Raw genomic sequence first — 135,764 nt, 5'->3', positions numbered from 1 at the left:
TCTTGAGCATTTTTTAACTGCTGGAAGCAAATTCAATGAGAATAAAGCCTATTTGCATTCTATCCTAGCACTTAACATAGTGCCTGGCCTAGAAGAGATTACAAAAAGCAATTTATTAAATGGATGACATAGATTAAACACAGCAAGTCAGACTGAAAGACTATAATGGTTTGGTTTGCCCTGCCTCTACTACCATTCCTCTGCTAGAGCCAAAGCAAAGCCCAGTAGCCAAAGTCTAACAGACTGAGCATATGAGAAAACACACTACCTAAAATCTAAGGTTGTAACAGAATAGAAGACATACATATAACCCATGTGGCTAAGCCACCCAGATTTTGACAAAGATGCCAAAAATATACATTAGAAAAAAGATAACCTCTTCTGAAAAAATGGTGCTGAGTAAACTGGGTATCTACATGTAAAAGAATGAAGCTTGCTGTGTGCAAAAATCAACTTGAAATGTATCAAAAGTCTTAAAGTAAAACTCCAAAACAATTTAGAGGGAAAAGCAGGGGAAATGTTGGAAGATATAGGCAAGGCCTTTCTGAAGAGGACCCCAGTTGTTGAGGAAATGATGCTGACAATTGATAAACAGGATCACATGAAATTAAAAAGTGTCTACTCTCCAAAGACACCCTACAGAAATGGAGGGAAATCTATTAGCTATACATCTGACATAGAATTAACATCTAGAATATATGAAGAACTCATAAAACTAAAGAACAAGAAATCAAACAACTCAATCAATAAACAGGCTAATGAAATAGACAGCAGGTTCTCAAGAGGTGAAGTAAAAATGGCCCACAACATCTAACACTATGTTCGGTCTCAATAGCCATCAGAGAAATTGCAAAGTAAAACTACCCTGCGATTGCACTTCCTTCTCATCAGAAAGGCAGGCATTAAAATAACAGCATAAAGATGTGAACAATAGAGAACTCACATACACTGTTGTAGGGATGGACTCTGTGCCCCATGGAAATCTGTAAGGGGTTCCTCACAAAAGGTAAAGTAGATTTACCTTATGAACCAACCATTCCTGTGTATTTACCAAAGGACTCCAAGTAAGCCTACCACTGAAATATTTTCATATCTATGCTTATTGAAGCACAATTCACAACAGCTAAGTTATAGATCCAATCAGGGTGCCCATCAGTATAAGAATGGATAAAAAGTAATGTATATAAGGACTTATCCCAGGCTCATGAACTGGCTTTTTGAAGCAGATTCTCTATGGTGTGTTGCCTTTCTCAACCTTGATGTAGGGGAGAGGGGCTAGGTCCGGCCCCAACTTGGTATGCCAGCCTGTTGACTACTCAAGGAAGGCCTTACCCTCTATGAGGAGGGGATGAGAGACGTATGGGGAGAGTGGGGAGGAGTGGAAGAAGGGGAGGTAGGGGGGAAAAGGGGGTGGTATGTAAAAGGAAAGAAAAATTTTTAAATAAAAAATTATGTCAAAAAAGTAATGTACGTAGACAGGATGATTTTTTTCTTTTTCCTCTCTCTCATAACTTACATACATACATGTAACAGAAATATAGAGTGAAACTGTCTAGGAGAACACAGGCGACCAACAGAAGTAAAGGTGGGGAGATTGGAAATATGTTCAAAGAACACGATAGATCTGTATGAAAATAGTTTTTGTAATGCATTATCATGTACAGTGGAAACACACCAATGGAAATAAATATATAAAATCTAAGATTTAAGAAAACGTGAAAATCTATGAGAAAGGCCAATAATACCCCAACCTCTACATTTAAGAGAGAAGTGCTAGACATTAGGAGGCCCTCTGTGCTATGTGAAAACACATTGTGACTTTCCATACGCTACTGAACGTTTGTGAGAGCTGCGGCCCCAGCTGAATGCCCTGACCCACACCTGTCAGGCCATGCTTGGCTTGCTCCAAAATAGACCTTGCCTGCCTAGTTGGAGAAAGAAAATTCTGCAGGCTTTAAATAATTTACACAGAAATGAAGCCTGCTGGAAATTAAGCAGATACGTGGAAGATTCTTTAATTTTATTTTGAATGTTACTATCATTCCACTGGGTAAGGTGGTGTATGGTTCAAAAACCTAATGACATAAAAAAACTGCCCATGTTGAAAAGTTTCACTCCAAATCTTATTTCTGTCAAATTCATTCCCTATGTATCACAACACTATTAATAGCCACTTTCCTTAGTATTTTTCAATATTCATTTGTATATATAGAAATACATTTTATTCATAGTCTCCTATCCTCTTCTGCCCAGGACACAAAAAAATTAGTGTATATTATATTGTTTCACTTTTTTACATACATCCTGAAGATATTTATATGATAGACAATGAACTGGCTCTTTATTTCTCCACGGTTGTGCTGAGTTACAAAGGGTAATGTTAACTGAGTGCTCTTTAATGCTGTGAGCTATTTCTAATCTTCTGCTATTAGAATGAAATAATGAATACATAGTCTTGTATTAGCTTTCCATCACTATAACAAATACTGACAGTTGACTGATAAGGGGAAGGCATTTATTTTGGCTTGTAGTTTGGCAATTTTAGTTCATGATTACTTAGTCCCCCCTTGCTTTGGGGCATGGCAGGGTATCGTGTCTGGAGCACAAACCAGAAAAGACCCCCCACTTCGTGGTCAGAGAACAAAGAAAGAGGAAAGAATCCAGGCCTCACTGACCTCTGCAGTAGCAAGGGACCTAAAGACTTTCCATTAAGCCCCAACTCTTACCACTTCCCAAAGATGCTCCCTCTGGGGACCAAGCCTTTTAGCACATGGGTATGTGGACATTTACGATCCAAACTATATCAAACCTTTAATATGAATGAGAAAATTATTTTAGATGAATGCACAGAAGAGTGGATCATAACGTGGAAGAGAATAACTTGGCAACTAGCAAAGGCAAATGTCCCCTTGTGGACCCGGGGATTTGGAGCTTGTGGAATATTATAGTCAATTAGATATGTAGTGAATGACCAGGCAGATTTTTTTCCAAGGGGAAGTTTTTCTTGATTTGTTTTCCAAGTGGAAAATGTTTGGTTCTTGATTATTTCCCCCCAAGTGAGATGCTCATCAGATACTGGAGCTCACCAGCACAGCCTAGGCCTTTAAGCTTAACACGTTTTTTAGCATTTAGAAGAAGATAACGTCAGTTTGTTCTTAGGAGGATGGGAAATAATTGCAAAAGCCTATTCTTAGCCAGTGTTCCACATTCTGAAGAATGTTTTCAAGACTCATGATTGCACTTCTTTAAAAAGTACTCCCTGGGGGCTGGGGAGATGGCTCAGCTGCTAAGAGCTCTGGTTGTTCTTCCAGAGGACCTGGGTTCAATTCCCAGCACCCACATGGCAGTTCACAACTGTCTGTAACTCCAAGATCTAACACTCTCACACAGACATACATACAGGAAAAACACCAATGTTCAATCAATCACTGAAGCCACAATCTCATCTAATGGCCCACATAACGTAAAAATAAATTTTTAAAAAGAAAGGAAAAAGTGTTTCCCGCCTGACATGGACTTGGGAACTAAGTGGATATAGTACTGCAGATACTGTTAGTGGTCCATGAAATATTCATGCCCTTTCTTCTAGTTCTTCTCATCATATAACATAGATTAGACTCCTCCCATCACTCTTCCATCAGGTGGAGCCTGATTCATCTGAATTAACCATTGCAACATGCCCTCTGAAAATGCCTGGCTAAAGTATTTCCAGATGTCTTGGTTTGGGACAATGGATGCTGGAAGACACACCATCTGATTGGGTAACCTAGGTTTTAGGGAGAGAAGTCTTTTCTTGTGTCCTAATAGGCAAGGTCTCAAAGTTCTTCTCAGTCTCATGGTGGGGAAGTAAATCAATTCATAATTCATGAAGTCATCTGGTCAGTGCCCTGACCCAGCCACAGCTACTCCATAGGTATCTTGGTAAAAGAAGGCTTGATAGACTCACAGGTACGGGTACCCAAGGCTCCTTCCAAGTCTTTAAATAATTTTTTTTTTTAAAACTTTGATAGAATGGAGCTGTGGAGATCTAGGTTTTCCACCCTTCCCTTACTAGGAACTAGCCTGAATTCATTTTCACTCACTGAAGCAGAGACAGTGCTCTGAGAACATGGCAATTCACCTGTCCATCAATGTCTCTCTTTGCAAATTCTCATTCATCTTTAGAACTAGACTTGTTCCTTCAGGGCACACCAAGGACTTACAATTTTGTGCTCTCCCAGAAGTCATGCTTAGTTCTGCAATGCAGCAGACCTACTGTTTAATTTTAAGGTTTTTATTCTGCTGCCTTTCATTTTAGGGTTACTGCTCGTGAGTGTGAAGATTGGGTCTTCTTTAGAAGAGTTTTCTTGCTGTTTTGCTTTTAAAATTTTTCCTCTAAAGACAATGGTTTAGAATAAGTCAATGGCATGTTGTCAGTTTGTTCCAAGGATACAATGGAATTGGAACTGCAATGTTCCAATGATAAATATTACTTTATAGAAGAGAGCACTCTATCCTGGTTGCTCTTTCTTGAATGGTCAGAGATTAAATACAAAGTGATGGGCACACAGGGAATAACCTCCCCTCGTGTGTGTGTGTGTGTGTGTGTGTGTGTGTGTGTGTGTGTGTGTGTGTGTTTCAAAGGTAGTTTACATACTGGGAAGAAGCATGGGTTTTAGGGCCTGAAAGCAGACTTGCTTACTTAATTCGCAATGCCCTGCACAAGAGTAAAAGTGTGATGTCCTTTGTTAAAACATTAATTGCATGACAGTGACAATAAAGAATTAAAGCAAGACAGGGAGTTCGATGGCATCCTGCCCAAGAGCCTTCAGTTCAGATCTCACCTCTGCCTCTCCAGACCTTCATGGCTTTAGACAAGCCACCCTCTGAGAGTCTATAAAACAGTGACAACGCATCCCTTCTTGAGTGGTTGTAGGGTAAGATGAAAAGGGTTTGAGCCAATGAGAGATGGAGGGAAGATCCCGTGGCTAAGGGCACTGGTGGCTCTTTGCTAAGGACCCTGGTTCAGTTCCCAGCACCCACATGGGGGCTCCCAACCATCCATGACTCTAGTTCCAGAGAATCTGAGGCCGTCTTCTAAGCCCCTTGGATACAGGCACACACATGGTACACACACACACACACACACACACACACACACACACACATGCAGGCAAAACACTCCCACACAAAAAAGTATTAAAAAAATCTTTAAAGAAAAATCTTTGATACACAACAATTCTTCTTTCTTCATTACATGGTGATGTTGGCTACATGGTGACTTCCAAGGTAACCTGGGCTAAGTTCCCTTGTCTCAGAAAAAACGAAAACAAAAAATAAACTAAACTAAAAAAAACTAACAACAGGCAAAAAGAAAGCCCATAAGTAATAGGGTTTTTGTTTGTTTGTTTGTTTGTTTGTTTTTAGTAAATAAAACTTGCTATGTAACTATTGGTGCTCTTGGCACCAAATGAATGAGAAAAGTTACTATACTATAATCTATCTTACAAGTATTCATAATTGAGTATATAAAATGATTAAATATGGGGGACATAAGGAAGTAAATCATAGTTTTGGTAGTTAACTTGAAGACTTTACTTCTTTAGGAACTTTACCGAAATCTATATTTAACTGTCATGTTAAATAACTATTTCTACAAAACAAATTATTCCTATAAAAATGCCATAAGTATATATACATACATATATATATGTTAAGCTTAGACTTTTAAAATGCAAATATAATTACAAGAAAATGTATTGACAGGAGCAGAAAACAATATGAGTTACTATAAAAACAAACCAAATCTGCTATGACAGATTTCCCTAAATTGAGATACTTTTGCCTACTAGCTACTGCACAATAGAAAATGTAACTATTAAGAGTCTCAATACAGCACATCTAAATCCTATCTGTCACTAAGGAGAAAACCAGGAAAGTGGAAGTGAGCTAAACTTGCAAGAAATAGTAAAGTTGGTTTACTTAGCAAACTTGAATCTTAGTGCTCAATAGAATGATGTAACAGAGCTGGCTTTTATATACTGGTAAACAAGTGAGTGATCAAACTTTTGGTTTGCCAAGCTAATACACTCTTTCACTGCGAACCAGGCTGACCTCTGTTTAGGATCTTAGCTATATAGTAAGTACCGTGATAAGCCTAGCTCTCTGCAATGGCAAAAGGGACTACATTTTCCTTTTTTCATGCTAGTACGTTCATCTTAGGAACCTTTAACTCATAAATCTTAAGCTACAGGAAGATATCTGAGGTTGAAGATGATAAGTTATGAGGTAGAAGATACTGATAATCTTAAGAAAACTTCAAAGGCAGAGGGGACTCTGGTTAATCTTAAATGTATTCTAGGTGGTAGAGCTGAATGAATATTAATATTAATTTTACAACAGTAACAACATCATAGTAAAGTGGTTTTGTACTTAAAAGTATAGTAAATGAATTATCTTTGCATTGCCATAATACTAAGGCACAAATATCTGAAGTATTAAGGTGGCAACAGGAAGCAGAATTTCCCTTATGGAAAGAGATGGCGGAGTTTGGCATTAAGCTCTCTCTCCTTGCTTAAAAGATCCAGGCTGTGCTTTTTGAAGGCTTCTGATTGAAGACGCAGCTCGTCATAAGCCTTTTGGATCCCATCTACCCTACGCTGAAGCTCGCGAACTCTCAAGTTGCTGTCAACCGCCACTGCCTCCTGCTCAAAACGTTCTAGTGCATGCTTCTTGGCCATGGCCGCTGTCTCCAACTTTTCCTCCAGCTGGCGGATCTCCGCCTGTTTGTTCTGCAGCACCTTGCCTCTCTCCATGGACAGCTGCAGCAGCTCCTCTTTCTCACGTGCGACAGTTTGCAGCCTAGCCTGCAGCTCCTGGCTCAGGCTGTTATGCGCCTCCTGGTCCTTCGCCATCTGTTCGGTGGCCTGCCGGTGTTGCTGCTTGAGGCTCTGCAGCTGGCTGAGCAGCTGCTCGGTCTCCTTGGCATGGGCACAGGCCTGCTGGTTCTGCAGACCCAGCAGTTCCTTCTCTCGGGCCTGTGCCTGGCTGGCATCGTGAGCACATTTCTGTTTCAAGACCTCCAGTTCCTCTGCCAGGGCCTTGTTGTGGGCAGTGAGCTGCAGTATCTTGGCCTCCTGGTCTTTCAGAGCCTGACTGAAGAGGCTGCTATTCTCCTGCTTCAGCTTCTCATTCTCCTCCTTCAGCTTGAGGTTTTCATTCTTGTGCTCATCCTTGAAGCGGATCATCAGCTCGTGGTTGGCTGCCAGGGTCATAAAGCGACCCTCCAGCTTTTGGACGTGCTCACTCTGGGTCCTCATCTTCTCCATCTCCTGCATCCTCTTCTCCTCCAGTTCAGCGTTGAGCAGTTCCAGTATCTGGCACCGTTCCAGAGCCTCGTCGGATCTGCGTTTCAGGATGCAGATGAGCTGGGATTGCTCTTGGATGCGGGAGCGGAGCATTGCCTTCTCGCCCTTCTCGTCTTCAGACAGTCCCCTAAGGTTGGCCAAAGCTTCTCTGAGACCGTCCATTTCCTTAAACCCCAATTCTTCATCCTGGTTTTTCAGGTTTTCGTTTTGCTTTCCTATGAGCTGGTCAGGGGGTGGGGTGTCCATCCTAAGCGTCTTCCCGTCCTGAGGCATAGACGGCTCTGACTGAGAGCTGACTTCAGTCTTTCCCCCTTTGATTTCAAAAGGGCGTTTCTATGGATTCTTAGCACGCTCCAGCAGTTGGGTTTTTCCAGTAAGGAGTCCTGCAATTGGTGGGCGGGCCTTCAGAATGCAGTGAGGTAATAGGGGGCGTCCAGAGTCAATCTGGTCAGGCTACGCCCTTTTTTTTCCCTTTAAACCAATCACAGCTCTCAGCTCACTGCCACTGTCCAGCCTGTGCCGCACGGAGAAGCCAACTACAAAGTCAGCTTTCTATTCACTACAGGGGGGGGGGGGGGGGGGGATGGCTCAGCCTGATTACTGGTAAGAGTAAACAAAGCAAGCTTACAGAGACTCATTCCTCCCCTTAGTCCTGAAAAGAAACAGCTGTCTGTAGAAACAAAGGGGCGTCTGGACCCTGGTGCTTAGCTCAGTTCTAAATTAAATTTCTTCTGTTCCTTTAGGGCCGTCCTTACACCTGGGCACTCAGCACTCCTGTTTTTAATCTATTGGGAAAATAAGTGTACAGAAGGAGACACAATGAACAATACAAATGTGATCAAATCAGCAAAGACAAACAAAAACATGATGCTTACACTTGTGCCTAGCATACTGTAGAGAGGAGATAAGTATGTTGAGCAGAAGCCAACGGTAAAGATCAAATATCTTTAATTAGCTTGTCAGATAAGACTGACTTTTTTATATAAAGCTTATAGGGATGAATAGAACACCGTGTTAAAGGAGAAACAAAGAATTACATTCGAAAACAGAGACAGCTGAGAACTGAACCTCATGAACAATCCAACAAATGCAAGTGAAATGTGGATAGTATTTCATCCACCAAAATCGGCTTAAAAGTTCTCCTGTCATTTATGACTACCTAGGACTTGTAAGAGGATGCTGGGGGAAAAAGCCCTCGTTATATTATTGGTGAAAGTCAGTTAAGAGTATCTATGCTAAATAAAGTATGTCATCTGTACTGTGAATTTGTAATTGCCCTTGTCAGGAGCTCTTTGTTTGGATAATAATCTGAAAGAAAACATTTTGTGCATAGCTTTTGCTGTCTGCCTTATAGTAATTAAAAAGCTTGAAACCTAAATACCCCAAACAAGCAGCTACTGAGCATTATCATGTTTAAAGGAAATTTTTCATGGCACTGGAAATACTTATGTTAGAAAGATAACTGAAGAAAAGAAAGGTACAAAACTTGGTGTTCAAAATAAATTTGGTATTTTTAAATTTAGGGAGAGAGAAATAGTTGGCTCTTTGTATAATGACTGTTGAGGAGTTAGACCTCATCCATACCTATATGGTAACAAAGAAGTCTATGTGTCCTTGTAACCATTGGAGGGATGTTTAAAGACTTCAGCTTTCACTGGGAACAACACATAAGACAAAGGGGTTGAGATGTTCCCTTTGCTCTCAAATATTAGAGATTATTCCCCAGAGCATACATTGCTTGTCTATGCATGGATTGCAACACCATGATCAAGAAACTGGATATTTTAGACTTTAAAAGTTTTTTAACTGATAAAAGCACAAACGTACATATTAAAAAGGTACCGTATAATATTTCATATCCACACACATACATCCAATCAGATTAAATATCTGTCTCCTCACACTTTTACTTCTGTGCCTTCCTTGCTTTCTTCTTTCCCTTCTTTCTTTTTTCTTTTTTCTCTCTTTCTGGAAGAAAGCGTCTCATATAGCCCAGGCTGGCCTCAACCTACTATGTAGTCAGGTGTGACTCTGATCCTCCTATATCTCTACCTCTGGAGTGCTTGATTATAGGCATGAGCCTCCACACGAAGCTTATTTTTTTTATTTCATGGTAAAAAGGTTTAAAAATCCTTTCTTTTACCATACATATCTTTGGCGTTACCTGCATTCACCCTACTATTTGAGGACATAGCAGAACTTCTTGCTCCCATCGACATCTAACAGTACCCTAGTACCTGTTCTGGTTTGCTTCTCTGCTGTTGAGATAAACACCATGACCAAAAACTGCTTGTGGGGGGAAGGGTTTATTTCATATTACAGTCCATTATCGAGATAAGCTGGGACAACAGCTTGAGGCAGGAACCAAAGCAAACACAACAAGGAGGTGGGGGCGGGGGATGCTGCTCACTGCTTTGCTCAGCCTGCTTTCTTACACCATTCAGGCCCACCTGCCCAGAAGAGGCCCCGCCCCCAGTGAGCCTGGCCCATCCATATCAATCATTAATCAAGAAAATGTGCCACAGACATGCCCACAGGCCAATCTAACAGAGGCAATTCCTCACCTAAGGTCCTCCCTTCCAAGATGACTCCAGCTTATGTTGGGCTGACGAAAGCTAACCAGCCCAGTGCCCATCAATCACCTTCTCCCTATTCCTTCTCACCACAGCAGGTTCTGGGAACTCTAGCCAGCAGCAACATGGTGGCTAGAGTGTTGTTGTATTTATACAGCAAACATTGGCTAGAAACAGAAAACAACATCACTGGCTCCAGCCTTGCCAATAAGCCAGTCAGCTGGTTGGTTAGCGTGTCTTTGGTCAGCTAGCTGCAGGGTGCTCCTGATGTAATGGCCGACCCCGCTACCACTCTTCAACTTTCTATTGGTTGGTCCGCTAAACTGAAATTTTAGCAAATCTAGAAGTTTTGTAAAAATGGATGCCAAAGACTTTTTAAAATGTAAATTAACCAGACTACAGTGGATAGCTGGAAACGTGGTCACATAGGCTGCTCTGGCTAAAAATCAGTGGGTCACAAAATGAAACACAATAAAGAAAAGCAGAAGGAGAGGAATCTGGGGAAAAGACTTGTGGGGAAGAGGAGGGTCATCAATGGGAAGGCAATAAGAGAAGTCAGGGGTGGTGAGAGTCATTAAAATGGATCATATAGTTGTAGAAACTTGTCAGAGAATTTTTATCAATAGAAATGGGAAAAGGAAATACCAAAAATATAAGTAAACTTATTGTAACTTTTTTTTCTCATTTTATACATCTTCCTTAAATCTCAAGCTATGATGCATGAACTAGAAATTGTACAGTCAAGACAAGTGACCAGAAAATTAGAATGGCTCTCTTCTCATTTTACATACAGCGAATATTGTATTTGTCAATTACCTTATATAGTTATATGGCATAACAAATTGAAATTACAAAATATATTTCCTAAGAACAGGAAAAAGTCCCCAAATAATAAGAGCAGTTGTCTCTCCAGGTTGAGATTACAGTCTCCTCCATCACCTTCCTAAGCCCCTTGCATATAATGGATATTCAGTGATAGTTATCTGTTGCATAGTTTTTCCACATTTAAAAATTTATTCCTGCTGGGCAGTGGTGGTGCATGCCTTTAATCCCAGCAGTTGGGAGGCAGAGGCAGGCAGATCTCAGAGAGTTCGAGGCTGGCCTGGTCTACAAAGTGAGTTCCAGGACAGCCAGGACTGCTATACAGAGAAACCCTGTCTTGAAAAAAAAATGTATTCCTTTATGCTTCTGTAATATCAAATCCATAGATTAAAAAAAATCAAAGCTAAGAACTTTAAAAGATGTATTGAATGGTGGGAGGAGGAATGACTAACACATAGGGAAAGCTTCTTAAATATAAATATTATGTTATATATATAGTCTAATTGGAGATTCCCTATATAGGGGATAATGTCCTCCCCAGAAGCCATAAATCACAAAGCATAAAGCTAAATGCCAGATATAAGATACTTGCCTTCGCTGGGTGGTGGTGGCACACACCTGTAATCCCAGCACTCTCGAGGCAGAGGCAGGTGGATCTCTGTGAATTGGAGGCCAGCCTGGTCTACAGAGCTAGTTCAGAACAGGCTCCAAAGCTACAGAGAAACCTTGTCTCAAAAACAAAAACAAAACAAACAAACAAACAAAAAAAAAAAACAACTTGCCTTCAAACTGTTGATCACAAGAATCCCAGAGACCCCAAAAACAACACAAGATATTGCCATTGCTCTTGGTTGCCCATCAGAACTTGATAATAAGACCCTATTGCTCAAGACACTACATGCTTTTGTCACAGAATATGGAAAATCAAGCTGATACTGACCTGGAAGAGTCTTTCTTCCTGGCTAGCATTCAGAGTGCTGGAAGGTACTCTGTAGCCTTGCTGGGGAAAAAGAGTCATCCACAGTCTTACCCAGCTGTGAGCTCTGCAAGCTACAATAAGGATCCACTCAGCAAGATATGCTCACTGATGAAACAATGTTACAAATGTTATGGAAGTCACCAACCATTTTTTTCCATTCAATTTAAGGCCAATCCCTCAAGGTGGGACTCATACCTGGTACTGTTAACTGGGTCAAGAACCATGGCCTTGGTAGGTCAAGGGCCAAGGAAAGAATCTATTACTATTGTGTTATTAAATGGGCATAGATTGAACTTCCTTCTAAATAGTTAACTTTATACCTATGGATTAGAGCAGCTCTCAACCTTCATCAGAGAAGCTTCTTTTAGCAGTAGATGGTGCCTAAAACAGAGAGTCACAACTGGTCAAACTTCAAAGAATAAAAGACTATAGAGTATTCAGCTCTAAATGGAGCATCTGTATTACCAACCCACCATTCTCCCCCCCAAAAAAGCTCAGGGATCATCATAGAAGAGGGAGTAGAAAGGTAACAAGAGTTATAGGTTTACAAGGACTGCCTCAAACCAGTGTTTTCTAGACACCACAAAAGTCCACTCTGGATGTGAACTCAGCAGTCATGGGTCCATGCACATGGACCTCCCTCCATAGGATCAAGCCAGTCAAAATTTCCACGTGGATATGTCATGTAGCAGTTTCCTCCAAGATGGAAACCTTCCATTCTTCAGGGATGCTCTTTAAGCAGGAAGGTAAACAACTTAAAATAGCTTCAGGAAGTCCCTGAAACTTATCAGATCCACTAGGTCCCTCCCTGCCAGAGTAAGCAACAAATGCTGAGAGTCCCTTTCAGATTAATAGAGCTAAACTGCAAAGAAGACTCTCGAAGCCAAGTTAAGATGCAAAGAAGACTGAGACCAGACCAGCTGCCGGGAAGGAGAAACCAGCCACGCTGCCTGGAAGAAGTTTAGGCCAACTGAGGCACCTGGAAAGGACACTCTTCAACCTGCTGAGCTGCTTGCATACTGTGCAGTGTGTGCTCCAGGTTCCCAGCTTTTGTGAGCTGTCCCCCATGCTCCCATAAGTTGCCCCAACACAACTCATTGGTTCATCAAGTTGGACTTTGGTGGTATCTGTACTTTGGTTTGTCATGGGATCCCTTTCTGAGGTAAGGAGATGTGTGTGTTGCATCTCCTCAAGGAAAAGTTTTGTCACACTACAGAGTGGGAGTGGAGCCCCACCCAGAGCTGAGGAAGTCTTGGCAGTGGATGGTTATTGGGAGAGGAATCACCAGTTTTCTTCAGAGATGCTAGCCTGCCCGTGTTCCAGCTGACGGCCCTACACCTATTCACAAACTGGCAGCACTAACTAGACCAAGTGATTAAATAAAGAAGACAAGAAGTCGAAATGGACATGAGGTGGGCCAAGGGTGTCCAGAAGGAGTTGGAGGAATGGGCAGAGGGGTGAATTTGATCAAAATATGTTCTATACAGATATGACATTGTCAAAAAATAAAATATACGTTAAAAAGGATGAATTCAACATAAAAGTAGGTGAAGAAGTAGATGGAGTCCCTGTGACACTAGCCAACCTTTTAGCCTCTGATTCTTAGCACCCATGAAGCCTTTCCCACCTGCCTAGACTTTGATTCAGTAGGAAACACCAGTGGTCAACCTTGTCATTCCTACTCTTTACACAATAAACGCTTTGGAAGCAGACTGTCCAATGGACTAACCGGACATGTGACTAAATAAGTAGTGAAGATACATAGTTAAACCCTAGTGCAACACTCACAAAAACTGCAAATAAATTCCTTGATATATGCAGCAAGCATCTGCAACACATTAAGATTTGCAACACAACGGATTAAGAAAATATGCTGTAAAGCTTCAGAAAGGTCTTTGCCTAGAAGGCACAAACAAAACCCATCATCCTTTGTTTCCTTGTGGAGGGTCAGGGGCTCTATGGCTCACACTGGTATCTTGAAGGTAAGGGATGTGAGGCTGGGAGGAGGCAGGTCATCCTGGCTGGGTTTGGAGGAGCACAACTGATTTCATTAGTGCTTCAGAGATGAATGGATGCTGGGAAGCAATTGCACTGTCACTGTGGCACCAGGCAGAGCAGGGCTGGCAATGACACAGCATTCCAGTATCACCTCAATACAGAGCAATAGGGGTGGCGCTATTAACCCGCCATCCCCTTCCTCAGCATCAGAGAGTACGGCTAAGCACTTCCATCACAGACCTGGGGTGACAAGGGAGGAATTAATTACATTAGTTGCTCGTGAGTGGATTCAAGACTACAGCATTTGGGAAAAGAAGCAAATCATCTAGTAGGCTTTTATTTGTGTGTGAGAGAGAGTTGTTTGGTTTGGGTTTGGTTTTATTTATTTATTTATTTGTTTGTTTGTTTGTTTGTTTGATCGTTTGCCAGTCTCACCCTGTAGTACAGGCTGGCCTCAAACTTAAAGCAATTCTCCTGCCTTAGTCTACTAAATGGGGAATTATAGGCACAGGCCACATGATTTCTTTAGTGGTTTTGATGATATCTATGAGGCATCTTTATAAGATTCCATGCTCACTCACTTCCTTAAATTCATGTTAAATCAAGGAGTAATGTTTCATGCATCAAAATGGTCCAATGAAATCTTTGGGGGGGAAATTAGGGAGAAACTTTAACTTATCTTAAATAATAAATGCTAACTTATCTTCAAGCTTTCAACAAGTATTTTTAAAAGAAAAAACTTTCTTTTTATAACTACAGCTGTTCATTTAGATGAAACCATGTCTAGAGTTGCGTTGAAGACTCTAGAAAAATAAGCCATATTAGAGAATTTATATTTTAAGATTCCTAATACAAAGTATTTTTAATACAAGGAGTCAGGATAAACTAGCAACACAATTTAAATCATGATAATTTATTATAAGGGTTTTTACAAAATACCTTAAGAAAATTATACATACGAAGTACAATAAAATTGACAATTTATATTCTAATTAAAACTTTGTAGCAAAGCATATCTGTGACTACTTTTACTCTGTGTCTATATAGTAAAATTATAAGAAAAACACTCAATTATATGCAATATTTTAGCAAATTGTTATAAAATACAGACTTGCCATCCCTTTTAGCACAAATTAAGCCAAAAATAAGCCAAGAGCTGAATTCCATATGCAACCAGTAGGTGGCACCAAAGTCCATTTGAGATTGAGAAGGCGGGGTGGGGTGGGGCAGGGTTTCTCAGGGCAGATTTATGGGCAGTAAAGTCAGTCTTGCTGCCCTAAGATGGAATTCAATGTCTTATTAGAGGTTACCAAGTAAACAGTTGTCTTATTATGAAGTTCTATGTCATCGCTGCTGTTCTCCCTCTCTCCACCCCATCCCAGGAGTCTCTTTCTGTCCTCTGTCCATCATCTTCCTATTTATATGCCCAGCAAGCATTTTAATAACCAAATTGCAGGCCACACAATTCACCATTGTGGTGTGAAACCTGTAAGGGTGACTTTTTCTTTGGTGTGGAAGCAACAGTTCAATTTCCCTAGCTTGTTCAACTATCGGATGTTGGCATCACACATCTTGTTGCCACTGTTTAGCTCTCTTGTGCCATGCAATCAAAGAAATGCATGCAAATTGACTTGGGGATGCTTGCATCGTAATCATTCGTGACAAGGGGTGAGGATATTTGTCCACAAGGTCAGAACTCTCAAGCTCAGCTCCACCTGGGAAGTAGTTTTTGATGGCGGAATCAGCTGAGTAGAATCATTTGGAAATCTTGGCAATCAGAAGCATCCTGAGGGGCAGTGTTGCTTCAATCCAAGTGTTGGGAGAATTCACCATCTTCTCCCAGAGAGCAACTTCCTCAGAAGTAGAATCCATCCAGTCCACTTCAGTCCCATAGCTTTTTCCTGAAATAAAGTTTTATGTTTGCAATTATGTTTCCCACTGTGGGCCGGGGAGAATGGGAGTTAGTCATTCCCCAGTTATAACCACCATGGAAGACAGGGAAGAGCTCACACACACCTGGGAGCAGATCTGGGGCATAAGGAAGAACTAGTTTACTACCAAGTGACTTCATTATTTCAGTTCTCACGGTTTCCAGATGGTGGCCCTCCTCATGAATATAAAGGCTGGATGTTGCCCTTTTCAGGGGCATAGAGGAGTTGGAAGGATCATGTATTGGGTTAGAGATGACAGTAGAGCAGTGGTCTTCAACCTTCCTAATGCTGTGACCCTTCAATACGGTTGGTTCCTCATGCTGTGGTGGCCCCAACCGTATGATTATTTCATTGCTACTTCACAACTGTGATTTTGCTACTGTTAGGAATCATAATATAAATATTTGATATGCATAATACCTGATATGCAACCTCTGTGAAAGTGTCCTTTGACCCCCACCCCCACCCCCAGATTGGTTGAGAAGCACTCTGCTAGATGATTACCTGCAAATACTGGCTAAAGTTCCTTGCCTGAAAGACTCAATTTCGTAACTTGCCTCTGTCATTAGCTGTTATTTATTTATTGTTATTATTATTGTTGTTGCTCCTGTTGTTGTTATTACCTGAGGATATTGGTTCCTTTGGGATTATTACTAACTGCCTTGTGGAACTGTTATAAGGAGAAAGTCTAGTAATATAAGTAAATCGTCTAATACAGTGATGAGATGGTAGTCACTATAGTTATTCAAAGCAGACTTTTAGCCATGTTATTTGTGAGAAGACACAATTTTTCCTAGCTTGTTCAACAATCTTCTTGAATGTTGCATTATACTTCTTATTGGGCATACCTCTTGTCATTGTTTAACTCTCTTGAGCCATGAAATCAAAGAAATGCATGAGGATTGACTTGGATATTCAGCCTCGTATTCATTAGTGGCACCAGGTGAGGATATTTGTTCACAAAGTCAGAACTTTCAAGCTCAGATTTTGGAACCTGCCAGTGGTAACTTAAGTTCTGCAAGGGCAGCTCCTGGACACTGCTGGTCCTCTTAAGCCAGAACCCTTAGGATACAAATGGTCTTCCCCCACTGGTTTCATTACATCTCCTGGAGAGTTTGGCTCATAGAGAATTAAACTGATCACAAATGTTACCTGTTCCGAAGCCGATCCGGAGACCTCCCAGGAACTGGTTGGTTAGTTTATAATGGTCCCAGACTGTGAGTTCTACACAGGCTTCTGTCAGATCTTCAGGCCTGAATCCATCGTACACCATGGTATGGTTGAAGATAGGGTTGGTGGTTTTTCCTACAGCTCTTGTTTTCTGGCGACTTTTCCTGCTGGTGTCTGGAAGGATGGTACTATGAAAAGAGAAAGTAATGTGAGGGCATTTTAGTTAAGAAAGTGAACATTTATGCTGGCAATACACCTCAGCACAGCTATCAGATAGGCAATGAAGGAAAAAGTATGGAAGCTGACTGGTAGCTCACATTATAATCCCAGCACCCATCACTCTGAAGCAGGAAAATTGAACTGAGTCTTTTTAAAAAAAAGGACTGGTAGGGAGATAGCCACTGTCAGTGAAGTGCTTGCCTGGCAAGGATGAGGACCTGAGTCCTATCACTGCAACCAAAAAGCTGAGCAGGGTGATATGCACGATCAACCCCAGTACTAGGAGTTAAATAGAAACAAAAGAATCCCTGAGTCTCTGTAGCCACACAGCCTAAGGCGGCCGATGAGAGAGAGAGATCCTGCCTCAAAGGAAGTGGACTGCAATCATGAGAATGATACCCAAGTTCTCTTCTGGCTTTCACACACAGACACACAAACACACATACACACACACACACACAGAGAGAGAGAGAGAGAGAGAGAGAGAGAGAGAGAGAGAGAGAGAGAGAGAGAGAGCATGTGAAGAGACTGTTCTGGTAGTTTAGTAAAATTCACGGGAAGATGCATCATGCTGGAATGATTGAGCACAGTAACAGCCAAGTTGGGTTTGAACCCTGACTCTGAGACTTACTGGCTATGAATTCCAGGAAAGCCACTCAACTCAGACACTCGCTTCCTCAGTACAATGCAGGAATGGTGATGATGATGTTGTAAGATTGACATTAGAATTAACTAACATGAAATACACACAGCTCAGTTCAAGTACTTAATGTGGTAGGAATTGCTGGAAGATTCTTAGAATCTAGTACAGATGAACTGGAGATAGTCATGCCAAGTGAGTTGTCAGACTCAGAAAAACATAAAACCGTGTGTGTGTGTGTGTGTGTGTGTGTGTGTGTGTGTGTGTGTGTGTATGTGATTAAAGTATGAGCAGAATTGTCTAGGGAACACAGGGAATAAACAGAAGGAAGGTTAGGACGGCAGAAATACTCAAAATATATTAAATACTTGCATGAAAACATCCTTACATAATCTAACATGATGTACAATGAATACATGCCAATGGGGATGTAACTAAAATTAATTAATCAGTTGATTGACTGAAAAGTAAAAACACTCTCAAGCTCACAAAGCCTTTTTATAAGTTTGTAATAGACATGAGCCTCTTCCTATCTCATTGTCCTTTTGATCTTATATTAAAGCACTGATTAAAAATGTAAAAAATAGGCCGGGTGGTGGTGGCACATTCCTTTAATCCCAGCACTCGGGAGGCAGAGGCAGGTGGATCTCTGTGAGTTCAAGGCCAGCCTGGTCTACAAAGCGAGTTCCAGGATAGCCTCCAAAGCTACAGAGAAACCCTGTCTCAAAAAAACCAAAAAAAAAAAAAAAAAAAAGTAAAAATAATCATAGTGTACCTTATAAATATAAAAGATAATTTGTGTATGTTAAAAAATAAATGTAGATAGTCAGAGAGGCAACTGCCCCAGGGTGCCACCCCTGGGCACCATCCTGGGAGGACCTTCCTATCTTGGCCCCAGTTTCCGGCCAATGGGCCTGTGGGAAGGGTCCCCTTTTCCAAGACCTCAGGCAGACCCTGCAGTCTCCACTCCCTGCCCCCACATCCATTTGCCCAAGACCCCAGCCACTTCCTGAGATGCAGAGACCAGCCCCCAGCTCCCATGCGCGCCCGGAACTCCATCTGGACCAGAGAAACCCTTGGTGATACTACAACCTCAACGCTTTGTTCCCACACCCATCTGCTGGAGACCCCAGCCACTTCTGGAGACTTAGAGACCAGTGTCCAGCATTCCATCCTGCCCCGGAACTCCTATCTGGACCAGAGAGCCCCCAGCTCCCATCCGCCCCTGAACCCTCATCTGGCCCAGAGCTTCCATCCTGTCCCAGAACTCCCATCTGGACAAGAGGAGCTCCCATCTGGATAAGATAAGGAGATCCCAGGGACTTCCTGAGACTCAGAGTCCAGCCCCCCAGCTCCTATCCTGCCAGCACTCTCATCTGGACCAGAGCTCCCATTTAGCCCAGAGCTTCCATCTGGACCAGAGAGAGGCTCCCTAAATCTGTCAGCTCTGTATGGACCAAGTACACTGAAAAGACCAAGAATAAATCCACAAGGAGATGGGCAGACGTCAAGGCAGAAGTACATACAACAAAATAAAGAGCAATACAGCGTCACCAGAATCTAGCCCTTCTCCAACATCTAGATCTGAACATCACAGAATGGAAGAAGAAGAAGAAAACAACCTTATAAGTAACATCATGAAGAGGCTAGAGCCTTATATAGAAGAAATAATAAAGTGGAGGAACAGACAAACAAAAAATGGGAAGAACGCTATAAAAACTAGAGGAAAGGACAATTAAGGCAGAAGAAAACAATAAGTCCCTGAAAGACAATCATGAAAAAGCAAGGGAAACAGTCCAAGACCTGAAGAGGGAAATAGAAAAAATGAAGAAGACACTAGCAGAAGGAATGCTGGAAATAGAAAATCTGAGTAAACAAACAGGAACTTCAGAGGCAAGTATAACCAACAGAATACAAGAGATGGAAGAGAGGATCTCTGGTGTTGAAGATACGTTAGAAGAAATAGATTCATCAGTCAAAGAAAACACTAAAACCAACAAAGTCATGACCCAAAATGTCCAAGAAATTTGGGACACCATGAAAAGACCAAACCGAGGGATAGAGGAAGGAGAAGAATACCAACTCAAAGGCACAGAAAATATATTTAACAAGATCATAGAAGAAAACTCTCCCAACTTAAAGAAGGAAATGCCTATGAAGATACAAGAAGCCTATAGAACACCAAACAGACTAGACCCCCAAAAATGTCCCCTCACCACATAATGATTAAACAACTAAACGTACAGAATAAAGAAAGAATATTAAGGGCAGCAAAGGGAAAAGGCCAAGTAACTTATAAAGGCAAACCCATCAGAATAACACCCGATTTCTCAATGGAGACTTTGAAAGCCAGAAGGACCTGGACAGATATAATGCAGACACTAAGAGACCATGGATGCCAGCCTAGACTAATATACCCAGCAAAACTTTCGATCATCATAGATGGAGTGAACAAGACCTTCCAAGACAAAACCAGATTTAAACAATACTTATCCACAAACCCAGATCTACAGAAAGCACTAGAAGGAAAATTCCAACCTAAGGAAGGCAGATACACCCATGAAAACACAGGCAATAGATAATACCACAGCAGTAAACCCCAAAGAAAAGAAGTACACACACACTACCACCAAAAAATAAAAATAACAACAGGTACGAACAATCTCTGGTCATTAATATCCCTTAATATCAATGGATTTAATTCACCTATAAAAAGATACAGACTAACAGAATGGATACAAAAACAGGAACCAGCTTTCTGCTGCATACAAGAAACACACCTCAAATTCAAAGACAGACACCTCCTAAGAATAAAAGGCTGGGAAAAGACTTTCCAATCAAATGGTCTTAAGAAGCAAGCTGGTGTAGACATCCTAATACCCAGCAAAATAGACTTCAAACTAAAATCAATCAAAAGAGATGATGAAGGACATTACATACTCATCGCAGGAAAGATCCACCAAGATGAAGTCTCAATTCTGAACATTTATGCCCCAAACACAAGGGCACCCACATATGTAAAAGAAACATTACTAAAGCTTAAATCACATATAAAACCCCAAACATTAATAGTGGGAGACTTCAACACCCCACTTTCACCTCTGGACAGATTGGCCAAATTGAAACTTAACAGAGACATAATGGTCTTAACTGATGTCATGGCTCAAATGGACTTAATCGATATCTGCAGAATAGTCCACCCGAACAAAAAAGAATATACCTTCTTCTCAGCACCTCTTGGAACCTTCTCTAAAATCGACCACATACTTGGCCACAAAGCAAATCTCAACAGATACAAACAATTGGATTAACCTGTGTTCTATTGGACCACCATGGTTTAAAGTTAGATTTCAACAACAGAAAAAACTACAGAAATCCTACAATCTCATGGAAACTGAATAATGCTCAACTGAATCACCAATGGGTTAAGGAAGAAATAAAGAAAGAAATTAAAGACTTCCTAGAGATCAATGAAAATGAATACACCACATACCCAAACTTATGGGACACTATGAAAGCAGTGCTAAGAGGGAAATTCATAGCACTAAACGCCCACATAAAGAAGCTGGAGAAATCTCACAATAGTGACTTGACAGCACACCTGAAAGCCCTTGAACAGGAAGAAACAAAGTCTCCCAGGAGGAACAGATGCCAGGAAATTATCAAATTGAGAGCTGAAATCAATAAAATAGAAATAAAGAGAACAATACAAAGGATTAATGAAACAAAGAGTCGGTTCTTTGAGAAGATCAATAAGATAGACAAGCCCTTATCCAAACTAACCAAAAGACAGAGAGAGAGCATCTAAATTAACAAAATCAGAAATGAAAAGGGAGACATAACAACAGACAATGAGGAAATCCAGAGAATCATCAGGTCATACTTCAAAAACCTCTACTCCACAAAACTGGAAAATCTAAAAGAAATGGATAATTTTCTGGGTAGGTACCACATACCTAAGTTAAATCAAGACCAGATAAACCATTTAAACAGTCCAATAACCCCTAAGGAAATAGGATCAGTCATTAAAAGTCTCCCAACCAAAAAAAAAAAAAAAAAAAAAAAAACCCTGGACCAGATGGTTTCAGTGCAGAATTCTACCAGATCTTCAAAGAAGACTTAATACCAATACTCTTTAAATTGTTCCACACAATAGAAGCAGAAGGAATATTACCAAACTTCTTCTATGAGGCTACAATTACCGTGATTCCTAAAGCAAACAAAGATGCAAAAAAGAAAGAGAACTATAGACCTATCTCCCTCGTGAACATTGATGCAAAAATACTCAATAAAATACTGGCAAACAGACTCCAAGAACACATCAAAACAATTATCCACCATGATCAAGTAGGCTTCATCGCAGGGATGCAAGGGTGATTCAACATATGAAAGTCTGTCAATGTAATACACCATATAAACAAACTCAAAGAAAAAAACCACATGATCATCTCACTAGATGTAGAAAAGGCATTTGACAAAATCCAACACCCCTTCATGATAAAGGTCTTAGAGCGATCAGGAATATAGGGCACATACCTAAACATAATAAAGGCAATCTACAGCAAGCCAACAGCCAACATCAAATTAAATGGAGAGAAACTCAAAGCAATACCACTAAAATCAGGAACAAGGCAAGGCTGTTCCCTCTCCCCCTACTTATTCAATATAGTACTTGAAGTTCTAGCCAGAGCTATAAGACAACATAAGGAGATTAAGGGGATACAAATTGGAAAGGAAGAAGTCAAGCTTTCCCTATTTGCAGATGACATGATAGTATACATGAGTGACCCCAAAAATTCAACCAAGGAACTGATACAACTAATAAAAACCTTCAGCAACATAGCAGGATACAAGATCAACTCAAAAAAATCAGAAGCCCTCCTATATACAATAGACAAACAGGCTGGGAAGGAAATCAGAGATACATCACCCTTTACAATAGCCACAAATGATATAAAACACCTTGGGGTTACTGTAACTAAGCATGTGAAGGACCTATATGACCAGAATTTTAAGTCCCTGAAAAAGAAATTGAAGAAGATGTCAGAAAATGGAAAGATCTTGCATGCTCACGAATAGGCAGGATTAACATAGTACAAATGGCGATCTTACCAAAAGCAATCTACAGATTCAATGCAATCCCCATCAAATTACCAACATAATTCTTCACAGATCTGGAAAGAATAATACTCAACTTCATATGGAAAAACAAAAAACCCAGGATAGCCAAAAGAATCCTGTACAATAAAACAACCTCTGGAGGCATCACAATCCCCGACCTCAAGCTCTACTATAGACCTACTGTAATAAAAACAGCTTGGTACTGGCATAAAAACTGACATGTGGACCAATGGAATCGAATTGAAGACCCTGACATTAACCCGCACACCTATGAACATACAATTTTTGACAAAGAAGCCAAAAGTGTACAATGGAAAAAAAGAAAGCATCTTCAACAAATGGTGCTGGCATAACTGGATGTCAACGTGTAGAAGGCTGCAAATAGATCCATATCTGTCACTGTGCACAAAACTTAAGTCCAAATGGATCAAAGACCTCAACATAATCCAGTTACTCTGAACCTGATAGAAGAGAAAGTAGGAAGTACTCTTGAACGCATTGGCACCAGAGATCACTTTCTAAATATAACACCACTAGCACAGACACTGAGAGAATCAATCAATCAATGGGACCTGTTGAAACTGAGAAGCTTTTGTAGAGCAAAAGACATGGTCAACAAGACAAAGTGACAGCCTACAGAATGGAAAAAGGTCTTCACCAACCCCACATCTGACAGAGGGCTGATATCCAGAATATATAAAGAACTCAAGAAACCAGACATCAAAATGCCCAACAGTCCAATTAAGAAATGGGCTATAGAACTAAACAGAGAATTCTCAACAGAGGAAGTTCAAATGGCTGAAAGACATTTAAGGAATTGCTCAACATCCCTAATTATCCGGGAAATGCAAATCAAAATGACTCTGAGATACCACCTTACACCTGTCAAAGGGGCTAAGATCAAAAACACAGAAGACAGCTTATGCTGGAGAGGATGTGGAGCAAGGGGAACTCTCCTCCACTGCTGGTGGGAATGCAAGCTTGTACAGCCACTTTGGAAATCAATATGGTGCTTCCTTAGAAAATTGGGAATCCATCTCCCCCAAGACCCAGCTGTAACACTCTTGAGCATATACCCAAGGAATGTTCAATTGTACCACAAGGGCATTTGCTCAGCTATGTTCATATCAGCATTGTTTGTAATAGCCAGAACCTGGAAACAACCTAGATGCCCTTCAACTGAAGAACGGATAAAGAAAATATGGTACATATACACAATGGAGTACTACTCAGCAGAAAAAAAAACAATGACATCATGATGTTTGCAGGCAAATGGATGGATCTAGAAAAAATCATCCTGAGTGAGGTAACCCAGACTCGGAAGGACAAACATGGTATGTAGTCACTCATAGGAGGATACTAGATGTAAAACAAAGATGACTAGACTGCTATACAACTCCAGGGAAGCTACTTAGAAAATGGGACCCTAGGAAAGACCCAGGGATCACACAGGGATCACCCAATGACAGAGAAATGGATGAGATCTACAGGAACAACCTAGACGACAGTGGGAGTAATGAAGGGCAAGGTTTGAGGGAAAGAAAGCTTAGGGGAACAGGAGATCCAAGCTGGATCAAGAACAGAAAGGGAGAACAAGGAATAACAGACCATGATAAATGAAGACCACATGAGAACAGGAATAGGCAGAGTCCTGGAGAGGTCCCCTGAAATCCACAATGATACATCCTCTCAAGACAGCTGGCAATGGTCGAGAGAAAGTCTGATCTGACCTAGTCTGGTGATCAGGTGGCCAAACACCCTAACAGTCAAGCTGGAACTCTCATCCAATAACTGATGGAAGTGGATGCAGAGATCCTCAGCCAGGCCCTAGGTGGAGCTCCAGATGTCCAATAGTTGAGAAAGAGGAGGGACTGTAAGAGCGTGAATCGTTGAGACCAAGATTGGAAAAAGCACAGGGACAAATAGCCAAACGAATGGAAGCACATGAATTATGAACCAAAAACTATGGAGCCCCCAGCTTGATCAGGCCCTCTGGATAAGTGAGACAATTGAATGGCTTGAACTGTTTGGGAGGCATCCAGTCTGTGGGACCGGGACCTGTCCTTAGTGTATGAGCTGGCTGTTTGGAACCTTGGGTTTACACAGGGACACTTTGCTCTGCCTGGAAGGAGGGGACTGGACCTGCCTGTACTGAATCCACCAGATTTAAATGAATCCCCAGGGCAGTCTTGGCCCTGGAGGACATGGGAATGGAGGGTAGGGGATGGGGGAGAGGAGGGGGTAGGGGCGGGAGGGGGGGGACAGGGGAACCCATGGCTGATGTATAAAATTAAAACACATAATAATAATAATAATGATAATAATAATAATAATAATAATAATTTTAAAAATTAAAAAAATGATGATGAAAAAATGTAGATAAGAAAACTAATGGAATAAATATAGAAAATATGCCATATGATCACATCAGTAAACTTCATATACCCAAAAGGGATAATTACTATATGTTAGAAATTTTGCTGTAATTTCAGCCCTACTGGTTAATATTTCCTCAAACCAATAATTTAAAAATTTAGAACTTCTATGTATTCCTGATTGTCAACCCAAGGAATTAATGTCATACAAAATTGAAAAGGAGAAATCTCTTCAATTTGCTAGATTTGACTTTGAGAATAAATAATTTGACAGTTTTTTAATCACATGTGTCTCATTTATGATAATAATAAATGAATAGTAACTCACCACACCCCTAAGAAAGACAAGAAGTCGGAGAGTGGTCTCTGAATGAGAAACTGACCTGAGCTGAAACATCTTACCAGCTAACACCTAGGCAGAGTATGTATGTATTTAACAAGCAATGCTGTATCATATACTCTTAAATCCGTGTCACATATATCTAAATAGGAACAACTCATCTTCTAGTAGCATCTCCATAGATAAAATTAGAGCTAGATGGTCACACTAATATCTATTTAGCTACTGTTTACTAGACACTAGTCATTTTTGTGCATAACAGAAAAGGAAGTTAGTTGCCTGGAAACTCAAAGTGTCTTATGTGCCAGTTCCTGGTTGGGACTTGTTTGGCCAATCAATCACTCTCCAAGAATTTACAATCTGAAACAAATAGGCAACATAAGAGAAAGAAAGAAAGGAAGGAAGGAAGGAAGGAAGGAAGGAAGGAAGGAAGGAAGGAAGGAAGGAAGGAAGAGAAAAAGAAAAAGAAGAAAAAGGAAGGAAGAAAGAAAAAACCAAAACAAACCCTTGGCAAACAGATCAAAAACATAGGAAACAAAAAACCCTCTCTTGTTCACTAAGGAAATAAGTAGTGTGACATCCAACATTAAAATTTTGGTAAGCAAGCCAGGCGGTGGTGGCACATGCCTTTAATCCCAGCACTCGAGAGGCAGAACCAGGTGGATCTCTGTGAGTTCGAGGCCAGCCTGGTCTACAGAGCAAGATCCAAGACAAGCACCAAAACAACATAGAAAAACCCAGTACTGAAAGGAAAAAGAAAAAAAATTTGGTAAGCTATTTTGTACTAAGAACTCCCCCCACAACAGATGTACCCCAAAAGATATTGCACAATATGAGTTCAAAAAAAAATCTAGCTTCATTTGCTGGCATGATCTCTTAGGTTTGATTTTAAAACCAAATAAAGCTTTGGGAATTGATGCCGTAGACTCTTAGAGTTTGATATCTCTAATAATCTAAGGCTGGTGAGTGTTTAGCATCACTGACACCGAGAATTGATACCAGCCAGCAAAGACAAGACAATAGGAGAACTAAAGAAAGTCACGTCATGAATGTTCTTACCATTTAACAAAAGAACTTAGGTGGCTCCCCCTCAGCAGAGGCAAATCAAAGCATTCCTTCACCCAGATGTGGACTTCTCCAGTTGTAGGAAGCTTTTTTCCTGCAATTGAAGAAGGAAAACAAAATGTGTTGCCATTTCTTTTTGGAAAAGATGTCACCTTGCATATGGGAAAGCACAAGGAAACAAGCTAACACTTGGTGGTATTAAGTTGATTAAGGTTATAGACATTCAACTATATACTTCTTAGCCTGACTGTCCTGAGGTCAGATAGCTCTATAAAAACAGGAGCTGCTGGCAACAGACAGGTGCTGAGAGAGGGAGAGTCACTTTTGTTTCAGGATGTGGCTCTGGTTGGTTGACACACTCTAGAGGTTAAAAGGCCACACAGTCGAGAAGAATGTCATCTGGGAGGAGTTGGGAGAGGGGTGAATGTGATCCAAATACACTGCGTAAAATTCTAAGAACTAATAAAAAAATGAAAGAAGCCATTCTGGAGAGTGAAAACGTTCACGTTGCTTCCAAGTACAGAGCGTTTGTCATTCTTTTGGGGTTTCGATTGTTTCAACATCAGACCTCAGGGGTGTGGGTCATCCGTTCACAGTTACACTCAAAACATCTCAAGAGAATGCCTAGCCCTTCCAAGACCATTGCCAGCGCACGTTTGAGTGTAAAGTGACCAAACTAAATACTGGCTAAAGAATAGCTTTCTCCCCGTCATGTTAGAAGTCCTTACATATGTAATTGAACACACATGCACAATTGTTGGTGACATAGACAACTACTAAGACGTTGGCTTAGTCTGGAGTTGCTGCGAGACTGCTTGCACATAAACAGAGGAACACTATTGGATTTTTCTGGGTGGTTTGGTTCAGTCAACTAAACCATACTCCTTGATCTATAACCACATCCATAAAGTGCTCATACTTACACACACACACACACACATGCTGTGGATATCGCTCTGTGTAAATAAAGTTCTGATTGGCCAGTGGCCAGGCAGGAAGTATAGGCGGGACAAGAGAGAATAGAATTCTGGGAAGTAGAAGACTGGAGAGAGACACCGCCAGCCGCCGCCATGAGAAGCAACATGTAAAGACACTGGTAAGCCACAAGCCATGTGGCAAAGTATAGACTAACAGAAATGGGTTAATTTAGTATAAAAGAAGTAGATAACAAGAAGCCTGCCACAGCCATACAGTTTGTAAACAATGTAAGTTTCTGTGTGCTTTCTTGGTTGGGTCTGAGCGACTGTGGGACTGGCGGGTAAGAGAGATTTGTCCTGACTGTGGGTCAGGCAGGAAAACTCTAACTACACACACATGAGGAAATATGATAAATAATTTATGTCCCATGGAAATCTATATCTATATAGGAGAAATGTGTTGGGGCAGATTTGCTCATGTTGATTGCTCCAAGACCACCAATGAAGCTGACCTCGGTTCAGAGGGTGACCACATTCAGTTGACCAAGTGGACCATCGAGTTCTCTGGCTGACCAAGAGGAGAAAGAAAGGCACACAAGAAAAGAAGAGGAGGGGTCAAAAGGTTGCACACTCTTTTAGATCAAGGAAGTAGAAAGGGAGGATTGTGTCTAGGTCACTCTGTGTATTTCTCAGGTTTATTCCTTAATATTTATCCCTGAGTTTTATCTTTCAACAAATGATAAAAAAAATAGAAATTAATTTAAATAAAAAAGAAACATGGTGTAAATGTCAAGCTATTACCACAATGCTCTAGAAGACAATGTGCTTAATGAGTGCTAACTCAGTCAGGAAAAACTTTGTGGAGTTCAGTCTCCATCTAGGACTCAGATTGAGGAAGGGAAGGGAAATGTAGGAAAAAGCTCCTATGGGAGTAAAAAATAAGATAAGAGAAAGCTCATCACAACACATAATTCCCTCAGCCCTCACCACCAAGTCACAGTGAGGAAATTTAGAAATGGCATTTCCATGCATGTTGGCCTCAAGTGACGATACAAAGTTATAGATTAAAAAATATATATATGCTCTTTAAAAAGATCTAGAAGTTGCCAGGCGGTGGTGGCACATGCCTGTAATCCCAGCACTCGGGAGGCAGAGGCAGGTGGATCTCTGAGTTCGAGGCCAGCCTGGTCTACAGAGCTAGTCCAGGACAGGCTCCAAAGCTACAGAGAAACCCTGTCTTGAAAAACCAAAAAAAAAAAAAAGAAAGAAAAAAAAAAGAAAAGAAAGAAAGAAAGAAAAAGATCTAGAAGTATGGTTGGGGCAGCAACTTGGCCTTAAGCTATACTTTGCCTGTCCTTCGTCTCTTTTGTTCTTTTAAGTACAGAGCGCCTTTGTCTAGTTCACCCTATGCCTATACCAGCCGTTATTCCTTTCCTTACTTAGCTTCACAGCTCAGTTATCGCACATGTGAGTTCGCAGCCCTGACTTTAACTACAGTCTTCCTACAGCTTCTTGAGGACAATTTGCCTGGGAAATGAGTTGTTGGCAAGGTCTAATACTGATTTTCTGCCATTTCTTGGGGGACTTGTTGAACTGGCTGGAAACCTAAGGCCCCAGTGCCCAGGCTGCAACAGTAATCAAGACACAAAGCTTTATCCCCTAATGAAACTAAGAAGGGGCATCAAGGAGCTCTGATTTCTTAGGAACTTTCTATGAATCCTTAATTCCCATCTGGGAAAGGAATTCGAGTTCCTTCCTTATCACGACACTGTCAATAGGCCCAAATTCTCATTCCAACAAAGCCCATTCACATGGTACAAACACCAACATTTTCCCCATGACAAGGGGAAGCCAAAGCAAGGGCTAGAAACTGGAAAAGACGGAACAAAGAATTTCCTCACAGAAATGGAAAGTAAATTGATATTTCCTAAGCTCTGGGGTGGGGAAAGGGTTTGCTGCAATTTAAAGGATACAGTGTTGTTTAAAGATAAAATCGTTCTGGGACTCAGCTGCACGGCAGTGTAAGTATAGTTCATATTACTGAGTTATAGACTTAAATGGTTAAGACAGTAAGGATTATGCATTTCTTACTATAAGAGAAATAATGAAATGTTTCTAGTTTGAAACTATGGTTGACTCCTTTGGTCTGTACAATGACTAACTTAGCATGTTTGCCCAGGAATGCATCTTTGAAAATGTAACAGAACCCAAGCCATCTCTAGAGGGCAGAGGGATAAGCAGAGGGTTCGGCTGTAAAGTCATTTCATACCTGGGCTTGGCTCTGGGACATATTGGAGAGCTAGCTTCATTTCACCTCTGTTTTCTGTCTCCAGGGCAACTGGTGCTGTCTGAAAAATAAAGGGATGTTAGCAGGTATAAGAAACAGATTTTCTTCTAGCCTGTTGGTGAATACTCTGTTACATGACTGAATCCATCCCAGTTCTGGGACCATGGATCATTTGTGTGCTCCAAATTCAGTTTTTCCTCCACACAATTATTTTTATAGCTGAGAAAAATTGTTACCTATCTTAGAAGACCTCACAACACACTCAGAAAACATTCCCTGGACTCTGCTCTGGTGTGCTTTTCTTCTGCTCTCATACAGCATTCTGGCCAAAAGCAGCTTGGGGAGGAGGGGGTTAATTTCATTTCACAGGTTTCAGTCGTCATTGAGGGATATGAAGACATAAACTGAAGCAAGGCAGGAACTTCCGCAGAGTGGGAACTTGAAATAGAAACCATGTGTGTACGCTGCTTAGCCTTTATTTTCACCTGGACACAGACCTAGAGTAACCTGGGAAGAGGGACCCTCAATTTAAGAATGGCCTCGAATGGACTGTCCTATGTCCATGTCCGTGAGGGTTTTCTTGCTTGAAGATTGATGTCAGAGGGCCCAGCCATCATGGATGGTATCATGTAGGTGAGCCTAGGCTTTGCTAATCATGGTCCTGGAGGAGCAAGCCAATAAGTAAGCAACATTCTTCCATGGTTTCTGCTTCAAGTTCCTGCTCTGTTCAAGCTCCTGCAGGAAGTTCAAGTGAGCCTCAGAGAGATGAGGGAAAATTACACTGAAGCTCACTATAGCAAAATTTCCAAAAGTCAAAAGACAAAACAAAAAGGCCTAAAGTCTGAAAGAAAAAGCAAAGACATAACCTTCTAATGAGTTAAAAGAAGAAAAAGATTAATAGGCAACTTTCCGACATAATTACAGAAGTCAGAATATAATGAAATGACATTGTAAAAGTGCTCACAGAGACCATTTTTCAACCTCACAACTGAACAAAAATATCCTTCAGAGAGAAATGTGAAGAGGATGTCATGAAGCAAAGAAAGCCAGAAAGGTAAAAGTAACAGAAGTCCCTGGCACAAAATGTAACTCCACAGAAAGGTTCAGGCAGGGATCATCAGGCCACACAGGATGGTCATCGGGTGGCCATCCCATCCTGACCGCCAATAATCTCCTCTGATTTCAGAAGCTAATTAGAATTGGCCCTTGTGAGGACTTGGGTGGGAGACAGTGAAAGGATAAGAAGAAATAGGAAGTAAACATGGTCAAACCTAAATGAGTGTTTCTGTACTAAAGAGTTCCTGCGTGGAAAATGAAATACAAACATCATGAAAATGTGACTGAAGATATCAGAAAAGATGGGGGCATGAGTAAGTGGGGTAAAATACTTCGATTCTTCTCATTGATCTAGATGTGGTAGAAATCCTAATCTGTGTTAGACACATCTCCGTTCCTGTGCTGGGGATCAAATCCAGGGCCTTGTGTATAATAGGCAAGTGCTGTACCCCTGAACTGTATCTCCAGCCCTAGAGTAGGCATTTTTAATTCAAGGATAAATACTGTTAATGAAAAAAGAAATTATGGCTTCTGTATTAGTGGAAGGAAAAGAAAATTATGAGATAATTGATTAATCCTCATAGAAGCAACTATAAAAATAAAAATAACACAAATATTAAGAAATTAGATTTCTATTCTAATACATCCATAATTATATTAAGTGCAAATAAATTAAATAATTTAGTTAGAAGGGATGTTGGGAGTTGAGTATGATGGAGCATGCCTATAATGGTGGCAATTGGAGGATTATGAATGAGGTTACCTTAGGCTAAAGAGCAAGTTCCAGACTAGCCTGGGCTATATAATAAGACCCTGTCTCTAAACAAAACAAGGAACCGTCTTCTCAAGGGACAATCTTATCATATGTTAAGCTAAAAGTTTGTCTCAGATTTCAAAGGACTGGAACATTTAAATGACCTTGAAGTCTGAAGTCAAATATTTATTTGTATTGAACAATTTAAGTTCTCCATATAATTTAAAAAACTCTTTCTTTACCAAATATACAAAGAATATTCAGTCCTCGCTTCAAATGATCCCAAGCTCCACACTGGCACTGTGAGGTAAATGCAACCCAGCTCTTGCCTGTAGAGCAGATCCCACAAGGACCCACCCCACAAAGGAGGAAATCGGAACCCACCTTCCTCTTGAGAGGGTACCACTTGAGCTGTTTGTTCTGTTTGCTGTCCCAATCCCATGTTTCCAAGTCAAGTTCCACCTCCCCCAGGAAGCTGTTGCGCTTAAATGTATCCCGATGCCAAACGGACAGGTTCAACTTCTGTGTCTTTAAAAATTGCCTTTCAATTTTATACTGCAGTGGAGAAAAGAAAAAAATGCCAAAGTTATGACACAGAGATGAAAAGTCGTCTGTGAGGATCCAAATTCCTCATCTGTTTGGTTTCAGGTCTCGAAGCTTACAAAGGCATTTTACTCTCCGTGTCTGATTTCAAAGAGCTAAAACTCCATCTTTTACAAAAACGGATGCTCTCCCCTCTGTTGGAAAAGGCAAACCGGGGCTCAAATATCATAGCTGCAAATAGCTTTCTAAAAACAAAAGTCAATTATTCAACCTTTGTTGGATGCTTTTACACTAGATATATCACAAATCAGGTTCATTCTAAAAATACAACTCAATCGAATCTACTTCTGTTTTTCTACCTAAGGACAAGGACTGAATTTTTTTTTCTTCCTTTTGTTATTTTGCTGAGCATAACCTTGCATTCCTCTTACCTCCTCTCCAAGGACTCAGATTATAGGTGTGGACCACCATGCCCTGCTACACTTCATTATTTAAAACAGTTTCAGGTTCACAGAAGAATTAAGCACAAGGTACAGCCCCCATATACCATCTGCCCTATAAACACACATCCCTCATTATTAGACCAAAAGAAAGGAAAGTTTTTTTCTTAAAAAAGTAAATTTGTTTTTTTTCAACCTCACATGGTTAAGTAGAAAGGATTTAGTGACCTACCAGTTTTCATCTAAAATTAAGTCAACTCTTGATTATATATAATCATGGAAGGAATAATAGTACTTCCAATCTAAAAATAATCTCCACTTGGCTTTGTGACATATTACTTGAAGGTCCATTTTGGTTATATCCAACCTACCATTCCCTGAACTTACCATTTAAGTTAGCTGGCTTTTCCTGAGTATAGGGTTGAAGCAGCTGACCCAGAAATAGCTAGGGGTCCTGGGACATGTCACAGTCAAATATAATTACAAACTGTGTTGCATGAATTTACAGATGGCTAGTTCAGTATCACTTAACTGCTTCTTCCCCTCTACCTGGAGGATTACCAAATATCATAGTTTTCAGAAACAGAGAATAAACACATCTCTTACTTGCAACTTTAAAGGACTTGTTAATCATCATAGCTGTGACACAATCTGACACGTAGAAAGAGAAAGAATGTAGGTGTATGAGCTAGGCAAATTTCCACTCATCAGTCCATCCACCCATCTTTCCAATAAACATTGGTGGTGTTCCCTACCCTAAACACTGTACTGCAAATCAGTGTTACATGTTTAATGAGAGGCATTTAATGTCTAGTCTGTGATTCTCAAAGGGGGTAGATGAGTATCACTATTTCCTTTTTACAAACACAAAATCAACATTAACCTCATTTCTCAGATCTGGGGTGCAGTAGTGGTATTTGCCCAAAGACACACAGTCTATACACACCACAGGATTAGTCCTTGCCCTCATGGAACTTAACATTTAGTGTCAAGGTACTGAGTGTTGGCACAGTCTATCATAAGCAAGGTGATGGACTTAGTAGACATCAGGGGAATTCGGTTGCTAAGGAAGAAGCATTTAAGAGTAGCTTAAGACACAGTTAAGGAAGGATTGGGAGGAAGTCTATTACAGAAAATGTAGGCCTGTAAGAAGATGAACTTCCACTGAATTACAGAAAGGCACACACGGTGACTGGAACAAAGATTAGGAAAGTCGAGGCTGGAGTGCTGACATCTTCAGTACAGACACTATCCAAGCAGTCATGGCTATTTCAGTGGCCAAGTCACCCCTGAAGCTTTATCTGTGCTTTAGAGTTGAGGAATACCCGCAATATCTCGTTGTACACAGGATTCAAGGTCTTCTTCACTACGAGTGTTTTCTTCTTGCCCATTTTGCCTTTGTCTGGTAACAGATAGGTCTTTACATAGCTAAAAAAGAAAAGTGGGGAGACATGAAAGTCAGAGAAGGTAAAAGTGATATTTTTCACACCAATCTTTTAAAGCACCTTGAAAACTGGCAGCACAAATTATCTCCCAACACTGATAAGAAAGGAATGTTGTTGTCCACACATTTATATTTTTAAATGTTTAAATGGATTAAGAAATTTTAGAAGAATACATTATTTAATGCTTTTTTAAGATTTTTAAAAGAAAATTTCCTTTTTATTTTTTTAAGTCGGGGCTTCTTAGCATAGCTGAACAGGCCTCAAACTCATGATTCTCTTGTATCCACCTCTTAAGTGCTTGATTGCAGGTGTGAGCCATCACACCTAGTCTCTATTATTTTCCATTGGCTTTTCTAATGTTTATGTGGTGTGTGAGGGGAAGCCAACAACAGACTTTCAGTATAGCGCTTAATTCTTTTGTTTTGTTTCCTATTGGGAAAAGGCTTTGGTGCTTGTGGAATTTGTATGCTATTGTTTTGTTTTAACAGTTTTGTTATTATCTAATGAACAAATTAATCTTAACACACATCCTCTTGGTCCATATTTAGTATAAAATCAATGAAGGATGCCAATGAATGAAGCTATTCTGGGTTTGTTTGTTTGTATCAGTAAGTTTTTTTTAAAAAAAAAAGGTCAAGGAAAATTGTTCAGTGGGAGGGAGAGGCTTGCTGCATAAATCTGATGGCCTGAATTTGGCTCCCCAGAACCTGCATAAAAGCTGGATAGGGTTGTTGCATCTGTAATCCCAGTACTTCTACAATGATGTGGAAGGGAGACACAGAAGAGTCCCCTTGGAGCTCCTGGGCCACTTTCCCTGGAGTAGATGGTGAAGCAGCAGAACCAAGAGAAACCCTGCCTCAAGACAATATGGAAGGAGAGAACTGGTTCCTGAAAGTTATTAGGTCTACCTTCTGACCACCACATATATGCCATGGCATTAGTGTGCCCACACCCACATACACATCATTAACACACATCAACATGCAACACACACACACACATGCACACACAAGCAGTCACACACACACACACATACACGCACACACACATGCACACACATGCAGTCACACACATGCTCGCATGCACACACACAAACACACGAGTGGGAAAAATAAGAATGAAAAAATGAGAGGACAGAGTCGGGCATGAGTTAACCAAAACTAGGGATGTATGGAAAGTCTTATGGATATGGAAACCCTTATGGGTATCTGCTACTTTGTAAAATTATTTAAAAAAAAAAAAAAAAAAACTTTTAAAGGAAGTTTCAATGAAGGTACCCTGAATGGGTTAATAATACCCTCCCCCAGAAGCCATAAGTTATTAAGTGAAAATCCCACTGCCAGATGTGAATAATATAGGCTACTGCCATTATTTTGAGTTGGCTACTAGAACTATATGCTAAGACCTCACTGACTAAATTCACCACACACTTTAGTGGCAGAGCATAGAGTAATCAAGCCAAAGCTGACCTGGAACTTTGCTTTGCTGACTAGCTTTCACAGTCTTGCAAGGTGCTATATAAGCCAGCAGGAGAGAAAAATAATCAGCCGTCTGACCAGTAGTGTACCCAGCATGCTACAATACTGATCTACCAGGCAAGATATACCCACTGATGCAATAGTGATGTGGATGTTATAGGGGTAACCAACCATTTCCATAGGAATTGAGGTCTGTTCCCACAGGACATAATTCATGCCTGGGTACTGTAAACTTGGTCAGAAGCCCATGAGGGCAGTCATGGGGGCAGCTACTCTTGTTATTTTTGCTAAATGAACATGTTATCAAACTGCCTTCTAAATATTTGTGATTGTAACCATAGCTCAGTGCTGCCCTCAGCCTTGGTCAGAGAAGATTCTCTTTGCCATGAGAAGTCGTTAGTGCAGAAACTCATCACTGGTCAAAGTACTAAAAACAAGTGACTTCTGAGTACTCAGCCCTAAAGAGGTCATCTGTATTAACCTCTTCACCCCTGAGCTCAGGGAACACTGTGGGAAGAAGGGGGCAGATGGAGTAGGAGCTGGAGATGAAGAAGAGCACTGTGAAATTTCTAGACATGACATGGGATTACGTTCATGAACTCCCAGCAGCTGTGGGTTCCTGCACAAGATGGAGACCATGAACATTGCCCATGTATGGGGAAGGAATACAACGGGCCCTACCCCTAGCTGAGGAGCTATTGGTAAGTGATGATTGACAAAGGAAGGGGTTGTTTTTCTCAGGGGTATAGTCACTGGTCAGTTATCCATGATCCAGTAAATAATCCCACATTCATAAACATTCAAGCAACCCTAATTAAAGCCATGGGTTGTTTTTGGTTTTGATTTTGGTTTGTTTGTTTGTTTGTTTGTTTGCTTTTAAAGAAATACATGTAAGTGAAAGGAGCATGTTGGGATAAAGTAAGTCTGTTAGAGGGAGCAGGGTTCTGGTTTTATTCTGGATTTTGCTGCTTTCTGAATCCATGTCTGTGGACTACTTGTCTCTAATCCTGTCTCCTTGTCTGGAAAATGAATAAACAGGACAAGGTGATCCCCACCTCCAAACCACCCAAACTGAAACATTTGGTGCTTCTCTGTATTTTTTTTTTTATAACTTAATGTTTGGCATACGGATTTATAAAGTAAGTGCAATAGCATCCCCACCCCAATTTTCCAAACACCCCTTTAAACACAATCCCACACAGACCTGCCCTGTGATTGCTCGACTCCCTGATTCCCACAGATTAACTGAGAACTAAGAGAAAATGGGCGAGCCCTCCCAGGCCTGTACTTACGGGTCTGAGCGCTGTTTTTTAACATCCGCTGCTGCTAAGTCCTTACACTGGGCCACAAAAACATGAAGCTCTTTGAGGGACTCCACGTAGTCGATGGCAAACTGGACACTTCCTTTCACTTCTAGGTTGCCGAAGTCTCCACTGTAAACGCTCATCACACTGCCACTCACCTGGGTGCATCAGAAACAGGCAGTGTTTGTCTGCCTCTCATTCCTGACACCCCAGTGCCCAGACATAGTCAAGTCCCTGCTTGGCAATGCTTCTCTAGCTTGCACATAAAAGCAGTTAATTTAATATGGCATAAGGTAATGCCAACACAGACAATTTAACATGATATGTATGACTAAGTTTTTTTTTTTTTCTTTTAAACTTGTTCCTCAGTGGCAGACAATAGTGCAACACAAAGTTTTTTAGATGCTAGTTCATTTCAAAACAGGGTGGTTTAATGCCAGGTGGCATTCATTGTCAGCCATGCTTAGTGTTGAAAAGTGCTAAAGAAAAAGGATGTGAGGGACTCCAGGCACACAAATCACAGAGACATGTTGTTTAAAATTCAATGGCACTATAGAAAGGAATTTTACCATGCTTCTTGTCCATTGAATCTAGGAAACTGCTTCTTGAGCCATGCACTTTTAGACTTCAGGAAGGGTAGACTATGGATGACTGATGAGGGAATGTAAAGCCTTCCCAATGGCATATATAGATTATCAGGAAAAAAAAATCAATTTAAATAGATTTTTAAGGGCTTCAGAAAGACAAGGCTAGTAAGACTTTAAGCACAGTGTCATTTGTCTGGTATACCTGCTGTGAATGTGCATGGAGAGTAGAAAAATACTTAAATAAATATATGGCAATGCCATTTCATATGTGTATTTCCATGCATATACTACATGTACACAGAGCTACCTCAAGTTATGGGGAAAGTTCTACATAATCACATTCACTTTCATCAAATATGAACAACTGTGCTTTAGGAGATTTCCATTTACAACCTTGTTCTGGATCCTTTCCAGATAGCAAAGAATTACTATCCCACTCTTCAGGTGACTCAATATAAGCTTCAATAGGCTTATTTAAAGGATAGGTACAACTCTATGCCTGTAAGCAGTATGTAAAGTCATGTCTGAGACAAGCAGAATCTATAGTTACCTCGTTGGTTGCACAGAAAAATTGAGTGGTTTACCTTGTTGCCAATTTAAAATTTTAAAGCATATCAAAAGTTTTTTTAAAAGTTATAATGTACATGAAACCCCTTATTCTATGAGAAAAGGAAGATATAGCTAGCCAGAAGCTAATTACAAATTATAAAAAAAAAAAAAAAAAACCAACTTTGAGTTTTAGAGCTGAGACAGGAGCCGACTTTACAGTGAGCAGGGGCCCAAGAGCAAGGTTTAGAGCAGCAGAGAGATTAACATGGAGCCTTCATTTACATACAGAGGACAAGGACGTCATGCCAGAGGAGCTGCTAAGATTGGTTAATGAGCTCGGGCTCTTCTTGTATCTCCTGAGCTGGTAACTGCTCTCTGATGCTGTATCTGTTTCTCTGTCATCACTCTACAAAACATCACATCACATGCACAGTGATTAAATCTGGAACGAGTCAAGGTCAGCATATGTTAAGTTTGGAATGAGTCAAAGTTAGAATCTATGTTTAGGCAAGGATGATACCTTGTTCCACACTGATCTATGGCATTTCTCAAAGGCAACGGATGCTAGAGCTAATTGCTGGGGATTCAGGATGGAGTGGTAGTCTACGGTGGACCTCACACAAGGGGGGACAGTGCTTAGCTAAGAGAATGATGTGGTGATCTTTTTGCCACAGTGTGAACCTCAGGAGCTACAGAAAACAGCACTACAGTGAGCTTTCTTGTCACTTTTAATATAGCCACATATCCTAGAAAATATATGTGTGTGTGTGTGTGTGTGTGTGTGTGTGTGTATGTGTGTGTGTATCTCATAAAATGAAACATCTATGAAATCCTATTAAAACACAAAGTACCATATTTAATTCTTTCCACTGTTATTATTTTGCCTTTAGATTTCTTAAAAATCAGAATGTTTTACTTAAGATACTATTAAACTAGGAACAATAAAAACTAGTCTAACCTGTTTCAATTAAAGTTTGTATGTTTTTCATGTAAAGCACCCCTGATGTGACTCTATAGTGCTGTTGTACTTAACCTCTTGTTGCTTTAGGAAAGTGTGCTAAATTATCCATTCACTAGATTTCAACATATTTCTTTAAAAGTTAAAGAGCAATATGATACTTATTTTAAATATGTCCCAAGGAACATCTACCTGGGCCAAGGAAGAAAACCAGCAAGGACAAATTCAACTGTGTTTACACTTCAAGTTTGTTAGATGTTTTCTAATAAACTTCATTATTCATAACAATTTTATTTGGGCATTATAGGATATGTGGAGCAGTGCAGTGGCTCCTAAGTTATGGAAGAGTAGTTAGTTCATGCCAGCATATTCCAGTACCATGCAATTGTACATCAACATCATGGGCACCAATTATAATGCAGATTAATGAAGGAGTTAAAGAAAAAAAATTAATGACTTTCATGGAAAAGAAAACAACCTTGTCTCAAGGATTTCAAAAATCCATACCTTTTAAATATCCCTAATGTTACATTCCCTTCCCACACACTAAACAATCCAGTACCCTCTCTTAGAACACACTGGATATTCTACCTAGCACATCAGATCATTAGTAAGTTATTGGGAGGATGGGCTGGAAGATGTAGAACTGAAACAGCATTTTTCACATAGCTAGCATTCAGCAGATGTGACTAAGTTTCAAAGGGACAGCTGAGAAAGGAGCAAGGGCTGATTTCATCTCTGAAATCCTTTAATATCCAGTTCAACCCTACGTGCTTTGAAAGGTAAAGTGATACAGTTTAATTCCACATCTTTGATACACAAAACCAACTGTCCTGTTAAGGGCTGAGACAGCAGGTTAAAACTGAAGGAGAAACTTAAAAAAAAAACAAAAAACCTGGTATAATTCACCTCTCAAATTATATGTTTCATTCCTGTGACACCCCCCCCCCCAAGACCAGAACAGATTTTCAAAAGTCTAAAACCGCAGAAACAGTGTGGAGTTTATGCTGGCGGGCTTCCAGATAATGGTTTAGTGTCCCCTCCCTCTATGAGTGATTTTTTTTTTCCCCAAGCTGTAGTATGGGGCTCTTAAACATCTGCAATGACCAAATATTTGCAGGTGCAGTTCACTCAAAGTCCCTAATGGACAGAAGGACACACAGGATGGAAGTAGGGTGTTATTTACATCTCACTTAGAATTTTGCTCACATCTGGTCTTCTAAGAGAATTGGCTTGAATACGAAGCCTTTCATTTCCCCTTCAGAAACCAGGGCAAAACCTGAATCACAGATGCTAACCTTTACGGCATGGTCACTGTGTTCCAGGCACCATGTTATGTATTTTCTCTACATTAGCTCAACCTGAGTCACAGATGCTAACCTTATGATGTGGTCACTGCATTCCAGGCACCATGTTATGTATTTTCTCTGCATTAACTCACTCAGTCTTAACAACCTCATAGAATATATACTCAAAAACCAGACTCACTGAAAACAAAGAATGTGTTTGTTTCTGGTAATAATACAATAATTTAGCTTCATAGCCAGAACTGGAAATATCTTACCATAGACTACACACTCCTAATCATGTGACAGCAAGAAACTGGAATCTTACTGAGTCAAAAGACCTCAGGCAAAGTCTTAGGTCTACTTTGTAGTAGGAACTGGGTGTTGGGAAACAAACTGGAGCATTAAGTGCCTGGTGCATACTCTGACTTGAACTGTAGTGCATAGCCATACTCTTACATGGTCAGAGTGGTTACCCGCATGGGAGTCAGATCTGGATTCCAGTCCACAGTCTGGCTGTGTGATTATACTTTAACTCCATAGGCTTTATTTTTTCACTGTAATATTTGGGGATAATGCTGATGCTTACCATAGTCATTGGAGAATTAGATAAAATAATAAGTAAAAAGTTTGTGGAGCCTGTAAGATCCTCTTGAAAGTTTGTATCATTATTATTATTATTATTATTATTATTATTATTATTATTATTGGTTTTTTGAGACAGGGTTTCTCTGCGTAGTTTTGCGCCTTTCCTGGATCTCGCTCTGTAGACCAGGCTGGCCTAGAACTCACAGAGATCCACCTGCCTCTGCCTCCCAAATGCTGGGATTAAAGGCGTGCACCACCACCGCCCGGCTAACTTATTATTTTAACAAGTGCTTTGGAAGTAGTCATACATCCTAGGCCAAGCTTTTACAAACCAACTCTTAGCTACAGATACATAATTAAATTATATAACATATTTCTCCCCAGATTTCTCATTTTGTACCTACTCTGAAACAAAAGTTTCACATTCCCAAATCTATACAATCTGACTTCACTGGCCAAAATAACTACTGTTGGAATGAAATGAGACATGCCTTGCATTGTTCCTGGATCAACAACATTGCTTCCATTGACTAGGGAGGCAAGGGCCAGCCCCACTGACTTCTTCTGGACCACAGTAGGGTCCAGACAGCCCGAGGGTGGCAGAGAGAAATCACCTATTGGGCTCCATTTCCCCAAAGGTTTAAACATGAACTTGCCTCATCTTGAAGAAATGCTGGCACAGACTTGCTCATCCTTTTGAGTTGGTCAGGGTGGGAAAGCCGATTATCAGGCAGTGGAGGCGCTGTGGAAACTAAAGAGCAGCATTTGGATTTCAAAACTCTTCACAACCACCAGACATCAGGCACAAGTTGAAAACACACTTGGCTTTCATTTATGAATGCTGCTTTGTATAAAGGTTAAAGATATAGTAGTTTGCATGCATAGGGTCATGAGGTAAGTGACATGCGGTTTGTATAAGTCACATACAGAGAGAACTCAAAGGGAGTTGAACCAAATACCAAATGAAAACTAATTGGGGAAAAAACCCCACTAGTTCTTATTCAACTCGTGTTGGTCTTGAATTATATTATTTTACCAGACATGGTAGCTCAGGACTATAACCCCAGCAACAGGAAAGGCTGAGGCAAGAGGACTGTTGTAGGTTTGAAACCATCCAGGGCTACACAGTGAGTTGCAGACCAGTCTGAGATACAAAATGAAAAAGACCATGGTCTCAAAAAGACCCCTGCCCGTCAACGTGGATTGGTTTTGCTTTTTTTTCCCCCCACATCAGAGCTTTGAATTCTAAGTGCTGTCATGTATTGGTTCATCTCCCCCAACCCTCGACTTCCCCACCAACCAGATCCATGACATTTATAACATGCTGCAGGCTGAAAAACTATTTCATTTCGACAGTAAGGATTTTTGTTCACAATTCAACAGTAAGGATCCTTGGCTATGGAATGTCTAAGACCATTGTTTGTTTATTTAGTGATTATAAAAATTCCTGATCTGTGGTGTGTATGTGTGTGTGTGTGTGTGTGTGTGTGTGTGACACACATGTGATACCATGGACCTAATGGTGGTCCTCACTCAGAATTATGGGAGACTACAACTTTAAAATAAATTATTTTAGCCAAGTGTGGTAACTCATGCCTTTAATCTCAGTTCTCTGGATTCAGCGGCAGGCAGATTTCTGTGAATTCAATGCTAGCATGATCTACATGGCAAGTTCCAGGTCAGCCAGGGCTACAGAAAGAGAGACACTATCTCAAAAAAAAAAAAAAAAAAAAGAAGCCATTAAAAAATATATTTAGATACCATTTGGCTCAAAGAATTTTCAATATATACCAAGGCCTGGTTTAAATAGTTCAAGTTAATACACTGTAATAGACTAAGAAAATGTAGCACATGACTTCTTTCTGATACAGTAAATATATGTAAAGAATGCCCAATCAGAGGGTGAGCTTAAATTCTAATTTGCATATCTCTAGATAGAAAACTATTTTCTTCTTTTATACATGAATCACAATGTGTAAACTTTTATTATGACGAGTAATAGCTCTTACAATGAGAGTGTTCATATTCCAAGGCATTTTATTCTGCCTGGTGTATACTAAGTGCCATATAAATACTTTTTAAAACACCAGTATTTCTGATACATCACTTCAAATTATGTCTTGAACACAATACAAATATATTAATTTGATTTTATCCTTAAAATTGTCACTAGCAATAGATACAAATCAAATTGCATTTCTCTTCATAACTCAAAAGGCACAAATTCAGCCTTAAACAAATTAGCTAATCTCATCTTTAGTTGAAACAAATCTAATGAAGGGAGAACAAAATTGAACCACATATATTACATTTATGCTTATTCTATATTAGTTATCACCTAGTCTGAGGCTTACAAAGGTAATTACATACACCAAATCCATTCACTGTGTCTAATTAGAATACCTACTTTATCATTTCCCATGGAATTAAGAAGTGTGTGGGTGAATGTGCACATGTGTGTGTTTGTATGTGCGCATCTGCATTTGTGTTTCTGTGTATGTGTGTATACATGAGTTTGTGTGTGTGTGTGTGTGTGTGTGTGTGTGTGTGTACTTTTGAGTGAGTTACAGTGGAAACAGCTCAAGATTAGGTCATATCCTATGGTTCAATAAAGTTTTAAAAGTCTTTTTGTTGCATCATTGCAAAAAATTATGTTGTTGGGTGATGTAAATAGGTCAAATTCAATGACACCCATTACCCAAATGTAATCAGTTTCATATTTATGAACTTCAGTTATTTATTTTTAATCATACATCTCAATTTGTCTTATGATAAGAATATATTATTTATTAATGAAAAGACAGAACCAATTTTTTTAAATTGTTGAAGAGATTAATTTACCTACAGTAACAGCACATAATTGGTCTATTAGGCTATCAATGAAATCAGAGCTATAGGTGCATATGTCTGTCGACATTTTGTTTTCATGCCTCAAACAAAATGTTAAACAAACATAGCAAGGTAAAATCAGATGCCCAAACTTGAGTACAACCCAGTTCAAACACAACAGGAAAAATCTCTTTATCCATAAACATCTTTGGGCAGCAGACAGAGCAGCATACTCACAGAGCCAGGCCTGAACTGCCTTCTTTCCTAGGTAGCTCTTAAGAATTTGTCAAGTCATGTGCCAAAGCTCAGTGCCTTCATCCTTGGCAGGAAGACCTCCTGAGCAGTCTCAGATTTCAAGCTAGATGTTAGTGGCTCCCAGCATCAGCACTTTGTCTCTCCATCAAACTGACTCCTTCACTAAGCTGCTCTCCTCGGGAGGCCCATTAGCTTATGCAAAGGCTGTTGGGGGTTATTATACCAAACACTCTCCACCTGAGAGCAATCCTGGGTAGCACTGGCTTCATACCTCCAGTGTCTGCATTTATAAAAGAGGGGAGCTAACAGTAATGCTTTATCAAGCCCCAGAGAACCACCTTAAATACAGATTTTGCCCTTAAGACAGTGGTCATATCTGTGTAGATAATCTTGATACTGAAAACTGGGGACAAACATTACCTTTGTCTTCTAGTGGATATAAATTAGCTGATGGGTATGAGTAGCAAAAGTATACATTTATTTTGTTTAGATTCAAATGTTCATCGTCTTTAGGTAGAATATTTACTGTTTGAAGCCAGTTTTGAATCTCATAATTTAAACACTGAACACAAGAAATTTTACTTATATAGATATGTAGGGAGATATATCCAACCTACTACTTATGAACTGTCAAAACACAGTTCTTTTGGGGGAATCCTAATAAGTAATAAATTGCTGTTAAAAATTTACAGAGACCTGGTATGCATAACCATAATGCAACATAAAAGTGAACTGCAATAAAAATGTGCCCATTTGATTTTAGCAAAGATTTAAAGGACATAGTAAGAGAAGTCAATAACTTATCAATAACAATGTATGTAAACAAGTTATATAACTCTCCCTTGATGAAAATATATTCTTTTGGGATAGTCAGTAGTAAACTGTGCTTAATAAGCCCTCATCAGAACAAAATAGTTTTTTGCTTCTTCTTTTTTTTTTTTGCAAGCTTCAGAAATACAGTAATAATAAGTGTGTATTAAGGTAGTATTAATGGATTAGTTCATTAGCACATTTAATGTTATGTAGAATGAAACATTTAGTCATTTATGAGAAATTCCTGCTACTCACTTCCTGGTACACATTCATTTGTATCTGGCTCCTGGTCTGCTTTTTGATCTACCCAGAAGAGTAACATTGAGAATAAATACCATTTCAATTAAGGATTAAACAGACAGGAAAGTAAAACTCCAATGCTAGTTTCACGACTGAAATTGCTGAATTCATCTGTCAGGTCTACAGTTTGTCGTGGCCCAGTCTGCTCCTTCATTCGCCTCTTTAAAGTCTCTAGTTCAGTTAAACCTCTAAGATGCAGCAGAGGAGGGAGACCTGAGTTCTCTTTCCCATAAGTCCCTGAGCCACAGCATGGACATGGAAGGAACACAGGCCAGGAGCATCTGAGCTGACGCACTCTGCTCGCTCACTGACTGATGTGCTCCACGACCATAGAAAGGTCACCTTATTTCTCTGAGCTCTTTTCTTAAATCTTCAAAATAAAGACTAAAATCATTTTCTCATTTGTTTCAACAAGGTGGTTGTAAGTAGAAACCAACATGAAAGTTAAAAAAAAAAAAAATTACCTCAGAGAAGCAAAGTGGCGCATTTTACATAATTTAAGTACACATTTTTATGATTATAGCAAAAGCAGCTTACAAAAATTAACAACCGTCGGCAAATATAAATCATTCATTTGTCCAAGTGCTGAACTGCAAGAATCAGATTCGTTTCTACCCTTCCCCCACCAAGACTCTATTACATAGTTAATTTTATTAAAAAAAAAAAAAAAAAGTAATACACAACCCATTGACATGCTTCAAGACCTTCTGGCTCTGTAATATTTGAAATCAATTCATCTCACCCTCATTCTATATTTGTTTATATAATCATAGGCAGGTTTTCCTACCATAGTCCTGAAACCCTTTCCTTTGAAATTAAGATTATAAGTTGTTCCCAGAAAGATCTAACTGCTGAGATTTGAGAATCAGATGCAAGAACAATTTAACCCAGGATCCCGCTCTACTCTTTTCTGCCTTTAGAGAGTTCTACAAGTCAGAGTAACACAAATTAGCTCATACTCACAGAAATATAATTTCCTATTTATAGAAACCCTTGCTTCCCTAGTGTCTTTGAGGAGATCCTCATGTTATCATCAGCAGAAACCTTAAGAATATAGGCAGTATTAAATGTACCAAATCAGAATGCTTTTATAACTTAGACACTATCCGATACATACTGGAAAATGACGTTCTTCTATTTATCCAACAGCTGCATCCCGGTGACTGCCCAAATCACCCCAGAACTCAATACCCAAGCAGACATGCAAATACATAAAGATATTTACCATCTTCAGCACTACGTACTAATTCTTCTGGCAGCTTATCTACTTTTGCTTGATCTGTTCAGGAAAAATTAACAAATGGTTAATGTGGCTGGCCCTTGACGAGAAGAGAACAATGAGACTGTCCCTGGGAGCTCCCGGAGTTGGGAGTTGGAAGCAATTAGTCAAGATGCAGTGAGAGGTGCAACCAAGATGTCTTCCCCCAAATACTTTCTCTTTACATTGGCTACTTGAGCCAGTGTCTTAGCAGGCGCTTCCATTTCAGCCCGATGCGGCTCACATCAGCAAACGGCTGTGCACTGACTCCCATGGGTTAGAGGGTTAGCTCAGAGCAAGCAATCTGCTGACAGCAGGGGAAAGCAGCCTCTCTAGCCTTCTGCAGAGGGTGAGACTCTGGCCAGGCTAACACCTTCCCAAACCTATGGTCATTAACAAATATTTGTGTATGTGCATCATCGTTTGCATATGCCTCTGGGAGTCTTGCTTGGGAAGCCAACTGAAGAGATGGAACTGGGGACCAGCTGTTAAGTGGAATCTTGGCAGGCTAGTGTGAGAGTGGGTATCGGTATTTGGAAGAGAGAGTGCAGGAATACCGTCAGCTGACTTTTTTTTAACCCTACACATTCCTGAGGACTTTAAAGCTGCACCATGGAAATAACCCTGTACTTCTCAGACAAGACGGGTTTTGTTTTGTTTTGTTTTGTTATTAAATAGGACAATTGTTGCCTTTTTCTTTTTCCCTCAGTGCCCATCATCAACATAAGGAAGGACAATCAGAGCTGCCCAACAAAGGACTAGACTAGCCTTTTCTGGAAGCATTCAGGCGGATATGGGGGTTGGCCACCTGTTGAGGAGGCTTTAGAGGGAATTCTGCTCCTGAGAGAGGTTCAAACGAGTGACCTTCAGGGTCCCTTCCAATCCTTGGGAGGGTTACAGCTGCAATCTGAATTGGGAATATTGTCTTCCACGCCTTGGGAATCTCTGAATTTTGTGACTTGTTTGGGGGAAGGAACCCTTCCCCTTTTCTTTCTGTTTAAAATCTTACATTGTGAATACCTAATACTTAATCTAAGCCTGACAATGTCAGCAATCCTTTGAGTTTGACAGTGGTTAACTTCTATTTAATACATTTTCTCCTGGCCATCTGCAATCCCAGAGCAGATCATAGCTTCAAAAGAGTAGGAACAAGACTCTGGAGGCCATAGCTTCTAAATCCACTAGTCTGGCACATGGGTCCCGATGTACCTTCTGCCACATCTGAAGACATGCCCTCTTCAGGTAAGCAGCAGCCTCTGCAAAAGCAGTACCTGATATATCACTTCAGATTAGACTTTGGCCAGGGCCAAAAGAAGTGCGTGAGTAGAAAAGAAGTGATAAAAAGAGAAAGAAAAGATCTTGAAGTCAAGGACTAATTCAAAATCACACTATGGGAAAATGTATTAGGTACCCAACACTGTCATGTGTAATATGATCACTTTGTAAATACTGTTGACAATAGTCTATTTTGAGCCTCAGGTCTACTATATAATACTAAGCAAGGTATTTTACCTCCTCAATTCCATTTTCCTCAGTTATTATATGGAGATACAATTTGCCTCTCGTGGGCGGGTGCTGGTGGAAAATTCTTAGACGACTTGTTGGATATTCAATAGATGCTAAAGACTAGTACAAATTTCACTGGCCTTATTAGCTACCACAATTCTTTCAAACTCACTGTTCTTGTATTTTTATGGAAAATTGTGTGTGTGTGTGTGTGTGTGTGTGTGTGTGTGTGTGTGTGTATTCACATATGCATATGTGTATAGGTTTGTACCTAAGGTGTGCACATGCTTGTGGAGGCCAGAGGTTGAGATGGGTTTCTTCTTTGATCAGTCTCCACTCTATGCATTGAGGTGTGATGTTTCACTGAACTTGGAGCTCACTGATTTGGCTAGTCTAGCTAAGGAATATTGCCCTGGGGATGCTTTGTCTCTCCCTATCCATTGCTGGGATTACAGACATGTTGTTATTCCTACCCTGCTTTTATGTAGGTCCTGGAAATATGAACTACACCACTCACTCATGTTTGCATCTCAAGTACTTTTTCGACTAAGCCATCTCCCCCACCTATGTATTTTCAAACACTCAAACAGGATGTCACAATCCAAGGACATTTAGTTTTCTCATAATTAAATGTCGTGAGTTATTTAAAAAGCAAAGTTTCAGACACTTGAGGGCAAGCCGCCTGAGCACACTTGGGAAAGCATAGTCTAGTCTGCTGTGGGTAAAACCTGCACTGGGGGCTTTGGTGCATGCCAGCGTGCAGTGAGGCCAGCCACAGAGAGCACACGAGCGTTTCGAAGCTTAGGTGAGACATGGACAGCGGGGCAAACTTTATTCTCACTTGATGAATCTGATGAAATGTCTTCTAGACTTTTGGAAGGCATTTTCCTAGCAGCACTCCTTTCCAAAGTTTTCAAAACAGGACTGTGTTCTTCTTCTGAACCTGTTACAAGACAAAACCGATGAATGCTGCACACTACAAGAGCAGAACCGGAGGACATTGAACCTGTAGGTTGAAAAGAGAGATTATACATCGAGCCCCCCCTACTTCACTCTACGTCCTCCGCAAGACAAGTTAAAATATCTCTACTACCAATGTGCTCCTCAGAGATAATGTTCCTGATTATTTGAGAGCATAAACCAATAGAACTGAGGTTGCCACATTAATACAAAATGCTCTCTGAGTTATTCACACCTCTATTTTGGGTATATAATTTATTAAACCACAGTTTGAATTTTCACATTTAACATTCTAGTTTTTGAAGACAGACGTGAAATGATTTAGGGTCATTAAAAAAATGTTAGCAGGAAACCACAGAAGGCAGAATTCAGATGTTTAACATCTGTGTATGGCTGAGCACTTGGATGGGTGAGTGCTCCAGACCAATGGGAGTAGGCTTTCTAGATTTCAAAATTCAGGAAAATTACCAACAAAATGGTAAAAAAGAAAAGTAATCAACTTTTTAGTTAACTAAAGCATTTTAAAGGGTAGGGGGACTTCATCATTTACTAATGCATATATATATATATAATTGATATATAATGTGTTATATATTATATTTATGTATTATTATGTATACATTTATAACTAAGAGAAAAAAGAAAGAGGGCATCATGTAATAACAACAGTCAAATACATCTGAGTTTACAAATATTCTAAACTGTCCTTAATGTTTTCACTTAAACACTGAAAACTCCATCATGGAAAAATCTTGAGTGTTAACATTCATGACTGGAAGAACCAAAGTCATACAGACTTCAAAAATATGAGCAAACAATTCAATCAATCAATCAATCAATCAATCAATGAGCCACTTCTCTAGGTACTAATTTTCTGAAATACATTCCAGATCTGCCCAATGTGCCTAATATGCATCCTTCAGCAAATGGGTTCTAAGACAAATTAAATTCAGGATGCATTTTGTACATAATTATCCCATATTTCCAAGTATTTGACCATGGAACAGCATCCTTACCACCCCAGGAACATATTAAAGTAGCAGTTGGTTTAGAACTTAGTCACAAGTCCAGCATGTTAAGCCGCCCATCAAAGCTAGGGTACCCCAAAGTAAGTTTCTTCCCCAATGCATTCTACTACTTCCTGCTTGTTAGTTTTAAGGGCTATAAAAACCATGAACTGACTCATAATTTTTAAAATATCCTCTTGGATTATGCCTGTGATGAATACTGTTTTTTACTTAGATGTGTGATCGTTGTTATCATTGTTCAGTCGGTAAGATGATAGGATACTTCAAGAATGGTTACACACATTACATTAAAGTTTCTCTACTAAGTGCAAATTCACAAATCCTCTACAGGCCAGTCTACCCTCCTAACTCAAAGGGTGGTTTAGTAAGAGAATACCTCAATGGAGTTAGAGGGATGGTTTTATTCTTGTGTATGTTTGCTTTCAGAAAATATTTTCTTGTTTATTTTTTAATCAGCAACATTTGTTAAAAGAGCTTAAGCTTGATTGATTGGGATCCCATATGGATCCTTAGGTCAATGGTCAAGAAAAGATGCAATAGCTATTTGCCAAGGAACTCAGACCTCACAAGCCAGCCACTTAGTAAAGCTCATCTACTTCCACTGACACTGTCAAACCAGAAAGAAGATGATCGACTATGGTTAAGCAGCTCTGGTTAAAATTCACCAGCCAGAGGGCATCCTCCACTGCCCCATTGGTCTAATCAGGTAACTTGGCATTCCAATTTGCTCTGGGGTTTGTCTGCCAAAATGCCCAAGAGTTGATTAGTATCAAACCAAGACAAGCCCAGTGTTTTATGGCCTAGCTGAAAGCAGAACCCTCGGTGCACTCAGATGAACATAGCCATTGAGAAAAAGCCTTCACAATTTTGCCAAGGCAGCAGGGCCAGGCAATGCCCTTAGGATCAGGTGAGCTCATCTGATTGAAAACATATTTGAGAAAGGGAAGCTGATTCTGTAGAAAAATGGAAAGAGAGAGGGAAGAATATGGGTGGGAGACCCACAGCACAAAGTATTTGAGAGAAGGGAAGTTGCTGCCTTGTCTTTGGTCCTCAACTGTTAGCTGCCTTCATGCTAAAGCCCTGGTCCTAAATGGTAAGTTGGTGTCCATTTCTGGTGCTTTCTCCCTGTGACTCTTTAAAGACTTCTGTGTGGAGTGTCAGTTGAGAAATCCTAATTATTCAAAAAACAAAAACAAAAAAGCAAATGATATATGTATCTTAAAGGCTCTTCTAATCCCCTAAAAAGTTATTTAAACATACTGTTGGAATCTAGAAATTTTATAGATTTGATGAGATGATCCTAAAAAACAGCCTTGTAAGAAAGCTGGTTTTGTACAAATTACCCAAATAAAGAATATAGATAAAATGGCTTTTTCCAATTAAGAAAGGTTTAGGAGAACTAAAACAAACAAACAAACGAAAGAATATCATTATGAGGGGATAGCAAATTGACCCCAGTCTTTAAAAAGTCATTATTACACGTGTATCCCATAATGCAGACTCTCTATGGAGTAAAAATTTCCAAACACTCACTGGAAGTATTTTTCCAGCTCTCCCCATTAGAACTGGTGTTCCCATCTGAAAACTCAGATTCAGAGCTTGCTTCCAGTCTTCGCTCTTTCTCTTGTCTCTTATATGGTGGTGCTAGTATTGATCCAAGTTTGCTCATTTTTGTAGGTTTTCCTTCAGTTTCCAGGAGAGCAATGGATTGCTTATTTCTGGATACCCTAACTTCTTTAGGCGCCTCTTCAAAGCCCAGTTCCTGGGGAGCCCATGGTTCTCCTGCAACAGCCCTTTCTCTGCCTCTGTCCTCTACAGATTGCACTGTTTCAATGGTCTCTATTTCATGGTCTCCATAAAGTTGTGAGTGTTCAGGGACCCCAACCCCACTTGTGTGACCCCGAACATCTGTTGACGGACCAAACACAGCTTCATCTCCCCCTAATAGTTGATCATACCAGTTGACGTGAGATTCCAAACCATCACACTCAGCCTTCATTTTAGAGGTTCCCGAGGCATCCCAATCAGGATGGGGTATTGCCTCCAAGAACCTGGCCTGCTCTGTCTGTGAAGGCTGCTTCTTCATAGTATCTTCTTTAGGTGACAGCTGGAGCTGACAAGGTCCTTCAGACATCTCGTTAAGTAGTTTCTCAAAACCAGTATCAAAGGTACTCTGAGTTACGGATGGTGCCTCAGCCTTCTCTACAGTTTCTTGTATTTCTTTAGTGTGGAATTCAGAAGCAAGTTGCTGGGGCTTCTCACAACTACCTGTTACAGCTGATGGAGAAATAGTCTCTGTATCCTTTTCATCTTTTGATGGGGAAGTTTCTAGTGTTTCCTTCCATAGTTTTTCCAAGCCAACCCTAAATTCAAGGGACTCTAACTCGGGCTGAATAACCGTTTCCCTCACTGTCTCTGCCACTTCCTGAAGGAGCTTTTGACAATGCTGAGTTACAGTAGAATCAGGTGACCTAATGAGACGTTCTGATGGTGACATTCTGGCAGATAAGTAAGATCCACCTTCGTGAGCTGTATCAGGCACTGTGTAAAAGGAATGGCAGTCTTTCTTATTTGGAAGAGCAGCATCCATAGCAGGGCTCCTCACTCTCTGAGGACTTGAGGGTCTAACACCTGCTGTTGGCACTGTCTCAGGAAGTTTGGCTTTCATTTCTCCAGCTTCTCTAAGTAGCCTCCGTAAAACAGCATTTACATCAGTCATTGTCGGTTTGGAGGGAAGAGCCACTTTCTCTATAACCTCTGAGATTTCCCTCTGAGAAGGCAATGTGCCATCCTGGGATCCAAGGCGAGTATCCCAAGATAAAGACATATCTCCTGGAGAATTGGAAAGTCCCTCAAAAGAATAGGAAGACTGGGCCAATGGAGGAGACCTTTCTGCAGCTGACTGGGGCACACCTTCTGTGTTACGACAACGTTCAGCCTTCTGGGTGAGAGTCATATCTCCTGAAGTGTCAACGCCCGGTGGAAAGGAAGCTATTATCTCTCTCTGATCTGCTGAAGAACCATGCTTCTGTTTCAGCCCCTTTTCAAACGATCTGCCGTCATTCAATGGGGGGCTGGGTCTAGGAGTTAGAGGTTCCAATGGGGATTGTAAGGCAGCCAAGGAAGTTCTAGTTGCTTCCTTCAGTTTATTCACACTGGAGTTCTGTTGAACCTTTGGAAGCACTGCTACTTCATCTAGATGCTCATTAGGGCTCTTCTTGGGCCGGGGGACATCTTCCTCGTCCTCAGCAAGACTTTTCTTTTGAGACCATGTCGTGTTGTCAGAAACGCCCACTTTGAGTGCTTGTTCTTCGTGAACTTTCTTGCCAGAAGTCTGGATTGCTGGCAACGTGCCTTCTGCCTGCCACTTCTGTAACCTGTCGTTGAACTTGTCTTTGGAGATTTTAGGCAAAATGCTTGTTTTCACTATGGATTCTTGAATTTCTTGATTGGAGCAATCTTTTCCCTCTTTAATCACTGGAGTCACAAAACATTCCATATTTTCCCCCACATTTTCCTTTGAAGGCTCATTTCCTACCAAATGGTAAGTGAACTTTCTGGGTGGTTTTTGTGGAGATATGGCTTCATCTGCTGGTGCTTGGAATGTGCACTTTGAATTTAGTTTCCCCATCTCTTCCACTGCCATATTTCCCCATCTTAAATGTCTTCCTTCCCCCACCTCACGGGTATTTTCTCTTGATGATTTCATGCCGTCAAACTCCTTGGATTTGGGGCTATTAAATGGCACAGAATTCTGTTTGTTTGTTGCAGTATTATTCTCATCACTATCTTTATTATTTAGATTAGCTCCCAGGCCCCAAAACTTTCTCAAATTCTCAAACTGAGAGTGATTATAGACTTGTTCTGTATTGGGTTCATCCATTCTTTCTCTTAGGGACAGAACTTTAAAGTTGGCATTTGACTTATCAATTACAGATCTGTCTTTCTCCAAGGAAGGGTGTATTTCATGACCAGCAGTTTGAAGTGGAGACACTTTATCTGATTGTTCAGCTGAAGAATAGTTATTGGATGGACCTGATATTGTAGGTTTGGTTGTTTTAGGTTTATTTGAGGTATAAAAACTGGAGAGATGGGGTGTTTGGTTATCCTCATCAAGGACCACTCTCTTAGCAGTTACTTGACTATAGTCACTCTGGCCTGGAGATAAACTGCCTGTGAACATGACCTGTGACTTCACAGGCTTGGATGCTTTGGCAGAAGATGGCTCCTGGCTGCAAGATGTGAGTTCTTTTGCCTTTACCTTAGCACCAGCCTTTTCTCCTTCCCAAAAGGATATTCTGTCACTCACTCTCTTGTATTTCTCTCTCAGCACTTGGTTTTGGGGACCCTCACTGGCTTCTTCTTGGCCCTCAGGCTTCTTCCAAGGAGATCCACTGTTGGCGGCACGAAGTGGCAACTCACTATTCTCTATCTCTAGGGATGGTTTTAGGATAGATGTAGTTCTGGTTTTGCTCTTCCCCTCCACATCATCTTTTGAATTATGTTCTATAACAATTACTGAAGAGTCAGCACTCAGATGTGTGTTCCCTTTGCTTTTCCGGGGCACATGAACTTCGGGTTCTTCTTTGCCTAAGCTTTCAGTATGCTTAGTGTTCTGTGGAACTTGGGGTTCTGCTACAGATCTCTTCAGAGCACTGAGGAGGTCGCTACTGTTTGGAGGAACTGTCCCACATCCCTCTTCTGTACTCTCTGAACCTTGGCTACTATCCATCCTTTCACCCCTTTGACTTGGGCTTCTGTAGCTCTCAGATGGTTGCAGTGTATCCGGACCCTCCTTTGGGGTGCTTTGTTGGGACAGATTTGCAAAGTTAGATTTGAGAAGTACATCTCTGTCTCGGCAAGTTTCAGAAACTGGCACATCTCCCTCTTCTTGGAATGTCAAATCAGACCTCACAGGCTTCCATTTCATTTTAGCTGCTGGTAGGACCTCTGAGTCATCTTTTGGACAGGTGCTGTCTGTCATGGAGGCAATCACAGTCTGTGGTTTTGAGACTGTTTGCTGCCTGAGATCTATTCCCTGGATCTGTGGGAGGGATGACATACTGTCCTCTGTATGAGAACTCCGGTTAAACCAGTCTAGGACTTTAGATATGGAATCATCAGTTGTCTTCCTTATCTCAGGAGCGCATGGACCCAAGTACGAGGATGTCAGAGTATTGAGAGCCATGAGAAGGGGCTTACCTTGCTGATGGTCTCTAAAACTGTGATCTGATGTCTGAGATGACTCAGGCTCAACACAAGGTATCAGTTCATCTGCAACATAGAAATGCTTTTCTCAATAAGATAATGCTTAGAGACCCACTATTCAATCATTTATACCATCATCTAAAATGGGCACTTTCTACAATATTAGCTGCTAATACCAGCATCTTTCAGGGAGTTTGGTGTAAGATATTCTAATTGACTATTCTGTCAAAAGTGCCTTGAAACAGAAAAGTAAAGCAGATGTAGGACCCCTCAAAGTAGTGTGGAGAAGTACTTAGGAAATTTCTTTGGAGTTCATGGTTTATGTTTTTAAAATCATGTGAGTTTTACATTCTGCTTCATGTTACATTTTAAGTATTAATCTTCTTCAACTTTCAAATATTTGCAAAGAACTGAAAAATCAAGAAAGTTATGTCATATTGGTTTTAAGGCTTTATTCATCCAGTGGGAGATTGTCATTAACCATAGAGAAGGTTTTAAGGAGCACAAATTGAAGTAATTCAGGAGTTAGAAAAACAACTTTCAAGTAAGACTAAACAATGGATTCTTTCCAGAACACTTGGATAAGAAAATGAGAATATTTGCATTCCTGGGCTTGATTCCTGATGTATTAAATCAGAATCTCTGAAGCCACGGCCCAGGAATCTTGACAAACAGCTGTCCTGGTGATTGGTCTGCATGCCGGAGTTTCTGAACTCTAATCAGAACAGCCTCCTCTATTATTTCCCATTTTCTTTTTACTATTTATAAGTCAGAACTATTTCCTGTAAGTCAAGCCAGTTGAACTGGTTCCTTGTTGTTAGCTAACCAATGGCTAGAGGTCTAAAGAAGGGTGCTTACTTCTGTATGAGCCTGAATCACAAAGTACAGGGTATGTTCATCTAAAGGAACACAGGCATTTCATAAGAACTCCTCAGGCATTTACTTAAGATAGTGAAAACTCGGGTGCTTTGATATTTTTGTTTTAATGTATGTGGAGAGGAGTGTTCCTAATACAAGAAATCCTGAATTTTTATGAAGTCAGCCACATTTTCAAACCAGTAAAACTGTTTCAGTCTATAAAATTCAATCTTTAATTTTAACCCACTCTGACTAAATGTGAAAATGTAGGAGATTTGCATAATACTGATATACACTAGAGATCAGCTTCCTTAAGTACATGTCATATCATTAAATATTTGTCAGTAATTGTGAAAGTCTTAAAAATTATGTGTCTATTTACAGATTATTTAATAATGAGGAAAATGTTTGTGATAAACTCTTGGTTAAAAAAAGAAAGTATTGGGTGTAGGGGTTAGAGATGGCTCAGCAGTTAAGAGCACTGGCTGCTCTTCCAGAGGTCTTGAGTTCAATTCCCAGCAACCACATGGTGGCTCACAACCATCTGTAACCCCAGTTCAGGGATCTGACACCCTCTTCTGGCCTGCACAACTTGGTACATGGACATAGAAACAGGCAAAACACTCATATACATTAAAAAATTAAAAGTAAATCTTAAAGAAGTCAGGGTATTATAAATACAATTTCTGAATTATATTCATGCCTAAAAACCTAGGCAGTCTGCATAACTACAAACTAGCAAAAGTTAATGCAGCAATTTCACAGATGAGAACTTTTAAAATTCTGTATGTGATGTGATTCTTAAGTATTTTACATATAAAGTTGTTACATTAAGAATTAAGAATAGTTCTTTAAAAATAGCAAGTAATATTTCCTTCTCTCTGGAGAATTCCTTTGTGCTGTTTTTCATTGTGAAAATAAGTTGAGTTGGTTACACTGAGACTCACGTCTAAAGCCAAGCCCTTAGGAGTCACATGTTTAGAGAGGCTCTTTGAATGACCCAGTACCTTCTTGTAAGTAATTTCAGTAATCAAACAGAAAAGAGCTCTTAATGAATGGGCATACCTTTGTATGTAAGCATTCTCTGAGAATAGGAACGCTACTAGCCAATGAGAGAGAGCTTTGCTGACAGTATTTTCTTCCAAAAATGTAAATAATCAACCATGATTTTAAAGTCTGACAGGACAAATACCTAAATACAAAATTATGAAGATAATCTGTGAGGGAGCAGATGTAGTTTGAAATCAAGAAAAGCCTTATGACTTTCTCCTTATAAATTATAATAAGGGAAATATTATCCTGCAAATTTTTTATCCTTAAAATAAACATTTAAGTCAACCTTTGGGTCACAACCTCCATGAGAGTTGCATATCAGATATCCTACATATCAGATATTTACATTACAATTCATAACAGTAGCAAAATTGCAGTTATTAAGTAGCAATGAAATAACTTTATGGTTGGAGGTCACTACAACATGAGGAATTCTGTTAAAGGGTTGCAGCATTAGGAAGGCTGAGACCCACTGATTTAAATGTTTATCTTCAGGATGAAAAATGCCACATGATTATTTAGTAATGTTTGGTTCATCATTAGTAATTTCTTGTCACATGAATTCTCTCATTGCTTGAAGAAGCATTTGTTATTTTTTAAAAGAAGTTCCATTATATTGAAATGATTTAAATGTGCAAAGAACAAGGGAGCCTTGTCCCCTAAAGAGTACCGAACTGTGGACTAAGCTAAAGTACTTCAGAATTAATCTAATGCTAAAAGAGAGATAACCTAATTAGAAAGTTGATTATTGCTATTTAAAATTTTTATGGCTTTAAAAAATTATCTTAGGATTGGATGAAGACTTATTTAAGATGGGAGAAAGTATACAACATTATATTTCCAATTTATGTTTTTCAAGGTCCAAGAATGATATGAACACCTGGAAGGGACATGAAAAGGTAGTTTCAGGGACACCCCCTCATAAAAACTCAAAGTCTGGTTTCTCAGCCTTATGACAGATGAATATATTTACTCTATACAAACATACTAGAATTTATTTAGTTATTACTCTCTATACACACTTTAATTTAACACAAAACATTGTCATTTGTATAAGTGATTGGTTTGTTTTGGTCTTTTTGAGACAAGGTCTCTCTATTATACAGCTCTGGATGTCCTGGAACTCTCTATGTAGACCAGGCTGGCCTCAGACTCACAGAGATCCTCCTGTTTCAGCCTCCTTAGTACTGGGACTAAAGACCTGAGCCACCACGCCTGACTGATTTCATTATTATTATTATTATTATTATTATTATTATTATTATCATTATCATTGCATCAAATGTAAGGGAACTAATATTAAACATAAGCTAGATAGACACTGTGCTATTCTGATTTCTTTGGTAACAGTGATGGTTTATAAAAGACACCAAATCCATGCCCTGCAGCAGCTATTTGAATTCTAGCTGGGATGCTTAAAGAAACCTTGGTCTTCTATTGCGATAGCTGGCCTGGTCATCTCAAGCTATGAGGTCAGCTTTTGTAACCTGCAATGACAACTCTTACCCGCAGGGCTTTTGGACAATTCTGATTCAAATCTTGTTAGATGTGGTGATTTATCTTGGCATTCATTGATGATGGGTGAATTCTCAACAGGCTGTGGTCTTGTGGGTAGAAAGTCTGAGTGACAAAGGAGCCCATCACTTGGAACAGACCCAGAAGACATTGGCTGGTGTGTCTCCCTTTCTGAAACACTTGGGCTTGTCATTGGCTGATAAAGAGTCAAAGGTTTTTTATGGGAGGGCTTTTGGTGATCCTGAAATGCTTCTATATCCCCTGCATCTTCTGTACCACTTTGCAGCCTGTCATTTTCTAAAACAGTAAATTCTCCTACTTCCTGGCCAAGAACAGGTCTAGGACTCTGAGGAAGTTCGTTCTTCACCGCAGAGAATCTCACATGCTTTAATGGCTCCAGCGAGTTTGTGGAAGAGTCATCTTCTAAAGAGTGTTCCTTCTCAGAAATTCTTTCATGGATGGTTAGGCCAGGTGATAGGATTTTGCTTTTTGGATCAAAGTTATAATTTAAACGGAGAGTTTCTGAGTCTGTGCTACTGGAACTGGAGTTGCGCTTAAGGATCCCTCTTGGCGCCCCTCTCGCGTTTAGGGAGTCCCTCCTTTGTCTAGGGAAAGACTGGTTATCCTCTGTCTTTAAGTTATTCGATTGGTGGATCAATTTTCTGGCCTTGGGGATTGGAACTTTGATTTGAGACCCATTTTCAGATGACATGGACATGGGTTGCTTTTGTGTCTCTAACTTCTGACTTGAAATATCTGGGATAGATGTCTTTTCTTTTGATTCTGATATTTCACCTGAAAATTAAAACATATTAAGTGATATGTTAAGTAGAAGAGCAACTCTACACTTTAAAGCACCTCTAAGTTTAGACTGTATTTAGTAAGCACTATGGAAACATTAAAGATAATAAGAGAATCATGATGCCAGGTGGTGGTGGTGCACGCCTTTAATCCCAGCACTTGGGAGGCAGAGCCAAGCAGATCTCTGTGAGTTCCAGGAAAGGTGCAAAACTACACAGAGAAACCCTGTCTCAGAAAAAAAAAGAAAAAGAAAAAAAAAGATAATAAAAGAAGCTGCATAAATGTAGGCTTATTATGGAAAGCACTTATAGGCTCATGCCTTGGTACACAGATGATTTTTACAGCAGTAACATTATTCTATGATACTACAATGGTGAATACATGACATTATACATTTGTCCAAAGACTTGGAATGTAGAACATCAAGAGTGAACTCTTGATGTAAACTATTGACTGTGGATGACAAAGATGTCTCAAAGTAGTTCATCTATGTGGTAGTTTGAATGTTTGATTCCCACTTGGTGTGACTGTTTGGGAAGGATTAAGAGATGTGGCCTTATTGGAGGAGGTGTGTCACTCAGAGTAAGTAGGCTTTGAGGTTTCAAAAGCACACCCATTCCCCGTTAGCTTTCTCTCTCTCTGCTCTCTACTTTCTAAGATATAAGCTCTCAGCTACTGGTCCCTCACCCCGCCATGTTCCCACCATGAGGGTCATGGACTCATCCTCTGAAACTGTAAGCAAGCCCCCAAATTAAAGTTTTTTTATAAGTTGCCTTAGTCATGGTGTCTCCTCACAGCAATTGAAGAGCAACCATACTTTGATAGTTATAAAAAAATACCACTCTGGTGGCAGATGCTAACCATGACAGAGGCTCTGCATATGTGGGCATAGGGTGTGTGTGTGTGTGTGTGTGTATATATATATATATATACTTTCTGGTTGGTATTGTTGTGAAAAAAAAGTCCTTTTAAAATTGATGCACAAAAGCTGGGAATATGATGCAGAGGGTAAAGGCATCTTCCACTCAAGTTTGTCAAACTGAGTTCAATCCCATGAAACCCACAAAAAGACAGAGAGAACGGAGCCTACAATGTTGTCATCTGACCTCCATGTATATGACATGGCACGTGCACACACAAACACACACACACACACTCACACTCACAGAGGATGTGAATGGAGAAAAGGCACTATCTGAGAGCAGAGAGGGAGAGGTTTAAAGAGAAAGCAGACAAGGAAAGAAAACACAGAAATATGAGGAAAAGTAAAAAGTATCATACATTTTTTTCTTATGTGAAATGTAGGGTTGTGTGTGTGTGTGTGTGTGTGTGTGTGTGTGTGTGTAAGTGTGAGAGAGAGTGACATGAAATCTGAAGGGCGTTTATCTACAGGAAGTAGGAGGACTAATCAGGAGTGGGAGGGATAGGAGAAGGTAGTGGGGAAGAATACAACAAGATACAATGAGATAAGTAAGTGTATAAAGTGTCATAACAAGACCCGTCATTTTGTATGCAAAGAAATTATTGCAAATATTGCTGTACTTTATTTGCTTTGAGATTTTATACTGATTATAAAAGCTTTTAAAATAGAGTTTTTAGAAACCAGAAAGATGGCTCAGCAGTTAAGAATCCTTGCTGCTCTTGCAGAAGATCTGGGTTCAATCACCAGCACCCACACAGTGGCTCACAACCATCTCTAACTCCAGTACCCAGGAAATCTGATACCTTCTTTTGAACTCTGAGGGCACTAAGCAAGCATAAAAATATTCTAAAAGCAGATTTTTTAAATTTCTCAAAGGAGGCTGAAGACAAAACACAAGCACCACCTTTAAAAATCATATATTAAAATTAAAAGGTAGCTCAATATTTAAAATCTAAATCCCAATATCTAGAACTAACGTCTTCTCAAAAAAGCTTAAAAAATAAATGATAATATGTCCCAATAACTTTTTCTAACATTTTTGTGTACTATAAAGTGTACCCAAGAGGGAACATATTAAGAGAGGCTAATTGAAGGCCTTGGATCACTGTCCAACTCTTTCTCAACCTAGACTAATTTTTAGTGAGTGACTTCTTCTTACAGTTGCTTTTGAAGAGACAGAATTACCCAGCATTTCCTCTTCTTGGCATGTAAAAGTCTATAAGTGACAAACTTCAATCAATCAAACCATACACTTGCTCAAATACTTCTGAGCAGCAAGTCTTATCATTTCCTCCTGGGGTAACTAAATTGTTTTTCAACCTCTTTTCATTTTAAACAGACAACTGTGTCAGCACATGGTAGGCTTGCAAGAAATACTGTTATGTGAAAAACTAAATGCCTTTGGTCCAAAAAGTTCCTCTGTCACTAATGAGGGAACTCAAAGCATGGAAGTCATGTAACAATTGGCAGCCCCAGGGCTGGAATGCACAGACATGCGGTTCTATCTGGACCATGGACACAGCAGAGGAAGGAAACCATCAGGAGCTCTCACTTTCTCTGGGGAGTTATTTTAGTGAAAGGAACTCTGAGCATTTCCCCCAGTCCACGGATAACAAAGATAAAAATAGCCAGTCCAGAAAAATAATATTTACCCTCTTTTGAAATCTGAAATAAACCAGCTTTTCCAGTTTTTGACTGCTCATTTTTGGTTTGTTGTGGTGAGTGATCTTCTGGCAGCTTGGAGTTGTTAAATGGATTCTTCCTTTGCTGGGGAAAAATAATGTTTATTAAACTTGGTTTAAATGTCATAACAGCAACTCAGCATTAGCAAATGCTTATGAGCTCACATATTTGATAGCTTTAAACAGTCCAATCTACTATCTGACATGTTTGGGGCTAGGGAAACTGTTTAATTTGGTTAGCGTAAAATCACTATACATCATACAAAAACATAGATACAATTATATAAAGTATATACATTGCCAAAGTCCTTTGAAATTAGATCAGAAGCACATTTTATTGGTAAGAATGACCCTGAGTCATAGCAAAGACTGATCAAGGGTAAGGCACTCTTAGGTTTTTGAATCAGGTCAGATTCCCATCAGGGCTTTTCCCACTGCATTAGTTACTACACTAGATTACAGCTGTTTGACCTCAGGCATCTTGAAGAACTTCACAGTTGCTGTTATGGCCAGTTCTAATGACAGCAAAGGTATAGTACATATAGACTGGGTTTGTTGTTTTGAGACAGGGCCTACCTACCCAGTCTATAGAGTGGTTTAGGACTCACAACATTTCTGCCTCTGATTTTTCATATTAATACAAAACCGACTGTGGATTATTACTGTTTGTAGTTTTATAAATTGGCAATTCCTTCCTGGAAACAGACCTGTAATAGAGATGCAAGAAGCTATCCCTAAAAATAAGGACTATGGTAGAACTAACAAGCCATACTGAATAGCCTAAGAACGGCTGCACCATAGAGGCTTTCTACATTTTTACTTTCTGAGACAGGGTCTCACTACCTAGCAATGACTGGCCTAGAACTAGCTATCTAGACTAAGCTGGCCTAGAACTCACAGAGATCCTATTGTCTTTGCTCTCCCCCATCTCAAGCCTGGGATTAAATGATGGGCCACGACCTGGCTCTTTTAAAAATAACTTTAAGGTTTAATTATGTATATGTACTTGGGGGTACAGTGAGCATGTGAGTGGTCACAGAGGCCAGAGGCATCGGATCTCTGTGGAGCTGGAGTTGCAGGCAATTAAGAAACTCATGTCCCCTGTACAGCAGTAAACTCTTTTAACCACTGAGGCCATCTCTCTAGTCCTAGATATTTTAACTCTCAAGGACAGAAAGAAACCTGTGTCTTTAGCAACACAAATATAATTATCAACTTTATCCAACACAGGAGTGACTTCTTAAACTACATACCCAAATTATTCACACATGGGACACAAAATGAACTACAAGATTTTCTGTATTTATTTTGCTTTGGAAAATTACATTCCTGCTAATAACAAGATTTTTAAAAGTCTGGGCTCAATCTACCTTGGGCAGAGACACAGCTGGATTCCTTGTATTTTCCTGGGACATATCAATCACCCTGGAAGCTGGATCCACCACATTGGAACTGCAAAAGAAACAATCATTCAGAGAGCAAAACCTCATCCTGTAGGAAGCATAAATCATGGCTCCACAGTCAAAAGCTTTGAAGACAGGAGAGGAAAGGAAGTCTGTAAGATTCAACTGCCAGGAAGGGAGAAGAAACTGGGGTCCAGCCATGCTCAGGCACAAAAACAAGGGCCACGGTGGAGCAAAGAGTGTATGCAGTATAAGAAAGGCAAAGGCATCTATTAGGACCTTTAAAGATGTCCAGGATACAGGTGCACAAGAGATTCACAACTTAAACTTACAGAAATGAACTTATTTTGAACTTAAATCTAAGATCACAGATAAATGAGAAAGTGAGCAATGGATTTTATGGATGAAATAAAGTCACAAAATCTTGATTCCATAGCAGAGTTTCCCCTAATGCATCTGGGACATAACTGAAGCAAAGGCTCAAGAAAGCAAGTGGCCTGGCAAAGAGATAGTATGACCAAGTCAGATAGCTGTACACAAAGGCTGGTGTGGTGGGGCAATTTCCTATGACCTTGCAATCCAACACGTTAATAGATGAATTCTTACTCAAGTACAAAGAGACAAGTACCACAGGGCATTGAGAAGGTGCTGGGTGCGTAGATGGCTGCAGCTGGCTTGAAGAAGTGCAGAGGATTCTCTAAACCATGAGGCACTATCCAGAGACAGGGCAGCCCCAGGATGAGCATAGAGCAGGAGTTCACAGAGAATAGTGAGTTGAGCAGGTCACTCCCTTGACTATGAGTAAGATGAAAAGTAGGTCACAGAATCCCAGGAGAGGAGAAAAACTGACTTGCTGAGAAGGCCCATTCCAGTAGCCTTGCTGTAGACATAAAAGATGAAGTCACTATTGGCTGGAACCACTGTTCCCTGTTAATCTCCACCAGCGCTTAGTGACATCAGAGTTAAGAGCTTGGAAAAATCCTCTGAAAGTAATGGTTTCTCCCCACATGACAGAGAAACAGAAACCCCAGGCAAGGAATCAATTCACCCTGGGGCCATGGAACCTTGCCCAAGATTACTGCCACTCAACCCCAGGGCTAGATATTTTGTGGTTTCCTTTTCTTGTTTCTGAACTTGAACTGCTAATTTTTTTTCACAGTTAGTCCCTGGAAACCATTGAGAAATCTGTTCTTCCTTCTCCTTCATTGATCCAAAAGCAAAGTGTAGAAATGAGGTGTCATTTATAGCTTATTGCATGAAGGGGCAAGGGGGAAGGAAGGGTACATGGAATGGAAAACACAGGAAGAACTTATAATGGACTGTGATTTGGACAGAAAGGGACCTTACAGGAAATCTATTCCTGCACTAGATGAACACAAAGTCAAATGAAGTTGTGTAACAGCAAAGTATCAAAAAGAAGGATGGCCACTGGAGGAACTTAGTGTCCACACAATGAAAGGCTGACAGCTCAGAACTGGAAAGCAATTGCTAAAAGTGCCATTTTAAAAGGCCAGTAGAGAAATGGAGCCAACTAGCTGGTATTAGTGAAGTCATGGATCTTGGAGGAGAACCTACAACCGCCACTATATTAACTAGCATAATCCCTAACTATGTTCTAAATATTTGTCCTTATACCTGGAAGTAAGTGCATTCTTCATCCATCATCAAGCAAAGTTCTTTGCTTCAGACAGTGACCATTACAGAAAACGTAACAGGCCAAAATGCAAAAGTGTGGAGCCCAATCCCAACTGATACAACTACAACACACCTCCTACACCTAAGACTCAGGGATCATTGTAAAAGAAGGGACAGAAAGACTGTAGGAGTCAGAGGGAGAGTTTGCTATGAGATTCTGTCTCCTACAAATGTCAGATACTACACCGATGAAGTCTCACCAACATTACTGCCTAAACATGAGCTGAACAAGAACAGCCCCAATAGACCTGCTAACATGGACGAGGGAAAGCCCATCCATAAAAAGCCCACCCTGCACAAAGAACTATAGGCAACCAAGGAGTGCTGAGAGCAACAGAGATACTCTTCCCTAGGAAGAGTATGGAAGAGTCCACCAATTAGTTATCCAATATAGAATGGTTAGGCCTGAAAACATACAAATATCCATACAAATAACATTAAACAATCTGAGCAGGTTATATTTATGTGTTTAGGAACACATGCACATATGTAACAACAATTAAAAAAGAGGTCATGAATTTGAAAGAGAGCAAAGGGGGGTACATTGGAGGCTTTTGAGGGAGGAAGGGGGAAGTAAATGTAGTTATATTATCTCAAAAATATTTTAAATTTATTTATAAAAAGAGCTGGAGGGTAATATGATGACCAATATGTAGCAAATGCCTGGCTTGGTAGAAATGATCTCTCTTAGTAAGTAAAGCAGCTGAATAATCAGAGCCAACATAGAGGCTGGGGGTCCCCAAGGGATGGCCATGTTTTCCTGCTGACTTGTTCCTTCCCACTCCCTAACCCCAGAGGGTAAGCAGAGCCTTGATCCTATGTTCCCTCTGCATCCTGGAAATTCAGCTCCTGTGCCCCAAGCCTCCAAATTGCACATCATAATGATTCTCCTCACTCGAGATGAAACCAGTCTCTCCCTTACTAAAGTCTGTCCCAGAGTTCTCCAGTCAAACAAAGCAGTTGACCTAATCACGTGACTGTTGACTGTTTCCACTCAACTCCCCACTTCATTGTCTGTTGAAATCAGCCTTGTCATTTCCAAGTCCAATCCAAATCTCACCTCTTATAGCATCATTTGTCTCATTATAACACTTTTTTTTTGGGGGGGGGGGGTTGAGACAGGGTTTCTCCATGTAGTTTTGGTGCCTGTTCTGGATCTCGCTCTGTAGACCAGGCTGGCCTTGAAACCAGAGATGCAGAGATCCACCTGGCTCTGCATCCTAAATGCTGGGATTAAAGGTGTGTGCCACTGCTGCCCAGCTTCATTATGACACTTTTTATTGGCACTTTGGACTTAGAATTTGCTCCCTGCTTGGTATTGCTTGCTATCATGACATCAGATCTTTACATAGAAGCATTATCTTTCCTAAAATAATATAGTTCCTTTATGGCCAGATACCATATATTTTGTACCTTAGAATCCCATTCCTCCCAGAGAGAGGTGGACTGTGTTATGAAGATAAAAGATACTCAATATATTACACATGACAAGATTTTTTTTTTTTAAATGTATACCTAGCTGTACTGGAACTCTCTATGTAGACCAGGCGGGCCGTGCATTCACAGAAATACACCTGCCTCTGCCTCCCGAGTGCTAGGTTTAAAGGTGTGCACCACCATGCCCGGCCACATGATAAGATTTTCAACTGAAAGAAAGCCAAGTTCCACAGCCTGTGCTCTGTAACTTCTTCCCACACTCCTCAAACATGGCCTGTGATACCAGAAGTCTCACTCCATAGAAAATTGGCATATTAAGACAATTAAAACACTGGATGTCCACACTAGTTCTGGAACCAGAAAGAAATTCTGCAAATAATTATTCTGATTTTTTAACAATTATTTTGATCTCCTTTGGGGCTGTTAAGTTCCTGGGAGGCTGTTGCTGTGTCTCTTCCTCATAATCCAGCTCTGAGCTCAGCATGTGGTGGTACTCGATGATGCTTCCACAAACAAACAGGAAAAAATGACCCAGAGACAAATAACGGGAAGAAATTAGAAAATATACTTCAAGTCAGCAGTATTTCTGTGAGCACACACACTTCTTGAAACACTACAACAGTCCTTGCTACAGACTTGCTGAGTACATGTTTTCCCATCCAAGCAGGAGTCACTTTGATGCGCCTATAGAGCTTTTACTGCCCTAACTGCCTGGAGCAAATCTAAAGATCTGGTAAGATTAGATATTCTCTCGAGAGCTCAACATAAATGATTTTGTGGGCCAGACATCTTAGAAATGAAATTTTCTTATTACTGGATTTCCTGTCAATCCTTCGGGGAGGGGGCATATTCTCAAATGCATTGTCTCACTGATTGGCTCATCCCTGTTTTCCTCAAGTGCATCTTACACTGGTCCTCTTTCTTCGGGTTCTAATAAATAGCTAATTCTTCCATTAGAAGGAGAGAGATATAAACAATGGTCTTCCAGAAAAGAACCATTAGTGTAAAAAGACAATAGTATTCCAGAGAGGAAGATGAATTTGGGATTTATTGGTTCTTGTTCCACGGAAGGTGGTAGAGTAAGTAATAGTGAAACACTGGTGTTGAAGCTGGCACTTTCACTATGCTGATACACCAAAGGGCATCTAATTCTACCCAAATCAGAGGAAAATGGGATGCTGGCAAATTAACCGCTTCATTTCCCTACCATTTCAGAAGAAAATATGCCAGCATCAGGGAATGAAATAGCATGGTAAAGAATTTAGCTGAGTCCCCTCAACTCATTTTGGAAAGGTTCTCCAGAGGGATTTTAGCTATTGGACAGTACACATCTTGAGAGCAGCAAACCTCCCTCCTGACTCTGTGCCTTCCAGTTTTCCATCTTCAATGCTCCAATATCAGGGTCATGCAGATTGGGGAAGGCATTCCAAGTCTCCCCCAACTTTCTCTGGAATGCTTGGGAACCCATACATCCAAGCAATGCATACTTATTGGACATTTCTGTGCTCTTACCAGCACCAGTGTCTGCTCAGCTGACCTACTGTGGCCTTGTGTTTGAGCCTCTCTCCATTCCACTTCTCAAGTAAGAGATTCTTGAAAGTGATGGAATTGGAGGCTGTTGATTCTACTGTTATCCACAGTTTTAGTTTCTCTCTTTCTTTCTTTCCTTCTTTCTTTCCTTCCTTCCTTCCTTCCTTCCTTCCTTCCTTCCTTTCTTCCTTTCTTCCTTCCTTCCTTCCTTCCTCCTCCTCCTCCTCCTCCTCCTCCTCCTCCTCCTCCTTCTTCTTCTTCTTCTTCTTCTTCTTCTTCTTCTTCTTCTTTTCTCTCTCTCTCTCTCTCTCTCTCTCTCTCTCTTTCTTTCTTTTCTTTCTTTCACTTACTCCCTGGAGTCTAAACCACATCATTCATTCATTAATTTATTTACTGATTTGTTTTTATCCATCTCTTCCCTATCATTTATTTAACAATTCATGTTCTCACCAACTATTTCTTTTATTAACCCATTCACTTATTTCCCCACCCTTATACATCCTAACTTTTTTACTTATGGCTCAGGTTTGTCAAAGTGCTATAATGAAGATATTATATTGACTTCTATTGATAACTTTTAATTTTTAGGACCCTTTCTTTTTTATTAATTTTTTTCATTTATTTTATATACCAATCACAGTTTCCCCTCCCTTCTCTCCTCCCATTCCCCCCATACACCTCCCATCTACCTCTCCCCCACTCCCCTGGGAGTAAACAAAGCATGGCAGGACCAAGCTCCACCCCCTGCATCAAGGCTGGGCGAGGCAACCCAACATGGGGAACAGGTTCCCAAAAGTCAACTCAAGTACCAGGGACAGGCCCTGACCCCACTGCTAGGAGCCCCACAAACAGACCAAGGTACACAACCGTCACACACATGCAGACTCCCTAGCTGTCGGTCTAGAGACTGTGTGCTCCGATGAGCTCAGGTCAGCTGTCTCTGTGGATTCCCCTCTCATGACCTTAACCCCCTGTTTAGGCCCCTTTCTTAAACAATATCAAGGCACTGAAGTAACCAGTATTCCCAAAGGCCCTCCTATGAATTTGACTTGTTTGGTTGAAGACTCTGAGCTTTATGAGGATGCTTACAACACAATAACTCATAACTTTTAGAAGCCATCAGTCCTAATAAGTTTTCTAATAAAGCTTTCACAGTAGAAGGGCAAGGGACCCCTCAGATATGCTACACAGCAGCTGAAGACCACCTGGTCTACCTGCCAGCATGGCACAAACACGTTTGGGTCCCCATTTCAGGAAGGTGATTGTTAAGAAAAGGAAAGGAGATGGAAGCTTCCAAGTACACAGGCTAAGTACTTGTGGATCAGTTAAGTATTCTTTATTTTCTAATTCATGTTATGTCCTTCCAAGAGAACAGATGACACTGCTAGGCATCTCAGGTGTGTGTGACAGAGAAGAGGACAAGGGACAAATGGGAGAAAGAACTGGAAGCTTCCAATGTGCCTGAGTGAAGACTGGTGTTCTAGATATTTCTGCTAGCCTCTCTGCAACTGAAGAGATAAAACAATATGTGCTATCAGAGGGCAAGTCTCCAAAGGTATCAAAGGAACAGACACACACAGAAAAATTAACAAGTCCATACTTTTTAGGTTTATTCAATCCAAAGAAGTGTCTGTAGCAGAGACATCAAAGGCCCTGGTCAGTAGATGCCTGTTAGACTCTCGATGGTACCCAGGGCCCCATACTTGTTTCATGGAACACATTATTATCTCAGATAACAAAGTATGGTTCCCATGCCACACAGGACATGTTACACTTCACTTGCTGGTAGCACTTTGACACACAGAGGGAAGAGCTTCTCTAGTCTTTGGTCTGTATGCCCCACTTTGACTAAGCCATGTCCTATGGCTTTTTGTGCACATGCTCAATGATGATTTTAGGAGGGGCTATGATATGCTACTAATGTGGGGTTCATGGGCCAATAGCAATCCATAAACTATTTATCACTGATTCATGGTGATGTAAGTACAAGGACTGAGAGTATGTGTTAAGGATCATTTATAGCAATTGTCAAAATGCTCAGTAGACAGTGATCTATGTGGTTTTTCCCTTTTGTATTTTATTTCTGTGTTTTACAGAAAGCATCAGCCTGAGACATTTAGAAATCAAAGATTAAAAACAAAAATGAGGGGCTGGAGAGATGGCTCAGAGGTTATGAGCACTGCTTGCTCTTCCAAAGGTCCTGAGTTCAATTCCCAGCAACCACATGGTGCCTCACAACCATCTGTAATGAAATAGGTGCCCTCTTCTAGCCTGTGGGGATATGTGCAGACAGAACACTGTATACATAATAAATACGTAAATAAAATAAAATAAAATAAAATAAAATAAAATAAAATAAAATAAAATAAACAAAAAACCAAAAAACAAAAATGAAACAGGTCCACAGTTTATGAAGTTCAGTAAACGACATCCAGCTAAGTTAGTGACCAGGGCTATAGCTGCTGGTGACCAGATTTCCATCTGCTACCCTCAGGGAACAGAGTTCTCTGTTTACAAACCTTTCTCAACTTCCCAGTGCTACAGCTGTAAGCATAGGTGAGTTCATAGAGAACGCAGGTGGCTGCCCACATCTGACTGCTTGCTGATCACTCACAGCATTTTAATTTATAGGTGAGCCTCCCACAGTCTCCTGGCTGCAGCACAATAAAAGATCTTGCCACCACGCCCACTTAAGAAACCACACTATCCAGCCTCACATCCTCCCTCCCCCAATTTTTCACTCCTGGCAGAGAAAATATTGACAAGCGTTGAGTCATTCTAACACAAACCACTTCGTCTAGAAGTACAGGCCCCAAAACACACTCAACACACCCAGTTCACAAAGGTTAAGAAAGCATAAGTGAGAAGCATTGCGGGAGATTGATACCAAGGAAAATGGTGGCCTCTTACAGGGAAAGGAGGAAGTCAAAAGTTGCTCCTGGTCCCACTGATTGATTGCCACCTGTGCCACGTCTCACAGACCTGGCCTTTGCTGAGCAAAGCATGCTTGATATGCCTGGCAGCTGTGTACTGGCCTTTCTCAACCACACTTAATCCATGTAATATAATAGTGTAATTGTAATGTCACCTGGAAGTTGACCATGTCTGTTCTTCCTGAGAAATGCTAACCAGGTCCCGTACTTAATTTCAGCTAACCTCACAACATCCTAGGAAGGCAACCCTGTTCCAGTTTACAAATAAGACCCAAAAGACCTTTCTGAGGCCACACAGAAGATGATGCATGCTCAAATCACAGACATTATATTAGCCTGGAAGTAAGGAAGACTGAGGAATGCTCACCAGCCTGGGAGGCATGAGGAAATTGCGTTGGGTACCCTCACTTCTCAAGTCCTTTGAGATTGAATGAGAGCTTGGAGGGAGGATGGGAAGTCTGGGCTTGATCCAACTGTGGAATGACCTGTTTGCCTCTGAGGCCCCAAGGTGTCGTCTTGCCTCTTCTACAGTCATGTTTGTTCCCCCACGCTCCCAACCCCTATCATGCCCAGATTCTAAGATCTGCTCCAAGCTTCTTGGTCATATCTCTAAATGGCTAGGACTTTTCTGCCAGGGTTTCTAAGATTTTAGGCCTCATCTTCATTTTCTTTTTCTATGAAAGTACGGACTTTATCTATCGGGGCAGAGCAGGCAGTGGGGGTGGGGGTGGGACACCAAGAGGAATGAGTGTCCTGAGTTTCTTGAAATGCTACATTCAAGAGTCCACATCTCTACTTACTAGTACACAGTGCACGCTATGGGTTATGTCAAGGATTCTAGATTTATTCTCTATTTGGCTTCCTATGAACTCCTTTAGCAGATTATCAGTCTCACTCTATAGCTGTGGAAGTAAAGGCTAAAGAAAGAAAGTCGGCATTACTGTAAGGTCACACTATCAACCAGCAGCTACTAACCAGGTGCCTCGACCTCTGCCCAACACGACACACCAATGTAGATGAAATAGAACATTACAAATGGTCCTGAAGGAAAACTGACATCCATCACTCATGGCAGGTAGGTAATTAGCAGACACCTTATTAGAGCCAGTATTCCATTACCTGTGTGGCATAACTTTACTCATAACTGACGCTGAAATGCTTATTGGCAGCTGTATTATACACACGCCATTCCTTGCCTGTAACTTTTGGAAATATCTCTGTTTCCACATTGCCTTGGTCTTGGATCTAGACTCAATGCGTCCTGCCATCAAAGACATTGACTTTGTGCCAGTATGAGGTTCTGAAGTGAGCTGTCTCCACTGAGACACACTAGGTAAAATGCAACCGTTCTTCCCACCAAAGGCAGTAACTGTACCCTCAAGAGAAGGGTGCTAATGAGAGTATCTTTAAATATGTAAAAGCAACTGATTATGCCTCAAAAGCTTATGGAACAACATAGTCCCCCAATTGGTTACTTCTTGGAAAGAACATCCAAATGTCCAATAAAAAGCATCAACAACTCAAAAACTAGAAAGCGAAGATTCTCTGCATTTTAAAGAGCTATTTGCTCCCTCCTATGTGCCTACTGTCCTGCATACATTAGAATCAGTTCTGATCAGTTTTTATCATTCCTGTCTGTCCTACCTGGCTCCTGTTCTTTAGCTTCTTCCATCACACTAGACAGAACAGTGTGATCACAATTCATCTGTCCCCTGGAATGAGACCTCTTTAGCCTACTCTAGGAAAATCCTAAATAAGAGTGAAAACCTACCATTCCAGACACTGGAAGAAACAAACACTTGACATTTTGACTCCATGGTTGAGATCTGTTGGAAATTCTGAAAGTTAGGGAAGAGTCTTGTCCAGGCTTTATTCCCACTGGAGCCCAGAATTCCCCCAAACATTACCCATCCCCACACCTATGACTCCAGTCCTTCATTTGTACTCCAAGCCCACATTTGCCTACATAGCCCAGCAAGCTGTGAAACCCACAAGTTCTGTCTTACCTTGGGCCTGCTGGAGCTGTGTCGTCTTCTGGTTCTTCCACAACAGCTAGCTCTGGGGGAAGGAAAGCATCTTTGTTGACATTATTCACCCAGCTTTCTTTTGCCCTCATTGCTGTGTCCTTACTCTGCTCAGCTGAAACAGGAAATGATAGACAGAAAGATTATCTCTCACTTCTACAGTCCATAGCCTTCTCATTGGCTCCTACTAGTGAGGGCTCCGATCAGAACCTTGGGCCTTATAAGTACCAAGATGAACACTGGGTCTAAGGACTAAAATTATAGCTGTTAGAGAAGCCAGTAGATTTGCATGATTCAGGTCCCTGCCTCCCAAACACTCTCCTGAAAGGATAGGTGTGCCTTTAAAGATATAGGTAACCTTGGAGACCACTGAAGCAAGGTTCTAACTGCCTCTAGATTAACAGAACCTGAGTTAGAGTCAGGATTGGATATCCTTAGCCAAGAGCTTCTCAGAGTGGCAGTAGTCACTGAGCTCCTTACTAAGCATTTACTAATGCCTACAATGGGCCAAACAAAATGTTCGACTCTGGGGTCTAAAGGAAAAGAATGATCCTAACTGAGGAAATCGCCCTCCAGTGCCTCTCCTAGTCCATGGGTCTCCCCACAAATCCAAATTCTAAATTCACTACAACACACTGCTCAGGTGTCATTGCCCCATAAAACCTCTGTGCTGTGTCTTCAGGAGTCTCTCTTGCCTCTCAATACTCAGCATTTGTCTTACCAGAATCTTGGTAACAATTAGCATCAACTGAGTGGTGACTAATGAGCAAGAATTGTGCTGAGTTCTTTGTGGACATTATCCTATGTGGTGAGGTATTTTCTAAATTTATAAACTTGGAAATTAAAAATTAAAAAAGTTCAAGAAAATTGCCTAAGGGAGGTCACATTATAATGGCCAAGAATAAAATCAGTGTTAAGATGAGGCAATATTGGGGCTTAAATATATTCCAAGGTGGAATCTATCCCCTGCTGGTCTTGGCACACATCAGTCTAGCGTCTTTGATTGCAAATGAAGTCCACCATTACCACCAGTACCACCCAAGATTTCCTAAGGCCTGGGTATGCTTGAAAACAAAGAGAGCTTCAAGCAATGCAGTGTACATGCTTAGAAGTCCATCTTTATCTGCAAGAAGTGTGACACAGTCAAAGGACTTGAAATCTCAGATGTGCCATTTAGCAATATTGGGCAAGTTAACCCAAGTTGCCCAATAAAGTTTATAGGCAAAGAACACTTACCTTACAAAATTGCTGTTACAGTTTAAAAAAAATAGATAATTAACATTGCTGTAATTTAAATGCTTTAAAGATAGAAGTTTTCTTTGTCCACAAGCTGTAGCAGGTAGCAGTTCCAGCTTTGACCTTGAAGCACTACCCCTAGTGAGGCAGCAGGTAACTGCTACACCTGCCTATGACCTGCCCCTGGGGCATGGCCTTTGGGGGCTTTTAAGATCTGGCATGCATATGTACTGGCCTCTCTTGGCTCCTCATGATCCTGGATGCTGGATTGCAGACCAAGTCAGAGTTCTCCAGAGAACCATGTTCTCCAGAGAACCTCTCCTGGATCTTATAACTGACCCCTTTACTGGTTGTAAGTCACCCCAAAATAAACCTCTTTTAACTACAAGGTAAACTATGTGGAATTGCCTCATTAATTGCTACTTTAACAAGCTAGACCTAGAGGTTTACAATAACTAATCTTGAGTTAAGTAGAAATGAGTTAGGTAGATAGAAATTTGAAAGCATGCAGGCAAAAATGAAGTAGTGAAATAAAAAGAATTCTAGGGGCTGGGGAGATTGCTCAGTGATTAAGAGCACTGGCTACTCTTCTAGAGGACCAGGGTTCAAATCCCAGCACCCACATGACAGCTGCACAACTGTCTGTAACTTCAGTTCTAGGGGTTCTGACACCTTCACACCAATGCACATAAAATAAACTTAAATAAATTTTAAAAAGAAAGAAAGAATGGAGTAATTACTTTGTAAAAAGAAAGAATTATAAATAAACTCTTATAGTCTATTAAGTAAAGTGCTGGGCTGATTAAAGAAATACCACATGTCAAGATCATTGAAAATGAAATCTGATTTCTGTCTAAATCTTTTATGCTATTCAGAAGGCTCTGACTTTCCAGAGCTAAAAGTCAAAGGAACTGGGGTGAGGAATGATTCAGTTGATAAAATGTTTGCCATGCAAACATCAGGACCTGAGTCTGATACCCAGCACCTATGCTAAAAGAGCTACTTGAGGATGATCTCTGGCCCCCACACACATGCATATATTTGCATGTGTATCTGTACATACCCATGTGCATATATACACACATCAAAAAAGGTCAAAGAAAGACATGCACATTCCGCATAAGACCCAAGCACTAAGACCATTACATTTAAACATGGTGCCTGAAGAGTGGTCTTCTTCTATAGCCAGTGACTTAGCCCTGTCCTCAGCCATCCAAATCCAAGGCAAGAGGATTTTGAGTGAGAAGGACATACACTATGCAAAGCATACCCCCAAATGATTTCCTTCAGCAGATTTCAGTGAAGGGTCTCACGCCCTTCCCCACCCTCCTTCCTAAACAAATGTTGGCTGTGACCTCACCTGCCACTGGGGGCCTCTTCTTTCTCATGGATGCTCTGATGATGTCAGCACCATGGATTTTGTCCCTGTGCCTTTTGGCCTTAGCTTCATAAAACCATTGGCCACTCATATTCTTTAGTTGTTGGTCATCCTTAATTTTTTCAGGCAAATGTCTACAAAAGAAAAATAACTTTACTTTGCTGAGAACCCACAGTAAATAAATAAGTTCATTCTGACACTGTATGAAGAAATTTGTAAATATGAGGCAAAATGAAGCTCTTAATCATTTATGTGCCACAATCCTCCCAGATGGCTAACAAATGTTCTGCTTTTACTAAAACAAACAAACAAAAACAAAAAAAACTAATCAGAGATGCTAAGCATGATTTTAAAGGGTTTTATTTATTTTTATTTTATGTGTATGAATGTTCTGCATGTAAGTAAATGCATAATGGGCATGCATTACCCTCAGAAGCCAGAAGAGGGTGTCAGATCCCCGCCCCCAGAACTAGCGTTATAGATAGTTGTGAATTGTAAGTGCTGGGATTTGAACCCAGATCCTCTACATAAGCAGCAAGTGCTCTTGACCACTGTGTCTGAAACTTCTCAAGAGCAGACTTACTTCTTAGTTGTAGTCTTTTATGTCTACCATTCAAAGGGCACACCGGAGAGGATTGATGGAGAGAGCATCTCTGGCCATTTCCTCGTCTTTAAAGTGGGGTTAAATATCCCATCTCATGGGGTTTCTCTGCATTAAATTAAAACACTTAAACCACGCTCTGCACCTGCCAAGGGCCTATTAGGCATTTACTGGACAACTAGTGTGTGATAAGCAGTTCCTTGGCTCTTCCCTTTTCGTGAAACGAGTCTATTGGAGATTTTCCTGGAAGTCTGTGAAGGAAGGGGGCATGATGCTTTGTGTGCTGAGGGCGGCTAAAATGAGGAGGTACAGGCAAGTTCCATCAGGGCCAAGGTTGCTTTCAAGGGTTCCATAATCATTCATGCTCAAGGAATAACTAAAACCTAAAGAGCAAACCAACCGATGCTCCTAAAGCATCCCTAATTTATACTGGTTGGGAAAAAAATGGTGTTCTAATCAATAAGTCTTTCAACCTCCACATCCTTCTAGTCAATAAAATGAGAATCCCAAATCTATCTTTTCTTACTCATAGAGATGCACTCAGAGTAAAATCCAACAAAAAGCCTTTGGGAAACTTTGAACTCTTGAAAGATAATGTGTTGCACAAATCCAAGTGGGTTTATGATTTTTACTCAAGCTTAGATGCTCCTTGTCTATGTGGCAAGTCTGTATTAGCAAGAGAATGTGAATGGGCCATCGTAGTGGCCAGGCAGGGGATGAGGACTGCACACAGGCATATCTGGAAATGGAGAAGGAGCTGGACGGTTAGTTACCCAGGCTCGGCTCCTCTTTCCTAAGTATGCTTGAGGAAACGGCTTCTTTGCCTGTCACATATAAACTCTCTACTAGAACCTCTCCCCCTCTCCCAAACACCTGGGAAGAAGTGATTCTGCTCCCAATGTGCTCCTCATAGTTCTTAGTCATATAGCCTGTGTTCAAATCCTGGCAGGGACAGCACCATTAGTTCACAACCCTGAGTCAGCAAAGGCCTGTGGTTCTTACTAAATGCTTCTAATAGTTGCTCACTGCCTAAGGTTTTTGACAAAGCAGACAGTCCCGGCTGGGCAACTGGCTGTAGTTCTTGTTTTTTCTTCTTCTTCCAACAGGAGCACAATTCTGCCCAATTCTAGAAGAAAAAAAAAATCCACCTCTCCTTGGTCAGATGGGGCTCCCGGAAGGAGGGTCTTTGTTTCATATACATTTGCCTTGTGCCTTAAAAAGCAACGTGCTTGAAGAGTAGAGGAATGCTATCTATATGAGGAACTGTTCACCTGGCTTCAGACTGACTTTTTGGGTTTGTTTCCCAGCAGACACTCCAAAACCCCACTTGCCAGCACACTCAAGTTCTTATTGCCCTCAAAACTGCTCTTTTGTGAACTGTAGGTATTACAGGTAGAAAAGTACAGCTGGGCTCTGGAGACTCTCCCAAATAGGACCAAAGCCTAGTTTGAATTCTACCTAAACAGGACAATGGACAGGTTAGTGTTCCTTCTTTGTGAAGATGGGGGAAATAAGACCTACCCTTGAAGACTGCCGAGATAATTCATTGAAGTGTCTTGCCTGGAAGCACTTAGCATTGCCCATCTTTTTATAAAGAGGCCACTGACCTTTCTCAGCATAGTCTCCCCTCCTGCTGCTGCAGGCCTAGCCTGAGCATCACAAAGACATGCTTCCTTTTTCCGTGTTCCCACAATGCCTTCCTTCAGCATTCACACAGTATCCCAAGACTCTGTTTGCACATCTGTTTCACCCAGTCAACTGTGGACTCTACAAACACCTTGAATACAAGGATTACATCCTTATCACCATTTATAGTCTTCCCATGAAGCACAGAGACTGGTACAGGGTTGACACCCAGTAACTGTTTGTTGAGTGAGTAAGTCATTGAGCAGTTAAGTGCTCAACAGCCACCCCAGTCTGAGTAAAAGAAATAACGAAGATCCCATCACTGCCAAGTTTCAGGGGACCAGACCCCACCATAGTGGCAGGGGTTTCTGATGAGGTAGGACTGCTCATCTCTCATCAGAACAGGAAAAAACAGATCATGAAATATGGTTACCTGTCAGCATACCACAAACCCCGACAGCAGAGCAACTCCCAGTTTCTCTTCATGAGATTGTTTTTGTTAACTGGAAAGTACTTTGCAATAGATCCTTTGGAGGTCTTTGCAGCTCTTGGCCTCTCTCATCTAAATAACTGCCTGCAAGGCCCCGGTGAATGCACAAATAGCACAGGCTATGTGAGTTATGCCTATGGAGACATATAGCCCCAGAAGAGACTGGTAAGCATCATGGTAAGGACAAGGTTTCCAGTTCTTTTATTTGAAAGTGGAAAAAGAATGAGGATTTTTCAAATTTAATGAGAGCCATTTTGGTATTTCCTAATATGATTATTTCTGCTGGGCTTAATAACCTCTGGGGTTTTTTTTTTTTTTTTTCTATCTTGGTCACTTGTTATATTCTGCAGATGACTCCATATGTGTGACATCAAATACCAAGTTTGTAAAGATGTCAATCATTTGAATAACCCCCCTGTGGTGATGCTAAAACCTTCTCTTCCAATTGCTCTGTTATCTTTCCTTTCTTCTGATTTACTGTTGAATGAGCCATATTAGCATTGGATTTTCTAATTGCTGCACTGTCTAGCTGAGGTGGGAAAGGATAAATTTCCTGGAATTGACACTGTTCACACTTCATCACCCTTTCTATACATGCATGTCATGTTTAAATTAGCATAAAGAAAATGCCCGGTAAACACTGGTGGACAGCAGGACATCATTCAGTCCAAAAATGCCACTGTCCTGTCAGCCTTCCAGACCAAGCGTCCAGTAGGTCTAATGCACAGTACCCCTTCTGCCCATTAACATCTGCACAAGCTCTGCTTGAGTGAGTACACACTTAGCCTCTGCATGGCATTTCATCCTTCTGATTTCACTACAAAGAATTTAGTCAATAGCAAAAAATAGCCGTTGTGTCTGCTCTGTATGCTAAATGCCACATTTAAACCTTTTCTGGTCATTTGTTCACTTGGTCATTCATTAATTTCCTAACATATACCAGGCATTGGGCATAAAATTCAGTCTATAGCCATGATGGCTGGTGGCCATTCTTTTCAGTGCACAGGGAATGTGAAGACTTATAGAGGAAAACGAGAACAATGGCGTTTTCCAGACTGGATTCAAGTTGTCCCCAGCTCACCTCCTTCTCACTGTGTATACACACGCACTCTAACTTCCAGCTCCTTGACAAGATTGACAAAGGCCTGACATCATCGGCAAGACCTGATCAATACTACCTATTCAGATGTGAGTAGGGAAGCTCAGCAGACCGGTCAAAGAGATGCTCATATTCATTCTCCTGAGTCAGTCCCTCCCCACCCCACAAGCCCCGCAATATATTCCAGGAAAGATGATAAGATTGCATGACTTAAAAATGGCTGCAATGTCTAAACTAAATGATTCAGGCCCAGAGAACTTAAGAGACTTGCTCAGGGTAACACAGAGCCAGACCCAGAAATTAGCTTGACTCTCAGCAATCCCGGCCCGCTGGGTAAAACCTAACAAGATTGTGGTTTCTAAAGTAGTCCTCACTCTTTATTCTTTCTCTCAAGCATTGATGAATAATCTGGAAAACAACAGACCTGGAAAGAAAATGAGCTGAAATATCCCTTACAATCATGAAAAATGCATTTTTGAGATGCAGGCACATCACAGATCCCCATAAGCTGCTGAGTAGCAGCATAGAGTGCGAAAGCCCAAGGCCCTTTTATTTGGAGTTGGATCAGCAGGGCTGTCGTCTAACAGGCTGCTTACCCTCTTCCACTCTATCTCCCCATCCACTGGAGGGGTTGAGCTACACTGTTCTGAGAACAAAAGGAAAAGGCACGTGAAGCCCCTCAATGCTGCAGCTGCAGCCTGGGATAAACACTGGTTTGTTTTGCTTTGGTTTGGTTTGGTTTTTTTTGTTGTTGTTTTTTGTTTTGTTGGTTTTTTTTGGTGTTTTTTTTGTTTTTTGTTTTGGTTTGTTTTGTTTGTTTTTTTGTTTGGTTTTTTTTGCATTGCTTTCATGGAAAACACCACCAGAGATCCTGGAAAACAGTTTTTCAGTGAAAACTGCCTTCATTTAAAAAGAAGCAACGTCCTAAGGAGGCAGCTGAGAATCATAAGATGTGGTGGCGGTTGAGATGGTATCTACTGCAAAAAACACCCATCACAGTAGATGTGGTTGTATGCATATGGGGGGTCGGGACATGGTGCTGGTGTGGTGTACAGACAGATATATGCATCAGTTTCCTGCTGGCAGGGTGACGCAAAGCACAGGAAACGCCACCTCAGCAGTATGTCATTTTCAAACCATAAAAGTCTAAAATTACACACATGTGTGTGTAGTAATGTTTCCCTCAAAAGTGGAAGAGTCAGAGAGAGGGCCAGGGTGGAAGAGAGGAAAACATCTATCTTGATGTCTGCTTCTCTGTTGACCTATTAAACATCTCCACTCAGGAGTAAGGGACACAAGATGATAGCAACTTGAGCCCAGTGCTTGTGACTGAAGCAGAAATAGCCCAGAAGACAGACGTGGCATTGAGAGTCACCCGGGGCTGTTGCCTTCCCATGTGCACCCCAGAGACCGTGTGTTGTAGAATATTCTTTTAAGGCGTTTTACTTTTGTTCATGTTGCATTTGTTGAACTCTGTGAAGCTGTGTTACTGTGCCTGACTAAAACACCTGATGGTCTAATAAGGAACTGAACAGCCAATAACAAGACAGGAAGAAGGATAGGTGGGGCTGGCAGGCACTGAGAAAATATAAAAGGAGGAATCTGAAAGGAGAAGCAGCCAGAGAAGCAGGAGGACCCAGGGGCCAGCCATGCTGCCACCCAGCTACACAGCAAGTCACAGAGTAAGTGTAAGATTTACAGAAGTAAGAGAATGGGAAAAGCCCAGAGGCAAAAGGTAGATGGGCTAATTTAGGTTAAGAAAAGTTGACAAGAAGCAAGTCAAGCTAAGGCCAGGCATTCATAATTAAGAATATGATTAAATCTCCATGTGTGATTTATTTGGGTCCATGTCCATATGCTACACTGACAGCTTGGGTGGTTTAGGAAGTGAGCATGTCTCCTGCATGATGCTCACTTTTATCACCCAGGAAATCAGGGTGGAAGGCAGCCTACAACCTACATCATCCCCAAAGTATCTTGCATGGATTTGGACATGAGCAATTGGAAGCATTAGATGTGTGGAAAGTGGCAAACCATGACAGCCTCACTGACCAGGATTCTGAATCAGTGGCTGGCTTTGTAGAAAACAGTACAAGAGTCCTCCATTGGCATCCTCACAGCTGTGGGATGGCTGTATTCCTAACGCCCAAGACAATTAACAAATGAAAGTCATTAACAACTGAAATCCTAGTTCATGAGAAGCTGAGGCAGAAGGAAACCACATTTTGAAGCTAGCCTGGGCCACACAATGAAGACGGGGAAGGGGGCTAGAGAGATGGCTCAGTGAGGAAAATACTTTCTCCACAAGCATGAGGATCTGACTTCAATCCTCAGAACCAACATGAAACCAGGTACAGCAACACACATCTATAGGCCCTGTACTTCTACAGCAAGATGGGAGTCAGAGACAGGAGAACCACTCAGAGCCCACACAACCTGATGCCTGTAGTGGTGAAACTGTGTCTCAAAAACTGTGGAAATGGAGGGCCAATGCCCAAGCTTTTTTCTGACCTATACATGTATTCCATGACACACATATATGCCTGCATTCTCTCTCTCTCTCTCTCTCTCTCTCTCTCTCTCTCTCTCTCTCTCTCTCTCACACACACACACACACACACACACACACACACACACACACACAGAATAGATAGTAGTGGTGGCTGGCCTTACTTTTCTAATGACGCCCACTGTAATTAACCCCTCTAGATTGGTTTGGACAAGGAGAAAAACAACTGAAGCTGTAAAAGCGTGTAAGAACAAAATTTAGATTTTTCAAATTTCCCATTGACAATCCTTTAAATGGATAAAGGCCATGGGATAGTAAATTCCTTAAGGACTGGGACCATGTCTTCAATCATCTTCAAATACCAGTCGCATTACCATCCAGGGCAGTTTCTTCATTTACAAGCTATGCAACTATATGCCGTTGCATTAAAAACAGTTGGGACTTTGGGGAGCAATTCCTTGACAAGGAACCCATCTATTAGGCAGCATTCTCTGTGCCTTTTGAGTGGCACAAGCTGAGTGGTAGGTAGGAAGGAGGATTCAAATGTACCCACCACCTTTTGCATGCCAGGAAGACTAAGAGGCATTTTTACAGTCTGACTTGGTCAGGACTTGGTCTCTGAGTTGAAGCTCAGAAAGGAGATTAAGTGACTTGTCCTAATGAGCCACAGCTGATCAACGACTGGCTGCAGAGCCACATTCTTGGGACACATCAAATGAGGCTCTTTCAGTAGGATCCACCGTCCTGTGACTGTCTGCCCTTTCCAGTGCTCATTGGCACTAGTCCTAAGGGCCTGGCCCCATCTGTGGTCAAGTCCACAAGAAATTCTTGGTGCCCAGTTAGAAAGATGTCCAAGAAGTGTTAGTAGCTAGGCCTGATAAAAGTTTTTTTTTTGTTTTGTTTTGTTTTTTTTTGCCACCTCTAGGCTTCTTCCTGTCATGTATTTACAGCAGCAATAAAATAGCAGTGACAGGAACCCTCAGGATCCTGCCAGGCCCTCCCAGAACAACAGACTCGAGGAGAGTCTCCCAAAGGACACAGCACTACCGCAGAGGCTGTGGCCCAGTGGTTCTTTGCCCCTAAGTGGACGGTACAGTCCTAGCCTTGCCAAGGCTCAGGGCTATTATGAGAACCACAGAGGATAAAGTTTAGCAAAAGGTTTGTAAACTGTAAGTGGGTGGAGCATTAACGCTGCTGCAAAGTTCTGGCGGCTGAATTGGTATCAGTCCTCTACATTTGCAGGTGACATGGGAGAAAGCACGGTCCCATTCTCATGACCACAGCTCCATGTCAGCCTGCTATCATGACTGACACCCCCTCCTCCACTGGCATGTCTCAGAGAGAGAAAAAGTCAGCAGAGATCAGGATTTGACTCTCACTTGTGACGCCTACTAGTTGGGCAAATCACCCACCTGTCACATAGTAAATTTCCACATGTAATCAACTAGGGCCATCATATCCCGCTCCATTGCTCAACTGCACAAAAGAGAGCAAGATCAAGAGAAATAATGAGCATCTTAATCCCTTTGTAACTTGCCAAGCACCGTTCATTTACTGTCCTCGGTAGCAATAATCGACACCTGAAATGATTGAACTGAGCTTTTTAAATAAAGCGTTCCTGTTCAGTGAGAGTCAATACAAACAAATCCATCCTTTGTAGCCCGGGTATTCCAGGAAATAAGAGCATGACTTATTTTTCCTTCTGGAATTCTGGAATTGGGACCATTAAGCCAATACCACTAATTTACATTCAGAAACTCTTTCGCTGCTTTCAAAGCCCATGATCACAGAGACAGTAAGTAGGTGGCAGGACCCAGACCCTAGAAGGGACAGTGAATAATTAGGTCCAGTCATTCAGCAGCATGCTCTGTGTTCTTTCTACTGTGGACATGAGTGAAAGTGGTAGGAATGCTGACAGGGAACATTTGGGTTATATTTAAAAGGATCCTAGGTCAAGTTGGCACTTTTCTTTGAAGGACCCAAGTCAAATGGAAAGTTGACCTGTTTGAAGAGCGCTTTTAATTTTGCTCTTAAAACCAATGATAGCAATTCTGTAAGTATTTAGAAATATGAACTACTTCTCTTATTTTTTTAAACTTTAAAAATTAAATTTTAGCTTAGGTCACAATTCTTTATCAAAAAAAGTCAATGCATATAAAAATACATACAAAGTTAGCTGGACATAGTAATACATGCTGATAAATCCCCGATTTATGAGTCTGAGACAGAAAGATCCTGAGTCTGAGGCCAGATTGAATTATACAGCAACACTGTCTCAATCTCAGATCTCTCTCTCTCTCTCTCTCTCTCTCTCTCTCTCTCTCTCTCACACACACACACACACACACACACACACTCTCTCTCTCTCACACACACACACTCTCTCTCTCTCTCTCTCTCTCACACACACACACACACACTCTCTCTCTCACACACACACACATGTACATACAAATACACACACACTCTCTGTCTCACACATAAACACTATCTCTCATACACACATACACACACACACACACACACACACACACACACACACACACAAACAAACAAAACTACCAGCTACATTTCTTTTCCTTTTCTGTTTTTTAAAATTTTTCTTTATTTTTCATATGCAATATTGAATGTGTGTGTGTGTGTGTGTGTGTGTGTGTGTGTGTGTGTGTGTGTATCTGTGTGTGTGTGCACATTCTGGTGTGCATGTGCTCAAGTGTGCTTGCTCAGGAACATGTGGAGACCAGAGATTGACAATACATATTTATCCTCAATTGCTCTCCATCATTACATTTTTTTCATACAGAGTCTCTCACTGAAACTGGAACCCACTCATTCAGCTATACTGGCTAGCCAGTAAGCCTCAGAGGTCCTCAGTTTCTGTCTTCCCAGCAATGGGACTATAAACACATGTGGGGCCATGCCTGGCAGGTCATTATGCTTAGGTGGCAATACTTGAATGACTGAACTAGCCCTCCAGCACCTTTTTCTGTTGCTTATTTGCTTTTTGTTTTTGTTTTGCTTTGCTTTTTAAGAGATAGGGTTTTATATAATAACCTAGGCTAGCACTGAACTCCAGGTAATCCGCCTGACTCAGACTCCCAAATTCTGGGACTACAGAACAGACATAAGCCATCATGCTTGGTTCTGTGTCTCATTTTAAAATGAGTCAAAAGCATCTCTGGGTGTGTTTCTGTTTGGGGAAGTAGGATGTCACTGTATTGCCCACACTGATCACAAACTGTGAGCTTAAGTGGTCCCACCTCACTCTCCTGAGCAGCTTGAACTACGGGTCCACACCACATGCCTAGCTAAAGTTTTTAATCGAGACCTTATTTCTAGCAGGAGTACAGCAGGTAAATTAACAAACATCAGGAGCTGGGGGGTGGTGGCACACGCCTTTAGTCCCAGCACTCATGAGGCAGAGGCAGGAGGATCTCTGTGAGTTGGAGGCCAGCCTGGTCTACAGAACACGGTCCAGGACAGGCTCCAAAGCTACACAGAGAAACCCTGTCTCGAAAAACAAAAAACCAAACCAAGCAAACAAACAAAAGGAAAGAAAGAGAGAAAGTAACACCAGGAAGAAAAAGTCCTGTCCAGGAAGTTAATCTAAAATTGGAATACATAAGTTTAGGCCGCAAGACAAACTACCAGTTATGACTGAAAAGAAAACAGCCCTATTTTCTGTGGACCGCCTCTTCCTTCCCTCACACCCAAGTACTCTTCGGGCCTCTTACCTGACTCTCTCCTCTTCAGCCCTCTTCAGGGCTGCATCCCGCTGCAGAACCTTTAAAATGGCATCTTGTTCCTCCTCTGTCAGGAAGCTTAAGTCAATCATTTTGAAGTGTACACAAAAAGAACAATAGTAACAAACGTGGCCTGGGATTCTCAGGAGAAAATAGCTAAAACTATAACCAGGATGATTACAGGATACAAAAATGAAATATCTTATTTGGTAGTAAAAAGTCTTGTCTGGGCTCCACAAAAGTTTTAGGCAGATGACATCAAAATCCTAAAAGTAACGTCCCTCGAGGTAGTAGCAGTCTGTGGGATGATGAATAGGTCTCAGGAAGATGCTGCATTCCTTTCCTGTGCCTTCAGCAACATCCCTTGAGTGTGCCCTCTCTGGACCAGCCTTAGACACAGACTCTCCACGATCATCACCATCTTGAGAGACAGCCACCTTGGTGCATCCCTGACCTGGAGGATCAGGAGACAACAAACACCAATCAATGAGAAGTCCCTGTCTGTAAGCACTGCTCAGTGGTACATTTTTAAATGACCAGAGGTGATAGTTTTTGAGTGGAGGAAACCAGTTCTGCCAGCTTCCTGAGCTCAAGGTCAATGTGTCAAAAACATGCTTCCACCCAGTTCTAGATCACAGAGATGGAACACACAAAGATGCCTGTCAGTGTTTAACAACCCACCTGAGCAGTGGAGGTTCTCTTTCTAGAAATTCCTGCCTAAAAAGTGATGCTGGAGTTCAGCAGGCCCAGCAAGAGGCAACTGCAGGTGTCAAGGAATTATGGGAAAAAAATAACAGAAAATAGAGAGTCTAAGTGCTCGCCTCTTTGCAGGTGGGAACATTTCGCTGGTGTGGATCTGTAGTCTGTAATGCAGCAGAACTCACCCTGGGCAGATCTAGCACATGCTGTAGTTACTGTTGGCTCAATTGCACCTCCAACCTTCACTAGGCCTGGAGGAACCTGCCAAGCTTGTCTTTCTTCATTTCTGAACACTTAATGATATGCACATATAAAGTGGGGGAAAGGAAGAAAGAGAGAGGGTTCCAAAACACCCCCATGCCAAGTCAGCACTCTTGAGTCACAAGATAGGTAAGAATCCTATGTTACTAGAAATATCCTAAAGATGGGTGAAATAAGAAGGTGAAATGTGAAGAAAGCCATGAGGCAAAACCTTAGAGATGATTTCCTCGATTATGGGTCCTTTTAACAAGTCTAGAGCTGCCTATGTGGAACAGACTCTCAAAGCCATATGCTTAAGCAATTCTTAAAGCAGCCCCATTTAAGAAGAAAAAAAATGTGTACACAAGTGAGTGGAGTTTATAGGTACGTTGCAAAACAGAACTACTGGGCAGCTACCATAAGCCACTGGCTCGCTAGCTATAAGCCATTAATCAAGTTACTCCACCAATGTCTTGCCTGCTCCTTTATACCCAGCATTAGGATATCCTTCACAGACTGTAGTGACTACGTAAAGCAGTGATGATAAAAAGAAGATATCTTGCCCCCTGCACCAAAACCAGCCACTGAAAATACATCCTTGCCTCCCTTTTGAGGCCAGACTTTTGTTGCCAAATAAGATTGTGCTTGGTCAAAACTGACTACAACTTTTTTGTTTGTCTTTGTATTTTTTTCTTATTGATTTTCTTTTTGTAATTTGTTTTGATTTTCATTTTTTGTTGTTTTGTTGTATTTTTTGATAAAGAGAGCGAGAACATGCAGTTGGGTGGTGAGGGAGGTTGGGAGAATCTGTGAGGCGTAAGGAGAGGAGAAGAATATGATAAAATAGATTTATGAAAACAATTGTAATAAACATTTTTAAAAGAGAAAATAAATGTTCACTCACACACACTAAGATTTTGTTTGGTTGTCTGTTTTCCATTTATCTTTGTGATATGAAATTTGAACTTCATAAACAGAAACTGATGACTTTCATTTTTCTGTAGCTCTTTTATCTTGTCACAGTAACTACACACACGAATACATTATTTCAATAGTCTCTTTTTTAAAACTTCATGTACTTGTATAGGCTATACCCTGCCTGTCTGCCTTGGAATCTGCTCATTCTTCAAGGCAGATCAAAGTTACCACCTCCATGAAGCCTTTCCTAACGTCCATAGCCAGCAGTAAAACCTAGACTACATTAAATCATTGTTCCTAACTTTCCATGCCCTCCCTGTAACAGACTTGAACCTGACCCACCTGATACAGGATTACTCTGGCTGACCCACAGCTACAAAAGAAACAAATGCTTATTGTTAGAAACCACTAAAGTTTCACATTTGCAGCAGAAGCCTAGCTGATACAAAGCCTCCTCCTTTGCCATATGTGTGTGTGTGTGTGTGTGTGTGTGTGTGTGTGTGTGTGTGTATATGTATATATGAATATGTGTATATACATATGTGAACATATATTTCATCAATACATATGGATAGTTATTCCCTTTATCTAAATATAATTACAATAACGAGTGCTATATGTTATTGAAGGAGAGATGCCCTACCATAATTGCTTTCAGGCCCTTCTATTTTACTGAATCTCTGGATGTGAATAAATACATGAACAAATCAGCCAATTGGTTTCAACACACACCATTACCAAGACACAGTCATCTCTGTTCTTCTCTTCTTTTACACACAGCAACTTCCTCAGATCCCCAAGGTTGGCAAGGAGATCGATTTAAGCCACATACTTAGAACTGTACCCACAGTGAGACCTTCCCTGCACTGCAGTGTGGTGGAGTAAGAGATTGCTTTGGGACAGGACGAGAGAAACACTTTCAATGTCTCACAGTAGTAATGGGAAGGGCTGCTGAAGGCCCAATATTGGTTTCCACACCTCCAAGGGAAAGAAGGCAAGTTAACCGGTACTTGTGTGTACTGATGTCTAAGGGTCAAAACAAAAACAAGCAAAAACAAAAGCTCCTCTTATGGCAGGCTGTCAGCAAGGCAGAGGTAATTTTCTCATTTTCCAGTGCAGTGCAGGGCTGGAACCCTCTCCTCGTAGGTGGGTAGTCAGGGACCTCTATCCCCCAGACTGTAAGAGGCTGCCCCAGAGCGCCTGAGACTCTTCAGAACCACATCCTTACCTGCTCCCACTATTTCAGGTGGCCTTTAGCTAGGAGCTAAAGGAGTGTTTCTTTCATTCCTTCCCTCAGCCAATAGAGAGCCTGTATACTTCTACACACTAGAGGGCAGCAAAGAGCAAGTGAGGAAGCACTTCCTGTTGTGTAGACCTTACATGTGACCAGCAAGAGACTGGTCAAATTAAATAATACAACCAATTCTTTCTAAACTTTACAGTCTAAATGATCAAACTATGTACCATGTTGGAAGGTGACAAGTGCTACGGAAGAAAAAAGCAGAAGAGGAAGTCGAGTAACCACGTGAGAGAAGGGGGATTTGGTTAGTGTAGGCCTCTCTGACATGACATTTGAACAAAAACTTGAGAAAGATGAAGAGATGTGCCATGCTGATATCACAGCACCCTGAGGTGGGAGTGAAAGCCACAAATTGTCTAGGGCTGGGTACCACAGAGTGAGCCAGGATAACAGGAAGAGCAGGTCAGAGAGGAAGTGGTCCAGACTGCACTGGGTATTGGAAGGACTGTAAGGTTCTGGCTCTCAGACTAAGATGGCGCAGCATTAAGGAGAGGCAGGTAAAGAGAGAAGGGAGTGAATGTTTCCTAAGTGCCTCCAACGTGCCTGGTACTCATTCTGCTTCTCCACAGAATGATGCTGAAGTGGGTCCCATGTTTTGACAAAGAGACTGAGCCCAAAGAAGGCTTTTGCCATCAAGTGGGATTGGCATTTACCAATTGTTTTGACATGATAGCCCAACCTGTTGTTGGCATCTTATTCAGTGCCCACTTCGACACAGAACCCTTAAAATGAGGTGGCAAAATAAAGTTCTTCTGTCTGTAGACCATCATTCTCTTCTTAAAGCATAAAGGAATCGCTGCCTTGTGGCTATAAGATGTTATATCCCCTGAAGTGCCCAGCACTCTTACCACCCCCTCCCTCTAGAAGGGGTTAATAATATCTGTAAGGAGGGGGAGCCAAAAAAGAACATGCCTGTATTCACAGGGATCACTGACTCACATGAGTCACAGAAGTATCGCAGCGGTGAGTAGAAAGTTTCCTGTGTGTTCAGCCTCCCACCCATCTTTGGTATGTTGCCAAGTGATCGTTCTATAACTCAGATCCAAACAAAACATATGCTACGCTGAAAACCCTTTGCTGTCTTTTCATGGTCCAATAACTGAAGCTAAAAGTCCTTAACATGGCCTGGGAACTCACACCTCTTTCTTCCTCAAGCTCCTTTCCTTTAGAACCAGTCATGCTGAACACGTGCAGTTCCTTTGGTCACTGGGTCTTTGCATAGGCTAGTCTTGCCTTCTGCTTCCTGATTTACATGCTACTTAACTTTACTAATCTCTTTCTAACTGCTCCAGGCCAGGTAGGAGTCCCTCTGCTGTGTTCCGTTAGCCTCTGACTCGGACTATCGCAATAGACATTGGCCCGTCTCAAACTCAGGTCCACTCATTTGCCACCCACTGATTTAGAGGTATGGTTTGGGTTTCTGAGAGTTTTATGTCCGCAGCAACTGCCACTCAATAGGAATGAAAATATTGGTAGAAATTAAAGAAGGTGGAGGGCATAGAGCACCTACTTCCTATGAACCCAGCTTTAGGACCCAGGAGTAATAACTCCAATCCATGTTACCCACTGGGTTCTAGCTCCAGATCTTGTAGCTGGTTTGAACATCACATGGTTTCTCTTAGACTCTTGTCTTAGAGAAGAATCTAAGAATCCCATGAGGATGAGTGAATGCATTCTTTTCTTTAGGGACATTATTACAAAGTGCTGGTGAGAATGTAGGACACTACAGATGACACATAATGATGGTTGGTTTTGTCACCTTGGCACAAACTAGAGGCCCCTGGGAGGCAAGAAACCTCAACTGACAATTTGCCTCCCTTAGATTGACCTGTGGGCATGTCTTAATGAATTATTTATGTGGGAAGGCCCAGGCCACTATGAACCATGCCATATTTCACACACATACACACACACACACAGAGAGAGAGAGAGAGAGAGAGAGAGAGAGAGAGAGAGAGAGAGAGACTGAGCAACCCAAGTGAAGCAAGCCAATAAGCAGCACTCCTCCATGGTCTCTGCATCAACTTCTATCTCTAGGTTTCTGCCCTGCTTCACTTCCTGCTCTGACTTCCCTCGATGATGAATTGTGACCAGGATGTCTAAACCAAATAAATCTTCTCTTCCTCAAGATGCTTTTGTTCACAGCAGCAGAAACCAAACTAGGGCACATTCGAAGACCTAGGAACAGCATCAAAGAAGGGCAACAGGAGAGCTTTGACTGTGCGCTGTTTGATTGACATTTGCTGTGTGTCACCCCTGCCGAGGCTCAGCTACAAAAGGGAGTGCTCCTAGGGTCAACTGTCTAAAAACTAAACCGGAGTGAGAAAACTAGACCATAGCAGCACTGGCTTTTGCTGACAGCAGAGAGGAAATCTGGGTTTGCAGCCTCAACCTCAATCATCTTCTGACTAAACTCGGGTTAATTAGAGAATCTCTTTCCCAGCATGCTCTGCCACAAGAAGGGAGCCAGAACCCATTCTTTGCTTTCCTGCAAAGCTGTTGGTATATCAAAAAAGGCCTCAAGCCCCAATGAAGGGATGAAAACTCATGTCTGCAGTGACTCTCACATGATGAGTTATTCAGGAGAAAAGCAAATTGTTCTGACAGTCCCATGACATCAAGGATAAAATCTAAAAAGAGGAGAATACACTGGATGATAGAAAAAGAGTCAAAACAAGTATGTCTGAGTTGGAGAGAATGGTGCTTAACCAAAATATAATAAAAATAAGAAAAGCTCTGACCAATGATCCCCCATTCCTGGTAGTAATACTTATAAGGCCCATTGCACATAGAGCTGACTGTCTCATAGCCTTTCTAAATCACAGTGGCATTGAAGGATGCATGGAATAACTAACCCACAGGTGCCGCAGGAGAAGCTGAGGATGGAGTGAGAACAATCAGGATTCTTTCATGTCTCCTCACCAGCAGAAAGGCCCCTCCTGAATATCCTACACCACAGGCATGCAAGCAGGCATGAAAGCTAACACCATTGCACCAAGGTGGAGCTAGCTGATCAGCTCTACATGCTGGCTCCATTTCACCTTGCCCCCTGGAACCACATTTGTCTCTTGTTCCTTTTGCATCGGTATTGCTGCCCTTCTATTCTGGCTCTGGCCTTCTTCTGCAGGTCCTGGATTAATTTCCTTAACTTGTTCATCGATCTGTTTGTAACCTCTGGGTCATTTTCATACATAAACTTCTAGATTCTGCATCTGGCATTTTACCCACTTTTGTATCTTTAAATTCTGTTGTGAGGGAGCAATGATCTTTTAGAGGAGCGACATGGCTTGTCTTTTCATGCTTCTTCTGTTTCTGTGTTAAGATTTGTGCATCCATTGGTTGGGGTACTTGTTTGGGTTTTATCTGGAGAGCTTTCCAGTGAGCACTTTATAATTTAGAGCTCAATCCTCAGCATGACTTTTGGATTTGGTGGCTGCTGCCCTTCCCAACACTTCCAGTTCAGTCACACAGTTGACAGAGTTTATAAATTTAAACTCTCCCTCTCTCCCTCCCTCTCTCCCTCCCTCCCTCCCTTCCTCCTGTGGTTGGCATATTGCGCACCCACCCCAATAGACTTATCTGGGGGTCAGAGAACAGAATAGCCACTATATTAAACATAGGTTTAGGCAGTGGTAGCACATGCCTTTAATCCTACCATTCCAGACACAGAGATCCATTTGGATCTCTGTGAGTTCAAAGCCACACTGGAAATGGCCAGATATAGTGACACACACCTTTAATCCCAGAAGTGATGGCAGAAAGCAGAAAGGTATATAAGGCGTGAGGCCTAGGAACTAGAGTCTTGTTAAGCTTTTGGCTTTTAGCAGCAGTTCAGCTGAGATCCATTTGGATGAGGACTCAGAAGCTTTCAGTCTGAGGAAACAAGATCAGCTGAGGAATTGGCGAGGTGAGGTTGGCTGTGGCTTGTTCTGTTTCTCTGATCTTTCAGCGTTCACCCCCAATACTTGGCTCCGGGTCTGTTTTCATTAATAAGACCATTTAAGATTCATGTTACATCCTCCCCCATCTTTGTGCATGTGTGTGTGTGTGTGTGTGTGTGTGTGTGTGTGTGTGTAGATGGATATGAGCATGCCAAGGCACACATGTAGAGGTCAGAAGACAACCTGGGGGAGTCAGTTCTCTCCCTCCACCAGGCAGATCCTAAGGACCAAGCTCAGATCATAAGACTTGACAGCAGGTGCTGATGTCCAGAAATGTGCATTTCCAATGATGTCCCCACCTGATGTGTCTGTCTGACCACTATAAAAGATTCCCCAGTAGGTCAGAAATGGCTGGTGACTGGCTAAGAGTTCAGCAGCCACTAAAGGTTGAACACATTCCTTTACGTGCCAGTTGTTTTCCAGCTGTGGCAAGAGTGAATGCCCACGCCCACAGTCACAGCTGCGGAGTCTTCACGAGGTCTTTGTGCAGACACGAAAACTGAGACAGAGAGGAGCTAGACAGGTGCTCCAGGTCGCACAGCTGCCTGGCATTAGAGCCAGGACGCTCCAGGAAAACTTTCTCCTACAGGGCATATCCCGTTTCAGCAGAAATACAGATTATTAGATGAGCTGGCCTGTGCTTCACAGTATTCCTGAAACCCACACCCTGATAGCAAGCAGGAATTACAGACCAATTCTAGATTCAATTTTTCTCAAGGTTTCATAGTTAAAGGCGGGGAGTGGAGGAGCCAGCTGATTCATTAACTAGACTGGAATTAACCCAGAAACATAAAGTTAACTCAACTGGAGCTTTCATTAGCTTAGACTTTAAAAGCCTCATTTGGCTAGAGCTATGCACATTCCCAGCCAGGCTTGCGTGAGGAGGGACTCTCTCCAGATGTATTCACTTGGGGTTCCTAAAGCTTGCCACTGCATCACCTGAAAAACTTTAAAAAGTTCCCAGCTCTCCTATTTAGGGGAAGGCAAGGAACTACCAAAAATACTCAGGAGAAATGGAAGTGGGCAGTGGAGAGACAGATAAATTGGAACAAGGTACAATAAGACACATAATATAAAATTGCAACAGTGAGCTCCTCACTCTGCATACTAATTTTAAAGTATTTAAAGGAAATCTGTTCAGGTTTCTTCACATCCTCCTTCCCGGGCTCCTACCCACCCCAAGTGATTCTCATGTGACAGGTCAAAGGAAGGAGCCCTGGGAGACGTCTGTTACAGGCCCCAGGTGACTATAATGTAGAGCGTGAGATGAGACTGCTGAACTGATTGGTCTTCTCCCCATCTAAACCCTGCTTGAATCCAGTATGTAGGAATGAAGAAAACAAGGTACCCAGAGCAGAGAACATGAAGCAACACCACCCAGTCCAGCATCATGCACCAGTACCCTGAGAATGAGTATCTTCATAAAGTGATGCAGCCAGGACACAGATTTTAAGGAGGTACTAAAGATGTTGCCAGTACAGCAGCAACACTTACCATCCTTGTCTCAAAAGCTATCATACCCTATCACCTCAGGCTCCTCACCCTAGTTTCATACCCACTCACATCTCTGCTCATTCCATGAGCCATCCCATCAAAGACACACCAGTTCCTAGAACGTGCAAAGTCTTCCTTTGTCCTCTTCACTTTCTAAACAGATGTTTTTGACTTCCAGTGTCTGCCATGATCATTCTCTATGCCCCTGACTTAAAGGGCTGCTGTGATATAGTTGAACTTACTATACTGGCTTTTAAGTCTTCTTGGAAGATGACTGATCTCTCATGAGTCTTTCAAGACACCCTTAAGGAGTCTGGGTTAGTTTCCTGGTCTGTATTTCAAGGGTAGCCAAACATACTGGACAGGGTTATCATGACGCTGACATTTGGCTGTAAGTAAAACAGAATGGGCATAGCAAATGCCCCGTAAACATCCCTTCACAAGAAGGCTCCAGCGTTTCCTAGCTCTCCCCCTTCCCATGTTGCCTTGAGGCTGGAGCGACTGCCGCTGCTTTTCCTCTTACCTCAGGAGACTCTCTTCCCCTCTGCCACCCTCCCACCCCATTTTAAGGAGTAAATTACTGGTTTCTATGGGCGTACTCATGCAGACCCCACCACTGAGGTCTTTGAGGAGACCTTTAAAAAGTCTTCTAAATTTGAATTGCAGGTAAGGAGAGAAGTTGGTGAGAGGATTCCATTCTTAAAATGCCAAAATTTCTCAATCCTCCCATTTAGGTTTTGACCCCCACCCCGTTCCAGCATACTATAAGTCCAAAGTGTGATATCTTGGTCTCTGGTTCTACATTAACTTCTCCACTCTGATTCTACTCTGATTTTACTTTTTTTTTTTTTTTTTTTTTTTTTGGTAGTGTGCAGAGGCCTTGGCATTACTGTGTCCTAGCATGGGGTTGACACCTAGCTGGTACCTCATTTATTGCATAATTGAAGGGAAAGAGGACAGGACAGAGAGGAAAATCAAGTCAATTCACACACACACACACACACACACACACACACACACACAGACACACACATACACATCAAGCTGGATTACATGAGGCATATAAAAATTTTTCCTGTTATGGTCCATATGTGTATTTGGTAACTACAGTAGGCAGAATGGCAATCTTTCTAATATCTCCATATGCAAATAGGATCAAGGGTCTTGATAGGCAGAAAATCTATGCTCTATTATCTAAGTAGAGCCAACATGACCATGGGGTCTTTATGTGAAGGATAATCAGAGGAGAGGGGGTGATACCTGGAAGAAGACAGTTGGAATGGTGTGTTGTGAAGTTGGAGGAAGAAGTCAGGGACGCCACCTCTAGAAGCTGGAAAAACTAGGAAACAATCACCACAAAAAAAAAAAAAAAAAAAATCAGGAGGAGCTCAACTCCATTGACCTTGATTTTAGCTCCTACTCTTTTCATTCATAATCTGCTGGTGTTTTATGCCACTAAATTTAGCATAGCAGCAATACATGCGCATCTGTCTCTGAATTCCCAGTTAGCTGGCTAGACCTCTGTGCTTTTGTTTTTTATGTGTTTAGTGTTTTGTTGTTGTTCTGTTTTGTTTTGCAGGAGTGGGGCTAAAACCCAGAGCCTCATACACTCTAGGCAAGCACTCTACCTAAGTCACCTCCCCAGCACCCTGCTGGCTATAAGTAAAGTTAACCTAGATACTCCTCTCTCCTTGTCCACTCCTCTCTCCTTGTCCACTCCTCTCTCCTTGTCCACTCCTTCCTGGTGCCACTGACTGGACCTCTGCAGTGTCCTTCCAGTTCTACTTCCGGCCTCGTTCTCCGTCCGTATCAGATTATTAAGAAATCCAATAGATTCAGAGCCAAAAGCCATCACTGTGCTTATGCTATACCACCACTTAAACCCTTCTTCCAGAGCTTCCCTGATGCAAAACCCAGATTCTTTATCATAGTATTAATGTCATTTGTAGTCTGAGGCCAGGAGTCAACTTTCTTTCCCGGCCTCTTCCTATCCCTTGAATTCCAGCCAACCTACTCCTCTCTCATTCCATACACATCATCACCTGGTGGTTGTTTATGCTGCTTCCTCCATCCAGAACACCTTTCTTGAGTATCTTTATACAGTCAAACCTTCTCTCTCTCTCAAGCCCCAGCTTGAATGACACCTCCCCCATGAAACTGCTCCTACAGCCCACTTCCTGTCACAAATACCCCTTCCGCAATCCAGCCATATTAACTCTTTCACTGAGGCCTTGGAATGCTGCTCCGTCTCTCCTAGGAAGAAAGACCACAGTCTTTGGAGTCAGGTAGACTGATACAAACCATGTGCACTCTCACAGCACAAGCTGCCTAGCTTCCCTGAGCTTCAGACGTGTCTGTAAAATGGGTAAAATCATAATGGTCTTACTAAGTTGCTGAGAAGAATAAAGCAAATAGGCAGTGTCCAAAAGACTAGTGACTCACTAATGAATGCATCAGCATTATTGTGACTTCTAACTGCAGTTCTGACTCACACACTCTTTTAGGGATGATTTCTCTCCAGGTCATCTTTTTAAGCCACTGCTTCTTGCCCAGGGTAGTGACAAAAATCGATTTTTTAAATTATACTTGTGTTTTAATTTTACATATCAGCCATGGGTTCCCCCATCCTCCCCCCTCCCGCCCCCACCCCCTCCTTCCCCCCAGCCTCTTCCCTCTATTCCCATCTCCTCCAGGGCCAAGACTCCCCTGGGGATTCAATTCAACCTCATGGATTCAGTACAGGCAGGTCCAGTCCCCTCCTTCCAGGCAGAGCAAATGCCTTCCTGCATATGCCTCAGGTTCCACACAGCCAGCTCATGCACTAAGGACAGCTTCAGGTCCCACAGACTGGGGGCCTCCCAAACAGTTCAAGCTATTCAATTGTCTCACTTATCCAGAAGGCCTGATCCAGCTGGGGGCTCCACAGTTTTTGGTTCATAATTCATGTGCTTCCATTCATTTGGCTATTTGTCCCTGTGCTTTTCCAATCTTGGTCTCAACAATTCACACTTTTACAGTCCCTCCTCTTTCTTGACAATTGGAGTCCTGGAGCTCCACCTGGGGCCTGGCTGAGGATCTCTGCATCCACTTCCATCAGTTATTGGATGAGAGTTCTAGCATGACAGTTAGGGTATTTGGCCATCCAATCACCAGACTAGGTCAGTTCGGGCTTTCTCTCAACCATTGCCAGTAGTCTACAGTGGAGGTATCATTGTGGATTTCTGGGGACCTCTCTAGCACTTTGCTTCTTCCTGTTCTCATGTGGTCTTCATTTATCATGGTCTGTTATTCCTTGTTCTCCCTTTCTGTTCTTGATCCAGCTGGGATCTCCTGCTCCCCTAAGCTCTCTTTCCCTCAAACCTTGCCCTTCATTACCCCCACTCTCATCCAGGTTGTTCATGTAGATCTCATCCATTTCTCTGTCATTGGGCGATCCCTGTGTCTTTCTTAGGGTCCTATTTTCTAGGTAGCCTCCCTGGAGTTGTGAGTAGTAGTCTAGTCATCTTTGTTTTACATCTAGTATCCTCCTATGAGTGAGTACACACCATGTTTGTCTTTCTGAGTCTGGGTTACCTCACTGACAAAAATCTTTTAAGTACTGAATAAGGTACTAAAAGGCTGGGAGCATTCCTCGAAGTTTCCTGCCCACCTGGACAAGGATGACCTCACCTCCAGATGTTTCAAGGCACAGGACAAGGACACTGGATCTTTTTTTCAGTATCACTGTTAGAATTCCTTTGCATGCACGTAGCTGTGCACAGATGTGCATGTACGGGCATATGCATATGTGTAGTGGTGTGTATAAAAGCCAGACATCAATGCCAAGAGTCTTCCTCAATCCCGCTCCTCCTTACTTTTTGGAGACAGAGTCACTCACTGCTCCTGACTTTACTGTTTCAGCTTGACTGGCTGGCCAGTGAGCTCCAGGTATCTGCCTGTCTCCCCTCCCCACACTGGAATTACAGGTATGGCCGCTGCACCTGGCTCTTTGCTGAGGATTCAAACTTAGATCCCATGCTTGGGTGGTAAGCACATTACCAACTAAGCTAACTCCCTATCCCCAAGAGAAATTTTAAGATGAAAATTTTGCAGAATCCATCTTTGGTTAATACTACTAGCCCATGATTTATCCCAGCCAAGTAATAAATAAGTGTTGTTTTCATTAGCATAATTGTACATTGTTATTGTGACATCATTGAACATTACCTCAAACAACAACCTTTGTTCCAGAACTGGTAAGACAAAGTTGTTTTGACTTGTGTCTAAAAACCCATGATATGGTTTCTCCTTCAATGTTCAGGCATATGTGCAGCAGAATTTTCTTCCTGTAAAGGTATCCCTTAAACCAATTCTATGGTGAAAGGGGACACTGTCCCCCCCTTTCCAAATCTATTTGGCAGTGTCACAAGGGAAAATTGTGAGATTTAAATCCACAGCATGTTGTTCGAAATGTGGTCACTCACTAGCTTGCTGACTAAGAATAAAGCATTCAATAAGGCTCCATTTGTTCCACTTTGAAGTTGAGACAACCTCCAAACTCCCTTGCTGATGTGCTACAGGGAGCCAATGGGACCACATATCCAAAGGCATTTTGTAAATAAAATGCTACACAATTATATGTACCTATTCATATGAATAGGTACATATTTTCTAATACAGCATGAACTCCTAGTAGATACCCTTGAGTTTGGCTAACAGAAGGGTTCATAGTGCCATGTAGAGGAAGTGAAGAATGCCTTCTTCATCTGCCTTCAATTAGTCCCTAAGACATGAAAGAAGTCATGTTATAGCTACAGCTATTGAATACCATTTGGAAACCTCCTTGAATTCTTAAGGAATATCTGGCTGGAGTAACCTTCTTGACTATGAAGTGCTATTGCATTATGGGAACTGTTACATGATGTTAATGATCAGGTCATTTGGTCAGGACTTCTGCTCAGGCATGGTGGTGAACTGGTCCCTGACCCTTCAAATTCCAGCCGTCCTTCAAGGAAGTGATCATTTGCCACTAAGATGTCCCCTGCCTATGAGAAGGTAAGAGAAATGACCACCTTTATGCAGAATTGCATTTAAGGTTACTATTAAATGTCAAAAGCAGCAGCACCGGCTCAGTCTCCCTCAAACTCCCTCCCTTCTCTTATTTCCCAGACTCCCCTGACTCAGACCCACTACAATGCTTCACAGAAGGATAGAAGTCCTAATGAGCAAATCTCATGAAATATTCAGCTGGTCTTTTGGAGAAAAACAGCTGGAGATGACCTTAGGAATTCCACTAATTCCCCCTACCACATGGTTTAAAAATAACCAAAGAGCATTTCTAGGGAGTGATGGCCTTTCCTTTAAAGGCAATACTATGCAAAAAGGCATGCTGGGGTCATTAGCCCAAACAGTACAGTCCCCCGTGATAAATCTTTGGCCAAACGTTCCTATGAGAATCTGCCTTCAGAAGGTCAGTGCTGCATTTCATTGTGACGGCCACCCTCCCCCATTCAGCCCTGAGACTCCTGTATAAAGACATGTGGATACTATCAACCCCTCATGACCTGTGTGGCCATGAGAAACCTCTCCTCTGTCGGCCGAGTTTCCATACTTATCTAATAAAGTGGTGGGCTCTGACCTATGGTCCTCGCTCAGTTTAAGGCTTCTTTTTAGGAGGTACTTTTACTGACTCCTCACTGCCTCCAAACAGCAGTCAAGCCCCCAGTGTTACACTGGCTCCCACATCTTCTCCAAGCCTTCCTCTCCATTTTCCTTATGCAGTTACTTCAAGTACCTCACACCTACCTCTCACACCTCTGTTCCTTTGAGATCTTCAGCTCCCGCTACTGCAAGGCCCATCCAGGCCTCCTTAAACCCCTACGCACCTTTCCACATACCTGCTTTCTTTGGAAAGATGAGGCTAGCCCATCTCACAAATCACATTAGCTTTGAGTTATAGAGTAACTGTCTCCACTCACCTAAGCTCCCCTGGAAGCAGAGATATCCTGTCTGGCTCCCCAGAATTCCCCAGTGCAGATTTATGTCTGCCACTCCATGTTTTGTGACCTTGTACCGAATTTCACCAAAGTACCACATGCATTTCTTGTTTTTCCAAAAGATCAGAACTTTCTTTTTTTTTTTTAAGAAGTGTTTTCTCTGCTCAAGAAGTGAGAAAGTAACTTTTCTCCAAGCTTTTGCCATATTAGGAAAAAACATATATAGCTGCTCAGAACTATGACATAATCTTTGCCAAAATTGAAAATATACATTACATTTATCCCCGAGAAACTTTCATTGGTTTGAAACCAACTGAACCACAGTTCTTAAAAAGGCAGCTCGAAGCTAAAAATGATGTCCAGCTTGGTGGGTTTCTTTTTCTTTTGCTGAGCCCAAAGAAATAATTATATACTTCCTTTTCCAAAGATTTCTCAACCAAATGCTGGAAACTTAAATAACAAATAGCAAGGAAGAATGTAGTCTTCTACAGGAAAATCAAAGTGCCTTATTAACCACTAATCACACTAAAGTATGTGTGTGCTATAGAAGATAAAAGAAACTGTTAATTAATGCAGTCCATTAGCTGGATGTGCACTTGGTGGAAGAGTCTGAAAAGAAACATTTATCTTCTTCCACTGCCTTCCCCCAGTTATAAGCTCATCAGAGTCACCATCACTCACATTGCAGGAAAGTGACTGAAGGTTAGAGAGAATAAGGGACTTAACTTGTGTCCATAACACTTCTAAGCAGTTGGGTCCGAACTTGCACCCAGATCGCTGGAGCTCCTGAGTTCTATAACACACCAGGGAGAGAAGAAATAAAAGCAGAGGAAGGACCAGGGGTGTGGTGCTCTGCACAGGAACTCCCCTGGAACCCTGCAGGATGCAGCCAGGGCTGGACTTTCACACCCAGGCCCTCTGGATGCCTAGGACACTCACTTGTTAAACTTGCCATGTGACGCCAACAGTTTCATTATGCCTGTGGCTCCAATGTAGCAATGTCTGTGAAGAAACTCAGGATCTGGGATCCAGGTACCAGTTACGATGTTGCCACATCAGCACTTTTCCTAAATCTTTATTTAAAAAAACAAAAACAAAAACATCCCTTTGCACGGGTCTAAGGAAAGAACTTGATGGTATTGTCAAACCTTAAAGCAGCCCAAAAGGCAGGAAGGAGTAAGTGATCATTAACCCTGTATCTATAGGGTCAGCTATGCCCTGCCTAGAGGAACAAAAATCTGGGTTCTCATCCTTTGCTGACTCCTAATGACCCTGCCTGTACTCACTTGTCTGGCCTACCACTCTTGTGAAATGAAGTATACCTATCAATATAATTTTTTCCCCACACACATAAAATCAAATGACAAAGTAAATGTCAGCTTCCCCACTGAGCTAGCTGAGAGAAGAAAGACACACAGAGGCAGACTATTTAAACTACTCAAGAAAAAAAAAGTCATCCTGCTGTATCATGCAAAAATCTAAGCACCTTCCAGATGATATAGTGATAGCAGAGGAGAGAAGAATAGTTAGGAATATAGGGATATTGTGAGGGGACTCATGTAGGACAAAGAGAATGGAGTCTACACCACTGAGAGAGGATGAAATCATCTGACCTTGGCATTGCTGACTGTTGTGTAACTATCCGAGGTAGCTGACCCAGCCTGTCAAGGTGCTCCCGTCTGTGGATGTGACCAGTCACATGCCTGCACAGCAAGCCTGCCTTTCCGGACCACATTTGCTGCTACCAAGCCTCAAGAATGTAATTAATGAGCAACCTGGACCTGTTCCTGATGCTGGAAGAGAGGGGAGGAGAATGGCTGGAAAGATTTCAAGGTGATGATAGAGCCTCAGAATCACAGAGAGGCTTAATTTAGCAGGCCTGGCTCCATAAAACAGCCAATGTTCTGCATATCAGCCAAACTGCCAGTGGGGAGGCTGCAAATAGCTGGAGACACTTAAGGAAAAGGCCTCATACACAAAGGAGACCAAGATCTAGGTTACCTTCAGCTCTGAGTTTGGAAGGGAACCTAGATGACATTTTTTTTTCTTTTTTTTTTTTTTTTTGGTTTTGGTTTTTCCAGACAGGGTTTCTCTGTGTTGTTTTGGTGCCTGTCCTGGATCTCGTTCTGTAGACCAGGCTGGCCTCCAACTCACAGAGATCCACCTCGCTCTGCCTCCCAAGTGCTGGGATTAAAGGCGTGCGCCACCACCACCCGGCTGCCCTAGAAGACAATTTTACTCTTCGCAGAATTATAGGTCTAACTTCCAGTGAGTGTTGGGTCAACCCTGCAGAATTCTTTTTTTTGTTTGTTCATTTGTTTGTTTGTTTTTCAAAACAGGGTTTCTCTGTAGCTTTGGAGGCTATCCTGGAACTCGCTTTGTAGACCAGGCTGGCCTCAAACTCACAGAGATCCACCTTCTTCTGCCTCCCGAGTGCTGGGATTAAAGGTGTGCACCACCACCGCCCGGCCAGAATTCTAATAATTTTATTTCATGTGGAAACCCTCCAACAATATCTGTTTCATCCGGAGTCATTAGGTGAAATTCACAGATGTAATTCATACAATATAAGGTACAATGAAATTTAAAAAATTTCCATCACTAAGCAACTAGCAAGCAGTGTGGCCAGTGTGGGGACAGGTGCTATGTGACCGTGTTAGCCAAAAACTAACCTTGGAAAGCAGCTCTAACAAGGAAATTTCTCCTCCCCCACATCAGCTGTGAAGCCAACAGGGAAGCAAATGCTGTGAGCAAAGGAAGCTCTTGAACCAGAGTGGAGACACTTCAGCAGATTTTCCAGGGTTTGAGGTAGCTTGAGCCAACTGAAGGTATCAAGCTTTGTGGAGACATGAAGAGTTGACTTTAGTAAAAACCTAGTAATGAGAAGAAGTGAGATGTACACATGGTACTATACTGTACTAACTATACTGTGTGTGTGCATGTGTGTGTGTGTGTGTGATGTGTTATGTGTGTGAGTAATGTGTGTGTAATGTGTGTGTGTATTGTATGTGTGTAGTATGTATGTGTAGTGTGTGTATGTATAGTGTGTGTAGTATGTATGTGTAGTGTGTGTATGTATAGTGTGTGTAGTATAATATGTGTAGTGTGTGTATGTATAGTGTGTGTAGTATGTATGTGTAGTGTGTGTATGTATAGTGTGTGTGTATTGTGTGTAGTATGTATGTGTAGTGTGTGTATGTATAGTGTGTAGTGTGTGTAGTACGTGTAGTGTGTGTATGTATAGTGTGTGTAGTATGTATGTGTAGTGTGTGTAGTATGTATGTGTACTGTGTGTATGTATAGTGTGTATTGTGTGTAGTATGTACGTGTAGTGTGTGTATGTATAGTGTGTGTGTGTTCTTTCAGTAGTACTTAGGTCTCTCTAAAGAGTGTGACCGTTTTCAATCAATCTTTCTCTAAGCTTCTCTGAAACGTGGGATAATTCTCTCCTCTCTTCTTCTTCCTCCTTCCCTCTTCCTCTGCTCCCCCTCTCCTTAATTCTCAGTCATTTGCATACAATTTTAAATCATCCTGTAACACAGAGAAAGCTATCAGGGCAGTTGCTAAGTGTCTATGAAACCATCAAACTGGTACCAGGGAGTAAAAATCAGACACCCACTCCCCTACATAAGAATGTTCTAGCAAGACTTACTTGGGTTAAGAGGTAGATGAATATTGGGAGGATGGTACCAGAATTATATGTGTGGTCATTGTTATTTTGATGAAGATATACCATGCTTATACAGATAGTTCATCCAGGCTATGGTCAACACCAAAAGGAAAATATTATTACCATGCTCATTTTACTGAAGAGGATAATCCCTGCTTATGGCCATTCTAGTATGTGTGTGAATGTGTGTGTATGTGTATGTATGTATGTATTTTTGTGTGTATAGTATGTATGTATATGTATATGTGTGTGTTTATACATATGCTACTATCGACCAAGTTCTATGATACAATTTCAAGTTTTCATTTGAAAAATTCCAAACATATGAGTGAATACTTAACAAAACCTCTGTTTTTACCCCAATGGAGGCAAGTCTTAAATGAAAGCCCAAACAATAACGGCAAACTAAAAAGATTTCACTAAGACAATGTTACCTATAACTTTGAGAAGGTAAACAAGCACTCATTTCTAGTTTTTCAGTCAATGGGGGACAATGGATGAGTCCATCTAAGGGCATGCTTTGTGAGACTCACTGGGTACATTTCCCTGCCAAGAGGGGTATGGTCACAGAAGACAGGTGCATAATGCAAAACCAAAGTCAATTTTACCCTCCTGAAGTCTCTATCTCCTCGTTCACAAAGAAGCCATTGAAAAGATGACCTCTCTCCTAGCGACCTTCCAGCAATGGGCACTGTGACTTGGAGTAGAGAAAGAACACAATTGGAGCCATAACAGAACTGGGATACAACAAACCATGCCACAGTAACTTACAAGCTTAACACTCATTTCATTTCAAATGCCAGAGGAAAGCCACCCCACAGTTGGTAGGAATTTACACAGTCATTCTTTTGATAGTGCTTAGTCTTCCAAAGAGTGGGATTATTTTTTACTAAGTTAATTGATCTTGTGTGATCACTGTTTCCTTAACATACAGGCCTGTTGAAGTTCTGTGAGGTCTTGTAACACTTCAGTCAAGACCAAGTAGTAGAAAGCAGTAGGAACTCCATTTTGTAGTTAGTCAGAAGTGTAAGTGACAACCTATTATTTACAAATATCATATGAAGCAAAGGCAGTCTTGTGGAACTGAGCCACTCAAGCTCTGGGATCCGGTGCTGTCTGCATGTAGATAAAGCATTGAGTGAAAGCAAAGCCAAATAATGTCTGAGAGAATTGATTGCTTGGCTTCTTCTAGGGTCACAAAACTGTTTTGTGTTGTGGTGAAATGAGACTGGCTGTTCTTGATGATAAATAAGCCATTAATATTAATGACAATAGTAATTAATTACAATAAGGCTTGTGTAGCATTTAGAATATGCCAGGCATTGCCTTAAGTACTTCATAACATTACCACTTGGATCACTCACAATGTGACACAGTAGTATTTTAAAAAGAACAGGAGGTCCAGCTTCAGTGTGCAACTCTCAACCTCCAAACCACCCTGCCTTCTTCAGTGGAAGTGTCCCAATGTGCAGATGGGATGGGTTGTACCTTTGTTAGTCCTTGGCTCTTCATCTCTTATCAACGACCTTTATGAACTCCATACCTTGACTCATTTTTCTAATGTCTAGCTCTGAGTCTATTCCCAAATTTAACTGAAATTCTCAAAACTCCCAAGGAATGGAGTCCCCAGGAGCCTTCCCCCAAATACAAGATGGGCATTGCCTACCACAAGATCTATGTGTTAATTGCAGATACCTTCACAAGGTAACTGCACTTTTTTTTTTTTTTTTTGAGACAGAGTGTTACTATGTAGCCAAAGCTAACTCTGATTTCAAAATTCCCCTGCCTCTAACTCAAAATGCTGGGTTTATAAGAGTGCAGCACCACTCCAAGTTGGAAATTCCCTTCATAAACCCCAAGAGAATTCTCACCTTTGTCCAGAGACCAACTCCGGAAGAGAGGACATTTCCCCAGTGAAAGTGCTTGATGAACTCTAAGGACAGCAGTTTGCAAAAGTTTAGCAGTGGAGATGGAGCAATACAATGCTATGAAAATAGAGCTTGAGTGTTCAGGGCTGCTGAACCACGGAATGCCTCAGATTCCTCCAGCCTGATTCTCCTGTTAGGGAGCCAAAGCCACCAAGAGGAAAGAAAGCCCATGACCATCTTGCACAAAGGAGTAAGTAAATTGAGAGAGATTTGGAGAGAAGTCTTGTCTAAAGACATGAATTCTATGTTCCACTGATTTTTTTTCTTATATTTAAGAAAATAAAAAGTAGATGACCAAAAGAAATCAAGAAAAACTATTAAGACTATATTACTTTTTCATCTCAAATTTAGGGACCATAATTATAATCATCTCTAAATATTGGCTGACAAATGCCACTAAAGAGAAGGGAAATATATCATCATGGGTTAAGTATTACTGCATGTTTATTTATTAGATTATATATATTAGAAGCATAGAAATACATAACTCAATAAATATAATTCAGCATAAACGGCCCAAGAACAGAAGTCACATATAGTCATCTTGATAATACAGAACAGACCTTTGACAAAGATCAACAGACCTTCATGATAAAAACCTGAAAAACAAGTAGGAATAAAAGGAACATACCTTATCATGACACACCTATGTTTCCTTTAAATCAGAAATAGGACAAGTGTCTTACTATACAGTCAATGTGGTACTCCAAGCCTTAGAGCAATAAAGCAGGAAAAAAATGTAAAGATATACATATAAGGAAAAAATAAGTCAAATTATCCAAATTTGCCCATAATGATACTGTACTTCAAAAACATTAAAGACTCTACCAGAAGATTCGTGATGTGAGAGACAAACTCAGTGATGTAACAGGATGTAAACTCAACATGCCAAGAGCAGCAGCTTCTCTATACAATAACAAACTTGCTCAGAAAGAAGTCAGGAAAGCAATCCCACTCACTAGAGCTTTGAAACAGATAACACACCTGGTACTCACACCTAACAGAAGAGGCAAAAGACCTCTGTGATGAAAACTTTAAGATGCCGAGAAAAGAAATTGGAACATATACTAGAAAATGGAAAGGATTCCCATGCGTGTGGATAACCAAAACTAATACTGTAAAAATGGTTGTATTAACTAAAGAGCAGTCTTCCAACTCAATGCAATCCCCATCTAAATCTCAATAATATTCTTTGCAGAGCTAGAAAAAAATTCTAAGGTTCATGTGGAAAAAATACACACACACACACAACAACAACAACAACAACAACAACAACAAAAACCCCACAAATAGTGAAATCAACACTAAGCAGAAAGAGCTATGCTAGGGAATCACAGTGTCTGGTCTCAGTTATGTTCCCTATCTATATAGTGACAGTACTGGCTAGTTTTATGACAACTTGACACAAGCTAGAGTTATTTGAGAGGAGGGACCATCAATAGAGAAAAATGCCTCCATAAATCCAGCCATAGGGCATTTTCTCAATTAGCGATTGATGGGGGAGGGCCCAGCCCATTGTGGGTGGTGCCATCCCTGGGCTGCTGATCTTGGGTTCTATGAGAAAGCAGGCTGAGCCAGCCATGATGAGCAAGGCAGTAACCAGCACCCCTCCATGACCTCTGCATCAGCTCCTGCCTCCAGGATCCTGCTCTGTTTGAGTTCCTGTCCTGACTTCCCTTGACAGTGAACTATGATATAATAAATCCCTTCTTCCCCAAGTTTCTTTCATCATGGTATGTCATCACAGCAATAGTAACCCTGACCAAGACCGTGACAAAGGTGTCGTACTGGCACACACACAAAAAAAAACACCCACAGGCATGTAGACCAAGACCCAGAAATAAACCCTACAGGTACAGCCATCTAATTTTCAACAAAGTTTTCAAAAATGTACATTTGGATAAAAAGGTAGCTTCTTCAACAAATGCTGCTGGCGAGCCTGGACATTCACAGGCAGGAGAATGAAACTAAGGCTGTACCTCTCATCCTACAGAAAAATCATTAAAAGTAAATCAAATACCTCAATGTTTTCAAACGGCAAGAGAAAAAAATAAGGAAAATACTTCAAGGTATGGACATAGGCAGAGTCTTTCTGAAAAGGTCTCTGGTAGAAATCACCTCAAATGCTGGTAAATGGGATGTTATGAGGTAAAAACCTTCAGCACAGAGGAGGACGCAATCAGAGTGGAGAGACAAGCAGCAAGATGGGAACAAATGCTTCCAACTGCACATCAGACAGGAGATTGATGTGTGGGAAACGGAGTAAATTCCAAATATTTAACACACATACACGCACCCACAAAACAGAAACAAAGCCCTACATCAAATCCATAAATACATCAAATCAATCAATACAAACCCTACATCAAATCAATAAATATTGATCTGAGTGAACAGTTCTCGGACGGCCAACAAATATGTTAAAGTGTTCAGTATCTTTAGCTACATGGAAGATGCATATTAAAACTGTCTTGAGATTTCATCGCACCCAGTCAGAGTTATCAATAAAACAGGTGACAGCAAATGCTGGCGAGGATGTGGGGAAAGGGGACGTATCCGCTGCTGGGAGGCCTGTATGCTGGTACAGCCACCTTAGAAATCAGTGTGGAGATTTCTGAACCAACTGCAAATAGAGCTTCTGTTTGACCCAGTGGTACCATCCTCTCTCTCTCTCTCTCTCTCTCTCTCTCTCTCTCTCTCTCTCTCTCTCTCTCTGTGTGTGTGTGTGTGTGTGTGTGTGTGTGTGTATGTGTGCCATCCTAACAGAGAAAGCAGTCCAGGAGGGGAAGGAAGATACCATACAGGAGAAGGAACAGGGGAAAGAGAGAGGATAATAGAATACACATGACAGGAAAGCCAGAATTAGAAATGTTTGGGGGGTGGAAAGACCAGCAAGAGTGGGAATTAGGGGGGCAGTGAAAGAAAGGACGGATTAGAACAAATTATAATGAACGACACACATGGTAAGATATACCATAGTGAAACCTATCACTTTGCACGAAACTTTAAAAATTAATAGAAAGATGGGAGGGAGAGGGAAGGAGGGAGGGAGGGAGAGGGAAAAAGAGAGAGAGAGGAGAGAGAGAGAGAGGGAGAGAGAGAGAGACTAGGTTGGATGATTGCTAAGCCACTCAGGAAGCCATTAGAGAAACAGAAAGATGAAGGGGGGAGAAGAGAGAGAGAGGAAGAGGAAGAGGAAGAGGAGGAGGAGGAGAAGCAGTAACATTTACATAGTACCTTGAAGCTATTTGCTTTCCATTATTCCACAGATCCACAGAGCTGATGAAGAAAACGTGTCTCCTTTGTCCAAGTTTATTGACCAGTTTTGATCGGCCCTGGGAATCCTCTAGCCATTCACACCACATCTAACTAAAGGTACTTGGATTTATCTATGTTGTTTTCTTTAACCTCGTGCAAATCTATAGTTGACCCAAAATGGAAAACAGAACTTTAAAACCTCCTAAAACAATCCCATGCCACTACTGGTACCATCACTTCATGGAATGAGGAGGAAGGAGTGTTTAGCACACACAAGACCTTTCCTGTCTCCACAAGTCTCTCCCACCTCTACAGTCACCAGCGTACCAATTATTTTTATCCTGTAATTTATCTCCTGCTCTTCCACACACACAAAGCAAACACTGTGGGACTCGCCTCTCCTTATTCAGAACATAGCTTCTTAGACTGTGTGTTGTGACCTATATAGGGTGATGTAACTGCATGGATGTGGGGGTTGCAAAAAATTCAGCAACTGTAAAGATTTTTAAATATACTGTGGTGGTATTGTGTTCCCCAAAATATTGTGCACCCTAATAAACTTACCTGGGTTCAGAGACAGAACAGTCACAATATTAAACATAGAGGTTAGGCAGTGGTAGCACACACCTTTAATCCTAGCATTCCAGAGGCAGAAATCCCTCTGGATCTCTGTGAGTTCAAGGCCACATTGGAAACAAGCCAGCCGTGGTGACATACACCTTTAATCCCAAGAAGTGAGCCATTAATCCCAGGGAGTGATGGCAGAAAGCAGAAAGGTAAATAAGGCAGAAACTAGCAGCATTTGGCTGGTTAAGCTTTCAGGCTTTCGAGCAGCAGTTCAGCTGAGATCCATTTGGATAAGGACTCAGAGGCTTCCAGTCTGAGAAACAGGATCAGCTGAGGAACTGGTGAGGCAAGGTAGCTGTGGTTTGTTCTGCTTCTCTGATCTTCCAGCATTCACCCCAATACCTGGCTCCAGGTTTGATTTTATTAATAAGACCCTTTAGGATTCATGCTACAACACACGACAACCAGAAATTCAAAACAAACGTGTACGGAATCCATGGGTTTCTGGTAGTGCTTACTTACATAGTACCAGATGATGTTACTGCAGCTGGATGTCTAATATGCACAGTATGCATAGCTCATCCTCTCATGCCACCAAAGGCCAACATGTAGTCTTGAACACTTTCACTCAGACTCAAGACTGTATGTTAGCAACCACAGTGTTTACTATAATCCAACTTCCCACTTTTATAGAAACATACTGGTATACTCCCAGGCACTAATGTTAATGTCATAATTTACAGAACACAAAGATTTCCAGTGTTTTCATACCATCACTTCTCTACATGTAAGTATGCATTAGTATGTCTAAGAATTGTATAGTGTTAACATATTTGATATTTCAGTTACTGTCTTAAGTTTTATTTTAAAATATCATTCGGTGAACTTTGGTCTGGGATTACAACAGAATTTCCAGATGTTTCTGAGATGGTCCTAAGACAGACTTCTGCCATTTTCTAGCATGTGTGTAAGCAAAGAAGCATTGTCAACATCAATTCTTACAAAATTAAAATGCTAATCAATCTTGAATAGTGTTGAAGATACTTTACATCCTTTAGTATCAAATATTCAGCCAAGATTTAATCCTCTATAAAAAATAAGCAATCATATCCATCTCATGTGTATGTGTTAGAGTTCATCTTTAATAAACAATAAGATTATATGTATACCAAAGAATTGCCTCATAAATTTCCTTATAATTTATTATCAGTAAGTGTTTGATTTTGTACCTACTTTATATAGCCTGTATATGTGGGGTCTCATAAAATTTTGCTGATAAAAATAGACGATGAGTAGAAATCTATAAGAAGCCCCAATCCAGGGTAAAGCTCCTTCGTGTCCTTTCTCAGGATACTACAGCTGAGCCCTGAGCCAAAACTTGGAGAAAGTGTTCCGAATGGACAGATAAATGCACTCCCTAGTCACAAACTGGATAAACGATAAAGTCACAGTGCTTTGTGCTGCTTTGCTGTACTTCACAAGGCCAGCCATAGTGGTGACTATCTTTCTCACAGGTCTCTGAGGAACCGAAGGCCATGTCAGCTGAGCCTGTCCAGTAGCAAGAGTGGGTATCACTTTAATAAAGGTCAGAGAGCTTCACTAATCATTGCTGTGTGAACATACGCTGACTAATATCTTTGAATCTCTGAGTTTCCATTAAGTGGAGGGCAATACAAAGTTGCTATGTGATGGTTATGGTATTGGGCTCATAAAAGGCTGTGCCTGAAGGCAGCCTCACCTAATTCTCAGTGAATGTTTTTACCCTCCCATAGATACCTCTAGGCACTAATGTCCACATCATAGTTAAAAACAGAGGTTAGTACTCTCTTCTGAAGATTAAAACTTGCTTCCATCCATAAGAGCAAAAGTTGTGTGGATAAATTAAAGGTACACAGATGACGAAGCGCTGAAGAGGTGGCTGTCAGTCAAGTCTAGGCTCACAATCAGATGATGAAATAGGCAGGAATGGCCGGTTCAACACGAAGATACTAAGGGCATTCTGGATGACGCTGTGAAAATCCCTCTCACCACAAGCCATGTCACAAGAGACCTTGTCTGCGACTTGCTCATCTCCTCCATGGATTCATGCAGTGGCCATGGGCAGCAAAGAATGAAGAAATTAAAAACTCCTACCAAGGTGAAAGGATGGCAGACTGGAGGTCCTGAAAGGGAGGAGAAGGAACCTCTTAAGTTCCCTGCTAGGGAAGTTGTTTGTTCTCAGAACTGGGAGTGCCTCAACCTACTCTGACCCCAGGGTGGCAACTCTTCCCCCAAGTGAAAAGCTGCCTGACAGAATATTTGCTCTTGATGTGTCATGGGTCATGAGGAATTCTCTGAGGAACACTTTACACATGGGTATCCCTGAGTCCAAGCAGTGGAGATGTTAGCTGATTCATGAGGCAGGAACAGACATGGGGCATGGTCCCGCGTCCAGTGTTTAAGGCATATTGTAAGTCATGTGACCAAGCAACAGTATCTGGGCCACACTGATGCACCTGGCCTTTGCTCATAATGGAAAATGAACCATCCGTGACTGCGACACACAGGCCCCTCCTTGAAGAGCTTGCTGCTTTCTTCTGCACATTCCCATTTGTTTGATTTGCTCCTGCTGCGTGATCTTGCATGGAACACAGATGTGCATTAAAGCAACAGACTCGAAATTCAGAACACCACTCCAAGTATATTCCCTACGTGTATAGGAAATAATATAAGGATGAGTCTGTCCCTGCTATCCATGTAGGTGTGGTACGTGCTTCAGATATCAAGAAAGGTAAATGTGTTTTTTAGAAGTCTCATAAATTTGTAGCACCTGATGAGCTTGCTCTTTTCCTCATTAGTACAATTAGGAACCGAATAATATTATTAATACTCTCTGTGTATCAGGCCCTACATACACTAAGCCCTTCAAAGAATCATATCACTTAATTAAAAAAAAAAAAAAAAACACCTCAAAGTGATAGGGTTATAGGACCAAAAAACTGCCTGAGCAGGAAGAGGCACCAGTAATGCAAGCCTGACAGCCAAAGCTCAGTACCAGGAACTCTCGTGAAAGTGGAGGGGGAGAACTGACCTCCAGAAGGTGGTCCTCTGACATTCACATGTGCACCATCACATTTGCATGCCCAACACACATGTACACACACACTGTACAGACATACATAAACACACAGCAATAAAATAAGAGTGATGCATATATTAATAATTATATTCTTTACTCAATATAATCTCAACTTAGAAAAACCAAGGAGCTACTGATTCAGAATTATTGTTCCAAAATCAAGCCCACATTATTATCTTCTTACTTGATTATGGAAGAAAGACAATGTTATTATTGCCATTCCTAAAATTAAAATAAATATAGCATAGATCTTTAAAAACAAACTATGCTGAATGAGGCTGACCCATTATAGAAGTTGTCAATGTAAATGGCTTTTATCAACCGAACTGGCCATTTTTCTTGGTTCAGTCTTACAGGCCACAGAATCCAGCACTACTTCTGAATAACTGTGCCATTTCAGCAGGCCACGTAGCATTTCTGTCTTGCTTACTTCACTCCATCAAATGGAAGGGTTGAGTAGAATTTGTCTTTAGGCTCCCTTCCAGCTTGATAACAACACGGGAACCATGGTTCATTTCTTCAACCCTTTGTTAAGGAACCATGCCCTGCTGAAACCTGGGCCTTCTCTGCCTGCTAAGCTCATCTGCATTTATTTCCATCTGCTCCCAGGAGCTTTCTGTGATCTCTGCACTCTTATATGCTGCAGATAAAGAACAAGTTTTAAAGACACCCTCCCCCCAGTTTAGGGAATTTGAGATGCACCCTAGGATTCTGGCGTCCCTATCAGATCACAATCCTACAGCTGAAAAGAACCAAGGTACCTAGAAATCACTTTAGCGTGAAAAGACAATATCCAACAGGGAAAACGCCCAAAAGAACAAATGTGTGTCTTCCAACGAAAGACGTTTCTGTAAATATCATTCTTGTGTTCCAGAATATTCTTCTTTACTTATACTTCCCCAGTAGGAAAATTATCTAGACTTGAAACACAAATTCCAGAAAGAAATAGCCTTCAAACTCTCCTTGGTGGAACACTTTACCATTTACTAAGGACTGATGATTAAGGACTTGGGGCCAAGGAATACCAGAAAACACCAAAGTGCAAGCCCTAAGCCCCCAGCTCGACATGCAAACATGCAAACACTAGCCTTATGAACCGGGACTCACCCTCTTGGGAAAGGTGATGTCTCAGTATCTTTCCTGATCAAAAGAAGGACCAGTCCTCTGATGTCTGCATTTTTACTGTTGAATTTGCCTTCTGTGGTTCCCTGCTGCTTTGTCCATTGTGGACACAGCTAACAGCTGCTTTCCAACGTGCCAACAATAGCTCTTCAGACACATACTGGGAGACCCTTCCACATGGCCACCTCACCCTCTCTGCTCTAGCTGAAATCCAAGTGCAGAATGGAGTCGTGAGTTTAGCAAGATGTCCAAACTAATTCCTGTGGGCTCATGTCTAAACTTGGAGATCATGAATAAGGGAATGCACATAGTAAAGAGACATTTGCTCTCTCAAACTTTTTTCTTTGGGGTGGGAGAAAGGCTGGGGATCCAATCCAGGCCCATGAGAGAGAAAAATGCTTTGCTGCTGAACTACCCCCAAGCCTCTCAGCTTCTTATAATTGAAAATCACACATGGTTCTCAACCCCACTCTCTGGAGATTTTACCAGCTGCTCTGAGAATACAAGAGCTGTAAGAGAGAGGAATTAATAACCTTGATATATTGACAGTGAAAAAAATTAAAACTAAACACAGTGAGTTCTGTAGGACAGGTTATTGTTGTGTGTTAAATTTACAATGTGTACCCAGTATGAGTCATAGGAAATCAAGTAGAAAGGTTAGATGAGGAATATAGTCTGGCCCAGAGAATGCCTGTTGCTGTATAGAAGGTTAGACTCAGAATTATTCAACATAATGTAACTCACCAGGGAAGCCATGATACCAATGTAGCCTCTGTAGGAACCAACAGATCTTCAAGTTAGGGATAAGTCTGGGCTCAAACAATCTAGCTTCCTCAAACCTATGTGACAGGAGCAGTTCGGGACAGGCCAGCAGACAAAGTGGGGGTGGCAATGAGAGTCACTCACACCTCACTAATCTTTCCATGCTCCGTTTCATGTCAGGGCTAATCATGTGTCTCTCAACCTGTAACGTTTTCAGCCTGTTTAATGCAAAATGTCTCTAAATAGGGCTCCTGCCGAATGTGACATGTTAAGGGCCTTGCAGTCTCCTAGAAGATCTTTTTGCCTTCTTCAAACAAGCAATGTTCTAGAAATAATAAACCAAAAGCTAAAAGGAGTTCATAAGAGAAATCACAGGAACAAATTACTTGCTAGTGATTCCCCTGCCCCAAGAATCCTAGTTTTGTATTTTATTATGTCTCCTTCATTACAAAACACAAATAACCACAAGGAAAAGAATTAAGCACCCTTACTGCCAATTTTTGTGTTACAAAATCAAACAGTTTTCTTTTTCTTCCTTGGGGACTTTGAGTCACAAAATTTCTCAGAGACATGCACAAAGGAAAATTTCAGCCATCTCAAACTTTCCTCACATCCATGAAATTTAAGCTGCTAGATCTCATACCAATTTTTTATACATCTGTCCTTAGAAATCAAGGCCATGGTCCCAACACTTCCTGTCGTGGAAATTGCTTCAACGGGCAGAGAAATTGGTTTTTCCACAATGAAGGTCTCCCAGCTGTCACACAACTTAGTTCCGCACAAGTGACAACCTGTATTACCAAATGAAATGTCAGGGGATCTACGACAGGAATTGGGTGAGCATGCATGTCTGTGCTGTTAGCCTCAGTATCCTCCCTCCATGCAATACAATCCCTGCAAACCATTTCATTAGAAGTAAGGATGTGGTTTGAAAAGGAAGTCCAATATGACTGCAAATATGTCAAAATGAGAAGCTAATGCTTTCTATCATTAATTAATTTTGCAATTCAGAGGTGGGGAAAACTCACAGTTCTTCCATCCTTGTTTCCCGAAGACTCAAAAGACCAAATGTGAATTCTAAAGGACCAAAGAGGACTATGGAGATATCTCAGTAGGTTGAAGTGCTTGCTGTAAAAGCATGAGGACATGAGTTTGAATCCCCAGAACCCCTATAAAAGCCAGACGCAGTGCAAACGCCTATAATCCAGGAGCTTCAAAGGGAAAATGGGAGGTGGAGCCAAGAGAATCCCAGAAGTTCAGGGGCCAGTTGATCCAGTGTATGAAACCAGAAAACAACAGAAGGACCCTGTCTCAAACGAAGCAGAAGGTAACAACTTGATGCTGTCCTCTGACCTCCAGATGCATGCCTGTATTTACCACACACACACACACACACACACACACACACACACACATACATGCACCATACATACACAAAATAAAATAAAGAACAAAAGAAGTAACAAAACCTATTTCCTCAGGATCATAGAGTGTACCTCCATAACACAAAACTGAGAAGTATCCAAATTTCCAGAGAAGCATCATGTCTCTCTGTGAACTAGTCCTCAACTTAAGAGATTTATGGTTTTCAAAGTCTTCCTGCTTGTTTGGATTGTTTGGATTTCTACTATTTTCTTGGAGTCTTCATGATTAGGAATGTATCAGTAGATTGAGGATGATGTATAAGAACATCCATCATTAATTAATCAGCTCAGACATTCTCATTGGTTTGCATGGAGATCAAAGAAAAGCTGAGTTTCCAGGATTGCTCCATGAATTTATGGAAAGTGGAGACATTCACACTGCTTCTTCTAGTAACAACAGCACAAGAAATAGCTGTGGTTTTTAAATGTCCAGGTCCTAGCTCCTTGGCAAAGTCGCTAAAAACGGTAACCGGCTATACTGTGGGCTTGACAAGTACATCTCAGAACTTTCTGAATGACTCCAGGTAGATTACTTAACATCTGTGATGACTAGTTTTAGTTCAACTTGACACCAGCTGGAGTCATTTTGGAAAAAGGAACCTCACTTGAAGAAATGCCCTACCCCAGATTGGCCCATGGGCAAGCCCGTGGTACATTTTCTTGATTGATGATTGGTGTGGGAAGGCCCAGGCCATTGTGTGTATGGGATTAGCAGCCCTGGGCTTTGGTCCTGGGTTCTATTAAGAAAGCAGGAAGAGCAAGCCAGTAAGTCACACTCTCATGGCCTCTGTCTATAGCTCCTGCCTCCAGGTTCCTGCCCTGTTTGATTTCCTGCCCTTACTTCCCTCAGTGATAGGTTGTGATTGGAACTGCAAGCTGAAATAAACCCTTTCCTCCCCAAGCTGGTTTGGCCATGGTGTTTTATCACAGCAACAGAGACCTCAGGACAGCATTTTCATTGGTAAAATATCTACCTAAACGCATGATGTGAAAATCGTTTGAGCTCATATGTATAAAGAACTTAGTCATTATTAGCTGATACCACTACTCACAGTGCTATGTTCTCAGCATCCCAAATAAAATCACGCCCCACCCTCTAAAAGAATGTTTGCATTTCCATTCCCTGAAGTGGTGGTGACCTGGCCCCTGGTTCACCATCTAATCTAAAAAAGCTGAACCTTGCCACCTGCCCCAGAGCACGCTCACGGGCCCTGAGCTCCCCTGCTCTTGGGACAGATGCTTGTGCCCAGGAGTCTTGGTTGCAGGCATTTACTATGGTGTCCCTAGTCAGTATGCAGCAGTATATCATCCTGGAATTTATTAACTGCCCGTGGTCAGCTCTTCCATTGTATCTCAAGATACACCATCTCTTAAGTGCAATGTGCTGACTGTTTAAAAGAAATGATGCCTCAAATGACCTGTGTTCCTCTTTCTTATAGTTCTATAATATAAAAAATCTTTACCTAGTAAGGCAGATTTTTCCCAGGTGATGAAATTTTACCAGGAAGGGATGGCTTTAGATAAGCTGGCTCTGAAGCCAGCGAACAGAAGAGACCATTACTGCCCCTTTTGCGCCAGAGTGAGAAAGCTTGCCACTCTTGAGTCCTGTGTGACCAAGGAATAGAAACACGTCTACACACAAAGCTTGTGCTGGTCTTCACTAAGAATGTCTCCTCTGTACATTGCAGTTAGCTTTAACCTTCTCACTAGAAGAACCTTACGACTTACTGGGGCCCAGGTAAGAGTTGGGCATGGTGGGACCTGCCTGCAACTCCAGTACTCAAGAAGCTGAGGCAGGGCTGGGAAGATGACTCAGTGGGTAAAGCGCTTATTGCAGAAGCATGAGAACCTGAGCTTGGGTCCCAGAACCCCTCAAAAAAGCCAAACATGGTGGCACCTATGTGAAACCACAATATTGTGGGAGCGGGGTGGATGCAAAGACAGGAGGATTCCCTAAAGTTCACTGGCCCATTGAGCCAAAACCATGAGGTCCCAGTGAGTCAGAGACCCTATTTCAAAAAAGAGAGACACCCTACATTGACCTCTGGCTTTTCACATATGGATGAGTTCACCTGTACAATTACATGTATATACACACACACACACACACACACACACACACACACTGGGTGGGGGAGGAAGAGAAGAAGGAGAAAAGGAGAAGAAGCAGCTAAGGCAAGAGAATTGAAATTTTCAGGCCAACCTAGACCACATACCAGAAAGGTTATCTCCAAAAATAAAAACAGCACAAGATTTAGCTACTTGTAAACAATATGAAAGAATAGCTTTTATTTCATGAAGTCACACTACTGTTCTCAGGCAACAGAGTAAAGAAAAAGCCCTGGCTTGGGTCTGAGACCCAGGTTTGAATCCTGGGCTGCCATGAATTTGCTGTGTGACCCTGGGCAAATATTTAAACTTTTCTGAGTCTCATCTTGTTATCTCTTCGATGACTTAGATTTCCTACTTTTGAGAATCTTCGTGAGAATTAAAGTAATGTTTTATGTTAGATACCTGACACTCGGTAGAAACTCAATATAATTGATGACTGTCCTCAAAAGGTTCACTGTGGAAATACAGAAATAATAAGAAGGAACTGAAAGCAATTATTGGCCCTAATTTGTCTACTACCTTAATTCTGCTGATATATTTTTTTTAACTCTGATAGTATCTGAGGTGCTATGAAATGGACAACCAAACCTTCCCCCCAGTTCCTTCTCATCTAGATCCTGTAGGGGGCCAGCGGTAAGGCTTCTGCCTTGTCTTACAAATTACCATGAGCACAGAACTGTGGCTCACATATTCTCAAGTCCTCTGTCCCTTTCTCTTTCTGTCCAATTCTCAACCTAGGTACTAAAACAGAAAGGCACTCTCTCCCTATAAGTAAACTGCACCCAAGATGGCGCCCAGCAAGAGCAGAGACTTAGCCTCAAAGCTTTCACTGGCTCACTGATACTCTTCATTTTTGAAACTTGAGTAAAACACACATTAGAGCCAGAATCCATGCAGATTCTAGTAGACTTCATAGAGCTGAAGCTTCTCTGGATCTAAATTTAAAATGAGAAAAGCTGGATGGTTCTATCTGAAACTAACCAAGTCAAGACTCTTTTTTTTCTGAATCAGTCTCCTTACCTTTGAACTGATAATGTTACCTACCCAATGGAGATATTTTGGCATCAGAGGATAAAATTTGTGAAAGCATTTTGAAAACTGTATATATCCATATAAATATTATGTTAGAAGATGTTAGTTGGTACCCCAAAAGCTAAGGCTCTTGTGCTGATGCATAACTCTCCCCAGGTGGCTGTTTTCTGCTTGTTCAGGCCCCCTACCTCATACCATAATCTATCCATGCTGATTCTGGTTCAAGTTTTGTGTGGGTGTCATATTTGTGAACCTTCCCATTTTCGCTCTGCTTTCAGACAAAAAAAAATTATCAGGGACCCCAACATTCTCAAAGTTTGGTATTTAAAAGCCTGACATTTATTTGCAAAGGATGAAATCTGATTTGGCTTGTGAAATAACAAAACCCCATGAAAGCTTTGAAAGTACTTCTTCAAAGTACTACGTGCACACATATATAGTACTGTATACATACAAGTTAAGATATGGGTTCATCTCTATAGAAGGTCCGGTAACCTCTCTGAGATTTTGTATCCACAAAGCCCTGACTGGAAAATAAATAATAAATAAAATGGAAAACAAATAAATAGTTTGGCTCTGAACTTTGTGGCAATTCATGTTATTTTGAAGGAACAGCCAACTGTAGTCTCAGGTTTCAAGATTAAGTCACGCTCACCGCTATGAATTTATCACAGTGAACAGATACCAAACTGAGTCAGCAAAAGACAAAAAAGCACATTCTGTAGTGTTGGGGGAACAAATGGGTCTGAGCTTCCAAGGTCCTCACAGGGAGTTACAGAGGGAACAAAGCAAATGGTGACAATGTGTGTGAAATGTCTCTAACTAAGAGTTCCTCAGAGATTTGGTGCAGGGTTATCTGGGGAGATGGGCACATTGGCCTGTACCCACTTTCAGAATTCCCCCAAAGGAAAGTAGGTGTCCAGCATAAACTATTTTTGCAGTCTAGATACAGTGAGCTGCTCTTATCATTTAGAGTGTTGGGAACCCTCCTGATACCCAGATGGCAGCCCAGGGCCAACATTGCCTGTAGCCCTGACACAGATAAGCAATTTTAGGCTTGCTAAATTAATTTCCTTTCAGCTTTCATGGGAACAAAAACTCAAATTTGTAGGTTGGTAGTTAAGAATAGTTTGTTGGTGGGCTGGAGAGATGCCTGACTCAGGAGTTCAGAGTGCGTACTGCTCTTACAGAAGACCAGGTGATGGACGCAAGTTCTAGTCTCAGTATCCAGATCATATGGCTCAGAAACAGCTATGATGTCATCTTCAGGGATCTGACATCTCTATCCTCTGCAGGCACAATGCCCCCCATATACATACATACACAATGAAAAACAAAATAAATATTTTTAAATGAATTATTTATTAGCCTCTAAATTCTTCTAAGAAGCGTGACCCAGTGCTTCAAAATATTTATTCTATGTACTTTCAAATTGCTGGTCTCCCAGTGCTGGGAATTCAGGGACTAGTAAGCTCCCTGAGTCCCTGCCTCTAAAGGCAATCCAATCAAGAAGGAAGATAGAGTGAGAGCATAAAGATGGGCGATGCAGTGGTGGGTGATAACACCAGAAAGGAGGTGTGATACAAACACTGAGCCGGTTAGAGAAGGACAAGACCACCCACAGCAGTGGACCAGGAAGAGCTGGGGAAGAACCCCCAGCCCTGGGGATTGAAGGACAGCAGAACGTGAGAGTCATGGGGCCAGGAAGAGCTTGACCAAAGACGACACAGCTCCACTGAAATAAATACCCAGTCTCAGTGGTGTGAGGCTCTCCAATGGTCAGTCCACTCCCATCTCCCTGGCTTTGGCCAGTTTCCAAGTCCTGACAGCCTTGCTTTGACTAGACTCCATTACCCACCGTATTGTTTCTCTACTGTTTTGAATTCTCTGTGTACTATTCATCAAGTCTCTTCCTCAGGTGTCTTCTCTTCCAGGAAGCCTTACTATACCACTGGTTTCCTCTTCCATCTGACTGCCTAACCTCTGCTCACTCCTGACTATTAACATCATTCTGCACAATAATGATGGACATCTGTCTTCCCCACTGGACTCTGAGCCTCAAACAATTTCTGGTACGCAGAAAACAGTATTTGTTAAATGAGCTAATACATCCTTTAATCTGATATTTATCCCACTAGGCCAGGGCATATTGTTCCTTTTATCAACAAATATTTATAGTTTAATAACAGTTTCAATGAACGTCACTTTTTTTTTCAATTAAGAACAGCCAATTCTACCAATGCATGTAAAACTGGAATTGTATGCATGGTTATTACACACCCTCAAGGACCTGAGCATTCCTACTGGAATTTCATCAATCATAATGCCTTGGTCTCAAAGGAAAGAGATCAATGCAGAATCTATCATAGGACCAATCCTGTGCTTGATTAACACCATTAGAACATGGGCCCAAGAAAGAGGTCAGGTTCAAAGGTTTAGTATTCCAACGGTTCAGTATAGAATACCTCTAGAAGCTTAAAGTGTATGCCTTGTACCCTGTGCACAGAATATCAGCCCAAAGCTTTCTTTTAGTTTCTAGCTGCTCAGAGAGCAATCTTGCGGAAAGTCTGAAAGAAAAAGGAAAAAGCAAACAGATCCACCCACTCCTTATTTCCTCACGCCCCAAGCAAACAGCTGTGCTCCGTTCCACCGCAGGGCATCTGTCTGGCAGGATCCGACAGGTGGAGTTACACTTCCTCCACACCCTTGGCCCCTGGCCAAACTTTGGTTCCTGTAGGGAGGCAAGTGATTGTCTTTACACTGAACTCAAGTAACCAAGGATAACTCCCCAGTTGCTTTCCCTAAGGAACTCCAGGGATAGGTCAAGTTTTCCCTGTGGTCTGAATAAAGCAGATAGCACTCTGGAAAACATAAACAGAGTCCTAGGAACACACAAACACGCACTTGTATGTCCTTGTGTCTGGTCCTAACTGCTTGTGGAGAAAAGCCAGGCAGGTTCCCATTAGTGAGAGCTTGATAGCCCGAGGAAACTCAGAAACTGCTAGCCACAGTAGTTAGTACCTACTAAGCACAAGAAACCCTACAGTGCACTAAGCGAATTCAGCACACAGTGGGTGTCGAATCCTAGAATCTTAAACTCAATTCTGGAGATATGAAAAGGGTCCTTAGATACTCTTTCTGGATTCTATCCTCAATCATTTTGCCAAAAAGACACCTTGCTCTGTATTTGAAATAACAAATAAGGGCTGGATGTGCAGTTCAATGGCAGAGTGATGGTCTAGCATGTTAGTGGCCCTGAGTTCAATGTCTATTGCAAATAAATAAATAATTTCATACATATGCATATACACATTCAACCAATCAAATGATGAAAAATAAATAAAATAGAAAATAAGCTTAGCCTGAAAGCAGGACATATCCCCCCCCCTTTTTTTTTCAAATAAAATGGCTTCTATGTGATTCATATAAATTGAAATATAGGGGGGTTGGGGATTTAGCTCAGTGGTAGAGTGCTTGCCTAGCAAGCGCAAGGCCCTGGGTTCGGTCCTCAGCTCTGGGGGAAAAAAAAATTGAAATATAGGGATCATCATTTTTCAATATACCATGTACCTTCTTGAAGCAATTTTGGATTAAATAGTGGTACCACCTCTACATATAATGTTAACCAAAAAAAAAAAAAAAAAATCTTTAAAACACAGTGCCTCATCTGTATCTACAATTATACCAATCAACCTCAAGTGCATTTTCCATCCTTTGGGGTGTGACTGTCCTAAAAAGACACTTAGCCATTTCATTGACAATATTGAGAAACTTCTGTGAGTGCCTTGGATCCTTGAAGATAGAGGGTAGGTTTTCAAGCCTGATTTTACTTCTGGCTGTCATTTTCCCACCGTGGCAGCACCTCCAGCCATAACTTAACTGCCTCGTGTGACAACTCAGTGGTCTTTCCACGTCCCCGCCTCAGCTCCCTCCTGTAGTGCTTTTGAAGGATGCGTGTCTCTGTATCTGTCATCTCCACTTTGTCCCCTTTCCAACTTAGCAAAATGCCACTCAACCCAATCTACGTCATCTGTCACATTCCAACTTTTCTAGGTAGTTGCTTTCTCGGTGATCTCACAGTAAGCTGTATTTCTTCTACCAAAACACTCACCACCTTGTCCTATGATTGTTCCTTCACTATTGTCATCCAAAAGAACCGAAAGAAGAGGCCAAGAGAAATGAAGAGGACAGAGATGGATGGACTACGGACAAGGAGATGGCAATCAGTAGAGTGCCACCCAAACATGGAGACCCGAGTTCAGATTCAGACACCCACATTAAAAAGCTGGGAGTGATAACACCCACCTCTGATCCCAGCTGAGGATGTGGAAGCAGGGGGGTCCAGGTGCTTGCTGCTCAGCTTGTCTCACCAGTCCATGAGCTCCAGGGTCAAGGAGAGAGCCTGTCTCAAAAAATAAAGTGGGGAACGACGGAGGAAGGTCCATGAGGTTGGCCTCCGGCCTCACATCTGCACGTGCATCCGTGTGTGTACACATATAAACATACGCACACATGAGGGAACTGACACTCTCCAATACTGCTGCCTATCCACCCCTCTCCTGGTCCCTGTTTCTGTTCTGTCTAGTCTTCTTCCCGTTCCCTTGGCTTCCTTTGGCTTTTGGGAGTGTCGACAGGAAAGTAACACCTATGGTACGCTGTACACAGGAGATATAACCTTACTTTAATATATTTTATCTCACCCTAAGAGGTTACGAAGCAGTTTTTCAGAAAAGGAAACAGACTTGGAGAGTCTAGTTACTGCTCAATTTGAGCAACTAGTGATCCAAAAGGTTACCTGACTCCAAAGCCAAGTTTATTCTTCTGCCAGTTGGTTTTGTGGGAAACATGGGCTTCCAGACCCATATTTGACCATGAACACTAACCAGAAATCCCTTCTTTATTATAGCCCTTCCCCTATCATGTTGCTAGATATCCACACATGAGAATCCCAGCTTCTGACTATCTATGGGTGTGCTTCAAGAAATGTCTATTATTAACCATCAGTTAGCAGTGTCCTAGGATTCTAGCAAGACCACAATGATTGCATTTTCATGAAGGCAGTGTGTATTATTTCTGAGAGCTCTCCTTCCAACTAGATAAGCAAAAGACTGATACGGAGTGAATACTATACTAAATAATAGCTCTTCTCGGGACTAGAGTATGACTAAGCAGTTAAGAGTACTTGTGCTCTTGCAAAGGACCCAAGTTTAGTCCCAGCACCCACATGGGGATCTGAAGCCCTCTTCTGACCACCACGGGTACCAGGCACACATGTGGTACAGACATACATACATACAAAACACCCATACATATAAATAAAATAAAAATAAAAAATATTGAATAGATATTCTGCTTATCACCATGTTCTGGTTATTATTTGTAGCATCACCAAAATGAATAGGGGAAAGAGAAACAATGTTTTCTCTTCTAAAGACCATAAAATATGTGATTTACTTAATGTGCACAGCACTAGTTCTTAATGCTCTGAGCATAACACATTAATTGCCTTCCTCTAGAGCAGTATTGATCCTTTTTAAAAATGTATCTGTTTGATTTGAGATAGGGCATGTGCTACAGCACACACATGGAGATCAGGGGACAATTATCAGGGGTCAGTTCCCTCCTTCCATCGTAAGGGTCCCTAGGCTTGAACCTAGGTCATCAGACTTGGCAGCAAACTTTACCTGCTGAGCCATCTCACTAGGCCAGTATTGATAGGCCACTGACTCATCACTTTGTGATTTATTGTTACCCTAGATAGTCCCTGAACTACTTAATCCCCATTATTATTGTCTTCTATAGGAAAATTTCCCAAATTTTTACAACACACCCATTTTCAAATATTCTTTTGTGTAGTCTCAACACTGTATAAACCATGAGTCTTTCTGCACCTAGAGCTCCATTTGTAACATGAGTTACAGCGTGTATCCTGTGTTCACGAGCAAGAAGACAGGATGCCAGTGGGATACAGACAGGTACCAGGTACTTTGAATTGTCTTCTGATGGTCTGAACCATGGACTCTGAGGTCAGGATGCCAGAGTGCACATCTCTTGCTGGCTACGTGACCTTCTATAACTAAACTGTGCCTCAATTTTCAATGAGTGGAACCAAAACTAGTATCAGTAATAAACTGTTTCGATAATTAACAAATGTACGTAGGCACAGTGTTTAGAATAAAGCCTGATACATAGTAAGTGCTAACTCAGCGTCAGATACCACTATCATCACTTGCTGGCATCATGGGGATGAGAAGGGCATTTTAAAGTGATCAGAGATAATGTACTATGCTGCGTTAGCAGCGGAACACACCCTTTTAAAGGAACCGAGGAAGATGAATCCTATATAACCAATGATGCTGCCTTGAAAACACTGATGCTAAAGACTCATTGCATTCGCTGATTAAATGTCTGTGGCTTTAACTGCTTGTGAGTCGCCTTGAATGTGACACATGGAAACTAGTTAAATCAGAATGGCCCCAGATAGGTCTGAAGAAGCAGCAAGTCCTTAAATGATGACTCTTGACCAGCCGCTCAGCAATAGCACCAGCTTTGGCTGATTTTCTTTAAATATACAAGCTTGTCCAAGTCTCTCTGCCATGTGATGAGGAAGATAGGACCATAGGCATCTTAGGGACACATAAACACTATAGGATACTGTAACGAGTTAGGATTTGGGGACAACAGAGTTCTCAAGATGCATGCTCTGAACATTTCCACAATGACAAAACTAAACAACCTTAGCCTACATTTGGAAAACATCAGACTGAAAACCCAAACCCTTTACTTCCAAAATTCAAATGACTAGTCTCAAACCAACAGTGGTAATGAATCTGCCTTAAAGAATCCAGCTTGCCACATCTACCTTCTTCCCCATGAAGATCCCTGGCAGAGAGATGCAGAGTGGTCAGAGCACAGATCTGACTGAACAGCTTCTTCTGGTCTGGGCTCCAGCTCATGCCCTCAGCCTCACAGGCCTGTGTTTTAACCAAGTGACTCAGCTAGTGGCAGCAAAGCTTAGGCGCCTGTGGCCGTGAGTAATGGCAGCATAAAACACATCTGTCTGATCAGAAGCCGATGGTGTTGGTTCAGTACTGTGAAAACCTCACAGTAAAACAATGCTTGCACAGGGAAAAAAGAGGAGGCTGTTCACCCAGAGGCCAAGTGATGCCTTTCTTTCTAGCTCAGATGTGTGTGGAGTGGGTTACAAGTCTTTCTGTGTATGCATGTGGGCCCACACTCTTGTATTCTATACATGCTGGGGATCGACCCCAGGGTCTTGTGCATGCTAAGCAGGCACTTCACCTCCAGGACCCAGCCTTATAATACTTATGAATGTGGTTTTGGAGGTTTACATTCATAAAGAAGCCATTGTAACCATCAGAGCGGCACAGTACCATGTCTCAGCAGACTTCATTTCAACAGACTGATTCATTCATTCTTTCAATTGTTCACTTACAGTTTAATTTCAAATACCTCACTAAACTTCTACGGAGTGCCAGCCTCAGGGTGCAGCATTGAACAGCACAGTCCGAGCCCCCAAGGTCTCAATCTTTTCCTATGTGGATCTTTTCATTGCATGCCTATTCTGACCACAGCTGGGTTCCCTCTCCTGTCTGCTGGATCCTCTATTTCACTCCCTCCGGTGCTAGTCAAGTGGGGTCATGTGCTTCTCCCATATTCTGAAAAAGTTTTAGCACATGGCTAAGTGCCCAAGGGGGCACTACAGAAAAGTACTGTACTTAGTAACTTAAGTGGCAAGGACATGATGAACCGCATGACTTTATTATGATTTTTTAAAACCCTGTTTTTATTATATTTCCATATCCTTGCCAGTCCAAAAATTATCCCCCCAAACTGTTTTCTCCTCCCAACATTGTAGGAGGTCCTAGATTAACAGCTAACAACGACTAATGACTAACGACAACTGCCCTCTAGACAGTGTGTGAAGGGCAGTCAGGTGAGGACTATCATAACAAGGTCACCAAAAGCTCAAAGCAACAGAGTTGTGGGAACATTGTCTGACTACTTGAGTCATTTGAGACATGAGCAGAAAATAATCCAGAGTCGGATTTTTTAAGATTGCTAGGAATCTCATCCCATCCAGCTCCCTGTGTAAATAAAAACAAAAACAAAAACCCTGGGTTCAGAAGGAAGGGGAAAGGCCAATTTGTACAATTTATCATTTGTGGGTGCAGAGGTAATAGCCAAGCCACCTACTTCCCACTGTAGGGCCCATTTATCTGTCGTCCCAGTCCTTCAAAGAAAATGGTGCATGCCTGAGAAGCCCTCTTGAAGTTTGGATCATGGCTCCCCATCCTCAGCAGTGTGCCCCTGCCTTTCAAGCTGCTCTTACTGTTTCTGTCTAGCACGCCTCTGCCTAGCTTAGACAGCTCTCAGAATTACCTGCACAAGTGCATAGCTCCCTTGAAGGTCAACTCTGCCATCACACTGTGGAACAGAAGTGTCTACTCACCTCTTCTATTCAGGATTGTGATTAAGATAGAGAACTGTTAGCCACCAAGTACTCCTGGATCCTTAATTTTAAACCAAAAAGGAAGAGAGAAAGAGAAAGAGAAACAAAATGAAACTTGGGCTCGAGTCCCATAAAACATATTGTAATTAAGTCCTTTTGAGTCTCATTAAGTCTTACAGAGCTTCTAAACTTTCTATATTTAAACATGTTAATAGCATGCACACTTGTGTGCAACTCAAGTAATAAATAATAACTCCTAACACTTGGTTCTCATGTGACCGACAGGGGAAAGCAGAGGAGTGGTCCCCTGGAGGTACTGAATGCTTGGTGACGCCCCTGGGACATGTTGGAACATTTAGGAGAAGGATAAGGGGATTATACAGATGGCTCAGTGGTTAAGAGCACTGGCTGCTCTTCCAGAGCACCCAGGTCAGAATCCCAGAACTCATATGACAGTTCATAACCATCTGTAATTCCAGTTCTAGGGAGTGTGGCACCCTCTTGTGAACTTCAAGGGCACCAGGCACTCATGTGGTGCATGGGCATACTTCATGCAAAACACTCATACACATTAAATTAATTAAAAAATAAAAATAAAGATCAGTAAGAGCGCTCCTCTTCCAGCTGACACGATTGGCTCCCAGCACCTACATGGTGCCTCACAACCTTCTTTAACTCCACTTCCAGAGGGTCTGACGCCCTGTTCTGGCTTCCATGAGCACATGTAGTGCACAGACATACATGCAAGCAAAACATCCACACATGAAATAAAAGTAAGTAAATCTTCATTTTCAAAGGAAGTAGACTATGGTAGATGGAACATAAGACCTTGAAGGTTTTCACTTACAGAGGAAACTGAGGCCCCCCAATCCCTTCCCCTCTGCCACACAATCCCACCATCATGCGTCGATTTATCACAGGCCTAGAAGCAACAGAGCCCACTGAACCTGGGTGAAGCCAAAGGCCAAGCAAACCTTCCCCTCTTTAATAGCTGATCATCCTAGGTGTTTTGTCAGGATGATGAGAATCTGATGAACATAAGGGGGTTCATTATCTCCATTCACAAAAGGGAGAACTCACAGAAGCTACCAGCTTTGCCTGAGGTCACAGGGGTAATAAAATGCAGGGACTTCTGGTGGGGGGAAGGGCTTCCTTCTTGCTTTACAAATGAGCTTTGGAATTTTCTGCTCTAATCTTGCACATCAACACAGAGAAGAGCAAGCCTTCCTGTGAGACATTCAGCAAGGCAGAGCACAGATGATCCTGAAACTTCAGGGCAGCCCCACAGCCTGACACATCTCTCTCTAGAGACTGAATGATAAAGGAGAATTACAGGGTAGGGTGATACACACTGGGGCTCACACTGCAATTAAGCTTTATGATTCTTTAAGTATTTATCATTCATTCTCTGTCTTCTTGAAGATGGCTCTTAACTCTGATAGGAATTCAACCAAAAATAAGGTGTGTGTGTGTGTGTGTGTGTGTGTGTGTGTGTGTGTGTGTGTGTGTTTTAACTTATTCATAGATATAGAGAAAAGATTTAGAAAACTATGTCCCAAGTTTTGCATTTGCTATTTCTAAGCATAGATGTATGTTTCCTTTATTATGTACAGTTGTATTCTGTGTTTACCTTTTTCTGCAATTAATGTGTATAGTTTAGGTAATAAAAGCATACAATAAAAAACATTTTTTAAATTTTAACACATTTTCTTCATTCTGGAAAGTGGGATAAGGGAATTGCCTCTCACAGGGAGTTTTAAAAGCTCCATTACTGTGAACCAGAGAAGGAAAACACAAATTGTTCTTTGAGCCACCAGACCAGAGACTGCCTGATTCTCTGGGTTCTCCTAAGCAATACTCTACCTGAGTATTAATTTTATTCAACTATTCTGGGGGGGGGGCAATCTTTGAAATTCATTTTGTTTATTGCATTTGTGTGTGTGTGTGTGTGTGTGTGTGTGTGTGTGTGTGTGTATGCGTGCACACGCACACATGTGCCACGGCATGCATGCGAAGGCCAGCAGACAGCTTGCATGACTGAGTTCTCCCCTTCCACCATGCGGGTTCCAGGGCTCAAGCTCTGGTAGTCACACTTGATGGCAAGCACCTTTGCCTGCTAAGTCATCTCACTGGCCCAGAAACAACTTTTACTGTGCAGTTAAGCTGGGATTCATAGATCATGAAAACAGCCTATGTCCAATAACCAAGCTTGCTGGAGCTGACCTGAGCCTTCTCCCAAGAGCACTTGTTCTTGCTGCCCATTAAGGACCCTTCTAGTAGAGATTTTGTAAGCTCTACAGCAAACAGCACCACCTTAGGTGCCCCTCACTTTGCGAGAGCATTGGCAACCTCATTAATACCAAATCACTTCTCAGGTAAGTTGTTTCTTAAGTCAAATTTTTCTTTTTGAGCTATTTCTCTTAAAATTCTATAAATCTATAAAAAACGGGTATAAACTTTTTAGCAAAGGAATTTTGGAAGTCTGCAAAGGCACAGGCTACCCTACCTCCCTTGCCCAACACCCTCTGGCTGGCATCATGGGTTTGGAGGATAAGGCCCAGGCTGCCCACACACTGCTTTGCTGTCCTTGGGGTAGCAGATCGCTCTGTAAAAGGTGCTAATTCATTCATTCATTCATTCCACAAGTGTTTATTGAGCAAAGCCTGGAACGAGCCTCTTAGGGGACAGAGGGATCTTTCACAAGCCAACGGTCAGGTCTAACGGATCAGATTCAGACAATCAATCCTTCTTTAGACCCCAAACCACTTCCAGGATGAAGCAAACAGAATTCCTGCCCCACCCAAGCAGTAGCAGCTGAGTGGATCTGACCCGCCTTCTGGAACAGGGCTGCTGTGAGAGAGGCAATGCCAGTGGCTGGTTCCCCCAGAACGATGGACAGTCCTGACCATAGATGCCAATAGGAACTCTATTATGCTTTAATAGATGCTTTAACAGTGCCTGGCACTTAGCGAGAGCTTGATAATGGGGTGGGTGGGTGGGTTGGTGCTTGCTTGCTTGGTTTTTATCTGCTCCAGCTTATCTTTACAGAAGAGTACAAAGGAGAAAGTTTTTAGAATTAGAAACTAAATTTGAATCCCAGCTGGGCCAATGATGAGCTAAGTTAGAATAAGAGAAACAGTCTTTTTGAGCCTCAGTATCTCAATTGTAAAATGAGGTGTAGTGTATCAACCTGGAGAGGCTTTGTGAGAATTTAGGAACAGCTTATACAGAGAACAGTGTGTCTGGCCCATAATAAATGTCCCGTAAAGAGCACTCAGCATCACCCCTCCCTCTTTACCCGACCTTCTCTTCTTTCTGGACCCAGTTATTGGGTCCTAGGCTCTGCTTTCAAATGGATGCTACTCCAGGAGTGATGAAGGGCAGAGCTGCAGAGGTGCAGAGAGTGGTTTGGGGCAGCAGGTGCTGGAGAGCTACAGAAACCGAGTCAAGACCTCAGCTCCTTTCAGCTAGCCTGCGCTGTCTGGTTGCTCCTTCCGGCGGACAGCAGGGACCAGTGTACTAGCCCCGAAGGGTGGTCAAAAGGAGACGAGAAGGCTGGGCAGCAGTTTGAACTCATCCTACCCGCCAGCGTCTGTCTAAATCCCATCAGGCTTCCTCTGCTCCTAGACTGTAGGGTCAGAGAGCTGTAATTCCAAGTACGTGTCTAGAATCCCCTTTGAATCGGGAGTTCTGGAGGCTGCTGGTCACATACCAGTCCTTGGTAAAAATAAGAACTTTTCAATGATGCAGGAAATGGAGCCCCTCGTAGCCAAAGGCGACTTTATAAAGGGAGGAAAGGGGAAAGGGAAAAGGGAGGAGGCAGGATGAGGGCAGAGACCCACTTCCTACCCCACTTCCTACCCCACTTCCTACCCCACTTCCTACCGGCTGCTGGAGTCTTACACCCTGAAACACTAGGTTTTGCAGTTTGAAGCGGGCAAATACCACCCCTGTAACTTAGCTCGCTAAGAGAAGAAGAGGTCTGGCTGGATGCAGGGGAAACCATCCCAAAACAAATCTGCTCATTTTGAAACTAGAGTTCGCGGGTCCCTCAGCTGCCCTTCCCTTCGAAGCACCTGAGCAAGCTCTACCCTCTGCTGGTCCTCGTTTGAGCGGCCTGGGGGCGACTGCTCCGCAGCCAGGTTTTGCTGGCTCCAGCCCCAGGTCTGGGATCAGTCCTTCAAAGCCCCCACCCCCTGTCCCCGCGCGTGCGCCCCCATCGCGACCGTCCAGCACAGTCCCGCTTACCTGGACTCCCCAGCAGGAGTGAGTCTTCTTACTAAAGGAGAAACTGAGGGATGGAGCTTGTCGGTTGCCGACACTGTTCACGTTCTAGCGGTCAGAACAGCCAGGGCAACAAAAATCTCTCTACACCAATTCCCTCCCGCTACACTGAGACCCAGAGCAGGACCCAGAAAGCAGTCCAAGTGGCACGGCCAGTGGGCAGAAAAGCCAGACCCAGAGCGTGCGCCGGGTCTCCGCGCCAACCTCCCCGTCCGCTGCTTGGAGTCTGCGTCCCGGCTGCCCGCCGTACCTCCCCGGCGCTGCGAGCTTCTCTCTGCCGCTGGGGCTGGCAGCCGCTTGCACCGCCCAGGTGTCGCCCGCTGCTGTCCCGGGCGGCTGGAGTAGGAGGGCAGCGCCAGACCCTCCCCGGAGCACAGGGCCCGCCCTCCCCGCCCCGCCCGCCCCGCCCGCCCCGCCCGCCTCCTGAGTGCGAGTCCCTGTGCTTCTCACGAGCTCCCATCCAAGCCTCCTTTTCTACTTATCCAGGAAGCAATCGAGTTTTTATGAAATAAAGGAAGAGGTACTTAAAAAAAAAAAAAAATCCCAATGCATAAGAAGCGTGGGGACCTTCCATCTAAAAAGTAGGGACAGTCACCACTGTGCAGAGAGAAGAGGTACCTCACAATCAGGCATCAGTTTCTTTATGGGCATAGTTAGAATTAAATAATGTGATGGTATAAAAGTAGCAGTTGGGAGACCGGGGGCAGGGGGATTGCCTTGAGTTCGAGGCTAGACTCTACTAGAGAATGAGACTCTTAAAAAAAAAAAAAAAAGCATATTAAAAATATCTGCTAATACAGGGCCAGTGGGATGGCTCAGTGGAAAAAGCAGTTTTGGAACAATCCAAAACCCCTGAGTGTGATTCCTCATCCCTCCTTGAAAGTAGGGAATACATTCATATTCTCTCTCTCTCTCTCTCTCTCTCTCTCTCTCTCTCTCTCTCTCTCTCTCTCAAGGGTCAGTGATCCTCAAGGCTCTGACCAAGGTGCACACATCTTTAAAGGCAGAAGTGTATCCTGTCCAGGTTTTTAAGCATCAGAGAACATGGCCAGCCCAAGCAAACTCCTGCGCTATACCTTCTCCTTCTCCTTCATGTCCGGGATTAGCGTTGTCCAGCCAGCTAAGGTTGGATCCAGTCTGCTTCTGGTTCTTTTAAAACTCTTCTCCAGAACTCACAAAACCATCCGCCTCCAACAGCTTTGTTCTGTCAGAAAGGCACAGTTCCATGCAGCCTGGGAAGTTCTTTTAACCTTTTAGAGACCCGGACTCAGATAAAACCAGATCCTTGGCTTCTGTGCAGAAAAGAATTTCAGGGCGAGCCAGGACGAAGCACAGTAGGAGTTTATTAAAAATGGAAACAAGTGCACACAAGAATAAAGCACGCCTGACAGAGAGCACAGGTGTGGGCTTCTCAAAGAAGAGTCGTGGATAAGTCTTAATGGTGACTATATAGGATGGTGGAAGCCTTTGGAATTTCACTACCTAACCGGTCTCCAAGGGACCCTCTCCGGCTCTCTCTGTACTCTCCTTCTATACATGAGATTATATAGTGTGGCTCTGGAGCCGCTTTGGATGGGCTTGCAATGAAACCAGGAGCCACTAGGGGCTCACAAGGGGCTTCTGGGAAGAGTCCTAGAAAACTGCAGGTTCACAGTTGGGAAAGGAGAATGGCCCAAAGCAATCCTTGATTCTCAGCTGGAAAGATTCGTAGACCAAAACAAGGGTGGGGTCTCCTCTCCCTTCCATGTCCCCATAACTTTCCCTGTATTTCTATCCTGCCTCTGTTCTGCTGTAGGCTACCAACAGGCCTGGGAGTCCTTGAAGTCTAGGTTTTAAGGAGCATATTCTGGCTTTTTCTCAATACTGAGGCGTTTCATGGGCCCTGTGAGAGGGCACTTAGGTTACAAAAGAGGACTACTACTCACTTCACTTTTAAAGAGGCTACTTTGCAAATAACTTCAGTTTTGGATAAGCGATATACTGGGTGAGCACAAGTATCACCCACACACGAGGACTGTCATAACAAAAGCTTAGATACACATGTGACCAAGGTAGTTCTTAAAAGAGGGCCGACAGTTAGGTCAGCGAGAAGGGATGAAAAACACTGGTGAACATGGTGGTGCTTGCCATAGTACCTGAGTGGCAGCAGGGCAGAGAAGAAACGGGGGAGACTGGAAGGGCAGAGAAGAAACAGGGGAGACTGGAAGGGCAGAGAAGAAACGGGGAGACTGGAAGGGCAGCCATGCCTGCTCTCTCGAGGAAGGTAGGCTCTGCCCTGTTGGTGATAGCTGCTGTGGATGATTTGAGTGAAGGGTGTGGCAGGATGTTTCAGTGTCTCATTTTCGTGGTTGATTACATCTGCCTCGGTTAGAGTCTTCCTTCTCATCTCCAACCCTGCAGGGCAGGCACACGGTGCTGCTCACCTGTAGAAACCTTGCCACACCTTGCACAGGGCACTGAAGAAAGTCAACCCCTGCTATTCCCGGTGTCACATCTACCCTAAATAAGCAGGGATGCCTAACCACTAGAGGGGGATCGGGATCCCCATTTCAGGATCTGGGGCAGGCAGGTGGGGGAGAAATTTTGAGGTAACATCTTCTTGGGGTTCCTAACTTATTCCACATCTTGTATAGCTCAGAAATTAAAGCCAGAGATTGGGTGTTGTTGTGGGGATATTTGTACACTGTGTGACAGTGTACTGCTGTGATTGGTGTAATAAAAAGCTAACTGGCCAATAGCTAGGCAAGAGGTTTAGGCAGGATTTCTGAGGAGAGAATCAAGTCCTGGAGGAGAGTCACCAGGAGACACAGAGAGGAAACAGGGGGTGCAAGGATAAAAGAGAGGTAATGCCACATATTAGAATGTAGATTAATATAAATAGGTTGATTAAAGTTTTAAGAGCTAGTTAGGAATAAGCCTAAGCTATAGACCAAGTTTTCATAATTAATAAGAAGTCTCCATGACATTATTTGGGAGCTGGTTGGCAGGACAGAAAAAGACTCCTTACTCAGTGTCAAATAACTGAGGTGCAAATACTCAGTTTCTAATAAAACCTAACACCAATTACTCAAGCCCTCTGAGCCTTAGTTTGCTCATTTGTTAAAACGATAATAAACCAGGCCTGGTGGTGCAGGCCTGCAATCCAGGATACCTGGGAGTCTGAGACAGAAGGGTCACAAGTTCAACAGCTGCCTGAAGAATGAGTTCAGGAACATCCTAGGTAACTTAGTAAGACTCTGTCTGAGCATTAAAAAAGAAATAAGCCTAAGAATACAGCTTGGTCGTAATGCACTTGCCCAGCATGAACAATGCCCTGGGTTCAATCTCTAATACCTAAACAAATAAACAAACTAAAACAATAATTGTCTTCTCTATGAGGATTAAATGGAAAAATACATGAACTTATTTCAGTGCCTTGTATATGAAAAGTGTAGAATAAGCTTTATTAGCATAATTATATCATAATTATACAACAATGGCCTGTTTCACTTAACCTATAGGACACTGGTCTCAAAACAGTTTACAGAGGGGCTGGAAAGATGGCTCAGTGATTAATAACACTGGGTGCTCTAAGGGAAGGCCCAGGGTTTGATTCCCAGCACCAACAATTGCAACTCACAACCATCTGTAATGCCAGTTCCAGGGGATAGGATGCTCTTTTCTGGTCTCCATGGGCACCAGGCAAAAGATCATGTGCAAACAGATAGATGCAAGTAAAATATCCATCTACATGAAATAATGTAATGAACACAAATTCTATAGAATTAAATACAGATGTCAAGAGAATAGGCATAGTACAGAGCAGGGCTAAATGTATAGACTTTGGTACAGGTTCCTCGATGGAACTAACTAGATGATGTTGGACCAGTCATTAAACCTCTGTTGAGGTCTTCTCTTCCATAAAGTGAAAATGATAATATCACTTGTACTGTGCAAAAGAGACAGTACAGTTACACTCTGAGCACTCTTGGTCAACACTAATTA

The 135,764-nt window shown here is 41.7% G+C and overlaps 2 protein-coding genes across 7 annotated transcripts; both read right to left on the bottom strand.

The window, feature by feature from the left end:
• Positions 1–6,389: 6,389 nt before the first annotated feature.
• Positions 6,390–7,719, bottom strand: Ccdc89 (coiled-coil domain containing 89). Its single transcript, XM_036197357.1, has one exon. It carries the CDS (start codon positions 7,617–7,619, stop codon positions 6,507–6,509), a length of 1,113 nt encoding a protein of 370 aa, XP_036053250.1. The 5' UTR covers positions 7,620–7,719; the 3' UTR covers positions 6,390–6,506.
• Positions 7,720–14,571: 6,852 nt separating this feature from the next.
• On the bottom strand, positions 14,572–131,984 carry Sytl2 (synaptotagmin like 2). 6 transcript variants are annotated; one of them, XM_036186523.1, is made up of 20 exons: positions 131,745–131,984; positions 85,455–85,917; positions 75,378–75,529; positions 72,764–72,896; positions 63,130–63,211; positions 61,730–61,844; positions 58,346–59,149; positions 51,254–54,994; positions 48,574–48,675; positions 46,194–46,247; positions 44,924–44,971; positions 41,428–41,522; positions 38,226–38,345; positions 36,792–36,961; positions 33,902–34,004; positions 31,978–32,148; positions 29,766–29,844; positions 26,574–26,673; positions 16,802–17,007; positions 14,622–15,619 (listed from the first exon to the last, which is right to left on the bottom strand). In XM_036186523.1, exons 2-20 carry the CDS (start codon positions 85,553–85,555, stop codon positions 15,474–15,476), a joined length of 6,522 nt encoding a protein of 2,173 aa, XP_036042416.1. In that variant the 5' UTR covers positions 85,556–85,917; positions 131,745–131,984; the 3' UTR covers positions 14,622–15,473. The 6 variants fall into 6 exon arrangements, with proteins under 6 accessions (XP_036042429.1, XP_036042416.1, XP_036042423.1 ...); XM_036186544.1 differs by lacking the exon at positions 131,745–131,984 and having other exon boundaries at positions 14,626–15,619; positions 54,923–54,994; positions 85,455–85,905; XM_036186530.1 differs by lacking the exons at positions 44,924–44,971; positions 131,745–131,984.
• Positions 131,985–135,764: the final 3,780 nt, after the last annotated feature.

The sequence above is a fragment of the Onychomys torridus genome, chromosome 1 (genome assembly GCF_903995425.1).
Source record: "Onychomys torridus chromosome 1, mOncTor1.1, whole genome shotgun sequence".
Taxonomy (NCBI): Eukaryota; Metazoa; Chordata; class Mammalia; order Rodentia; family Cricetidae; genus Onychomys; species Onychomys torridus.
Note: the sequence above shows the minus strand (reverse complement) of the source record. Positions and strands in the feature narration are given on the sequence as shown.

Bases quoted from the DNA above. Each gene is read 5' to 3' on its own strand.
- Ccdc89 (XM_036197357.1), bottom strand. From the start codon at position 7,619: ATGCCTCAGGACGGGAAGACGCTTAGGATGGACACCCCACCCCCTGAC.
- Sytl2 (XM_036186523.1), bottom strand. From the start codon at position 85,555: ATGATTGACTTAAGCTTCCTGACAGAGGAGGAACAAGATGCCATTTTA. The intron at 75,530-85,454 runs GTAAGAGGCCCG...TTTCTTTTGTAG, and splicing joins GCTGAAGAGGAGAGAGTCAG to ACATTTGCCTGAAAAAATTA. The intron at 32,149-33,901 runs GTATTCCTCAAC...TCTCCACTGCAG, and splicing joins TGTACAACGAGATATTGCGG to TATAAAATTGAAAGGCAATT.